General features: G+C 58.0%; 7 protein-coding genes across 35 annotated transcripts in view; 2 read left to right on the forward strand and 5 right to left on the reverse strand.

Annotated features, from left to right (window-relative positions):
* Positions 1-2558: 2558 nt before the first annotated feature.
* ITPR3 (inositol 1,4,5-trisphosphate receptor type 3) lies at positions 2559-38395 on the forward strand. 3 transcript variants are annotated; one of them, XM_013370892.3, is made up of 58 exons: positions 2563-2969; positions 8270-8340; positions 11588-11709; positions 13844-13930; positions 14083-14241; positions 14366-14464; positions 14570-14653; positions 15562-15708; positions 16089-16184; positions 17016-17066; positions 17578-17720; positions 17871-17970; positions 18246-18406; positions 19084-19225; positions 19421-19582; positions 19671-19843; positions 19956-20075; positions 20412-20594; positions 20672-20923; positions 21196-21340; positions 21496-21643; positions 21948-22144; positions 22290-22419; positions 22744-22801; positions 23004-23169; positions 23323-23487; positions 23656-23724; positions 23868-23993; positions 24122-24244; positions 24417-24617; positions 24975-25226; positions 25305-25430; positions 25728-25853; positions 25959-26079; positions 26729-26913; positions 27022-27170; positions 27349-27457; positions 27583-27673; positions 27873-28042; positions 28338-28512; positions 28593-28777; positions 28849-29049; positions 29390-29500; positions 29718-29813; positions 30054-30155; positions 30407-30493; positions 31105-31215; positions 31427-31619; positions 32582-32707; positions 32915-33087; positions 33192-33356; positions 33847-34039; positions 34457-34552; positions 34868-34992; positions 35535-35700; positions 36315-36475; positions 37075-37236; positions 37550-38395. In XM_013370892.3, the coding sequence occupies exons 1-58, from the start codon at positions 2881-2883 to the stop codon at positions 37616-37618; spliced, it is 7995 nt and encodes a 2664-aa protein (XP_013226346.2). In that variant the 5' UTR covers positions 2563-2880; the 3' UTR covers positions 37619-38395. The 3 variants fall into 3 exon arrangements, 2 of the variants coding, with proteins under 2 accessions (XP_013226346.2, XP_021136777.2); XM_021281102.2 differs by lacking the exon at positions 17016-17066; XR_010467656.1 differs by lacking the exons at positions 33192-33356; positions 33847-34039; positions 34457-34552; ... (3 more) ...; positions 37075-37236; positions 37550-38395 and having other exon boundaries at positions 2559-2969; positions 32613-32707; positions 32915-32940.
* An 837-nt stretch (positions 38396-39232) lies between these two features.
* On the reverse strand, positions 39233-43139 carry LOC102086138 (ubiquinol-cytochrome c reductase complex assembly factor 2). Its single transcript, XM_065039110.1, has 4 exons — positions 42937-43139; positions 40499-40573; positions 40132-40201; positions 39233-39415 (listed from the first exon to the last, which is right to left on the reverse strand). The coding sequence occupies exons 1-4, from the start codon at positions 43072-43074 to the stop codon at positions 39321-39323; spliced, it is 378 nt and encodes a 125-aa protein (XP_064895182.1). The 5' UTR covers positions 43075-43139; the 3' UTR covers positions 39233-39320.
* A 230-nt stretch (positions 43140-43369) lies between these two features.
* Positions 43370-56558, reverse strand: IP6K3 (inositol hexakisphosphate kinase 3). 6 transcript variants are annotated; one of them, XM_065039105.1, is made up of 7 exons: positions 55173-56558; positions 54083-54358; positions 50376-50675; positions 47454-47661; positions 46838-47010; positions 46017-46192; positions 43370-44981 (listed from the first exon to the last, which is right to left on the reverse strand). In XM_065039105.1, the coding sequence occupies exons 3-7, from the start codon at positions 50572-50574 to the stop codon at positions 44511-44513; spliced, it is 1227 nt and encodes a 408-aa protein (XP_064895177.1). In that variant the 5' UTR covers positions 50575-50675; positions 54083-54358; positions 55173-56558; the 3' UTR covers positions 43370-44510. The 6 variants fall into 6 exon arrangements, with proteins under 6 accessions (XP_064895177.1, XP_064895176.1, XP_064895178.1 ...); XM_065039104.1 differs by lacking the exon at positions 54083-54358; XM_065039106.1 differs by lacking the exons at positions 54083-54358; positions 55173-56558 and adding an exon at positions 53952-54067.
* Positions 56559-56752: 194 nt separating this feature from the next.
* Positions 56753-68662, reverse strand: LEMD2 (LEM domain nuclear envelope protein 2). 3 transcript variants are annotated; one of them, XM_065039102.1, is made up of 10 exons: positions 68006-68662; positions 67060-67942; positions 65768-65808; positions 65015-65090; positions 64086-64162; positions 63368-63447; positions 61226-61371; positions 60140-60241; positions 59946-60048; positions 56753-59044 (listed from the first exon to the last, which is right to left on the reverse strand). In XM_065039102.1, exons 1-10 carry the CDS (start codon positions 68645-68647, stop codon positions 58894-58896), a joined length of 2301 nt encoding a protein of 766 aa, XP_064895174.1. In that variant the 5' UTR covers positions 68648-68662; the 3' UTR covers positions 56753-58893. The 3 variants fall into 3 exon arrangements, with proteins under 3 accessions (XP_064895174.1, XP_064895172.1, XP_064895173.1); XM_065039100.1 differs by having other exon boundaries at positions 67060-67215; positions 68329-68653; XM_065039101.1 differs by lacking the exon at positions 67060-67942 and having other exon boundaries at positions 68329-68653.
* A 4715-nt stretch (positions 68663-73377) lies between these two features.
* On the reverse strand, positions 73378-88267 carry MLN (motilin). The gene is made up of 7 exons (XM_065038240.1): positions 81237-88267; positions 79596-79722; positions 78273-78599; positions 76298-76423; positions 75409-75531; positions 74063-74323; positions 73378-73464 (listed from the first exon to the last, which is right to left on the reverse strand). Exons 4-7 carry the CDS (start codon positions 76412-76414, stop codon positions 73378-73380), a joined length of 588 nt encoding a protein of 195 aa, XP_064894312.1. The 5' UTR covers positions 76415-76423; positions 78273-78599; positions 79596-79722; positions 81237-88267.
* A 504-nt stretch (positions 88268-88771) lies between these two features.
* OPN1MSW (rhodopsin (opsin 2, rod pigment) (retinitis pigmentosa 4, autosomal dominant)) lies at positions 88772-92340 on the forward strand. The gene is made up of 5 exons (NM_001310049.1): positions 88772-89145; positions 90880-91048; positions 91517-91682; positions 91774-92013; positions 92187-92340. The coding sequence occupies exons 1-5, from the start codon at positions 88785-88787 to the stop codon at positions 92316-92318; spliced, it is 1068 nt and encodes a 355-aa protein (NP_001296978.1). The 5' UTR covers positions 88772-88784; the 3' UTR covers positions 92319-92340.
* Positions 92341-100348: 8008 nt separating this feature from the next.
* LOC110355490 (uncharacterized) overlaps positions 100349-135783 on the reverse strand; it is a 53360-nt gene continuing 17925 nt past the window's right edge. The window contains exons 1-12 of one of the 20 annotated variants that reach the window (XM_065039130.1): positions 115555-116133; positions 114447-114654; positions 114147-114340; positions 113249-113437; positions 112087-113116; positions 111407-111853; positions 110948-111010; positions 108759-110659; positions 107498-108655; positions 106661-106767; positions 105564-105677; positions 100349-104983 (exon numbers count right to left, since the gene is read on the reverse strand). In XM_065039130.1, the coding sequence (XP_064895202.1) occupies positions 110425-110659; positions 110948-111010; positions 111407-111853; positions 112087-112631 (1290 nt within the window). In that variant the 5' untranslated portion in view covers positions 112632-113116; positions 113249-113437; positions 114147-114340; positions 114447-114654; positions 115555-116133 and the 3' untranslated portion in view covers positions 100349-104983; positions 105564-105677; positions 106661-106767; positions 107498-108655; positions 108759-110424. The other 19 variants (XM_065039128.1, XM_065039132.1, XM_065039125.1 and 16 more) reach the window with 19 other exon arrangements.

Consider the following 135783-nt stretch of genomic DNA (forward strand, 5'->3'; position numbering starts at 1 on the left):
TGCCGAGGGCCATGGGAAGGGCCTACAGGTACAGGGGAGCTTGTGCCAAAAGAGCATCCTGTGGACAGGGCTGCGTCCCGGCGAGGGAGGTGGCCCTGCGGCTTGAGGAGTTGCCTACAAAGGAGCCATTTTGGCATGTGAGAGGAATGTGGCTGTGTCCCTGCCAGAGCTGGAGGCCATGCCTTCGGGATGGGGATGAGTGCTGCTCCACTGACTCACCGCTGCCTCTCCGCAGATGCTTCTTCTCTGGGAGGCAGGAACTCCCAGTTTTTATTTATCACATGGCTTGAAATACGGGGTAAGGAAGGAAATACTCTTATTTTTAACTCTTCTATCTCCCTGGGGCCTGGGGAGTGAGTTCTGGCACAATGGGGCAGCCGTCCCGCTGCATGTGCCCACGAGCATCCCGCACCAGGGCTGCTCGCTCCCCAAGGGCTGCGGACGGTTTGCAGCTACCTTGTGGGCAGCTGAGAGCGACTGGGCCACCACAGAAATACACTTCTGTTCCTCTCCTAGAAGCCACCTGTCTGTGCTGCTGCCTGTGCGCTGGTGAACCCTGGGGGGCACTTGCCGGGCTCCCTCTTCTTGCCAACCCCAGGGACAGAGCTGTCGCAGCTGTGCGCTGCCCTCCCAGGGCTGGAAGATGGGGAGGGTCTCACCCATCCCAGCTCCATCCCGGGGGTTTGTGTCCCTCACACAGGGAGAGGGCTGCCTCCGCCGTGGGGTGGGAAGGAGATTTCAGGAGGCTCCAGCTGGCTGCTCCGTGTTCTCCTGGGTCGATAAACCAGGCCAGATGCCTCTTTGTTTAGTATGATATTTTTTTTACCCCACTTCCTAATGATTTTTGCTTCTCGGTGCTCTGCAAACACAAGCCGTCCCTGGGGAGGGGGACAGGGAGCCCAGCTGGGGCCAGGTGGGGAGAGGCGCTGTCTGGCGCGGCGGGACTGGCGTGGGCACCAGCGCGGGCCCTGTGCGGCCCCTCGGTCAGGTGCTGCTTGTGCCTTCGGTCAAAGCAGCTGGTTTGTGCACAAAGTTTCATCTTTGATTCCTTGGGGTCTTCCTTTGAGCTCCTGCTGTGAAACCTTCATTTGCTTTTAACAGCAGCAAGTTTTATTTTTTTCTTGTGATCTTCTCTTTCCCCCCTCTGTTGCCCTGAGATAAAGGCTTCTAAATTTGTCCTGTGCTGAAAATGCAGCTAATCCTGATGGACCTGAATTCGCATCTCCCCCGGAGGAATTGCACTAATTTTTTTCCCTTTGTTCTGCCAGGGGACCTGTCCGTTTCCTAGTGGAAAAAAAAAATCACTATTTAGGGCAAGGTTTATATTCCTGAAACCTGTATGTTTGTTTGCAAGAAAGGAGGACAGGAGGGAAATAAATGAGGAAAGCATCATGCTTCCCCCCGCTGATATTGTTTTTACAGCAGGCAAGTTTTAATTAAAGTGAGGAACTAGGGCACTTGTGCTGTCCAGAAGATGCTCTGAGGATGTGGTCCTTTTCCACCTGCGATACTGGGAGCCCAGAGCTGCTTGTCCAGCTCTGTGGTGTTGGGTGACTGCGGAAAGGCTCCTCCTGGGCTGCAGGGACTGGGGGGGCTCCAGGGGCTGGGGGCTCCTTCCTGCTCACAGCTCCCGTGGTGATGGGTGGGTTGGTTGCAGCTGTGTTGGGCACTGGGTGAATCCTATCAGGTTGGGTGGGGCTGGAGGTTGCCCTGGTTTGGGAGTGCAGGGGGAGAGCTTGTGTGTCGAACAGGAGGAGGGTTTGGTGGTGGGACAGAAGTGTCGAGAGGTGACGCAGGCGGGAGCTGGCCCAGCTGGGGAGCGGCACGCTGGCGGGAGGCAGCTGGGCTTTGGGAAGCCACAGGTGCTCACCTGGGGCAGAAAAATCCAGCAAGACCCACCTTGTCCCCACGCAGGGCTTTCTGTGCTCTGGCAGGTGCAGGATCCCCGTGACTGCCCCAAGCTGGGAGACGTGCTGGCCGCTCTTGGAGTGCAGGAGCGGGGACAGAGAGCTGTGGCCCCTGGTGTCTGAGTGAGGAAGGGGATGAAGCAAATGGCAAGAGCAGGACCTGGGCTGCGGGGTCCTGGAGGAGGCTCGGTGGGACAGGGGCTGGTTTGGGGAGCAGGGGGCCTCGGGTTCCCCCTGACACCGCAGGAAGGTGCAGGGGGAGCAGACACATCCCGGCTGCGTCGGCTACTTGCTTTTGCTGCTGGACGGCAAGTGTGGCTGCGGGGAGCCCCCCAGTGCCTTTCCGGCAAGTTGGAGAGACCCCGAGGGGGCGGCCACGGGGCTCTGTCCGGCCTGGGGCGCAGGGACCCGGCACCCGGGGGCTGCCCGGGACGGGGGGAGCCCCGGGAGCGGTGGCGGCTCCGGGCGAGTCCGTGTCCCCAGCCGGGGCCGTCGGAGGGGACCGGGGTGCGCGGCCCCCCCCAGCGCCCCGAGGCGGGAGGCGGGGAGCGGAGGGTGGGGCCTCTTTTTGGGCACCCCCCTCACCCCGGCAGCTGCGGTTCCCCTCCCAGGCCAGCACTATTTGCATGCTTGTCGGAGCGGGACTTCCTGATCGCTCTCCATTGGCTGCAGGTAGAGAGCTGGGCAGGGACGGAGCCACGGACAGCCGGACAGATCTCATGCAAACCTCTAATTGATTTTCATCCCCCCACCTTCCCTCCTCCTCCTCTTCCTCCTCCTCCCGGCTGCCCGGGCTCCCTCCCCGCTCGGCACATGTGAAGTTGTGCGGGGCCGTCGCTGCCGTCCCGCTCCCGCCGCTGCCCGCCGGGGTGACCCCCCAGCAGGGTTTCCCGCAGCCCCGCTCCCCATGCGGGATTTCGGCACGGGAAGGTGACTTGGGCAGGAACGGCGCTGGGCCGGGGCCAGGGCAACCATGAATGAGATGTCCAGTTTCCTGCACATCGGGGACATCGTCTCCCTGTACGCCGAGGGCTCCGTCAATGGCTTCATCAGCACTTTGGGGTGAGTGAGACACCCCCGTGTCTGCCGGCCGGGGAGCCCGGGGACAGCGGGACGGGGCAGGAAAGCGGTGCTGAGCCCGAGCCCGCTGGGAAAAGGGGCTGGAGGGCTCTGGGTGCTGCAGCGGGGGTGGGTGCCGGAGGGAGGGCAGGCTGGGCTCCGGGCTCTGCTCCAGCTCCAAGCGCTGCTGGGGACGGGATGTGGCCCTGGAGGGACCCTGCAGCCCACCCTCTCTGGCAACCGTGGCCAGAAACTGTTTCCCTCCCATTACGGCCTGGGGGAGATGAGAAGGGTTTAAGCAGCAAGAGGGGTCGGTGGGTTTAGGGAGGGTTTTGTGTGGCCGAGCGGGGTGATTTGGGCAGCTGGATCCCTGCCGGGACACGGGGGTGATTAAATGCTTCCAGCCCTGTCCGGTGAGGCTGGAGGCTGCCGTTCCCCAGGACAGGCAGCGGTGGCTCCCACTGTCCCTCCTGGGGGTCCCATACACCCCGAAATCCCTGCAGGGTCACCATGGCCACCAAGTGCTGCTTAGGGCTGGGGGGACCACGGCATGACCAGGTCCAGGCTGAGCCAACTCTTCAAAGCCTCCTGCACTTGTTTGCATGGGGTGGGAATCTCGCAGCCTGACATGCGGAGGTGAGCGGAGAGCTTGGGGACCTGTCCCTTGTCCCCTCTGTTTCTGTGCAAGCCAGCAGTGCTGCTCACGCAGAGCCAGGCCAGGACCTGCAGCGATCCCCTGCTCCGTACGCTGGCTGCTTGCTCCCGGGAGCGTTTGCCCTGCAGCCTGGGGAGCAGCCGTGTCCTGCTGGGCCAGGTGGGTTTTGTCCTTACCCCAAAGCAGGGACCCAAACCTTGTCCGCAGCCCCGCGCGGGTGGACGTGGGTCTGTGCCAGCGTGCCTGCCCCACGCTGCGTGTAGGAGAGGCTGAGCTCAGGCAGGAATGCTGACTTGGATGGGATTCCTGGGGCAGGAGCTGCCCGGCTCTATAATCTGCGATGAATGCACTTGCTCCCACATGCCTATGTATAACCGGAGATGTACATACCTTCGCCTACACGTGTTCGTGCACCCACCGCTGGGTACATGCAGCCGCTGGGTTAATGCCCAGCGAAGCCTTCCTCCAGTCAGCTGTGGGATGCTGCCCAGAAATGGTACAACTGGGAGCAAAAGGGTGCAGACCCAGGCACAAAATCCCTGCGTGTGCAATTCTATGGTGTTGGGCAGTGGGTCCTGCACGTGCAGGATGCAGCCTCTCTGTGCCCAGGCCCCTGGAAGGGTGGGGGGACATCCCCACTGTCCTCTCTGGAGAGGTCTCCTTGGCGCTGGCCTGCTGTCCCAGTGCCGTAGTGTCCCCAGGCAGCACCAGCACTGGCTGTTAGCCCATGCAGCACGTCCCAATGGCTCAGAAGCTGAATTAAGAGGTGTTGAGACTCTTTAGAGCTCCGATCCCTTTGTAGCTCTGACCCCAAGTCCCCCTTTTTGCCAGGTGCTTTTCTAGACTTACTTATAAGCATCTGAAAAGCTGGGCTTGCTTGGAGAGCCTCTTCTCCCAGGCCCCAGCACATTTTTTGCTGCACAGCCCCACTTTGCTGGGGTTCTGCTTTCTCCAGGTTGTTTCCCGCCCTCTGAAATCGTTCCCTTGTGCCCTGCAACCTGGCAGACCCAACCACACCTTAAATCACTCCTGCGATAAAGGACTGGGTGACTCACTTCTCTAGCCCTCCTGCCGCAGCTCCGGACCTTATTCAGCTCATTTGCAAGGCAAACAGCTCTGCCCGCCCCGCGCTGGGCGCTGTGTGCCCGGCTGAGCACCCTGCCAGAAGCCCTTCGCTCCATCCTTCCTCGCAGAGGGGCTGGTTTTGGTGTGGGATCACGGGGGGTCTACAGTGGGGTGCTGTGGAGTGTCTCCAGGTGCTGGTGACAAGTGTCACGATAAGGGATGCACCCCAATGGGCCGGTGCTGTGACATCCCTGTGCCAGCGCCCCAGCGCGTGGGGGAGCGGGGCTGAGGGTGGCCGTGCTGTGGAAGGTGAAATAGCAGCTCAGATAGGTGCAACTGTGGCTGCAGGTGGATTTGCAGGGCGGAGCCGTTCAGGGAAACGCAGCTGGTTAAAGGGTAACTCCAGCGCCCCTGGGGCAGGACGAACCCATCTCTGCACGCAAGGCCGAGAGCGGCTTCCTCCTCCCGGGCTGGGGCAGCAGGGAAAAGCTGCATTTTTGTGGCTGCCCTGTGTTTGCTCCCTTGATTTGTGTTCCTCCCTGCGGCTCAGTGCCCATACGTGCCCCGAGCCGGAGGGGCTGACCCAGCCCTGGGCCCGACAGCGAGCCCTCCTCCTCACCGCCAGGGATGGACGGGCTCTGTGGCGGGTGTTCCTGCCTGGGTTGGGGTTCCCCTCCTCCCCGAGCACTCCTTGCCTGTGCGCCCCCGGACCACGACGTGCCGGAACTCCCTGGGCACCCAAGGAAGGTTCTCTCCTGTTCCCCAGCCCAGGGTGGCGTTGCTGAGCGGCGGCTCCACGTCAGCCCCAGCTGGCTGCCATCCCCAGGGCGGCTCGGGGTGTCCGAGCACTGCGGATCACACTGCTGGGCCAGCTGCTGTTCCCCTGACCTCCGGCGAAGGCTCTGCCTTGGCCCCGGGCCAGGGAATCACTTTGTGCTCGATGTTTGGAAGCTCGCAGTAAGCCCCGCTGGAACTGCTGCCTGAGCGCGTGTTAAAGCTGAGCAGATGCTCGCCCGCGCTCTGCAGGGCTGCGGCGGCGGCTCGGGATGCGCAGGATCCGGCCCCTCCTGCTGCTGGGGGGTAATTTGGGAAGGCAAAGCGTGAAGTTTTCATCAGTGCATCCAGCCTGCTGGTTTGCTCTGGAGCTTCCTCCAGGTGCTTGGACACCAACAGCCCGTTTTCTCATTAACACCTGAGCAATGAAACCCACCCTCTGTGTGCCCGGTGTCCCCCCCACAGCTCGGCGTGCAGCGAGTGCCCGCAGGTCCCCACTGCTCTAATAGCAGAGGGAGCTTCGACTTGCCCCGTCCCGCCGAGATAATGCGGGTTATTACTGGAAGTACATCCTGGCCCCAGCAGTCGCCCAGGTGACTCATGTCCACCCTGTCAGAATCCTCTTATTTTCAGCAATTTTTAACTGAAGAATGTTAGTCTGGAGTATCAGTTTAATAGAAATAACACTTTGCATTCCTGCAGAGCGTGTAATGCTAGGATTAAAGATGCTGGAACTGCCTTGCCATCATTAAGTGCTGAAGGCTCCAGGCCGGCAGGTCGCTGTCTCGTGTCCGCGGGGCAGAGCGGTGACGCTGGGCGCGGGAAGCGCTGGGCGAGTGCTGGGCAGAGCTGCCGCGGTGGGAGGCTCCTGCGCCCTTTGCTTGGGTGCTGAAAATGGGCCATATAGCTCAGGCGCTTCCTCGGAGCCCCCTTGCCACGACAATGGAGGATTTTCGGTTTTTAAAGGGCACAGATGCATAGAGCCCTTTGCTTTTGTCAGTGCTGGAGTAGCTGGGTGTGTGCGGAGGGTCAGTGCTTCGCACCCTGAGCCTGACCCGGGGCTTGGGAGGGCTCAGCCCTGGGGGTTGTTGCTCCCAGGCGCATCGAATGTGTTTCTTCCTCCCTGTCCCCATACAAATAATAGTAATAGAAACCAAAACCACCTGCATGTGACACTGGGGCTGGGCTGAGGCTTTGCATATCTCCTGTGGGTCGTTGCTAATTGTTTTTAAGCTTCTGCTGCCACCAAAAGCATTAGAGAAATTGCTTTTCTCTCTTTATTTGAAATGTTAGGTTAATCTCCCCCAGCCCCTGGGAGCTTTGCAGGGAGCTGGGCGCGCAGCAGCAGCGTTGGGTGTTCGGAGCACCCCAGGGTCCCGCTCCATCAGCGTGGAGGCCAAATTCCTCTCTGCCGAGCTATGGAAAGGAATTTCCCCCTCCTCCGGAGTCGGGCTGGGCTGGGGAAGGAGGCTGCATCTGCAAACGGGATGCGTGTCTTTTTTGCCAACTCTTTGCAGCACAGTGTGTCCATCTGCAGCGACGCTTTGGCTGTTTGGTTTGTTGGGGGGATCAAGAGTCCTTTGGGGAGCGGAGGGGACAGCATGGGCTCCGCGGGGCCCTTTGCCATGTACGCACACCTCGTTTCTCCAGGCTGCACCTCCCCTGCGGTGCCAGGGACAGAGCTGTCCCCGCGATGATGCTCCCTCCCGGGATGGCGCCCTGGGTGCATTCCTGCATCCACCCGCACGCTCCCCGGCTGCTTGAATTCAGCCTCCGCAGGTGGGGACACGCTTCTCACTTCCTTGCCCGGGGCAGAGTGCAGTTTCTCTGGCTGCTTCGCTTCCCAGGGCTGGGAGAAAGCGGGCGAGCGGGTGCAGCCTGTCTCACGGGAGCTTCCTTGGAAGCCTCTGGGCCGTGCAGACGAGCCCTGGGTGGCCCCGATGCTGTGAGCCCCTCAGGTGATGCTCGTCCCGCTGCATTTGGGGGCTGAGCAGAACCTCATGCCAGGTCATACTTCACTGTTCTCGGTGACTTCAAAAAGTAACATCCCATCCATCCTGAAATCAGTCCTTGGCCCAACCTGGAGGATTTTGCTCAATGCTGGGAAAACAAGGAGGTGGGTGGGGAAGAGACAAACAGCCCTTTGCATCTGATGGGCAGAGCCACCACCTCCAATCAGATAATAATTAATAACTGGGTTTGGGGGGCCCCTGCCAGCTCCATCTGCAGCAGCTACACCCTCCGTGTCCTGGTGGGGTGAGCTCCCAGACGCAGAAGGGGAACCACTGAATCAAAGTTGAACTCATCACGTTTTGCCAGATGAACAGTGAGATCCAGCGCAGCCGGTGTGCCTGCCAGCCGGGGGATTTGGCTCAGCTGGGAGCTGGGCAAGGCAGGACCTGGCGTCAGAGCCTCCCGCACGGGTCACTGAGCAAAGGCCCCAGGAGCGCGGCTGACACGAAGCTCCGTGTTTCTTGGCTGCCAACTTGTATCTGCCACTGTTTGCCCCAAGGGACTGGGATGAAAAATGCACGTGAAAGAAATGGCGAGTGGTGGCTACCGAGGGGCAATGAGTCTGGAGCGAGCCGCAGCAATGGCTGCTCCTCCAGGAGCCGAGTGTTGTTGTGCTAAATATTTATAGTGAACAAATGGATGGGAAACAGGAGACACAGCTTTGTTGTCGCTTTGGGCCAGGTGCTGGTGGCGCCTGCCCTCGCGGTGCTGTGGTTTGTGGCAAAGCTGCTCCGCTTGCTCGGCCCCCGCTGTCGTCCTGTGTCACTGACACCCTTTGCTCCCTGTGTCCCCGCAGGCTGGTGGATGATCGGTGCGTGGTGGAGCCGGCCGCCGGGGACCTGGACAACCCGCCCAAGAAGTTCCGAGGTGAGGCTGGGGCCGGGCAGCTCCATCGCTGCCGTGAGCAGCTGCGGGGACAGTGCTGGTCCCCAGCACCCGGGACAGGGAGTGGGGTCCCAGGTGCCATGTGCAGAGCAGCCCAGAGGGATCTTGGGCCGCCTGCGGACACTTGTTGCTGTGGCTTGGCCAAACCCCCACCCTCCTCTGTTTGCCTCTGGGGTACTTCTGCATTTATTGGAACTACCTCCACGGTAGGACGGTCCTTGGGACCCCTTAGCCCAGGCCTAAGGGGCAGGGGTGGCCAGAACCAGCCTCCGACCATCTCAGCTGCATCCCGAGGGATGCTGCCAGCAGGGTGTCTGCCTGCCCGGAGCCAGGGACAGGAGGGGACAGACAGAGGGACAGTTGCAAGAGGCAAGCTATTTCAAGGCGAGCACTAATTACATCTGCTGTGCTTGGCTGCACCTCAGAGGGAGCTGGAGGATTAAGCCGCCCATTTACAAGACAGGCAGGATTTAGGGAGAGATGGTAAATCCTGATCTGTCCTTGGCCGTCACGTTTTGGGCTGCGTCGTCTCCTCCGGCGCTCAGGGCCACGCTCGTTATTTCCCGCTTGGGAGAGGAGCGGGCAGGAGCCGGCAGGAGCCAGCGGCCGGGCCAGGTCCGGGCGGAAAGGGGGATGAGTCAGTGGAAGCCGGGGCGGCTCCTGAGATGTGTAAATGGTCTGGAAAAGCCAGGACAGGCCACAGGGAATAGCAGATCCTGCCTCCCCGTTCTGCAGGCCCTGGGGCTGCTCGGGGAGGTGGCCTCAAGCTTGGCTTCTCGGGAGCAAATGGCTGCGCCGAGCCCCAGGGTCACGTCTCTGCGCTCCGGCGCCCACTCGGGAAAGGCGGGTTTTGTGCTGGCTGTGCGGTGCTCGGCACGCCGGGCACGCCGGGAAGGGCTGCGTCGCGGGGAGCGGCCGGGGGTCGAGGGCACGGGGCACACGGCTGGGGGCACACAGAGCTGTGCTGTACGCACAGAAAACTTCCCAGGAACAGGGACTGTTGGATTTGGGGGCTGGCTTAGGGCAGCCCTTCTTTCCATCCCAGCTACTCTAATTTCAGGACCCCTTTTATAAAAATCTTTTAAAGCATTGGTTCCCCGCCTTGCTTTGTGCCTCCACCTCTTTCTCGGGGTGGATCCAGCATCCCGCAGCAGGGCACTGCGCACCCTTCCCCATGGGGTCCCAGAGCAGCGACCTGCCTCTCCATGGGTGCCGTTGCCATTCATTTGTACACGGGGCTGATTAATGAGCCATCCAACAGCTTTCCGGGGTCCCTGCACAGCCTGGGGAGCCGTCCCGCTCCAGCCTGGGCCGGGTTTCACCTGGGGCTGGATGGGCAGCCCCGTCCCAGCAGCCGCCCTGTCTGGCCATGGGCGGGTGTCGAATCTCTTTTCCAGGCACAGGTTTGGTCTAGACTCAGCCCTGCTCCATGCAAACCCTATCAGGATATCCAGGCGCTTGTTTTAATGGCCGGAAAAGTAGTGGTCTGCCTTCTTGATAGCTATCGCCGCGAGGGAGGCACAAACAACGGGCTGCTGCTGTTTCCCTGCCGCAGCAGCGGGAGGCTTGAGAGGATTTTCATGTGCTGTTGCCGTCCCCGTATCCTGTGGCCGGACCCTGCCCTCATCCTGCGCTGCGCTGGGCTGCACGCGGGTCGTGCTCAGCTTCCCAGTGGCCAAACCGGACCATTTTTCTTGGGCTCAGGGATCTCGGGGGTCTCTTCTAACCAAAATGATTCTGCAATTCCTGGAGTCAGGTCCAAATGGCTTTTTGCAAATGCCAAACCCATCCATCTTGCAGGAAAATTGTCCATGCTTAGGCCTGGGCTCCAAAACCTCCAGTTTCCAATGCAGGTGTTGCTGGAGACCTTCCGTGTGCAAACAGCTCCATGCCTCAGTTTCCCTGCTTGCAAAACAGGATGTCAGGCAGCCCCTCCGGGCAGGGTGTGCTTGGAGCCAGGGGTTTAATTTGCACCTATCTCTTAATAGCTATGTTGTGGGGTTTTTTAACTCCCCCCTAGTTTCTACTTTCTACCAGGTCCTTTTGCAGGCTAATGAGCAATTTAATGAAAACGATGTAAGGTGCTGCAGGTGGCCCAGGAGCAGGGTAGCCCCGCTCCGAGGCGGTGGGAGCGGGCAGCCAGGCATTGCAGCAGCTCCATTTAGTCCCTGATTAAAATCCCGGCGTCACGGCCTCTTTGGCACGGGATGTGCCGTTAGCAAACAGACCTGCAAAACGAAATGTGAAACTTGGCCTCTGCCCAGCAGCCCGAGCCGGTGAGAACTGTGCTCTGCGCCTGTTTGTTCGTCACTCCCAGGTAAATAAATACGTGCTTGCCAGTGACGCGGGACCGGGGCCAAAGATGGAAGTGATGGTTTTTTCCTTGCTTTTTGTGTCTGAAGTTTCTGGGCTGCTATTTCAGGCACAGCTGAGGCGATCCGGAGCCCTTCCTGCCCTCGCCCCGCGAGCGTCCAGCCCCAGTGAGGTCTGGGGTGCAGGTGCCTCCTTGTCCAGCACATCTGCTCTTGTGCTGCAGGTCCCGGAGCCAGGACCCGGGTGTCTGCGCGTTCCAACCCCATCCCAGCCACAGCAGCCTGGGGAAAACCAGGCAGATTGGGGCGATCTGCAGAACACAGATACGCTGCAAGTGTTTGGGGAGGCTTGCAATGTTTCTTTTAGGGCCTGCAATGGAGCTGTGGACACACAGATTTTCGGAGTGGTTGCTCATGGCTTGCAGCGCTGGTGGTTGAGGTTCCCGGCGGCACAGCCACCACGGAGCCACAACCCGCGGTCCTGCTGCCTCGGGGTGTCCCGCGGGAGGTGACAGGGCCGCGGGGATGCCTGCTCCCGTCCCGGTCTCGCAGCACCGCCTCCGGCGGGATGCTCTGCTCTACAGCTGGCCTTCCTCAGGACTTTTCTCCCCCTGAAGTTTCCCTTCCCGAATTGCGCGGCCGTTTCCGATGGGAGCGCCTCTGATCGCGAGTCCAAGAAGTGGAGTCACTCCTGGACTCATTATTCACCCTGATTTGAAACTAATCCAGCAGCAAATACAAGGGGACGTGACTCTTCCCCAGTCCCAGCTCTGTCTCCCCTGGCCCCCCAGCAGCAGATGGGGTTGCTGTTAGCTGGGAGGACCTTCTCCTGGTGACGGTGGCCCCACTGGGGACACACTGGTGGCTGGTGACCCGATGGCTGCTTCAGCCTCGTCCTTGCCTCCCTCTCCTCCCAGATTGCCTCTTCAAAGTCTGCCCCATGAACCGCTACTCTGCGCAGAAGCAGTACTGGAAGGCCAAGCAAACCAAGCAGGACAAGGAGAAGATCGCGGACGTGGTGCTGCTGCAGAAGCTCCAGGTGAGCGGGCTCGAGGGACCGTCCCCACGCGCTGGTGGGTAATGATGCCCAAACCTCTCGCTGTGCAATTCCCGCTGTGTTTGCTCCTCAGCAAACAGCCTGCACGTGGCTGTCCTGGGTTTTGCTGTGCCCAGGGTGTCCCTCTGCTCAGCTCTGTTGTCTCCGGTCCCACTGCCCTCCCTTCCCCATCATTTCTAGTGGAGTGGCTCCTGTAGCCATCAGCTCTTCGTTAACCGTGGCACACGGTGCCAGGCACATAGGGAGCTGCTGCAGCCAGGACCTGCTCTGAAAGGCTGCGGAGGAGAAAGGCTCCTGTTGACTTCCATGGGGTTTGGAAAAGGCCCATGTTAAACATTGCATAATCGCCTCAGACAGCTGGCGAGGCCCCGAGGATGATTCATAACAACGAGGCTCAGAAAGAGATTCACTAAATCATCTCGTCAGGCTTCCAGCTCCGGCCCCACAGGTTCCCCAGTTTTGCCTTTGGGGAGTGAAGTCTGATTCGGTGTCCGGACAGGGCAGCCCCGCTTGGGTTGGAGATGCCGGGACAGGGTCGGTTTCTCCCGCCGTGTCCATGTACGTGGTCACTGGCACATGGAAACACCATTTTCCTCCTCCAGTTAGACTGTAACTTGTAACATCCACAGCTGTACTGGCCACAACTGGACAGAGAGGCTCATTTCTGAGCCTGATTGATTGCACCTCGGTTAAGGTTTGTCTTAAAGAGATCCTGTCATTTCCTCGCTCCTTTCCGCTGCTCCCGGTGTTGCCCTTTTGGCAGGCGCTCCGTCGCATCCGGAGCCGGGCAGGACGCAGCTCTGCAAGGCGCAGCCGCGGCCCCGGGCAGCTGCGGGCTCTGGGCCGGGCTCTGTCAGTGTCTCCCACAGCCTGAAAATACAGTAAACTAGAAAAGTTATAATAAATGATTAAGAAAAGATAATTTTCTGAGGTAGAAGCAGCCAGGTCTCAAGGAGAGAATCCCTGCCCAGCCGTCCGCGATGCCCACGGTTGCTGTTCTGAGCTTGTGCCCTTGTGCTGTTGTTTTTAAGCGGGTGTTAAGTCTCGGTGTTTTCTCGACTGACTAATGTCAGTGCTGCCAGCGCCGTGCAGACAAGCCGTGGAGGTTTTCCTCTCACCCTGCTCATGTCTCCCCGTCCGCCCGGGCTGCCCAGCCCTGTGTGTCCCTACCGCCCTGTCCCGGTGTGGGGACAGACCCATCCCATCCCATCCCAGGGACAGGCTGGGAACAGCAGCCCCATGGGCTCGTGCACTGGGGGCAGTCGGTTCCACTCCTGGCCCCGTGGGCTGTCGACGAGGGAGGAGCTCAGACCTGGCCTCAGATGTAGGACACGCCGCGGTGCTGGAGCTCTTGCCGGAGCCGTGTTGCTCCGTGGGGTTGTTGTTAAGCTCCCAGCTCTGCATCAGTGTGGGATTTCTTGGCTGCAGGTTTGTTTTCCTGATGGCAGCAGCCACCGCCACAGGGCTCATGTCCCCGGGTGACACCCAGAGCTGCATGGGGATGGGGAGTTAACTGAGGTGGCGGCAACCTTCAAAAAAGCAGAGGGTTTGTCCTGCCATAACTCATGGAGGCGTGTTCAGAGCCCCGGCATCGCCTGCTCGGGCACTCGTGGACCGGCCGCCCCTTCCTCCCAGTGCGAAGCTGTGATTCCAGCGTGTTTCCCAGTTCCTCTGCCTTCCAGTGAAAGGGGTGAAAGCAGGATGGGAAAGGGGGTGAAAGCAGGACAGGGAAGGGCAGATGCTCTCCCAGCTCCATCCCTCGCCGCTGCCCCCGTCCCGGCCGCGGGGGAGCTCTGGGCTGGCGCTGCCCGGGCTGTGCTGGCGCCGGAGCTGCTGGCGCACCCTCGCCATTCCCAGAGAAATCTGCCAAACGAGCAAATTCCTGCCTTGCTCCACACACGTCATCATCACCCCTTCGACTGCCAGAGCCACCGCGTGGAAAATGTCTGTGGTTTTGGAGAGAGGGGCTGCAGGTGGTGCTGAGGCATCTTGGCTGCTGCACCCACCGCAGCAGGTCCGGACGGGACCCAGGGGGATGCTGATCCATCCAGCCTGTCCCACCCTCCCCGTAGCCAAGGGTGCTCCTACACCCAGTTCTTCTCCTTTTGGTGTTCAGCATGCGGCCCAGATGGAGCAGAAGCAGAACGAGACAGAGAACAAGAAGGTGCACGGGGACGTGGTGAAATACGGCAGCGTCATACAGGTATGGGCACTCGGACGATGTGTTTTGCGGGGGAGATGCACAGACCCAGCACATGGGTGTCAGGCAGCTGCTGGGAAGGGGCTCATGGAATCCCTCCTGGGGACCTCAGGAGACTGACCCGCCCCAGCTCACCCCACTATTTGCCTTTCCAGCTCCTCCACATGAAGAGCAACAAGTACCTGACGGTGAACAAGCGGCTGCCAGCCCTGCTCGAGAAGAACGCCATGCGGGTGACGCTGGATGCCACCGGCAACGAGGGATCCTGGCTCTTCATCCAGCCCTTCTGGAAGCTGAGGAGCAACGGAGATAACGTGAGCGTGGGGCAGAAAAGCCCCTAAATGAACAAGTGCAGAAAGCGGCGTGCGTGCCGCCTGCCCGGGCTCGCCCGCCCCGCACCGCCCTCACCCGCTGCTCCCTGCCCGCTGTGCTCCCCAGGTAGTCGTGGGAGACAAAGTCATCCTGAACCCCGTCAACGCCGGGCAACCACTGCACGCCAGCAACTACGAGCTGGCTGACAACGCCGGCTGCAAGGAGGTACGGGGCGGCTGGGCTGCTTTTGGGGCTTGCCTGTGGTTTTTTTCCTTTTTCTTCGTTTTTTTGTTGTCCCGGGGATCACGACGGCGTTCTCTTGCTCCTCAGGTGAACTCAGTCAATTGTAACACCAGCTGGAAAATCAACCTTTTCATGCAGTTCTGTGACCACATGGAGGAAGTGCTGAAAGGGGTGAGGAAGGAGGTTTGGCCACTGCCGGCTGCCCAGGACACGGTGGGCTCTGGGGACCCGTCCCCGTCCCCTGCAGGGACAGGACGTGTGAACAGCCCTTTGGCCTTGTGACAAGGGCAGAGGAAAGATCCTGCCCGGAGCGCCTTAATTGCTAGGAGAATGCATCACTTGGAGAACTTAACTGCAAGTTAAATGTGGGAATTTTAGTATCCCCTGGCAGCAGGTGCCTACGGGGGCATGAAATTACCCTCTGCCTTGTATTAAACTGGCTCTGGAGGACAGTCAGAGGCACACGTAGTGCCAGCAGTGGCTCCTGGCTGCGAGGACGGGTTTCAGCCGTTGAAGTTGCGCGCAGGGCTGGCTGGTGCCTGGGAAAGGAACTCTCCCTGCGGAGCTATTGTTTGGGGCTGAGGTCCTCCAGGAAGCAGCTGGGTGGATATTGATTGTTCTGATCTCGCAGCCCCTCATCCCCAGGCGCCGCACTTATCCGCGGCTTCCCGCAGCCACCGCGTCCTCCTCCTGGGGCCTTAATGCCTTAAACACATTGGTGAGCGGAGCCTCTGCCCGCTCCAGGGATGGAAAACGCTGGGTTTGCACCCGTTTTGCAGCCCGGGGAGGGGGAGCAGAGAGAAGGGACGTGCATTAGTGAAGGGAGTGATGGCACTGGGGAGCACAGGGGGCCCGTGCAGGGTGCCCGGGGTTCAGATGAGCGGTTGTGCTGCCAGGGGCAGGTTTTAGTACAGGTCGGGTGGGTGGGACTGGGAGAGGTGATGGTGCCGCAGTTGGGAGCTGAGCTGCACTCTGGGACACATATAGAGGGAACCTCGTCCCCTCTGCGGGGGGTCACAGCGGGAGCCACGTCCCCGGGTCTCACTGTCCCCGGGTCTCACCACCATGTCCTGCCCCAGGGAGACGTGGTGCGGCTCTTCCACGCCGAGCAGGAGAAGTTCCTCACGTGTGACGAGTACAAAGGCAAGCTGCACGTCTTCCTGCGCACCACGCTGCGCCAGTCGGCCACCTCGGCCACCAGCTCCAACGCGCTGTGGGAGGTGGAGGTGAGCGGGGAGGGGATGGGACGTGCGGGGGTTTTGGGTACCTCTGTGCTCTCATCGGGGGCGGGTGCTGGCAACAGTGGGTATTATTTCCATACATTTCGACATCTGGCAGCCTGACTGTCCTGGTGAAAACCAGCGCAAGGCTCAAGCTCTGTGGGAGCACTGGGAGCTGTGGCTGCTGATGGATGGGCACTGGGTGGGCACTGGTGTCCAGGCTCCACACCCTGAGTGTATTTGCTCATGGCCACCTCTGAGATAGAATGGGGCTCTTATCCGTGGCATGTTTGCCCGGGGTCAGCGGAGCTTTGCAGACAGGACCAGCGTCCTGGTTCCTCGCAGCCCCGCGTGCCGCCGGCTGATCGCTGCTCCGCTTCCCCCAGGTTGTCCACCATGACCCGTGCCGAGGTGGCGCCGGGCACTGGAACGGCCTGTACCGCTTCAAGCACCTTGCCACGGGCAACTACCTGGCCGCAGAGGTAAGGGGCGAGCAGAGGGCTGCGGGGAGAGCCGGCACCGTCCTGCCCTGAGCGCGGCCATGCCCGGGGTGCCGCTGCCCCGCTCCCTTTGCTCGCGGAGCCGTCCTGCCCGGGGCCCCCACAGCTCCTCACTCATGGGAGGCATCAGCACCGGGGCTGTGAGCACTGCCAGCGTTTGCGTGTTTGCAGGGTTAGGCTTCCCCCCAAAATTCCCCCACCTGCTGCATTTAACTCTTCCTGATCAGGTCTTGCCCATCCTCATCCTCTGGTCCACAGCAGCATCCAGGGCTGCATTTGCCTGGGGAGAACATGGGCAAAATCCAGGGCTGAAAACACCATCTGCCAATTTTTTTTGCTCCCATTTAAAGGCAGCTCAAGGCCTCCTGATAGAGGCACAAAGAGGTTTCCACCACTGCAGGATGGGAAAGAGCAAATACTGGGGCTCTGCAATGGGTGCTTTAAACCAAAAGACACTCAGGTGACATCTCCCGCAGAGGAAGGAAGATCACGGAACGGTCCCCATCCCGGGCTGGTGCTGCCTGACGTGCGCTGCTCAGAGACCTCGGCCCGGGGCCTCGGGGTTCACAGCGAGAGCTGCTCTTGCTGCGGTGCAGAGCCCAGCTCTGCCCACCGGGCTCACCCGCCCCCTCCTCGGGGACAGAGCGCTGTGCCCGGGTACGGGTCACGTCCGCCAGCCCCACCTGGGCAGGTTTCCTCTCTGCAGCGTGCTCGAGGAAGGCAGGAATAGAGATAATACTCCACGCTCAGGGATTTGGAGGGACCTCGGGCAGGACTGGTAGCTGTCTTTCATCTCCCTCTTTAACTTTTCAGGAAAACCCAAGTTATAAAGGAGACGTGGCTGAGCCCAAAGCAGCGCCCACGGTGAGCTGTGTGCAGCCTCGCTAGCAGAAACGCTGCTGCCGCTGCCTGAAATCACGCCGTCTCTTAGATTCTGCCTGAAAGCAGGGAAAATGCCCCGAAACAGAGCCCGCCGCGGGGACGGTGCCCACGCCGCGGTGCCGAGGCTGCGGCCAGGGCTGTCCCGCTGTCCCGCAGAGCGTCCCCGCATCCGCACTCTAGTGTAGCATCCCTGTGTCCCGCTTCAACAGGACCCTGCCAAAATCTGTCGGAGGGGTCCCAGTGCATGTTGGATCCCCAGGCCACAGGGAAGCACTGGTAGAAGAGAGATTTGGACGTTTTGCTGTTGGTGATTTTTGGCGAAGGGGTGGCCTCGTAGCTCAGGTGCATCACGCCGCGCTTGTGCTCTCGCAGCCCCTCGTGTGTCTCTGTGCTGCGAGGCTCATCCGAGCAAAAGCTTCTGCTCCGAGCGCGGCCGCTGCGTGTCTCCTCCGGTGCCGCCCGTGCCGGGCTCACCCCCTTTTCCCCGGTGCAGGGGGGCAGCGGCCGCGCCAGCCGCAGGAACACAGGGGAGAAGATCAAGTACCGGCTGGTGGCTGTGCCCCACGGCAACGACATCGCCTCCCTCTTCGAGCTGGACCCCACCACGCTGCAGAAAACCGACTCCTTCGTCCCGCGGTAAGCGAGCCCGCGCTGCCGCGGTGGCATGAGGCTTAGTAGTGTGGAATTTTAGGCAAGCCTGTTCTTGCGAAGGCTTTGCTGTGGGATGTGGCGGGTGCTGGTGTGACGGCGCGGGGGTCGCTCACCGACACACGGTGCTGTTTGCAGGAACTCCTACGTGAGGCTGCGCCACCTCTGCACCAACACCTGGATCCAGAGCACCTATGTGCCCATCGACATCGACGAGGAGAGGCCCATCCGCCTCATGGTGCGGCCCTGCTCCCTCCTCCCCCGTGCCCTAATAGCTCTTGGCGTGCTCCTTCCAGGCTGTACCCAGGGCTGAGATACCCTGACGAGCCCCGGGGTGGCTGCACACCAGCCATGAGCCCATCCCAGTAGCACAGAGCCCACCCCAGTCCTTCTGATGGGACAAAAGGGTCACTGGCTTCACCTGGGGCGGGTGATGCCAGTGGGGCAGGCAGATGGTGGGACGTGGTCAGCGCTGCCCTGTCTGTGTGATGCTCCTTCCCCGTTGCTCCCCAGCTGGGCACGTGCCCCACTAAGGAAGACAAAGAAGCTTTCGCCATCGTCTCCGTGCCCGTGTCTGAGATCCGGGACCTGGACTTTGCGAACGACGCCAGCTCGATGCTGGCCAGCGTGGTGGAGAAGATGAACGAAGGTTTTCTCAGCCAGAATGACCGCAGGTAAGAAGTCATTGTCCCAGGAGCCGAGGCCGTGCCGGCTCCTCCGAGGGCTCCTGGCACCGCTGCGGGACGGGGCCCCTGCCCGGCCGTGGGTGCCAGCGCTGCCCCGCGTTCCTGCCCGCGACCCGAACCCGCGGCTGCGGCTCCCAGGGGTCTGGCGAGGAAACCAGATAATGCCACAGCCCCGCTCCGGCCCCTCCTGCGCCGCTAGAAAAATATCCGAGGGGCTGAGAGATGGCCCCGCGATAGGGGCAGGCGGGTTAGTCACACTGTTATTTTTAGGTGGGTGGGTTCTTGGTGCTTCCTGAGCAAACACAGATACCCTGTGGGACGGAGCGAGCGGCTTCCGCCCTGCCAGCCCGCCCCGTGGGTCCGCAAGGGTGACCGAGGGGGCAGAGGCGTTAAACGCCGAATCCCCGGCATGAATCACCAGCTCAGGCCCTGGCTCTGCCCTGGCTCGTGGCGATGGTTTCCCTCGAAACACAGGGGCTCTGAAGCCTCTCGCTCTAGGGCAGCCGTCAGCTTCCAGCGAGGAGAGGAGGATCACCTGGCAGTGTTTCGAGCCCTGAACATGGGCTTTTTGGTCCTGCAAAATGCACCAGCGTTGGAGCAGGGACCTGCGGCTGGGTGGGCGAGCACCTTCCCCAGCCGGAGGGTCCCACTGTGCCCCTTCACAGGTTTGTCATCCAGCTGCTGGAGGACTTGGTGTTTTTCGTCAGTGACGTCCCCAACAATGGCCAGAATGTGCTGGACATCGTGGTGACAAAGCCCAACCGGGAGCGGCAGAAGCTGATGCGAGAGCAGAACATCCTGAAGCAGGTGAGTGGCCCCGGGGCTCCCCTGGGGTCCCACGGGGCTGTCCTGCAGGTGTCCAGGGCTCTGGACCAGCCCGTGGAGATGGAGCTGCTCCCCAGCTTGTGCCTTGGGGCTGCTCCAAGCCCTCCTGGCCACACAGCCGGTGTCCAGCCATGCATGGTGGGGGATGCAGCACTTACCATCTCTGCGCTTGGGCAGATCTTTGGGATCCTGAAAGCCCCCTTCAAGGACAAGGGTGGGGAAGGGCCCCTGGTGCGGCTGGAGGAGCTGTCAGACCAGAAGAACGCTCCCTACCAGTACATGTTCCGGCTGTGCTACCGCGTGCTGCGGCACTCCCAGGAGGACTATCGCAAGAACCAGGTGTGGGGGGTGACGGGGGAGCCCCAGGGGCATTGCCAGACCCTAGCACCAGCTCCCCCTGGGCTCACCGGCTCTCTGCCCGCTCCAGGAGCACATCGCCAAGCAGTTCGGCATGATGCAGTCCCAGATTGGCTATGACATCCTGGCCGAGGACACCATCACCGCCCTGCTGCACAACAACCGCAAACTGCTGGAGAAGCACATCACCAAGACGGAGGTGGAGACCTTCGTCAGCTTGGTGCGCAAGAACCGCGAGCCACGGTGCGTGTCCCCATCCCGAAGGGCTTTGTGCGGCGTGGTGGGTGGGATGTGCCTCGGGGTGGGGAGAGGCCCTGGGGACCCCCCATCACAGCGAGGTGTCTCTGCTCTGCAGGTTTTTGGACTACCTCTCAGACCTGTGCGTGTCCAACCACATCGCCATCCCCGTCACACAGGAGCTGATCTGCAAGTGTGTGCTGGACCCGAAGAACAGCGACATCCTCATCAAAACCGAGTGAGCAGCCAAGGGGAGAGGTTTTCCACGGTTGGGGTTTGGTGCCTGGCCCTGCCTTAGAATCACAGAATCACTTTGGTTGGAAGAGACCCTCAAGTTCATCGAGTCCAACCACTAACCCACTCCTTGCACTACCCCATGTCCTGACAACCTCATCTCTGTCTGTCCAACCCTCCAGGGATGGTGACTCCAGCACTGCCCTGGGCAGCCTCTTCCAATGCCCGACATTTCCATAAAGACATTTTTCCCAGTATCCAGTCTATCCTGTCACCCATCGCGGTGCAGCCGCTCCTTACCCACGGGAGCGTCTCCAGTTTTACCCCGTTTCCGCCCCAGGCTGCGGCCGGTGAAGGAGATGTCCCAGAGCCACGAGTACCTGAGCATCGAGTACTCGGAGGAGGAGGTCTGGCTCACCTGGACAGACAAGAACAACGACCACCACGAGAAAAGCATCCGGCAGCTGGCCCAGGAGGCCCGGGCTGGCAATGCCCATGATGAGAACGTCCTCAGTTACTACAGGTGATGATCCTGCTGCACCTTCTCACCAGACGAGGACGTCAGGGTCGCACACACTCACTCCCTCTTGTCCCCCACAGGTACCAGCTGAAGCTCTTTGCCCGCATGTGCCTGGATCGCCAGTACTTGGCCATCAAGGAGATCTCCCAGCAGCTGGGTGTGGACCTGATCTTCCTCTGCATGGCAGACGAGATGCTGCCCTTCGATCTCCGGGCGTCCTTCTGCCACCTCATGCTGCACGTGCACGTGGACAGGGACCCGCAGGAGCTGGTGATGCCCGTGAAGTTTGCCCGGCTCTGGACTGAGATCCCCACGGCCATCACCATCAAAGAGTGAGACACGCTGGGGCTGGCGGCGGCTCTGCGGGACAGGGAGGAGGTGGGAGGGCAGGTGCCATCTCGTGTAGGGCTGGCTGGGCTTTAGCCAGGGGCGGGAAGGGGGCGTTTGTGGGGTGACTTTGGCAGGGCTCAGCCTTCGGAAGGAAGTGGGCTCCATCATGGCCGTGGGCATCCCTTCTGGCCGTGCTGCCTCAGCAGTTGCCTGGACGGTGCTCCTGGGGCAAGGAGACGGGCTGCCCGGCAGCTCAGCCGCTCTCCCCTCGCAGCTATGACTCCAATCTCAACGTCTCGCGTGACGACAAGAAGAACAAGTTTGCCAGCACCATGGAGTTCGTGGAGGACTACCTCAACAACGTGGTGAGCGAGGCGGTGCCCTTCGCCAACGAGGAGAAGAACAAGCTCACCTTCGAGGTGCGAGTCCTGCTGCTGCCCCATCCCATTGCAGGACACAGCGCAGTGTGGCTGCAGCAATAAGGGCCCCCACGCTGCTGTCCCTGTTCACATGTCCATTTGTCCTGCTCAGCCCTGAGCACAGCGAGGCCTGGACTTGCCTTGTCTCTCCCCAGGTCGTCAGCCTTGCCCACAACCTCATCTACTTCGGGTTCTACAGCTTCAGTGAGCTGCTGCGGCTGACGCGGACGCTGCTGGGCATCATCGACTGTGTGCAGAACCCCCAGCTGATGATGCAGACAGTCTACAATGACGAGGTGACAGGTGAGGCCCTGCTCCAGATCCACGGTCCCGCAGGAAGGTGTTTTCCACGCGCTGCCCAGTGCTTTCCAGTTTTGGCTGCAAGAAAACAAGCCAGCAGTTTGCTGGCATGGAAGGTTTGGTGGGTCTGCACTGGGAGACACGAGGTGTGGAGCCCTTGGCCATGCCAATGAAATGGCCAGTCCCTCTTACGCGTTCTCTGATTAATATCTGCAGCACTGTCTGGTGTCGGTGGGTCCTTCTGTTGGTCCTCTATCACCTCCCTTTCCATCCGCATGAACTCTGCCCGCTCTGGCTGCCCCTGCAGGGAAGAACGTGCGGCGGTCGATCCAGGGCGTTGGGCAGATGATGTCCACCATGGTGCTGAGCAGGAAGCAGTCCATCTTCAGCTCCCCGAACCTCAGCGCTGGCTCTGCCCCGGAGCAAGTGGACAGAGGGAGGAGCATTGAGAACGAGAACATCGTGGTGATGGAGACCAAGCTGAAGATCCTGGAGATCCTGCAGGTTGGGGGTGGTGGAGAGGGAGAAGAATTGTGGAGCTGCAGATGGGACCCGTGGGATGCGGTGCTGGGGGGAAGGCATGGGGTTCTGATGCAGAGAGAGCTGGCATGAAGAGAGGACTCACTTCTGCTTTCTTTGCTGCTGCCAGTTCATCCTGAACGTGCGACTGGACTACAGGATCTCCTACCTGCTTTCCGTCTTCAAGAAGGAGTTTGTGGAAGTCTACCCCATGCAGGACAGCGCGGCCGACGGGACGGCTCCCGCCTTCGACTCCACAAGTAACCCTCTCTCTTTGCTCTTGGTACAACTTCAGCTCAGCAAACCCCCCAGGCTGGGGACACAGGCACTGGAGGTGACAGCTCCAGCAGCTCTGCATCCCCGCGCCCGCTGGGGTTGTGCAGGAGGGATGGGGGGTCCTGTGCAGGAGGGATGGGGGGTCTGTGCAGGAGGGATGGGGGTTGCTGTGCAGGAGGGATGGGGGGTTCTCTGTCCGCCAAGGATGCTGGAGCAGGGGCTGGGAGCTGGGCTGGTTCCTGGGGGCGGATGTCAGTGCACAGGGCTGACACTGCTCACCCTTTTCACGTCCCTCCCCTCTCCCCCAGCTGCAGCCATGAACCTGGAGCGGATCGGGGAGCACGCCGAGGCCATGTTTGGTGTGGGGTGAGTCCTGCCCCCGGTGCACGGCCAGCCTGGCCGTGGGGCTCTGCCCACCTGTGTGTGCTGCCGAGGCTCAGAGCCGCAGCTGCTGAGGAAGATGAGGCTGTGAAGGCTGATGCGGCTGTCCCCATCGACCCCAGGGGGTGACAGCGCACACCAGCTCCCACGCAGCTGCTAACGCCACGCGCTTTTGTCCTGGCTGCAGGAAGACGAGCAGCATGTTGGAGGTGGATGACGAGGGAGGGAGGATGTTCCTGCGGGTACTGATCCACCTGACGATGCACGACTACCCGCCGCTCATCTCCGGCTCCCTGCAGCTCCTCTTCAAGCACTTCAGCCAGCGGCAGGAGGTCTTGCACACCTTCAAACAGGTAACGCTGCCCTGGGGCACCTCGGAGCCCACCGCTGGCTGCGGGTACAGGACGTGGGACGGGCTGTGGCCCCTTGCCTTGGGAGGAATGTCTGGGAGAGGAGGGGAAGGGGGTTTGTGCCCCAAACTAGAGCCCCTGGGGATGTTGCTGCAGGTTCAGCTCCTGATCTCAGCCCAGGATGTCGAGAACTACAAGGTGATCAAGTCGGAGTTGGACAAGCTCCGCACCATGGTGGAGAAATCAGAGCTCTGGGTGGACAAGAAGGGCAGCAGCAAAGGCGACAGTGCGGTGGAGGGGAACAAGAAGGAGAAGAAGGAGGTGAGAGCCCTGAGCAAGACCCTGGGAGGCAGAGCTGCAGCTTCAGTCCAGCTCCATGGGCTGTGTCCCCTCTCCCTGGGGGGCTCTGGGGGTCCTGTAGGGTGGGGTTGTGCCCCAGGCTCTGCAGAGCTGCGGTGGGACCCTGACACTGTCTCTGTCCCCTTGCAGCTTGCTGCCGATGAAGAGGTCATTGCCCCGGGAGAGAAGAGCAGTGAGAACTACCAGATAGTCAAGGGGGTGAGTGAGACCAAATCCCGTCCCCAGGGCTGCGCAGCTGGGCGTGCAGGGAGCAGCTGGGCTCCTGGAACGCACATCTGCATGGCAAGCAAGCCCCAGCACCGGTGGCTCGGTCCCCTCTGCCAAGGTCCTTCTGTCCCCAGATCCTGGAGCGGCTGAATAAGATGTGCGGGGTCGGGGAGCAAGTGCGCAAGAAGCAGCAGCGCCTGCTGAAGAACATGGACGCCCACAAAGTGATGCTGGATCTGCTGCAGATCCCCTATGAGAAGGTGGGTGGGTGGTCCCTGAGTGCCCGGGGGGCCGCGGGGACCCCGGTGCTGCAGCAGGGCAGGAGGGGCAGCACCGCCCCCCGCACTCCATCCCTCACCAGCTCTGGCCTTTGCTCACCCTTCCTCAGGGGGATGCCAAGATGATGGAGATTCTGAAGTTCACCCACCAGTTCCTGCAGAAGTTTTGTGCTGGCAACCAGGAAAACCAGGCCCTGCTGCACAAACACCTCAACCTGTTCCTGACCCCGGGGGTGAGCAGAGGGGGCTGAAGGGTGCTGGGAGGCAACAGCACAGGGACAGACCTTGGTACCACTCCTGGGGCTGGGAGCAGGGGGAGGAGGAGACCCCGGGGAGGAAGGGTTTGGGCAGGAGGGGCGGCCGTTCCGCGCAGCCCCCCAGCCTCACTCTGCCCTGGTCCCGCAGCTGCTGGAGGCCGAGACGATGCAGCACATCTTCCTCAACAACTACCAGCTCTGCTCGGAGATCAACGAGACAGTGCCGCAGCACTTCATCCACTGCGTGGCCACCCACGGCCGCCACGTCCAGTACCTCGACTTCCTGCACACCATCATCAAGGCCGAGGGCAAGTACGTCAAGAAGTGCCAGGACATGATCATGACCGAGGTGAGCAGCTCTCCCCAGCCCCTGGGGCTGGCTTGCGGGTCTGGCTTGGCACAGCTCCCAGGAGCACACGGTTGGCTTCTTCCTTGAGGAGGAGCCTTCACAGCCATGCTGGCTTCTCCCTGGAGCAGGAAGCATCTCCAGGAGCTTAATGCAAGGTCCAAGAGCCATTTTGGAGTCCTTCAAGCTGTGATTTTTGATGGCGCTGCAAATAGTTTGTTCTCCCCGTAAATGCACAGCCCTGTCACCCGTCAGCAGGTGCTCCCTCTCGTTGCCCTGCTGCGGAGGATGCTGTTTGCTGCCTCGTGAGGTTTCTGACCCTCCTTCTCCAGAGCAGTGACCACTGACACTTCCCTGCAGCTCACCAACGCTGGGGACGACGTGGTGGTTTTCTACAACGACAAGGCTTCGCTGGCCACCCTGCTGGAGATGATGACGGCAGCCCGGGACGGGGTGGAGGAGAACAGCCCGCTGATGTACCACATCTCGCTGGTGGACCTGCTGGCCGCCTGCGCCGAGGGCAAGAACGTCTACACGGAGATCAAGTGCACGTCCCTGCTGCCCCTGGAGGACGTGGTGCGGGTGGTGACACACGAGGACTGCATCACGGAGGTACGGGGGGCCCGGCGAGCTGCTGGCCCTGCTCTGGCTGCCTTCTGAGGGCGCCTGAGCCTTCCTCCCGCCCGGCAGGTGAAGATGGCCTACGTGAACTTCGTCAACCACTGCTACGTGGACACGGAGGTGGAGATGAAGGAGATCTACACCAGCAACCACATCTGGACTCTCTTTGAGAACTTCACTCTGGACATGGCCCAGGTGCATGCGGGGTTTGGGCGGGAGGGATGTGACAGCAACAGCTGCTGCATCAGATGGGAGCAGGCTGGTGTCACCGAGGCTCCCCCAAATACCAGGGAGCGCTGTGGACGTGGGCACCCTGGGGACTGGTGTGGCTGCTGAGGAGCAGTCAGGGCTCCCTGGTGCAGAGCCAGGAGCTGTGTCACCAGCCATGTCCCTCAGCTCAGCGAGGTCCCAGCAGCTCTGCATGCCAGCAGCACCTGGCCAGGACATGCTCACCTCACCTGGTGCCATCAGCGTCCTCCCTTGTCCCCACAGATGTGCAAGAAGCGAGAGAAACGCCTGCCAGACCCCACACTGGAGAAGTACGTGCTGACGGTGGTGCTGGACACCATCAACGCCTTCTTCAGCTCCCCCTTCTCGGAGAACAGCACCTCGCTGCAGGTGAGGAGGCGCTGCATGGCCGGGGAGGACAGCGGCTCATTGAGCCCCAAAACGAGGTCTGGACACAGCTGGCGCTGACACAAACCCACCCGCCCTCTCCTTTAGACCCACCAGACCATCGTGGTGCAGCTTCTCCAGTCCACCACGCGGCTGCTGGAGTGTCCGTGGCTGCAGCAGCAGCACCGCAGCGCGGTGGAAGCCTGCATCCGCACGCTGGCCATGGTCGGTAAGGACCTGCCGCAGGGTCATCTGTGCCCCGAGCCAGGGGATCCCCCACCTTTGGGCGCCGCTGGCCCAGCAGCCAACACGAGCCACCTTCACCCAGCGAGAGGCTCCCCCAGGAATGGGGATGTTGGGCTCTGGGATGTGCTGGTTTTGAGCTGAATCTCCGGGTGTGAGCGGGGTTGTGTGGGAAGAGCCGAAACCTGGGCTTGGCTGGGAGATCCGTGGTGCGTCCCTGCTGGTGCCAGGCCTGGACACAAAGCCGGTTGCGCCGGTGGCGGTTTTCCCCGGGCCCGCCCGTGGCTGCCTGAGTCAGGCCGGGCGCTCAGCGCTGAGTCAGCGTGCGGAAGGGATGGAAGGGACTGCTGGTGCTGATGCACCACCTGGGGATTTCCCTTTGCACCCAGGCAGGGTGCTTAAAACATCTCCATGCTGGGCTTTCCCAGCCAAAACTGGGGGCGGTGGGTCTTTCCATCCTGCGTTGGGCAGTGGGGAGAGATGGATGGATGGATGAGAATACCCCTCACTAGCCTGGAGGAGTCTACTCTTGTGTTTAACCCAGATCTCTGCTGCAAATGCAGGGCTGGGGAGGGCCTAGCTGATGACACGGTCCGGGTCAGCCCTGTCCCCAACCCTGGCTCCTTGTCCCGCAGCCAAGAGCCGCTCCATCGCACTGCCCATGGACCTGGATGCCCATGTCAGCTCCCTGCTCAACAGCAGCTCCACCAGCACTGTGCAGAGGAACACATCCAGCTATAAGACGGCGACACGGACCTTCCCTCGCGTCTCCACCACCCCCAACCAGTGGGACTACAAGAACATCATCGAGAAGCTGCAGGTGTGGGCAGGGGGACAACGGTGGCGGCAGACACGGGTGCTGCAGGGTCCCTGTCCCCTGTGCATGTCTCCTGCGTGTGCGCTGGCTCTGAGCGTGCGTGGGTTTCAGGACATCATCACGGCGCTGGAGGATCGCCTGAAGCCGCTGGTGGAGGCGGAGCTGTCGGTCCTGGTGGATGTTCTCCACCGGCCGGAGCTGCTGTTCATGGAGGGGACCGAGGCGTTTCAGCGCTGCGAGAGCGGAGGGTTCCTGTCCAAGTGAGGATGTTTGCAATTGCTCAGGGGGTGCTGGGAGAGCTGGGAAGGGCTGGTGAGCATCGTCTTTGTGGGCTGTGCATCCCAGCGTGCGCCTGCAACCCGGAGGGGTGGTGGGGACGGTTCCCTCGGGGACCCCCTCGTCCCTCTGGGCTGTGTGACGGTGGCTGTGCGGTGCCAGGCTGGTGCAGCACACCAAGGACCTGATGGAGACAGAGGAGAAGCTGTGCATCAAGGTGCTGAGGACGCTGCAGCAGATGCTGGTGAAGAGGAACAGATATGGCGAGAGGGTGAGCACCACGGTCCCGTGGCACGTCCCCAGCCCTGCAGCCCTGCACCCGCGCTGCAGCGCCCTGGCTGCTCGGCCTCGTCCCGCTCCAGCGCGGAGACTCACGATGTTTATTTGTCTTGGCAGGGCAACCTGCTGCGGAAAATGCTCCTGAACAATTACCTGCAGAACAAGAAGTCGAGTTCCAAAGGAGAAATCGTGGATGCTGCTGGGGGAGGTGAGTGCGCGGCTCCTGCACCTGTCCTGTGTCACACACACCTCGAGTGCCCGGCTCCCACGCCGTGGTGGGATCAGGGCTGGAGCTGCTCTCCATGCCCCCACCTCCACAGGAGAAAAGGATCCAGGGGTGGAGGGACGGGACTGAGGTACTGCAGCAGTGATGTAGCTGTGCTCATTCTCCATGTCCTCTCACGCAGGCCAGGACCAGGACTGGTCCGCCATTGCTGCTGTCCAGTGCCGGCTGGACCGAGAAGGGGCCACCAAGCTGGTGGCTGACCTCATCATGAACACCAAGAACGAGAAGATCTTCCAGGAGAGCATCCTGCTTGCCATCCGGCTGCTGGACGGAGGCAACACCGAGATCCAGGTGCTGGGTGGTGGGTGCCAGCGCCGGGGTGCGGGCAGCAATGGTTTGATGGGTGTGGTGTGATGGTCCCAGTGCTTGGGGGGCATTGCTGGGCAGCCCTGTGTTCTGGGTTGGCCCCTGAGCATCCCGCTTTGCCAAAGCCCCTTTGCTTGTGTGGCTTTGCTGGCTGTGCACAAGAGGAATTGCAGAAATCAGAGACCAGGTCTTGAGTGCCGCAGACTGCCCAAGCAGAGGGGTGGGCAGGGACAGTGGGAGCCCAGGGTGGAGGTTTGAACGCTGTCTTCCCTCCTCCCAGAAATCCTTCTACAACCTCATGACGAGCGACAAGAAGTCTGAGAAGTTCTTCAAGGTTCTGCATGACCGGATGAAGAAGGCGCAGCAGGAGACCAAGTCTACGGTGTCTGTGAACATGAGTGACATCGGGAACAAGCCCCGTGAGGACAAAGATGAGCATGACCCTGGCACCAAAGGTACGGGGCTGTGTCCCCCTGGGAGAGCCAATGTCTTCTAGTTGGATAGCCCGATGCTGACAAGGTTGGGTTCCCTCTAGGACGAGAAGACACCTTCCTGATGCCTGGCACCCCCTCCCGATACCCGCTCGCCTTAGGGTTTCGGAAGGGCCATGACACTGGGGAGCAGGGCCAGAACAACGAGATGGGGGTGACAGTCCTGATCATGGAGCCCATTCTGCGGTTCCTGCAGCTTCTCTGTGAGAACCACAACCGGGACCTGCAGGTTGGTTACAGGGCTGACGGGGCCCGCGGTCAGGGCAGGGCCACTGGGGTAACCGAGACTTTTCTCGACAGAACTTCCTCCGGTGCCAGAACAACAAAACCAACTACAACCTGGTGTGCGAGACGCTGCAGTTCCTCGACATCATGTGCGGCAGCACCACGGGGGGGCTGGGGCTGCTGGGGCTCTACATCAACGAGTACAACGTGGCGCTCATCACCCAGACACTGGAGACCCTCACTGAGTACTGCCAGGGGCCCTGCCACGAGAACCAGGTCTGCGGGCACCGCCGCGGGGTGTCCGGAGCACCGCACCCCTTATCAGGGACACCCGAGCGGGGAATTGGGGTGGGTGGGAAAACAGTGGGGAGTGGGAGCAGAACATGGGATGGGGGCGATGCTGGGGTGCGCAGGAGTGCTGTGGGTTATGTGCTTGGGTAGATGCAAACGGGTTAAATAACACAGCGATGGAAATGGGGCCCTGCCCAGGGGCTCCCAGGGTAAGCAGGCAGGTCAGTGCTGTGCGCAGGGTGCTGGTTTGGACTGGGCTGTGTTGGAGGGTGAAGCTGGGAGGACTGGCAGCGTTGGTGGGGTAACACATTGCATCACCCCACAGAGCTGCATCGTCACCCATGAGTCAAACGGGATCGACATCATCACCGCCCTCATCCTCAACGACATCAGCCCCCTCTGCAAGTACCGCATGGACCTGGTGCTGCAGCTGAAGGTGGGCACAGCCGGGGGCACAGCCGGGGCGACAGACACATGGCTGCGTGTGCCGTGGGGTGCGCTGGGGACTGTGTCAGGTCCTTGTGTGCGGGAGCAGGTGGATTTGGTGGGATGGGGCTGGCGCATCTCTACCGTGTGAGGCTCAGGTGCCTCTGGGTGGGGGTCTCTGCCCGCCCTGGGCACAGCTCCCTTCAGCGAGCACTTCTCCTCGCCAGGACAACGCCTCCAAGCTCCTCCTGGCGCTCATGGAGAGCAGACACGACAGTGAAAACGCTGAGCGGATCCTCATCAGCCTTCGCCCGCAGGAGCTGGTAAGAGCTGGTGGTGAAACCCCCGCAGTGAGCCCCAGCCTCCCCAGCTTGTGCCCATTGCTGCGCCTCTTCTGCCTGCGCATCCTGGAGCAGTTTTTGGTTTGAAATCTGATAAATATCTCCGTACTGCTGGTCACACACCACCCTCTGCACGAGCATCCTTGACGAATGGTTTTCCCGGGCGAGAAAAACGAGGCAAGGGGAAGGGGAGAAGCTCATTGTCCCTCCGCTGCCCTCCAGGTTGACGTGATTAAGAAGGCCTATCTGCAGGAGGAGGAGTGTGAAAACGCCGAGGTTTCCCCCCGGGAAGTCGGCCACAACATTTATATCCTGGCGCTGCAGGTACTGAGCTTGGCCAGGCTGGGCTCCCCGTGCCGCGCTGTGCTCCCACTCACCGGCTTGCACCTATTTCTCTGTATTTATTTGTGCTTCCTCCAGCCAGGCATGGCTGGGAACGTGCTTTTGGCTCCTGTGGGAAGCCAGCCCCCCCGCTCACCTGAGCGCCCCGTGTCCCTCTCCCCTGCGCGCCCCACGTCCCGCTCCCTGTGCGCGGTGGCCGCTCACCGGCTGTGCCATCGCTGTCCCTCTTCCAGCTGTCCCGACACAACAAGTCCCTGCAGCAGCTCCTGAAGCCGGTGAAGCGCATCCAGGAGGAGGAGGAGGAGGGCATCTCGTCCATGGTACGGAGGCAGAGCCCCCCCAGCCCTGAGCAGCGGCTGCAAAGAGCTGCTCCTCCTACCCGGGGTTTTGTTAGTTAAGAGTTGATGGGTTTTGGTGCTCCCCAGGGGAACTAAAGACAGACAGACTGATCAGTGCCCTCGTAGCCAAACCACAAGCCCAAAGGCACATGCACCACGTTCCGGCGAGCTGTGTTTGTGGGGCTCAGCTGTGGGGTGACATCCCGCTCACCGGGGACAGGCTGGTGGTCCTGATGGGGTCATGCTGGTACCCACTTTGTCCCCTTCCTCTTAGCAAAGGAAGGGCCGAGTCCTTCGCTGTCATTTCTTGACGATGTGCCTTAGATTCCGGACGAGATTCAGCAGTAATATGATTTCCCTGGGGTTTCATGGACATTGATTTGTAATTTGTGGATTAGCAGCATTTGGATGTAATTATTGCAGGGAATCTAATGTCTGTCACCTCAGGGAGTGCTCATACCCCTTTAGGAACCTTTAATTCATTTGCTTTTTCCCAAAACCTCATCAGCTCTGGTAGATGTGGGAGGCTGTTGTCAGTGCAGAGCTAGGCTCGACTCAGGCCATATTCACCCTCTCTCCTCTCCCGACCCCAGCTCAGCCTCAACAACAAGCAGCTGACGCAGATGCTGAAGTCGACGGCCCCGGTGCAGGAGGAGGAGGAGGATCCGCTGGCGTATTACGAGAAACACACGTCGCAGATCGAGGCAAGGCCGCCAGCGGTGGGGCTGTGTGACTGAGGCGCCGCCACGCGCAGCTGCCCCAGCGCAGGGGCTGCCTCTGCGGGCGGGATGCGCAGCGCTGGCGAGGGGCTGGTGCTGCTCGGAGCCCCGCGGAGCGGGGCGGCACGGCTGGCTCGAGGAGAGGAGCCCACCCTGGCAGGGGCCGGAGCTCAGGGCACCTCCCCGTCACCTGCAGATCGTGCGCCTGGACCGCAGCATGGAGCAGATCATCTTCCCGGTGCCGGGCATCTGCGAGTTCCTCACCAAGGAGACCAAGTACCGGCTCTTCACCACCACGGAGCAGGACGAGCAGGGCAGCAAAGTCAGTGACTTCTTCGACCAGTCGTCCTTCCTCCACAACGAGATGGAATGGCAGAAGAAGCTGCGCAGTAAGAGCAAACCAGACCTTCCTTGGGGCCCCCTCGGCCAGCACGGGCACTTCCAGCAGCCCCCGCGGTGGCCCTGGGAGGTGGCCCTGGGAGGTGGCCCTGCGAGGTGGCCCTGCTTGGGAAGGGCTGCAAACCCGGGCTGCATTCTGGACACAGCAGCTCTGAGCTCCCTGTGCTCCACAACCCGCTGGGCAGTTTGTAGGGAGTGGAGGTTAATCAAGATGTCTCCTCCATGCCTGTTAGTGCAGTTCCTCAGTAGCCTGAAATGCGTCTTACAGCGCATTCCCTGGGATTACACCTGCACGTGTCTTCCCCTGGAAAGTCCCCTCTTCATTTGTTCACCGTTGCCTTCTCCTAAGACAGGGTCTAGCAGCTACATATGGGAAATAAAGTTGTTTCTCTGCACCCTGCAGAGCTGCTTAGGTGCTTTCAGGGCTGCACCAGGACGGAAATCCTGGCTTAAAATAACAGGAGCTTAATGGAGTCACACTGTAAATACTACAGTGCAGCTAAGGAGCGGTGTGGCAGCTCTGAAAACACTTGCAGATCCAGTCAAAACTGCCCCAGGAACTGGGCAGGAAACATGTTTCCAGCGTGGATGGGAAGTTGCTGGCTGGGGCTCCGGGACCAGGGCTGAAAACACAAAGATTCTGTTGCTGGGGACACGAGGCTGCGGGAGGTGGGCGATGGGCAGGAGATGGAGCCGATCTGATTCCAAGGTGCCAGAGCAGGTCAAAGGGCTGAGAAGCCAAGAAATGTGAGCAGTGACATTTTGAACTCGCCCTCCTGTTGCAGCAGATGAGGAGGGAGTGTTTATTAAGGTTTGGAAGGCAGTGGGAGGCGAGGGTCCCTCTGGGCCGCTGGCCCTGCTGAGCCGGGCTCTGCGGGTGTCTGGGAGGACGAAACCTCCCCGTTTGGCACGAGGTTGCTGAGATCCGTGTGTCTGCCTCCTCTCCCCGCAGGCATGCCGCTGATGTACTGGTTCTCCCGCAGAATGACGCTCTGGGGAAGCATTTCCTTCAACCTGGCTGTCTTCATCAACATCATCATTGCTTTCTTCTACCCCTATGTTGAAGCCACTTCCATGGGTAAGTGCCCCAGCACTTGGTGTTTGAGGCTCCAGTGGGAGTTTGAGCTCAGCTCAGTGGGATTATGAACTCATGACCTCTGGTCTAACTAGACCAGGGCTCTACCCCCTGAGCTATGGAGCCTCCTGCCCAGCACCTTGGTTTTCCCTGGACAGTAACAGCATTTAGTCTCATGCCATTCAATTGCCGCGGGTGTTTTCTTCCCAGGAGTGCTGGACTCCCCCCTGATCTCGCTGCTCTTCTGGATCCTGATCTGCTTCTCCATCATGGCCCTGTTCACTAAGCGCTACGGCGTCAGGCCGCTGCTCGTGGCGCTGATCTTGCGGTCCATCTATTACCTGGGCATCGGACTCACTCTGAACATACTGGGAGCTCTCAATGTAAGTTCTCCAACACTGGAAAAATAGCGCAGCCGCCCACGGAGGTTGTTCTGCATTCGCGGGGTGCGGCAAACCCCACTCCCCCGTCTCTGGTTGTTCCCCAGCTGGCCAACAAGATCGTGTTTGTGGTGAGCTTTGTGGGCAACCGCGGCACCTTCATCCGAGGCTACAAGGCCATGATCATGGATGTGGAGTTTCTTTACCACGTTGGCTACATCCTGACGAGCGTCCTGGGACTCTTTGTGCACGAGCTCTTCTACAGCATCCTGGTACAATAAGTGCAGCTGTTTGGGGCAGGGAGGTGGCCTGTCTGCCCCCTTAGATGCTGGAAGGTTTCTGCGACACCTTCCAGGGGCTGACTGGTAACAGCAGAGAGAACAGTTCGCTGTGCTCTCATCTTTGCGCAGGCCGATCTTTCTGCCTGCGCCAGGATCTGTTACTGTCTCTCTCGCGCTCTTTTGCCGTCTCTCTCTTTCTCATCTCAACTGTGCATGTTACGTGGCTCAGCTGGGGGACAGCGTGAGCTGCTGAGGGCACAGGCGGGTGTGTGTGCCCTGTTCTTGGCTCTCCTGCTGTGCACAAGTCCCTTCATTCTTCTCTGCTTCCCTACAGTAAGCTGGGAAACTTAAATGCTTTATGCAGAAGTTAGTCAAGGTCTGCTGAGTGATCCAGGCTCCCAGGCTGAAAGGGGACGTAGGTAGGCCAGGCGTTACCAAGAGAAGCACCCTGTGGCATTTCTTTGCTCCTGTGTCCCTTCAGCTGTTTGACTTGATCTACCGCGAGGAGACCTTGTTTAACGTCATCAAGAGCGTGACGCGGAACGGGCGCTCCATCCTGCTGACAGCCCTCTTGGCGCTCATCCTCGTCTACCTCTTCTCCATCGTGGGCTTCCTGTTCCTCAAGGACGACTTCATCCTGGAGGTGGACCGGCTGCCGGCCAGCAAAGCCACAGGTTGTGCAGCCCCGGAGCGGGGCCGTGCGTGAGCCCTGCTGCTCCCGCTGCCACAGCACACGTGTGGGTGTGGGTGGGTGTGGGTGTGCGTGTCGTGGGGTTTGTACCCGCAGCACAACCCCCCGTCACGCTGGGTTTGGGGCTGGTGGAGACAACAGCTGCTGTGCTGCCTTAGGGACCTTGTGCTGCAGAGCGGCGTTTGGGGTGATGGAGAGGAAGGTGGGCAGCTACAAATGGAGTTTTAGCATTGTTAGAGCGAAAGATTCAAAGCCTAAAAAAGGCAAGGAGAATGGGAAACAACTCTTTTTAAAGAAGCTTGAAAGCTCAGGAAGAGGCAGTTGCTGAGCATGCAGGGCAGCAGCAAAGAGCTTTGCTCAGGCACACGGGTGCCCTGACGAGGCTGATGGTTTCTTGCAGATGACCCCCTGGGGATGCACAGGAACATGGAGACCTTCATGGAGTCGTGCAGCGGGGACAAGATCAGCTGCTCGGCTGTGCCCACTGCCCTGGAAGGTAAGCGAGCGCATGAGCAAGGTCAGCTCTGCTGGTTAGCCGCCCGGTTTGGCAGCAAGCTCAGGAAATCCCAGCTTTTCAAAGGTGGAAACAAACATCCCACTCTCTGGCACACGTTAGGCAAGAGACCTGCAAATTTTGCATTGACCCTGGCATTAAAATGTTGAAGTAGATTCAGTTTAGTCATAAAGGAAGTGGGAGCTTTGGGAGCGCTCAGCCGAACACTCCACAGCACGAGCCGAGCTGGAGGAGCTGGGACTTCTGCCCTGGCTGTGCGCTGGGGTTTTACTTTTATTTCCCATTCTCGTGCTCCAGAAACAGCCGCCGAGCAGTGGGAACGCGCCTGTGACACGCTGCTCATGTGCATCGTCACCGTCCTGAACCACGGGCTGAGGAACGGCGGGGGCGTGGGCGACATTCTGCGCAAGCCGTCGAAGGACGTGAGTTTGGACCCTTCCTCCTGCCCCGTCCTGCTGCATCTACTGTTTCTTGTGCCCCATCCTGCTGCATCTACTGTTTCTTGTGCCCCATCCTGCTGCATTTACTGTTTCTTGTGCCCCATCCTGCTGCATTTACTGTTTCTTGTGCCCCGTCCTGCTGCATTTACTGTTTCTTGTGCCCCGTCCTGCTGCATTTACTGTTTCTTGTGCCCCGTCCTGCTGCATTTACTGTTTCTTGTGCCCCGTCCTGCTGCATTTACTGTTTCTTGTGCCCCGTCCTGCTGCATTTACTGTTTCTTGTGCCCCGTCCTGCTGCATTTACTGTTTCTTGTGCCCCGTCCTGCTGCATTTACTGTTTCTTGTGTCCCGTCCTGCTGCATTTACTGCTGTGCAGCCACCCTCCTCCCTGGGAACAGTGACACCAGCGCTGTCCCCGCACTGTCCCAGCGCTTCCCTCCCCTCTCCCCATCACACCCTTTGTTCCTCCTCTCTGGCGGGGCTGGAGGTGCCAGGCACACGTTTATCCATTTCTTCCATCACAGGAGTCATTGTTTCCCGCTCGGGTTGTCTATGACCTGCTCTTCTTCTTTATTGTCATTATCATCGTCCTTAACCTCATCTTTGGGGTCATTATTGACACTTTTGCTGATCTGAGGAGCGAGAAGCAGAAGAAGGAGGAGATACTGAAGACGACCTGCTTCATCTGCGGTGAGCGCTGGGGCTCGTGCTGGGGCTGAGGGAAGGGAAGGAGCTTCAGCCGGGTTCTGGGTTTGATTCGGTTCGCAGCAAAATGTAAACGTGTTCAGCGGTGGGTCAGGGCAGCGCGGGGAGGCTGAAACAGGGACGCGACCTGAGAGGGGAAATCGTCTGTGGTGTTCCTCACCTCCTGTTAATGAGGTGGTAATGTCGAATCCCACCTTTGGCGTCCTCACTGTGCACTTACCACTGCTGAGACCACCTGAGCAGTGGAGAAAAAAGCACCGTATTACTAAGGAAGTAAAATACAAGAAAATGTTCTGGAATGCTCATAGTCATCCAAAAAAGGGAACAAAAAAACTAAGTCCAGCTGCTTTTTTCTTAAAAGATCCACTGGGTGCCTTTTATGCTTTTTGATACATAAGCAGAAAGCACAGCTGGTAGTACTTTAAAGGGAATTCTCCTGAATACACAACTGGCTTGTTTTCCCCTGCTTGTGGATGCTGTTTGTGTGCTAAATGCCGAGTAATTATTTAAAAGCACTTTTTGAAAGTCACACCTGGGAGAGGTGCCATGATCTGTACCTCCCTGTCTGTTTGCTCACTTCTTCCCGCTGCCTTTCCCAGGACTGGAAAGGGACAAGTTTGACAACAAGACGGTGTCGTTTGAGGAGCACATTAAATACGAGCACAACATGTGGAACTACTTGTACTTCATCGTGCTGGTGCGGGTGAAGAACAAGACAGACTACACGGGGCCCGAGAGCTACGTGGCGCAGATGATCAAGGTATGTGGTGCAGATGATGCAGGTACGTGGTGCAGATGATGCAGGTACGTGGTGTAGATGATCGAGGTACGTGGCACAGGTGATCCAGGTGCGCGGCGCAGCTGATGCAGGTGCGGGTCCTCCCAGGGCAGCTCTGTCGCTGTCACAACCTGCCTGCCCCAGGGGGGATGTTGGAGAAGAAAGGGCTTGCCAAAGAAAAACACTTCTGAGGAGCTTTTGGAAAATATTTAATAATGATGTTGTTGCCTTAGTTTGTTCTTTGCTGGTTATTTTCACTTTGCAGCCTCAGCCAGCACCATGTTGTCTATTTGCTGTTTTGTACTGTGTTATTTAAGGATTGACCCAAGGGCAGAGGCACGCGGTAGAGAGTGGGGCTTCAAGGTTATTTCAAGGCAAGGAGGGAGGGAAAGGAAATCTAGACAAGAAAAACTTCAACTTGAGCGCAGAAGGCTGCAGGAAGAAGCCAGCAAGGGAAACTGCAAAGCTGCAGCCAAGACCAGCCCCAAGAACTCCTTTAATCCCCGCACATAGGCAGGGTCCCTGTTAAACCCTACCAGGTCTCTTCCCTCCTCCTCACCCCTCCGTGGTTGCCTTTCCAGAACAAGAACCTCGACTGGTTCCCCCGCATGCGCGCCATGTCGCTGGTCAGCAACGAGGGGGAAGGGGAACAGAACGAGATCCGAAATCTTCAAGACAAGCTCAACACCACGATGAAGCTGGTGTCCCACCTCACCTCCCAGCTGAACGAGCTGAAGGAACAGGTACTAAATAAGTGTAAAATTAGGAGCACTTGAGCAACACCTGCCTGTAGAAACTCACTGTCCTCACCAGAATAGACACCGATCACAGGGAACAGGAGGCAGAACCAGCCCTGGCCAGAACAGCTTCAGATCCAAAGCAAAGGGCTCCTGCTGCTCTTTTTGGGAGGTTCAGGGACATTTGGGACCTGTGCTTTTTTTATTTCTCAACTTGCTCATCAGCTATTCTGGCAGATGCTTTAAGCAGCCTCGAGGAGCACGTTAGTGACTCGAGTCCCGCTTTCCTGCCTCACTCGTGTCCCTGTTTGACCTCCAGATGACAGAGCAACGCAAGCGCAGACAACGGATGGGCTTTGTGGACGTCCAGAACACCATGAACCACTGAGGCACCGAACAGCACCGGTTTCGCCCACCGAGGGACGACACCGACGCGTCGGCTCCCGTGGTCCCCGCGTGGCCGTCGCCGCCCCAGCACGGAGCACGGGGAAGGGCCGCGGCCAGCCTTCTCCTTAGATGCTTGTGAGCAATTCCGGACCCGGGGACTGGCCAGGATTCCTCACGACACCTGGACCCACAAGTTACTCTGATGCCCTTGTAGGAAGATAAATTATACAGGACTTTGGTTCCTCATTGCAATAACTCTTTATTTTGCAAATGTGGAGGGTTGTATCTTTATCTCCATGGCTGCCACCTCGGGGTGGTGTAACTAGCTGTAGGGCTGCAATATTTAACTTGCTCCCAGAGTGGCACTAGTACCCCTGGATCTTTGCAAACCAGCCACCGTATTTGCTGTCCCTGCTCCATGCTGATCCCTCTCCATTTAAAGAGTTCTGTTCGTCACTGTGCCGCAGGAAAGAGGAGCTAAACTCCAGGAGATGGATTTAATTTAACTCACCAGATGGGTATCCAGGTCTGTACTAGTGTGAACGAGTCTTCTGCCTTCTGTGCACCGAGGATATTTGGGCAGTAGGAGGCGGCGGCTGCGGGTTTACAGGAGTTCACTGTGAAAGGGGTGTCCTGTGTTTTAGTTTCATCTCTGGTGTAATGTTTTACTTTTGTTTTATTTTGTTATTGTCGTTACTTATGAACTAAAGTGTAAATTGCCTTAACTAAATTAAATACAAAGTCATGTTATAATAAAAACTTAAACATGGTAAAGAAAGTGCCCTTCCTGTGCGCTCTGGTACGCCGTGGAGCTGTTATAAATAGAAACACCAGAACAACCCACAGACCTGAAGCCAACCCAGGGCTGTATTGCCCAAGCTCTCAGCTCCAGCTGTGCGATGTTAAGATGCAGCACGACTCCCCAGTCAGATGAAGAATGCGACCATGAAGAACTACCTTCAACTCCAGCCCTGTTTGCCGAAGGTTTGGATTAGTGCCTGCCCAAAGTTTCCAATTCTTCCGCTACTTGCCAGGAAAACACTGTTCAAAAAGGAGCAGCTGTTGGTGCTGCCGGGAGCCGAGCGCGGTCCTGGCGCGCTCCAGGCCTGTGCCGCTGCCGCAACAGACACCGATGGAAACGTTAAAGCTTTAACAACGAACAAACACAGGCCATAGCACTTGGTTAATCACACTTGCAATTTTTTATAGCGACCAGCAGCACGCTGATTGAAACCTCAAACTCTTACACGCCTGCCCCGTCATCATGGTAAAGAGTCACCCTCGGTCCTCTCACAAGGAAAATAAATGTGACGATTATAGTTCCCCCTCCTCAATTGCCAAGCAGAGCTGTGTCTCCACATCACCTCTGTTACCCTCACCAGCACATTTAGAGCTAACACGGTCACACCTACTTGCCCTGTGCATCTCCTGGTTGTTCCATTTCCTGGAGCACAGAGGATCGGGTCTAACACCCCCACGTTCTTTCCTCTGCCCTATGTTGCTCCAGTGGGGTTGCGGCACAGACTTGTTAAGCTATGGCCAAGATTTTCAAGAAATAAGAGGGGACACTAAATACGCAGGGTGTAAGGTGCAGGTCTGAACAAAATGCTGGTGCTAAGAGGAATAAATGGTTTTATTCATCATGGCAACATACATACAGTGCTTTAGGAGTATATACAGCTGAGGATCCGGGAGCTGGCCTGTCACTTCAAGTCCTCTTCGGGCTTCTTGGCATAGAACCTTTCTCGCAGTTTTCTCCACGTCCCTTTTTTCATGTCTTCCATCTGTTTCAGAACATCTGCAAAAGGAGAGCAGGAGAGAGATGGGGAGCCAGGAGAACAGAAGAGCAAAGGAATGCAAGCTCTCTTACAACAGCTTTGCCTCACATATATTTTCCTTCTTTTGACTTTTCATCTTAATGAATTTCTATTTATTTCGAGGCCCGAGGCAAATTTGTTTTCCCTTCCAATCAGTTGTGCAGGGAGTCCCTTATCACTCACAACTCACATTCTGTTTCCACGCACTGCAGTCAAAGTTTGGAACTGGAGCAGAACAAACCGCACAAGCTCCCACACTGCACTTAATAAACGATCCGGCTGAGGGTGTTTCTGCCTCGTAGCGCCCTGTTTCCCCTCAGTCTCACACAAAAGGAGAAATACTGAAGGGAATACGAACATGGTGAAACAAGCTGCAAATTTTTAGAATGATGTAGCAAACGCGCATTTCTTTCACACAGCTCCTGCCACCTGATCTCACAGAGCCCTTGCAGACCCTTTGCTGCTCCTGCCCAGCGCAAAATACGCTCCATCTTTTGCCCTGAGAGATTACTGAAGATCTCCCCAAACATTCCTGACCCTATTCCTCAACAAACACCCCCACTCCCTTGCACGGCCGGCCCATTCTGTCCTGTAGTCAAAGCTGCTCAGCAGAAGCAACACGGTGAACACCACAAAGACAAAAAGTACTTTGAACTCCTGCTCAGACTCATTCTCTGACCACACACAGAATTAGTACCTGTTGCTAGGATCATCTTGCAATCTTCTACCGTCACTCCAGTGAAGCTCGTGTCTTTCAGGCGTGGATACTTCATAACCGAGCAAGAGAAGGAGAGAGAGACAAAGAGACTTGTAGTGCACTAAAACAGGTCAAAATGTCACCACAGCAGAGCCTGAGCTCATTTTCAGTCAAGCTCTATGAATTCCGTTCATCTACAGCATCAACTGCCACCTGTGCTGTTCGTATGTGTCCCCAAGTGACCAAAGGCACCAGCACTGCTGCGCCACCCGGCCGCACATCTGTCTGTCTGACATTCCCCAGATGCTGCCGGGCCGAGGGCGGCGACAGCGCGGAGAGCGGGACGGCGGCTGACGCCAACGCTCACCTTGTTTTTGTAGTAGTTGGTGTGGATCCTGACTAAGCTCTCGTACATCTGGTCACAGGCCTCAGGGTCAGCAATCTGGAAAAGCACAAAAGTATCACACAGTTGTATTTTAAACCCCCATAGGAGAAAAAAATCACTCCTAGGCTTGCGAGAGGAGAGTCCGGAGCCGCTCCGGCGGCTCCTCAGCGCTGTGCGATGCTGGCGGCCCCAGGACGCTGCTCCACAACGCTGAACGCTTTCTTCGCCCTCCGCTTCCCACCAGCTCGGCCCGCAGGAATAACGAGACACATCATTTCCAGAATGGACCCTGAACCCTGCTCAAAAAGATGTGACAGATCAAGTGTGAACACACTGTTAACGAGAGCACTGCCGGACAGTTTCCTTGTCCTGTTTATTGGCCACTGCTGTGAAATTCCACTTAAAGGCCAGTTTGTCTCACTGTTCTATTCTAAAGTATCAAACAGGATAATGTACTAGGATGGAAGTTACAAAATCCCGACGCAGGCTTAAAATAGTTTATAATTGATTAGAGAAAAGCAGCATGAAAGACACCGGGCAGCTTGTGAAGGGTAAATGGATTTCTATTCTGGTCTAGTAAGTTGGAAAGATCTCGTTAACAGCCAGCGCTGTGCCGGTGCCTCGGACAGGTGCCTGGCCAGCAGTCGGGCTGGCACGGCCTCTCGGATTTCAGTCTGACAAGGGAGCCAGCTCAACCAGAACTCTGCGTTGCTGCTCCATGACATCAAACAAGTGATTAAAACCGGTACAAGAACAGGAATAGCGTGGACAGTAACACCTCGGGACAAAGTGACGCGCTCGTCTGTCCTTGGGACACGGGCGCAGGTTCAGCGCGGGGCGGGCGGCGCCTCCTTTAACAGGTAACGGCTGCTGCAGGAGGGAGGACGGACAGACAGACAGAAGCACCATCACACTGCAGGTGATCTGCAGCTTAGCACACCTTGCAGTCACGTTTCAAACGACCCCGCTAATGTTTCAGTAATGACAGCAGACATAGCTATTAAACGCGTAGCAGAAATGGTATTCCTCCCCTGTAAAATCAGCAAATCTTATTCCGTGTGAATAAAACCGACATTAAACTGATAAAGTATCCTTCATGGTTCTCCTTCCTTTCTCAGACGTCCCTCCCGCTGTCTGCCAGGACATTTCCCCTTGCTATATTAAGCCTTTATACATACAAATTGACATCAGTGCTGTAGGCATCAATTCAGATGTTCAAGACAAGTGGCAGCTTTGGGATCTCGCAGCCAATTGATGCAGCATATTCAGCTGTGCTGAGCATATGAAAATGCAATAAGCACTTTCTGAAATGTCTGCCACAGACAATTCTGGTGACCAATATAGAATTAGGTGCCTATAACGGCCCCTTGAAGTAGAAAACGTATATCTGGAACAATGTTTTTATGCTAAGAAAGGGCACATTTACATTCCGCAGCAACGCCTCCCAGCCTGTGAAGGTCTGCAGCCCACGTCAAGCATCCCCTGCTCTAATGGATTCCAGCAGCAAAGCTGAATCCCCAGCACAATGACAACTGCAGCCAGAGTCCCATTTTATAAGCCGCATGTCCCTGCGGTGCCCACAGCACCGTACGCTGCCATGTGCCCAACACCGCTGTACGCTGCCGTGCGCCCAGCACCGCTGTACGCTGCCATGTGCCCAACACCGCTGTACGCTGCCGTGCGCCCAGCACCGCTGTACGCTCCACGCCGCTGTACGCTGCCGTGCGCCCCGCACTGCTGTACATTGCCATGTGCGCCCCACGCCGCTGTACGCCCTGCGCCCCCCGCACCGCTGTACGCTGCTGTGTGCCCCCCGCACCGCTGTACGCTGCTGTGTGCCCCCCGCACCGCTGTACGCTGCTGTGTGCCCCCCGCACCGCTGTACGCTGCTGTGTGCCCCACACCGCTGTACGCTGCCGTGCGCCCCGCACCGCGGCCACAGAACCAGAGACCAGGCTGCGCTGGACCGGCCTTCGAAGCTCATCCAGCCCACCGAGCCAGAGCATCCACCGATCCCGCGCGGGGCTGCCTGACTCCGTTTGCTATCCCACTCCCACAGCCTTGGGACGGGGTTCTTGGGAACAGAGTGAAAATGCCAGAACACCCGGCAGACACGGCAGCTTCTCCCACACGAGGAACCCGCTCCGCGGGGCCGGTGTTTCCGGAGCAGCCCCGGGAACCGCCCCGGCCCGCTCCCCAGCGCAGCCCCGGCACAACCGCCTCCAGCTGGAACCGGGACAGCCCCGAGGCGGGGGCTGCACGGAAAACACCCCCGTGTCAGCACCAAACCCGCCGCAGCCCCCTCTGGAAGAACGTTAACCCGGCCCGGCCCGCTCCCGCCGCCCCCGGAGCGGCCGAGGCGCCTGCGCGGCCCAGGCCCCGCCCCGCCCTCCCGCGCCGCCGCTCCGCCAGCCGCCCACCTGCGTGTTGTCCCCCTCGCGGAACGCCTGCGCCACCCGCAGCCGCAGCGCCGCGCCCAGGTCCCGCTGCCGCTTGCTCTCCTCCACCGGCCACTCCTCGCACAGCCGCAGGAACCGCCGGTACCTGGAGGCCGCCATGGCTGCCGCCCACGTGACCTACGGCGGCCGCAGGAGCGGGGCGGGGCCGCAGGGGGGCGGGGCCGCGCATGTGCAGCGCGGGCGGGGCGATGGCGGCGCGGCGGTTAAAGACACAGCGGCCCGGGAGCCGCGGGGCTGAACGGACACCGACCGGCAGGAGCTGGTGAACGGGTTTGTTTCGATCCCCACGGCCCGCTGCGGGGCTCTGTAGCGCTTCCTCCTCCTCTGGGTTTCCCGCACCGCGCAGGAATTAATTGTGCTTGTTCCATAGTAATAATCAGACCCATGAAAGCTGTAAACATTACTCTGAGTCTTTTGTTATTGTCTCTTCCAAACACACACACACACACACACACACACAGTCTTTGTATCAAAGAATTTACAGGTGACCTTTCAGATCTAGTCCCTGACTCAATCTCACTTTTTTTTTCTTCGTTTTTCTTTTTTATTAAGCAAAAATACCTTGATGTGAATGTTCTTTGTGGCTGATACCTGACAGCATCACCGCATCCCCGTACTTCCCGCCCCAAGGAGCCTCTGGCTTGGAAAGTTCCAGAAAAGTGCCCTGTGCTAGTCCGGCAGGGCCGTTAAACCTCCGCGAGGTCGGGGTTTGGTCTCAGCTTTACGCCCGCAGCAGCGCGGAGCTCTGCAGCCCCGTTCCTGTTTCCACACCCGCCCCGTCGTGTGATTTTCCGCCTCCCTCGTGTCTTTCCGTCCGGCTCATCACGTAGAGCCCGCTCAGCCCTGCCAGCGCGTTATCTTAGTCCCGCTCAGCCCTGCCAGTGTGTCCTCTTAGTCCCGCTCAGCCCCGCCAGCGCGTTATCTTAGTCCCGCTCAGCCCTGCCAGCGCGTCCTCTTAGTCCCGCTCAGCCCTGCCAGCGCGTCCTCTTAGTCCCGCTCAGCCCTGCCAGCGCGTCCTCTTAGTCCCGCTCAGCCCCGCCAGCGCGTCCTCTTAGTCCCGCTCAGCCCTGCCAGCGCGTCCTCTTAGTCCCGCTCAGCCCTGCCAGCGCGTCCTCTTAGTCCCGCTCAGCCCTGCCAGCGCGTCCTCTTAGTCCCGCTCAGCCCTGCCAGCGCGTCCTCTTAGTCCCGCTCAGCCCCGCCAGCGCGTCCTCTTAGTCCCGCTCAAACGCACAGATCTCGGCTCCAGCGGCGCAGGGCGAGCGGGTCCAGCTTTATCATTAAGGCTGTTTCCAGTAGCGCTTCCTTTGGCTCGCGAATAAATCAAGGGCAGCAGTAAAACAAGAAAGGAAAGTAAATCTTGTGGCTGATCGCAGGTGCTTTCAGCTCTTTGCTCTTCACGCTCGAGTTCAGTAACGGCACACGGCGATCCTGCGCTTCCCAAGCAAGCTGTCAGTGCTGCCGCGGCACCCCGAGCTGAGGCGCCGTCCCTCAGGGCTATCGGTCACTACCAAATCCGGGCCGTCTCGCAGAATTTGTCATTTTCCTTCTGAGATATTCTGCAGGATTTTGATGAGATTCTCCAGGCCGAAAATATAGCCGTGGTCTGGCCCGTCATACGTGGTGTGGTTGCACTTGGAGCCTTTAAATGTGGTGTGGGCAAAGTCAATCATCCGGACGTCGACTCTGGAGGGGTTGGTGCTGTGGGACGTGGCGCAGTTTGGCTTTTGGAAGTGGAGGTGATTATCCAAGGGTGCCGCGTTCTCCTTCGGCTCCTGCCCGTCGTAGATGATGAGGAGGGAGCTGGAGTAGAAGCGGTACGAGCTCTGCCTCCTGATGACGGCCAGCAGCGCTTTGAGCCGCAGCACGATGGGCTCCAGCAGCTCGGTGCGGAGCTGGTTCCCGTTGCACAGGAACTGCTGCAGGGTTTGCCTGAACCCCTCCGCAGAGAGTTTCCTGCCGTAGTACTTGTCCCTGCACAGAAAGTGGCCCTTGTCCGCCTGGTAGACCTGGAGGAAACACAGAAACAACCCACATTCAGTCGTTCTGTTCTACCAAAGATCTACGTTTTGCCCTGATATAAAAGGTGAGCAATGGGACGCAGATCCTGCGCAGTCGAGCAATATCTAGCAGTTCTGACAAGGTACTGCCGGCTTCTCCTGCCTTTTCTGCAGACCTAAACTATTCCGTTTAAAGCACTAGTGTGGATTCCTGCCGTACTGCTGTAAATCACCCCTGCGTGCAACCCAGCAGCTGTAACTCAGGCTGTGTCGCTGGTGATTTACACGGCTCCCCCTCGGCCGTGGCAGCACAGAAAGCCCAGCCCCGCACCCCCCGCAATGCGCAGGCACGGGCAGCGATAATCCCGCTTTCTCCAGCACCGAGAGACAAGGCGCAGACAGGAATTTACAGGAATTTGTACATGGGGCTCTGGTGACACCGACTAAGACATGAGGGAGGGGATTTAGAATTAGCTCGCACACCAGTTGTAATTTAAAGGATAATCTGCTCAACAGAAGGATGTCAGAGACCAGAAAGGGACATGGGGTTTCACACCAAGTGTTTACACTGCTATGTATGTGCTTTATACTCATCATTCTCATAATTATCCTTCAGGTGCAGCAGCAGAACATTTTGAAACCTGCTTGAGAAGTGTGAGTGAAACAAATATGTGGTTTCAGTTTCTAGGAGGAAGTGCAGCGATTTTGAGCAAATGGAACCATAATATTTAGCATAAAATAAACCCCTGGCTGTTGCAGTGACAGCCCAGGAAGGCACGAGCGGGACCCCGGGATGCTTTTCTGTTTCCCTTTTAGCGCAGCAGGCGAGAGCTGAGCACGAGAGGCGGATCTGTCCGTGTGCAGATTCAGCTGCGGTGAGCTGGTTCCAGCACCTGCCCTGAGCACCCTCTCCCGTGTGAGGACAGGACGGTCCTTACAGCCCGTGTTTGGTGGGAGACGAGAATAAAACTGCTTCAGTTTGCACCAACCAGGGGTCCCTTTAGACCTCCAGCTGGTTCCAGGCAGCACCGAGGCCGCTCTCACCTGCATCCCGCAGACGCGCACGCCCAGCGACGCGGACGTGCTCTGCTCGCACTTCTTGATGTGCCGGGCTTTCTTCTCCTCCGAGGCGTCGTCGCCGTGCTGCCGGGTTCCCATCTTCAGGTCCAGGATGCAGGGGTACTTGTATTTCGATACCACGTTTTCAAGCAATAGAAACTCTGAACGCGAGTTAAGGGAAACCCGATACTTTTAAATTCTAATTGAAAGAGGTTTTAAATCACAGCGACTGCTGACGCTCTCCATAATAGCTCACAACCGTAACAAGACGTTCTGAGCCAATTTTACCAACATGTCATTGCTATAGGCCCCTAGCTGCCCATTTCTGTTAATTTACTGTAGTACAGTCCTACAATGAAAGCACCACCAGCTCCATTCTCCAGTGACACGGTGGCCCTGGGCTGTGGATCCGACGCCTCAGCCCCGCGCTGCGCTCGCTCCGGTGGGCGTGGGGGCTCGTGGAACCCCGTGACTCACGTGGCTGGTGGCAATGAAGTGTAATGGCAAAATAAAAGCCAGGCAGCTGCTAATTCCTATATAGTTGTGTTTTTAAATGTATGCCAAGGGGCTCCTTGACTTATGCTGAATACCCTTTATGGGAAGGTGGGTTTTTTTGTTATTTTTTATAGAATAGAATATTTCAGTTGGAAGGGACAGACTTGGATCATCTAGTCCAACTGATAACACAGCAGCTATATTCTGTATATTCCAAGGGACTGGGCAGAGGAGGGGTGCAATAAAACATACATTGATTACGAGCGGTTATTTGCAGCCAAGTGCTGGAGGGGAGAGCGGGAGGAGGATACGGTGCAGCTTGTTCTCGCTGTGCTTGGCGGACAGGCGGCTGAGGTGCTGCCGGTGGCAGCGCAGTCCCCAGGGGTTGGAGCTGTTTCTCTCTGCCTGGTTCCCGTTCCCGTCCTCCAGAAGCGGGTCTGTGCGGTACTGCAGCTCCGGCCGCAGCAGCAGCTTCCCCGGGCGGCTGGACAGAACACACAAAGGAACGCGCCTGGTTTACGAGCTCCAGAGGAGAATATTCCTCCCGCCCCTATGCGGAGCCTCAGACTTGGTAAGGTGAATTTTCAGGGGCTCTCAAAGGAAACATATTCACCGTGTCCAACTCGCGGAGATCCTTTGTTACTCTGTAAGTGTAATTTCCAGACAGCCAGCTCCTGCTGGGTACCAGTATTCTCTTCCATTATAATTTAAAGTGTGCTCGGCTCCCATGAAAAGCGCCATTCACGGTGTCAATGACCAGAAATCTCTATTTATAATCTACCTAACGGGCACAGCACGGGCGAGCTGTCCCCTAATAGGCACCATTCCCACTCTGGAGGGGCTGATGTTGAGGAGGGAGGAAGCGGAGCGGGGACGTTTCCCCTCGGAGGGTCGCTCCTCGGGCTCGCAGGACCCCCAGACCCTCACCTGTCCTGGAAGCTCTTGCTGAGCTGCGAGTGGCTCCAGGTGACGAGCGCGCTGTCGCCGCCGGCCGCCCACGCGCACTTGTGCCATATGGCGAGCGAGGGGTCGATGGCGCCGTCCCGCCGGCCGCAGCCCTCGGGCTGCATGCTGGGGCTGGCGAGCAGCTGGGGGTTGCCCAGGTTGTCCCTCTTGAGGTGCACGGAAACGATGCCTGGGACAAAACAGGGAAAAACAAACCAGAACGGGATGAACGCCGGGTTACCGTACACCAGCTGCCCCGGCCCGCGGTGGCCCAGCCCTCCCAAGCGCTTGGCGGGAGCTGCCTCCTGCTTTAGTGGCTGCTCACACTGGTCCCACTCCGGTTTGAGGTCCAACTAACGCTTGGCTGGAACACGTTCCTTTGTCCTCGACCCTGCAGCCTCTGCTGTGCCACGAATGACCCAGAAAAGACCCCTACGCTGGACCGGGAGCTCCTGGCTTATTTATAACAAGGGATTTAGCCTCATTTGTCAAGGCTGGGAATGCTTTTCATTGGCAGGAAGCAAAGGGAGGGTTGGGGACACGGAATTTTCCAAAGACACCAACTGCCTCCTTTAACTGGAGAGCCCCTGGAGCTAGGGCAGCGGCGTGGGCACCACCTGGATGCCACACGTTGTCATGGTCATGTCCCCAAGCACAGGGACCAACACCCCAACAGCTGCCGGGGGCCCAGGCCCACACGTGTCGGGTGTTTGCGCACAGGGGGAACAAGCCCATGACCGCGGGTTGTGACTTTCCACCCTAAGTGCCTAAAACCCCGTTGTGTATTTCAGCACCGCAGTTTCCCTGACTGCAGCAGAATCCCCGGGCTCACATCCCGTCCAGCCTGTCACACGTTTGGCCCATCGCTGGCACGGGGACGGCCGTGTCTCAGGTGACAGCGCCGGAATGGCCGCGGCTCGTGTACCAGACGCTCTGACCTTTGCGGGAAGGGCTGAGCCCTCAGGGAGGCGGGCACGGGAAAGAGCCAGCGCACCTTTTGCCTAAATCAAAGCCTTTTTGTCTTTAAAAAGTCACTGCAAGGCGAACAGTCCTCAATTCCCAATCTAGCGCTCCGCCTGGGCTACGGCGCCACAGCAGCCCGTAACCTTAAAAACTGTCCCAATTACATATCTGCAAGTCAATGGAGCTGTGCTCATTTGCATAGTGCTAACAATCTGGCCCTAAAAAAGTTATATATAGCATGAAACTAAGAGTTCTTAAGTATCTTCCATTAGAATGAAAATTAATGGGGAGATTTTCAAAGGCAGGAAGGAGCAGTTAAATTGCCAGGGAGTGTGATCCTCTCGCTCCTTCCAGCTGGAAACTCTGCCTTCAAAGGCCTGGGAAGCACTTTTGTTTTCTGCTGTGCTGCCGCGTGGGTTCTGCGTCGGTGCTGCAGGTGACCTGCCCGCGCAAAGTGACACTATCAGCGACGCGACCCGCTCTGCGCACGCAGCCAGAGAACGGCCCTGGGGAGCAAAGGTGCGTCCAGGTGCTGCTCTTTGCTGGCCCTGTGGTGCCACCCAAAGCCCCGTGTCCCTCCTGCCTGGCACCAGCGGGTATTTTGAGGAGCTGTCACCGTGCCAGTGGCATCCCGGTGATCCTCGGGAGCGTTTTGCTATGTAGCTCTACCCCGCGGATTTATTTTTAATTTCACAAGTGCATTTATTTAATGCCGCGTGCAATATGAATCTGAGCAGAACCGGGCTTGAGAGCAAGTCCAGCATCCCCTTGCAAGCTCAGCTCAGGGCAGGCAGAGCTTTGCAGGCGATGGGGGGAAAAGCCCGGCCCAAGGTCACCAACCTGCCTGGGACGCTTACGTGAGCAGGAGACATTTTTTAAGCAGCCGCCTCAGTGTTAGAGTTGAATGGTGACATTTGATCAACACTGCACATAATGTCACCATTACATAATGGTCCCCAGCCGTCCCTCCCTGCAGCCTAAGAATAGAGATGAGGAACACGGGCACGGGTGCTGGAGACCTCAGGATTATTCCCCCTGATGCTCGTCACCCCCATCCCCTCGTGGGAAAATGTTCCACCTCTTTAATCTGCCCGGCAGTCAGCGCTGGGACAGTTGGAATAAGGAATGTGTGTGCCCAATGCTAAATTAGAGAAGAATTGCTATTTAATTACCCCTCATCACAAAACTCGCTGGGACTTGCAATAGAAGAGAAAAAGAAGACAAAAAAAGTATTAATAACCAGGCCACCCCGAAGTGACGAGCTGGGACTGCTTAACGTCTTCATTAGAGAGCCAGAGCGGGGCCCAGGTGCCCAGCACCCGGCCCTGGCTCACGAAATGGCTTAGGGGAAGACTTGTTTTCTTCCTTGAACATCTTTTTAATATCATTCCACACCCTGCGATGGCTCCTGGCTTCCTGGGGAAGGGAGAGATGGGTTGGAAGCGCATGGAAAGCGCAGCTGCCACTTGGAGCTCAGTTCTGTTGCGCCAAAGGACCAGAAGATGTTTAAAGTGTTTACGTGCCAGCTGAGCTCCTCGCCTCTCCCAAAATCCCGGGGCCGGGAGCTCCATGAGCAGCACAAGTCTGGCAGTATAAGCAGAAACAGTGAGGGAATGGTGGGGGGAGGATGGCTTTGAAAGCACTGGGACCCTCTGGACACCAAGCGCTGCTTTTTGCTACCTGAGAACAGCCCCGTTTCAGCCCCGTTTGACACAACGTGTCCCCTGCTTTAGCAAGGCTGACCAGAGGGGACGATCTCCTGGTGCACTTAACCCTCATTAGACACCGCAGAGCCCCCCAGCCCCGCTCCCGTGCTCTGCAAACCCTGCCCGAGCAATGGGGCTCAGCCCAGAGCCAGCGGCAGCCCCCGCGCTGCCACCCGCCCCGTCCCAGCCTGGGGACCCATCCCGGCGACAACCCCGTCCCCAGCCCCATCCCCACCTTTGTACTGCGGCGTGAACTGCCTCATGGCCAGCGGCAGCGACTGGTAGAAGCTCAGCTCCTGCGAGACCAGGGGCTTGCAGACCGTGTGCTCGTCGTACTTCATCACGCTCACATGGCCGCCCACCTGGTGGACGAAGGGCTCCAGCAGGACGGGGGTCCTGCCCGCACGGGGGTCCAGGGGGCTCTGCCCCACCATGGCCAGGGGCGGACAGGGGCTCGTTCCTCCTCAGTGGCAGCGACGGGGGCTCGGGGGGTTCGGAGCAGTCGGCGCCTGCTCCGGGTTGTCACCGACGGTGTCTGCAAAACAGAGTATGGAGGAGCGTGAGAAAGGGGGACGAGACATGGCAAAGCCAGCGGCACCCCGGGCTGGCGGGACGGGATCTTTAGGTGCCATGGGGCTGAAAGGTGGGGTCCAGAAAAAACCCGATTTAGACCTGTTTGGGGCAAAAGAAACAGAAGGGAATGATTGAGCAGAGCTACCAAGTGAAGGTTGTGGCCTCACCGGAGCTGCTGGATCGGGACGTCCCCAGGACCAGCAGCGCTGGGTTATTAATACTCTGCATTAAGGACACCCCTTGCTGTGAAGCAGCCCCAGGTTGCCTTGCGAGACAGCGTTAGCGATGCTCTCAGTCCTTCCCAAGCCAGGACAGTCCTTGCAAAGCAGGTTTATTAATAAAGCCCGTGCGAGCTCACCCCCACTCAGCCCACGGGCTCAGCAGCATCTCCTGCCCCTTCCAGAGAACCCGCAGCCCGGCCGGGGAGCTCCAGCCCCGAAACGCAGCGTATTCCGCAGCCTGCAACAAGAGCCAACGCGGCTGCTCCGTTTCCCCGCTGCAATTAGCCCGGGGGCACACGAGCCCTGGGCGCAGGTGCCCCTTTTGTTGTCTGCCGAGGAGGGGGCTGGAGTGGGATGGAGGCACAGGAGGGGACAGGAGACCCTCCCACCCGAAACACCGAGCGGCTCCCTCACCTCCCTCAAGGTGGTTTTTACCCCCCCGGCCTGTTCTTCTATTATTTCATCCCCTCACACCTGGGGGAGGAATTTCTGCTCTACAATTACCAGCCGGCAGCGGCGCGAGGAACAAAGCCGGGGCGCTCAGATGAGAGCCTTTCAGCCGCGAAGAAAGGAGCTCTCCAGAGCTTGCCGAGGAGTTAATAAAAGCATTTACCGTTTTGTTAAGTCGCAGCAACTTTCAGAGAGGATTTCTGCATTGAAAGCCGTAGCTTTGTTGTGTGGGGTTGGTTTTTTTCTCTCTCCTCCCCACCTTAAAAAAAAAGGAGAGAAGCCAAAAGCGAAAAGCGAGGGGATTTGTCACAGCACCTCTCTGGAGCGCAATGTGACTCCAAGCCGGTATTTACTGCTTCGGAGACAGGCCAAGGCTGACACAACACACTGAAAATCCCGGCGACCTTGGTAGCGCAAAGAGAGTTGGGGAAAAAACCCACAATTTGCTCAGGCCCTTATTGTTTCTCTCAAGCAGCACTCGGAGCAGGACCTGCGGTAGGGAAAGGGGCTCTTTCCATCGAGGTTTTGCTCGGAAGCAGCTTGTCCGTTCGGAGCAGATAAATGTTGCCGCAAACCCTGACCGAGCTGCTCTGAAACACGACACTCCCGAAACAAATCACCTCTGCGCCCGAGCTGCCGCGAGTGCCCGGGGATATTTACGTCACTAAGAATACACGGAATTACAGATAAATCTGTATCCTCAGAACCAGGAACCTTGGATATTTTTCCTCTAGAAAAAAAAAAGGCAACCCAGGCACTGCGGATGAAGCTGAGTCAGAAACTATCGGGGAAGGAAAATGCTTCTCTGCATAGGGAACTCCCCTCTCCTGAAAACAAAACCCAGATGCTTCAAAACATCTGCATCTCCCAGCGTCACCAGAACATCCCTCCCCGCCCACACAGACCCACGGCTGCCCCGACACAGACACAGACCCAGACCCATCACTGCATTTCCCCAGTGCCGGGGCTTTCGGGGACACGGGTGCCGGGTCCCGTTACCTCCTCCTGCCCTGCTTCAGGGCCAAATGTCAAAAGAGTCCGAGCTGAACCGGTTATTTATTCCCGATGCGAAACACAGCCAGAAGAAATCAAGCAGATTAAATTCCCTAATCTTTAATTAGTGCCACTCGGTCCCATCCCGGCAGAACGGCTGCGGCTCCGGGTCTGACACGGGCAAACGGCACCAGCCCGCGGCCCGCGAAGGGCCGGGACCCTCCGAGCAGAAATGCTTTGGAATATTAAAACCAGAATCACTTGAGCAACAAGTGCTCTGTGAGCGCCAGCCCATGATCTCAGTGTTGCACACCCCGGTCTGATCTTAGTGTTACACGCCCCGGTCTGATCTCAGTGTTGCACACCCCGGTCGGCGGGGCGGCCCGCGGGGCTCCCAGCGCACCCCCAGCCCCCGCTGCACACTTGGGCTCCGAGCACTGGAGGGCACTGCTAACTTTTTGGTTTTTTCCTTTGTTAAAATGCAAGAAAATAAATTAGCTGTTAATTGGAAGAGACCTGCACGTCTGTAGCTCGTGGCACCGCAGCGGAGCTGGGTGATCCCATCCCCGAGCAGGGTGCGGGCCGCTCTGCGAGGCCCAGTCGCCCCCGTTGCCCGGTTCCCCTCGGCCCGGAGCTCCGCACGCCTCAGCCGGATGGAAACTGCCCCTGGTCCCGCGTCCCGCGGCGCTGGAGCAGCCGGGGGCTGAGCGGCCGGGCCGGCCAGCGGTGCAGCCCCAACCAACCCCGGATCTGCCCCTCCTGCTCTTCCCCTCACTGCAGCCGAGCCAGAAAGAGTTGCAGGGCAGCATCCTGCCAGGAGAGCAAAGCTCAGCTCAGCCAGAAACCCGGCTCTTCCCAGCCTGCCGCCAATCCTACACCCAGAAACCCTCCGCTCTTTCATCTCCTGTTTCCCTTCATGAGGGAGAATGATGTTTGTGAAGTTGATGACTGGTCCCCACGTCCCTCACGAAGAGGATGCGAAGGTTCGGTTTGCTGCACGGAGGATCGATTTGGCTGCTTTGTGGGGAGCAGCAGGATCGATGGGGAGGGATGTGGGTCACATTATGGGGGGCTGGCACCCGCTCACAGCCCCTTGCCCATCCCCAGGGCTACGCAGGCACTGGGAGACAGTGCCGGTGTCAGCGGGGCTGGCGAGGGCCGAGCGCCCCCGTGGGACACGGGAACGTCCCTTTGGATGGGGGGAGCCAGCTTGGAGCTGCCAGCAGTGCTGGGGATGGGGGACACGGTGCCACTGTCAGCAAGAAAGGGCACGGCCCCTCTCACCCCCCAGCCCCATTTCTGCCTTTCACACCACCAAACAGCACCTCCCCCTCTGCCAACCAGCCCCGCGCTTTACGGCAACGCCACGAGGCGACACAACAGAGAGGCAAAAGCCACCGGGATCGTTTTCTGCAGACCCCGGGCTGCTGCAGAAGTTGTCACCAGCCCCTGGGTGCCGGCTGTCCCCTCGCTCCTGTCCCTTCCCACAAGCCACAGCTCTGCTCAGAGCCTTCCCGACGATATCCCGCCCGCTCCCCCAAATCAAGCACTGGTTCCTCCTGACGATATCCCACCTGCTCCCCCAAATCAAGCACTGGTTCTTCCTGAAGAAATCCTGCTCGCTCCCCAAACTCAAGCGCTGGCCCCTCCTGCCCGGATCCGCGGCGCCCGGGCAGGCGGGTGCTGCAGGAGCCCAGGACCTCACCTGCGGGGGCGCGGGGGCTCGGGCGCTGCCTGTGCCGCGGTTCCTGCTGCCGCTCACTGCGCTCAGAGGCCGAGAACTGAGGGAGCAGGGGAGCCCCGGGCACTTGTGCCATCAGCTGACCCTGCGCCTGGAATGTCCAGCTGGCAGCTGAGCTGGCGGGAGAGGCGCCCTTGGGTGCTGGGGGAGGCAAAGCCGCGTGTGCGAGGGGTGGAGGGAGAAGGGTCGGTGCGAGGCTTCCCAGAAGGCATGGCCGTGCTCTGCTCCCTGTGCAATCGCCTCTCAGGGGAAACAACAGTTATTAGCCCACAGAAAAAAAAAAAAAAAAATAATTAAAACCACAGCTTTTTGCTCCCTGTGCGGGAAAAACACGCCGGGGCGGTGCGGGAGGATGGGGCAGAGGCTGCGATGGCGGCAGGGAGGCGGCAAGAGGAGGGTGACGCTGCTGTGGACAGAGCGAACAGCTCACGGGGAGCGTGGGGACAGCCCGGCCCCGGTTCCGAGCTGTTTTACGGGGGAGCGGCTCGGCTGCACCCGCGGGCCGGCCCCGCGCCCAGCTCTCACCCCTCGCTGGCGCTGCTCGCGGCCCGGGAGCTGTTTTGGAGCCGCGATTCAACACTGAACCCTGCGGGAGGTCCCTGTGAAGTGACACGGGGCAGGTGGTCTCCTCCGTCACAGGGGACATCAGCGGAGGCTCCGGTGTCCTCCTGCCACCCGAAAACATGTCCCAGGGAGCCGCTGTGCTGCCAGGAGCCAGGGAAGGGGACAGGGGGAAGGGGACAGGGGGAAGGGGGACACGGGGCCTCCCGCAGGGCACAGCCCACGCTCTGCCCCTGGCCAAGGAGAGCTCAAGGCCAAGTGAAGTTTCCACAACACACGGGGCTTCTCCTTGTCCTGGAGCCAATCCAGAGACACCGTGGGCTTTGCACCAGACGTCACCAGCCTCGCACAAGTGTCCCTGCAAACAGAACTTGCTACTTTGAGGTGAGCGCTGGTGTCTGGTCCCCTTGTTGGAGCCCGCGGGACTCAGCCCTCGCTCTTCTGTCCCCAGGGTCCGTTCATTACGGCCATGCAAGCGTTTCGCAACACCTACCTGGAGGCTGCTCTGGGAGGCTGAGCGGAGTGGGTGGGAGTGCCGGGGCGGCGCTGGCAGCGATTGCTCCAGCGCCAGGACTCACTGGCCGTGCTGCGCTCCGGTTCACGCTGATCCTTCCAGGAGAACTGGCACAGCGCCCCGGCCCTGCGCCCGTAAATAAGGCGCAGCATCAGCTGTCATCTCAGCGGGAGACAAAACATTTAACGGGAAAGCCTTTAAATGGAAGCAGGAAATGAAAACATGAAGGGCAAATTTTATTTTAGATTCCTTGTTGGTACATGTTTTCCTTTTTGACAGTAAGGGGCTGCGCTGGCTCTGTCAGCCCCATCGGAGAATTTATTTATAGACACTTAATACTTTGCAAGAAAGTGGGAGCGGGATTTAGCAGCTCTGGTTGTACGGGGAGGAACCTGCTATTCCCCCTTCTCTGAACAGACCTGGGCTGCCGGGAAGCTGCCGGGAAGCTGCCGGGAAGCTGCCGGGAAGCTGCCGGGCCGTGGGACGCTCCGTGCGGCTCGTGCAGAACAAGCAGGAGCTCGCAGCGAGCGCGGCGGGAGAACAGCGCTGCTCTGGAGACAGAGAACGAAGGGAGGGACACGGGGGAGCCTGTGACAGAAAACATCATGGCAGCGTGGTTCAAAGCAAACATCCTCTGGCACATGCAATCACACCAAACTGAAGACTGCTTCCTAACCTTGACTGTATTTCAGCTGTAACTTAGCAACCCAACCGGGGAAAAGCGGCTGAAGAGGAACGCGGGTGCGGAGGATGAAGCCTCACGTTCCCTTTGTTCCTGTCACAACGGCCCAGCCCCGAGGAGGCGGCTGGACCCCGATGTCCCGGGCAGGTTGGAGCCACCTCCTGGCCCCTGGAAACCTCCCCCTTTGTCACCCAGACCTACGTGATGAGATTCGTTAAGTGTTTCTCTAACCAAACACAAGTGAGTCAACCGCGGCCATGGAAGTTACACAACGATGACTCAGGAACGTGCCGCTGCAGGAGCAGACTCGGAAGACGCCGAGGCTCCTGGTGGCTCATGTTCTGAGTCACTGACGCCCGGCTGAGGGATGAAGTGGAAACGCGCAGGAAAACGGGCCCTCACACCAACGTGGAGTCGCCCGCAAGACGCGCTTGTGCGGCTCCCGGGCACCTCCGCTGGGTCACCAGACTCAGCACCCCAGGCCCCGCTCCACACAGCCGCGTTATTACGGGCCACAGCAACACCGATCCCCTGCTCGACTGACACCGACAGTCTCACAACCCTCCAAGCTGTCAGTCTCTATGAAACGCAGCTGAACAAGCCAACTGCTTTCCACACACACCTCTGCGTAACGCTGGCTACTCCCCAAACACACATTTCATTTGCAACCGAACACTGGAGGCCGCCGGCTATTGCGCCGGCTCACCGCGTGCCACACGGACCCGCGCCGTCTCATTAGGCTGTCACGCAACCCTCATGCCGTCTTCGGTCTTATTCTTAGAAACCGCGAGCTCCCTGGAGCAGGATCTATTTGATCTGCATGAGCGAAAGCAGCTGGAACAATCTGTGACTCCTCCATAAAAATCAAGCTAACAAATTGTTTGTAATAAATTTATTTTATATATTGTTTTACAGAGCTAAATTGAACATATAATAAACAGCACCAAGCCAGTGAAATTTACTCTACAAAACCAAGTGTAATACAAAAAATGACTGCAATGCCTGCCTCTTCACTCCTGGGTTTGGACGGCTAAAAAAGCTAACCTAAGCCCCACAAATGCTTTAAGAAGGCTTAAGAATGTAGGCACCGGTGTTTGCAAAAACTGCTATGGCAGCAGCGAAGATCTCGTCACAACATTTTAGAAGAATGAAGGTTGTCTTCACTTTACCCCTCACTCCATGAACAGCGGCAGCAGCTGGTCATGGTCCCGCAGACCGTGAGTCCCAGACACCCTGCCTTGGCAACCACAAAAACCAGGGCCAAGAGTCACCTCCACGCGGGATACTTCCCCTCACATGGGAAAAACCTCCCTGTGTTTTATTCCTGGAGAAATCTGCCCTCCCCCTGGTTCGGTTCATGCCCACGAGTGCAGGGCTGGAACCCCGAGCGGAGTTCCCAGCGGGAGCTGAGCAGGGCCTGGCACAAGGAACCCACTTTGCAATGGCATTGGCAGCCTGCGGAGCGGGGACCGGGGCCCTGGCGGCGCGGGGAACGGGGACCGGGGCCCTGGGGGCGCGGGGAACGGGGACCGGGGCCCTGGGGGCGCGGGGAACGGGGACCGGGGCCCTGGCGGCGCGGGGAACGGGGACCGGGGCCCTGGCGGCGCGGGGAACGGGGACCGGGGCCCTGGCGGCGCGGGGAACGGGGACCGGGGCCCTGGGGGCACCGGGAACGGGGACCGGGGCCCTGGCGGCGCGGGGAACGGGGACCGGGGCCCTGGGGGCGCGGGGAACGGGGCTCCGCGCCATCCGAGCCACCCTGGGCCCGCAGAGGACGGACACAAACCCACACCCCGTGCCCGCGATGCTGAGCGGAACAGCAGCCACGGCTTCCACGGGTTCGCGGCAGCGCTGCCTCCCCTCCGCAGGCTCCACCAGCTTGTGCCAGAAATGAGTCTGGTCCCTGCTGTCTGCGTGATGAGCTGGACAGATGTTTTACAATACTGGGAAGAGCAGATTAGCAGTATCTCTGCCGAGCCTAAACTGCCACACACTGCTGCGATTTTCTTTGAAACAAACACTCCTTTGCTGGACATAAAAGAAATGTAAGTAACCAAATGATTACAGACACAAAATGCGAGGCCGGCAGCACGAACAGACTGATCGCTGCTCCTCGTGCCTGTCGAGAGGCTGCAGGAACACTGCCCTGCAATCCCTCTGAACTCGGCGCAGGGCACGTCTGCGCTGACCCGAGCGCACACACCGCAGCTGCCCAGGATAAACACGGGCGTTCAGCCCCGGTTTCCTTTCCAAAGCTGCTCCTCAATAGCCCGTGGAGCCGTTCCCTGGCTGCAGCCACAAGAAAGCGCTTGCTGAAGCTTCCTATATCTTCTATTTTCCACCCAAACTCCCCCCACCCCCCAGAAATCATAAAGCACACAGACTGCAGATTGAAAAAGTGTAACAGGGTCACAACCACCCTCCAAGCCAGCCCAGAGCACCAGGGTACGTCGGGCTGCCCTCCCTCTAGCACCAGCTTCACCTGACTCTTCCTCCTCTTCCCATGTACAAAGGCTGAAGCCGACACAGACATCTTCCTCGTTAGGAAGCACCGAGTGCTTTCATCACTGTCTTTGCACAGATAAAACCAAATTCTAACAAAATGCACCTTAACTGCCACCCTAATGTTTCCATGGGAAATGGTAATCTTCTTTGAACACATTCCCTGGTGGATGCTGCCACCAGTTGGCCTTTGCAGAATTGAGGTCAAATTTTAAACACCCACGCTTTGTCAGAGAGACCCGCAGTCCCTCGACATTAGGTACGCTTTTTTGTTTCCTTTTAAACGGTTGCTGTAGGTTTGCTTGCCTACGGAAGCCGGGTACCTGCTGGAAAGCTCGCTGCGGCGCAATTCCAGCTCAAGCCCGTCTTCTTTCCAACTCACCATTATTGCCCTGAATGTTTGTGTGTGAAGGTTCGCAGAAGGAAGAGCAAACATCCGTGCAGTCCCCAGCCCCAGGAGGTGGGGCCGTCCCCTCGCAAGGTCCGTGTCCACAGCTGCTCCACTTCTGCTGCTCTTCAGTGCTCTGAATCCGAGACGTAAGAAGGCTGAGTCCATCTCCACACCAGCATATCTTCTCCTGCTACTCTGTGCGACTCTGTCTGGATCCGCGACTCGTTGGACGCCAGGAAATCCACAGCTCTCTCCCAGACTCGCTTCATTTTTTTTCTGCAAGAAACAGCAAGAAAATAAATTAGAATCATACCCTCATCGTGCTCACAACAACTCTGGCTGCTTATCGAGGTGCCGCGAGCTGCCTCCTGTTCCCTGTGCAGACGGCAGAGGAGATTAAACCACAATTCTGGTTTAGAGGCGATTTCAGGCCAGAACACGAACAGACCGATCCTGCCTGGGGCGGGAGGACCAGACCCTGTGTCAGCACCAGTCACTGATGAGCGCCCTGAATTCCAAGCTCCATTTGTATTGCGAAGGGACTCAATTAGCAGACTGTCCTCACCCCTCCACGTGCAGGTCTCTCAGACCAGGGAGGACAAACTGAAGTTCACCTCAGTTTTAAATCAGTGTCTGGATGTTCTGGCCACCACACACACACGGATCAACTCAAACCAGCTGAAATTGCCACCAGCAGGGAAAGGAGTCCTGTGGCTGACAAGGAGTGAGGGTGGTTAAGGCTTTGCAGCACGTGCCCCCAGTACCCCGACGGACTCGTGGCAAGGGTTTGCTCTGAAAAGCACAGCACCTGTCTGGAGAATAAGGTACGGCAGCTGAGAAAGACGATGGCGTCCTACACACGTTAGATGGAGAGAAAATCAGATGCTCCATGCCCGAGCAAAACAAAATCCAATTACTGTTTGATAGGACAGTGACAACACACCTGTGTGACTACACAAAATATCAGCCCCGGGCCTGTCACATTAATCCGCAGCAGGTTAAGACACAGCCTGAGTTATGTCAAAATCCCTTCTAAACTGAAAGGGCAGACGGACTCTTCCTGCAGCCCAGCTTCCCATCACTTGTCCGCTCATGGTCCACTGCTCCCTGACTTTTTTTCAGCCGAGCTGATAACATCGCGCCGCCAGCGCTCCCCACGGAGCCGAGCTCAGCTCACCTGCTCTGAGGAGGGATGAGGCTGTCCCGAACGTGGAAAATGCCGACATAGGGGTAACGCTCCAGATTCCGTTCCCATTCCTTATAGTGGTCGTGGACAACAGCTGGAGGGCAGGAGGACAAAACAGTGAGAGACCCCAACACTGCAGAGGGGAGAAAAGGTCTACTTGCATTTACAGAGCTACGGGATTCTACCTATGATCTTCTTCACCATTTCATACATGGCTTGTTCCTCTTCCTCCATCTTCCGCCAGCGATACCTAAGGAAGAGCAGGATCCCCCAAAGAGTTATCAGACCTAGAAGAACAAAAACAAACGGAATTCATTAACTGGCAGTTTTATTTCTGCTGCTGCCTCTCCCCCGGGGCAGTTTTCACTCCCTGCTCCCCAGGCCCGCTCGGAACGGAGTCCACCCGATTCACCTTGCTCACCGGCGCAGCACCTGAGCCCCCCCGCAGCACGCGAGCACGTGGGGGTGTGGGGAGGGGTGGTCGTGAGGCCTCAGCACGGGGTCTTCCTCCCCCTAGAAACCTCAGCGCAGGCACAGGGCCCCAATTCCCCAAGTCCCAGAGCTATCTCTTGCTAGAGGCCTCCCCCACAATAATCGCTTTGGAAGCCTGTCAAGCTCCGCTGCTCCGACGATAGCTCCTTGATAAGGAAATAAAGCCTGGGGCGCCAGCGCCAGCCAAAATTCAGATCTATATTGGAGGCTTAGCATTGACAAATGCCCCTGTTACAACATGAGCTAACTTTAGTATCCCAGTCTCTACAATAAACATAACTATCCCCTTTCACCCCCACCTTGTCTGGCTGGATTATAAACTCTTCCAGTCAACACTCGTTATCACCTTGCTCAGTGAGACCTCTGTCTCAGCTGGGGCATGACAGACTACTCCAATAAAACCTCTACCACCAAAGTGCTACAAGTCATTATTAAAGAGGCTGGAAGACTCTGCAGCTTAGTGCAAGAACAGAAAGAATAAAAGAATCTTTTCGGCAGGTTAACACACTTATTTTGCAGCGCATAGTAACGGGTTCCTCAGGAATACCCAGAGAGCTAATCAGGTTGCTGATTTAATGTAAGTGTTAAGCACTCAGCACAAGAGCAGGTCTACAGGTCTCCCTCTGCCGCCAGAACAAAGGTTAATTAGAAATTAACTCATCAGCATATTTATTTCACCTCTGCTAGTAATTTCATGCGGCTGGGAGAGCCCCTGTGCGCACACGGGCTGGACTGCACAGCTAGCAGGGGACAGGCCGGTCGCTGCAGCGACCACTTACTCCAGAAGAACAGGAAAAGGTTCATGATGGCGGTGACCACGGCCCGGCGGAAGCGGCAGCCCAGCCCCATCTGCGGGTGGGCCGACTCCAGACAGAACACGTCGTCCACGCTGCGCACTGCTCCCGACGGGTCTCGGCCTTTCAGCCTGCGGGAAGAGGCAGAACAGCTTCACTGAGCAGAGCAGACACCCCGACTGCAGTCTTTAGTCAAGCCGGGGAAAACAGACTGCGGCTGCAGTAACCGGTTCTGTACGCCGCGCGCAAAATACACCGGCATTTGCAGCTCCTCTTTCCAGAACATTTTGGGACTGGCTGCTTCGCGAGGAATGGATATGGCTTTAGAAAAGGCTGCAGGGCTGGAACTCCCACCGGTAAAGTGAAGTCTCCCTCTGCAGACTCTTTGACAGCACCTCTCAGCGTGCAGAAGATTAAACTTTAAATTGGATTCCCACCTCCCAGCACAGAGAAATGGAAATGTTTACTGAGTCACTCCTCAGCAATGGCAGGGAGAGCTGAGGGCGGGCGCGAATGGCCGGGAGGCCGTGCTGTCTCCTCGGGACACACCGGCGCAGACGGCTCAGCTGCAAACGTGACAACGCACCAGCATCTGCAGCGAGACACAGGCTCACCTCGGAAAGCACTCAGGGCAGAATCCCTAACACCTGAAAATCATTTCTACACACCTGCCGCACTGCCCGACGTGCCTTTAACTCCTCTCTTTACACCCAGACCCACAGCAACGCCGTTTCCTCATCAGACACTGAGCCAACAGGCAGCAGACAACCCACGTGAGAGCCATCGCACTCGCAGCAATTGGACTAGCGGGGATTTTATTTTTTAAGCTACTAATTCATTCTGGGTTTGCAATGAATAACCCATTAGACAAAGACGTCTTCTCAATTTCCCGGCGCAGCGCTCCCAGACAGCTGCCAGCCTGTATTTGGTTACTGGATTCCACAGTGGCTGGTGACGCGCAGTTGTTGCCCACCCCCTTGTCTTATTTACAACCCAAATTCCATGAAAACATTGAAAATATGCAGCAGAATCACCCAGCGCAGAGCTCATTTTCAGCTCAGCCTCTCAGACTAGCACCTAGAAAATAATCTCACGTAGCATTTGCTAGAAGTGCCACCCGCAGGTTTTTAAGCGCTCGTTGTGCACGCCACGCAGCTTCCGCCAAAGTGGATCCAGCCGGCAGAGCTGCTAATCGTGAAAATAAAAAACGGGAGTGTATTGTATGACAAGGCTCAGGACATAAGCGTTCCTGTACAAAAATACGAATCTGAAAGTGCTGGATCCCGGCCCACCTCCAAACGCAAACCTGTCGCCCAAACTCTGTCCTGTGCCGGGAACGTGCCACGCAGCAGTAACCACACAGCAGCCGCTGCCCGATCCTCACATCGCAGCAGGAGCCGCGGATATTATTTTAGAGAAAAGCCAAGCGGCGGGAACTCACAGGAGCGACGCCCGCCAACGGCAGCGGTGCCGCTGTTACAACTCGTCTCACCAGAGATGCATTTAGCAATGTTAAAATGCAAACAAATGTTGGACTTCAGAGTTAACACAGACTAGAGGCAGCCCACGCTTCCCGGAGGAAGATAATGATGCCTGCGGACTCTGGATAACAGCCTTTCATTAGGTTATGGCCTGAACGATCTATTTTTTACCTGAAAAAAACAGCATTTCTGCGATTTCTCATGTACCGAAGAGACTGCCAGCTGAGAAACCCAGGAGGAAAAAGCCCGACTGAGGACTGAGCAACACCCTCCATAGAACGTTCATGTGAACGTGCACCGTGTGTCCTGCCGGAAAGACAACGGCCACCGGAGAGCAGACAGCGCCCAACAGCCCGTCCTCCTCTCCTGCTCACGGGGACGCGCTGCAAAGGATCCCAACGCGTGGCACGACAGCGTTTTGTGAACACATCCCGCGCGCAGAGGCTGGGAACAGCCTCCCCAGAGCGAGCCCAGTAGCCGGGTTGAGCTGCAGCTGCCCTTGGCACCCAGTGACACAGCCGATTCCAGCTGCTCTTCCCCTGCGTAACGGGGTTTGGGAGCTTCCAGGGCGCAGCACAGAGGACGTCAAATGACGTACCAGCCAACACCCACAAACACAACTTCCACACTGTGAGCTTCCACTTACTGTATTCCTAAATCCTTGTTACTGTTTAGTATCCAGTGCAGGGCAGACTCAAACTTCTGTGGGGAACTACCAGTTACATTCTGTTCAGAAGAAATCACAAGGTTACTTCTCCATTCATTTAAAATACTGAATAACATTATGTCATTACAGCGGCAGGAGCGTTAATTCTATACGCTCTGTCCCTAGGTTAATTCTAATCATAATTCTGCAAACTGGAGGAAGAAAAACGAAATGTGAAGGTCCAGCTCCACTGAAGCCTTCTGCCTGTGGCAGATGATGCATGAAACACTCTGTAAAATAACACTATCCCAGCCTGTTAAGACTAACCACTAAATACACAACATAATCTTACTGACAGTTTACCATGAAAGAAATGGAATGCTACATCAAAGCAGTCTGTTTTCTGACACTTTGGGGTATAGAAAAATCCTTCTTCTGCCCAGCCCTCAGTGAGGGAAATTTCTGGTTTCAGAAGACTGATGACTGTGGCGAAACAGCAGACCATTAAGTTAGATTTACAGGGGCTGAACCACAGAGGTAGGAGAAGATTATTTTCCAAAGAACTGCTGAGAACAGGACTGGCCAAAGGGGAAGGCAGAGAGATGGGAAAGGATCAAAACAGGATGAGGAAGTAAAACAGATGGCGAATTGCTTTAGTATCTATTATTTATTGCTTTATAAGAGACTAAGCACTGTGTTATAACAATAGCTTACTCACCACCACGTGATCCTTCGCTTCACTAACCCAAATGCATTTGCTTTTTAGATTCTCAGGGTTTCCACATTCAAAATTACCTGGTGAAAAAGTCAAAGAGAAATAATGTTTGGGAAAAATGCTATCCTTTAAAATCAGCTATAGCTCCGGGCAAAACGATTACAAGGTAAGATTTATACCGCAGGCAGCTAAGATTATGACTATTAATAAAATGCTCAGCCAGAGTGTATAGGCTGGATAAGGGCCATCGACCATCACGGTTCAGTGTGTGATCGACTCAGCACAGAGAGAGAGGACACGCTCCCGTCAGCGCCCGTTGCGGAGCACAGAACCGGGGCCCTGCGCAAGCACCCCGCAGAGCGGCTGCTCCTGCGGGCGCCACGGCCTGCGCTGCTGCCGTCAGCCTCCAGCACTGGAAACGCTCCTAAGGAGCCGCGGTCCCAGCTCTGCCCAGCGCTCCCATCACACACGGGTCCGCGTTTGTGCGGCACCGCCGCGCTGGCTCCGCCGCGAGCGCTGGCTGCCCCTGCACCGCGTCGCCAGCTGCCACGTTTCAGCAGAGGGCTGGCAATTCCTTAAGTCGCTTTGTTTGTAAGAACACCGCAGCTTACACTTACTGGCTCTGGGAGTGTCTTGAAGACAATCTGAAGATGCTGAATATTTCTACCTCAAATTCCCAATGTATCAAGTGCAAATGAGGACCACTCCAGAGGAGCACAGTGAGAGGAGTGCATTAGCTAAGCACTACTCAGAATAAAAATACACACATCTTTTTCTGTTTTTCTATTATGTGATTTTTTCCAAAGCTCCTCAAGTGGAACTGCCTGTTCCACACGCCCCTCTCTTCCAGCTGCGGCTGAAAACGCCCAGGCAGCTGGGAGAGCGGTTTGCTGAATGCTCCCGAACGCTTTAAAACGACAACTGGAACTCACCAGCTTGTACGGACAAGTAGTTATAGAGCTCGTGCAGCACGTTCATCAGCACGTCCTTCTGTTTGGCTTGACAGAACTGAAAATCAGAAACAGGTAACACACATGAACAGCAGCAACGGGACGGTGGTCACAGCAGCTAAAAATACCGAACCAAAACACCGGCGAGGGGTTTGGCTCAGCCACGCAGCGCCAGCTCGCACCGAACACACCTGCAGCCAAAATCGACAGTTCCCGCGTCCCAGCGGAGCCGGGACATCCCCAGAACGTGCCACCGGCGCCCCCGCGCCCCCCACGGAGCACAGGCGGGTTCTCTGCCTCCAGAGCACCACGGGAGACTAACCCTAACTCTGAATCCACATGAAGCTTCCTCTCTCCTAATAATACATTAGAATAAAAGAAAGGGGGCTGTACAAACACTTTCTGATGGAGCACAGGTAATTAGCCGGATTAAATCTTGCATTGTAAAGCTGAACACAGCTTTATTGCAAACCAATGTCACTTCTGTTACAACTATTAAAGAAATTGACTCACATAATTGGGAATTTAAATTTTTATCTTTCAGAGTCTCAGATACACTCCTAATTTAATCTGGCCCATTAATTCCAACTCATCAAACCACTTTTTTCTGTGAAACAATAGAACTAATAATTTTGCAGTGATACTGATATTGGTGAAGTTACCTCGAATAATTAATTACTCTTCTGTGAGAATCCCCTATCCACAATACCTGAAGATAAATAAATATATGCTTACATCATCTGTTCTTTTGTCACAATCCACAGGCAAGAGATTAACTGTGAGAGAGAAAGGGGAGGCGAATTAGCTGGCTGCAAAACAAGAGCTTTGATCAAGAAAGTAATTATCTTTTTAAAAGAAGGCTCTACGTTAAAGCCTGGCTGCTATTCTTAATCTCACTCTACCCAGCACCTTGCTATGTAAATAGCACTTGAAAGCGCTGCTTTGGTAGGCAGTGCTGAAAGCAAAACAAAGCAAACGGCTACAAATTATGAATCCTGTTCAGCTGGAAAGTAAAAACAGGGTCTGAATGTTTTAACAGCTCCTTTCAAGTAGAGGTTTCGTGTTCCTCTATGACCCGCTGATCTTTCACAATCCAGTAATGCCACTCGCTGCACGCCATGGTCACCTGAAACATCACGGTGATAACAGGGATTTAAATCAAGGCTCCCCAAGGCAAAGGCAGAGGATTTATTTCAGTTGGAGCCATCAGCTCTGCAGATTACGGCCTCTGGTCGGCAGCGCCGTCCCGCCCTGACACCCGCCAGGCGCCGGCCGCGGGTGCACCAGCCGCGCTCCGCAGCCTTCAGCACCCCAGCGTCTGAAGTACCCGCAGCTGTGCTGCAAGGTTCCTTGCTTCAAAACACTACTGATTTCTAAACATCTAACAGAAATTCACGGGCACCGGGCAGTTTTATCGGGACTACGGAAAGCAGGGAACAGCGCAAAGCGCTGAAACGCCCATCGGCACAGCGTGTGCGTTGCAGGGCTCGCACCTGCCCAACCACAGCCCAACCTCGGCCTCCCGGAGTGACGGTATTTCCACCTGCTCGAGCTGGGGAACTCTCCGGGACACACGGGGTGGTGGGGAGGCCCCTCTCCACTGCTCAGGGAAGCTCTGCCACGGCTGGAGTGCCGGTTCAACCACCGCGCTCCTCGTGTGGCCAGGAGAGGCCACAATGGCTGCGCTTGGCAGAGGCGCTAAACACTAAAAACACACAACGGCAATTACACGGACATTATGCTGCACAATGAACAATTGTAAAATGCATCCTTGGCCTAGCAGAGACGTCACTCTCCATAAAACCCACAGCTTTGAAGAACCGAAGGCCAAACTCGTTTGAAAAAAGCAGACACTTCACTCACTTTCCATGACTAACAAGGTTTCCCATGGGCAAGGGGAGACTGAAATGAGGACAGAAGCAGAGATGCCAGCTTACAGCAATGAGAATGATAAATGATGGTGATGGAAGCAATAAAGAAAAAGTGAAGAGTAAAGTTTAAAAAAAGGATTAAACCAGTGCACGTACAGTTCTCCTCTCTCCTGTCAAGCCAGCCCGACCCAATCATCTTCACCATGAGGATGCCCAGAAAAATCATGAACAGCACAAAGCTGGCGAGGCAAAGGAACTGGGAGAGGTAGTACTCGAGGCCTCTGCTCTTTCCGTCCGCCTGCTGCTTCGGGGCTGACCGCAACAAGTGAGGGCGGGAGGTCACTGCTCCCTGTCCTGCTCCCTGTCCTGCTCCCGACACCTCCCACCACCTGGCGGGGGCCGGGCCGGCGTGGCTCGCAGCCCTCGCCTGGCTCGCAGCCCTCCAGGGGAGCCGCCGCATCAGCCCCCCGCCCCAGCCCCCCGAGTCCGGCTCCCTGTCCGCCTCCTTCCCAATGCTGGGACCCAAGTCCTCCTGCCCTCTCCCAAAGCGGTAACTCGACCCCCCAGATCCCGCCGAGGTTCCCCAGTGGGTCACCTCGCTGTCCCGCCTCCACGGCGGGTTAGAGAGCCCCTTCCTTTCTCCTGCCGTGTCCCACTGAGCTCGGGAGCTCTGCCCCCCAAGTCCTCCTCCTGCCGTGCCCCAATGGCTCCTGGACTTCAGACCCACACTCTCATCACTGAAAAGGGTTTTGGAGCTGAGCCCCCCACTCCTGCCCGTGGAGGAACCCCAGAGGGGTGTGGAGCTCAGCCCCCCAATCCCGTCCAGGGACGGCCCTGAGCCGGCCCTGACGCTGAGCCCCTCGCTCCTCTCTGCGGGCAGGCTCCACGCGGATGTGGAGTTCGACCCCCCAAACCTGTCCAGGGACGGCCTCAGCCCGGTGCTGAGCCCCCCGCCTCTCTCTGCCGACACGTCCCACTGCAGCCTGGAGCCTGAGCCCCGCAACCCGTCCAGGGACGGCTCTGACCCCACGCTGAGCTCCTCCTTTTCCTCAATGTACCACTGGGGCGTGGAGCTGGGCTCCCGAAACCCGTCCAGGGACACCCCCAGGCCCCCCCTGCTCCTCTCTGCAGATGTGCCCCACGGGGACGGGGAGCCCAGCCCCCCGAGCCCGCCCAGGGCCGTCCCCAGCCCGGCCCCCCGACTCCTCTCTGCGGACACCCCCCACTGCGCCGAGGGGCTCAGCCCGCCCCGGCTGTCCCGGGACAGCGCGCTCTCCGCGCTGGAGCCGAACCCCCGGCCCGGGGGGGACCCCCGCGAGTCCCCCCCGGAGAGCCGGCCGCTCTCCCCAGCCGTGCCCCAGCGGGACGCGGGCGGCTGCCCCCCTTCCTCCTCCTCATCCTCCTCCTCCTCCTCCTCCTCCTCACTGTCGCGGGCGGCCCCGGCCGGGGGGATGAAGCTGGAGCGCTGCCGCGAGGGCGAGGCCTGCTGCGGCCTGGCGGAGCCGCGGCCCGGGCTGGGCGGCGCGGCCTGGCCCCTGCGCCTGGGCTCGGCCGCCTCGGCCTGCAGACACGCCAGCTTCTTGGCGTAGACCTTGCGGGTGGTGGCGGTGATGGGCCCCGGCCGGTAGCCCAGCGCGATCAGCTCCTTCCGGAGCTCCGCGTCCGTCAGCTCCGCCATGGCCGCGCCGTGGACACCAGGCCCCACCGGAAGCGCTCGGCGCCGCCTGGGAGCGGCGCGCCGCATCCCCTTTCGCGCGGCCATCTTGGGAAGGGCAGATGAGGGCCGGCGCCATGTTGTTGAGGGAGGCGGGGCGGGCGCCATGTTGGGAAGGTCGAGGGACGTTGCGCCGGCCATCTTGTGCGGGCGGGGCTGCCGGTTCAGGCCGGGAATGGCGCCCGGGGGGCACGGGGGCAGAGGAGCGGGGAAAGCCGAGTGCAAAGCTCCCCTGGCGTTTGGGGCCGGCCAGCGTTACCGATCCATCGCTCCCTGCTCGGGGTCGGGCAGGGGGGTTGAGCCCCTCTCGCCTCATCCCCACCAAGCCGCACCGACGTTTGGCACCTTTGGGGACATTTGCCAGCAGAAGTGTCTTTCCCGGCCACCTGCCGCCCCTACACACGTTTTCCTCGCAGTCGCTGCCAAGTTACGGTGGTTTAACTGGCACTGTCGGTGGCGAAGTTTGAGGGGCGAAGCTTTGGCTTTGAGGGCCCGAAGGAGGTTCCGCCCGGACCCCGCAGCCTCCACGGGCAGAACCAGGCGCTCGCGTGAAGATTTGTTTTGGCAAGGCAGTGATGTACAGTAATTGCTCTTTCCTGCTGCCGCCTATAAAGAAAAGTAATGAAGGCAGCTGAAATACCATGGCGTAATATCAGAATTTAATTAAAGATAATGAAAATGTAGTGATGGATGCATGCGGGATGTCTGCGTGTCGCCACTCGTGTGATCAAACGTGTGATATCGGAGCGGTGGGAACGTGGGGGTCCCTCCGGGGTGATGGGAACGTGGGGGTCCCACCAGAGCGGTGGGAACGTGGGGGTCCCTCCGGAGTGATGGGACGTGGGGATCCCACCAGAGCAGTGGGAACATGGGGGTCCCTCTGGGGTGATGGAAACGTGGGGTCCCTCCGGAGTGATGGAAACGTGGGGTCCTGCTGGAGTGATGGGAACGTGGGGATCCCACCAGAGCAGTGGGAACGTGGGGGTCCCATCAGAGCAGTGGGAATGTGGGGGTCCCTCTGGGGTGATGGAAACGTGGGGTCCCACTGGAGTGATGGAAACGTGGGGTCCTGCTGGAGTGATGGAAACGTGGGGTCCTGCTGGAGTGATGGGAACGTGGGGGTCCTGCCAGAGCGGGACCGCAGCAAACATCTTCATCACCTAAAACCTCCTCAGGAACGGCCCTCCTGCCACGCTGCGCTGCGTCTTGTTCAGGGCACCAGGCAAAGCTCGTCTGGCTCTTCCCGATCTATGCGAGAAAGCAGCAACGAGATGCTGGGATCTGTTAATCTGGTTTGCACCAACAAATACAGACTTAGCAGAGGCCAGGCAGCCCATGAAAAGAGCAAACTCCGTTCCGATGGAAGTGTGAACGTGCTAAGCTGAGCCTCCCCTGCTCACTAACTGGAAAGCACAACCGACTGCTAATAATTTGGGGCCCTGTCTAATGTAAATACAGAACTAGAATATGCTCTTAGTACGCGGTTTCTGTCAGCTCACGGCTTTCCGTTTGCAGCAGCTCTGCCTAGACATGCAGACGTGCGCTGGCATCCGAGCCTGGGCTGAGACAGGCTCGTGAATTAAGTGAACTCCTTTTGCTTTGGAACAGAAGAGCAACAACAACAACCCCCCCGACCTTCCAGCTCCTTTGGTGTCTGGGTGCCAGGGATGTTACACCAGGATGGACTTTGGCCCAGCGGCCTCATTGTGCAGAACATGGGAGCGCTGTTCAGGAGCTGGAGGGCTGGGGAAAAGCTGTGATTCTGTCACAGAAAGGAGGCTGCGGCACCAACGCGCAGCAGGACAGACTGTTCTTTGTGCACAGAATCCACAGCCCTGTCCCTTCCCCCCCAGGCAGACAGCCGGAGCAGCCCTGCTGTCCCTGGAAGGGCCTGGGCACCACCAGAAGGCAGCAGAAGACAGCCCGCAGTCTTACAGCCCCACGGACAGCACCTCTCTGTGCCCATCACCCTGCCCGCCAGGAGGCTGGTGGTGGAATTCCTGCTTTTCGCAGCCCCTTCGTCGTCCCCGCGGCTCCGGGCAGCAGCAAAGGCTGCCGGGCGAGCACAGCCCTGCTGATGCTGCAGATGGGCTGCGATGCTCAGGGATGCTCGGCTGCGGAAAGCCAATTTCCCAGCCCACGGTGCAGCTCTCGAGTGTCTTGGCTGTAAATATCCCGAGCTGGATGTGGGCAGGTGGGACGGCGAGGAGGAGACAGCCCCCACCTTCCCCACGAGCCCAGAAGCCGCCTGGGCCCCGCTGGCAGTGACTCATGTGCGATGGAAGAGCAGGCGTGCCGCGCCGTCTGCTGCTCCTCTTGAAGCATCCAGGCAGGCCTGGTGTGAGCAGAGGGGTGGAAACAGCTCTGCAGCATCCTCGCGAGGTTCCTGCGAGGGGAGCGTGCTGCACCCCAAAGAGCCGGGACAGCGGGTGGACCTTCCGCCCGACCGAGGGGCTGCTGCAAACACCCGCCAGCCCGGCCCTCGGCTTATCCCGTGGCATGTGGGCGACAGTCCTGCGTATGTCACCAGGGGAAGCGACAGATCTTGCTCGGAGCCGGCTGTGCCAATTTAACACCCTGTCACTCACAGCCGCGGAACAGGTGTGACCCAAGGACACTGGTTCTCATCCTCCCGACCGAGTGGCGTGTCCTCAGCCTGCCGAGCTTCTCCTTAGGTTAGAAAGTCAGTGCTGCTTCCGTCCTTTTCTCTTCTTCTCCTCTTTTCCCTGCCTCTTTTCGCCAACTGTTCAGCTGCTCTAGCTGCCACAAAACTCTTGTTCAGTTTCTGGAGCAGCAAAATCTTCCTCCCTGCTCACAGGCACCGACTGGGTGCTGCTGGCTGCCAAAGCGCCTTCCAGGCGCTGTGGGTGCAGCTCTGCCCTCCAGCTTGGAGACCGCTTTGCTTTTTAACAAGAGATAGAGCCCTGACAGCAGGAGCAGTGGCTGGGAGGATGGTTGCGGTCCATCCATCCCCTTCCAGCAGAAAAACATCTGCTTCTTTCCCACCACTCCAGGCTGGACGGGATTTCCTTCCAAAAGCTGGAGGCCCCTTGCACTTTGGTGCCTGTTTGGACAGGGCAGCAGTTGCTCCAGGACAAAGGGGGGTTCGTGTGGTTACTGTCACAACCAGCTCTACATCGCTGAGCTCGCGAGGGCCGGGCTAAAAGCAGAGCTTTGCTGCTGCAGCTTGTTGGGTCCAAATGTAAGAGCAGTGGGAGATATTCCAGCACAGTCACCTTGGTGTGTGTCCTCGTGGAAGTCTCCAGAGCATCGGCCCCACCATCACGGTGGTGGGAAACGGGCCAGGAGGCGAATCCAAGAGGCTCATGTTCACCTTCCTTCTTGTTGCCGAGGGGCAACGTTCCTGCTGGATGGCACCGGGAGCTCGGGTGACAGGGCAAGAGGGGACGATACAGCGACCGCTCAGACCTGCCCCGGAGCGTGTGGAGGGTGGTCGGAGCAGTTTGCCCTTGAAGGGGAAACTCTCCTTGTTTTCCCATGGAAGGGCAAAATTAAGCCTTATTTTGCCATGGAAGGGCAAAGGTTTGGGTGTCTCAGAGGCAGGGCATCGCCAGTGCCCTGCTGAAGCAGACGGTCTCCGATGGCGCTGGGCGCTGGTGTGAACGCGGAGTGGCTCCTCCGCTGCTTTCCGTGCCGGGTCTGCGCAGGTATCGCTCCCCTCAGACCGACTTGCGCTGGCTGAGCTCCTGTAGCCCAGCAATACACACAATTCCTTCCACTTTCAGCCTAATGGAATGTATTATTTTCTCTCTTCCAACCACTCAGACTCGTTTATAGCGATTTCAGAGCTCCAACCTGCCGCAGCAGTAATCCCTGCACATTTTGAGTTGCACTGAGCTGCTCGGTGCACAGCCTTGGAGCGCACCATTGAATCAAACGCTAAAAAAGCTGGAATCCACTGGGTGTTGCATTATACATGGGGAGGTTTCTCTCCTCCTCGGGGATGGCTCGCAGCAGAGAGCACACCGAGGAGTGTTGTTCCAGCACAAACACATTTAAATGAGCCACAGTCAGAGCAGAATTTGTGTTAGGTTGGGAGGCTAAAATTGGATTGAAATTGGACATATTCACACACATACCATGGATCTCATCCGTCCTTACTTTACATATGTTGGATTTCCTGCTGCCAGTATAGAGGAGCAGCTCTAAAATAAGCCCAAGGTATGTGGAGGGAGAGCAATATGTTCAAGTGGAATTACGATTTCACCTCTGGGTTTGCGGGAGAGGCAGCAATAGGGCCGGAGCTGTGTCTCGATCCACATCCCGGCTGTGGGTGGGGTGTCCATCACACCGTTATTGATGCTGATACCGCCCGGGTGGGCCGGGGGGTCAGCAGCACCGGCGGGAACTGCAGACGGGGTCCTGCTTTGTCCTGGGGTGTGGGACGGGGTGTCCTCCCCTCCACAGCAGGGCCTGGGGGACACCTGGGTCCCCCCAACACTCCTCACCCTGCGCTCGTGTCACCAGTTTGCCTGGGAAACCCTGTAAATATTTGCCTCGGTTTCCTGCAGTGCCAAAAAGGAGGGCTAAAACTCGTCAGGCCCACAAAGATTAATTACTTGGGCTTTGCGAGATGCTTCGCCCTGCTCAGAAGGACAGCGATGTTCCCTGGAGCTGGAAACCCGCCCTCTCCTCTTTCCCGCACTCGCCGCTTGCCATCTGCTGAGAGGCGTGCGGAAAAGACGACACAAATCCTCCATTACACTGCGCATTTTATTATCTCACCTCAGATTTTGTGGCTAATCTCTTTTACAGATTTCGTTCACATAAGTGGAGTATTCTAGCTTTAGCAAGCTTTCTCTTCTGATTCTGCAGCGATCAGTCAGCTAAAAAGAAAAGAGAGGAAAGAACAAGTGTCCTTAAATTTGTCATTCAGTCTTTCCTAGGCTTTATATATTGTTCCTCCTCCACAGCTCCCCAACTCAAAAGCTTGAAGGCAAAGTGAATTCAGCACAGCCAGAGCAGAACAACAACGCCCACGGGGACAGAGGGGACCCTCTTGTTTGGGGCCATTCAGCCCAGACAAGACAAAGGTCCATAGATAACATGGGTGAGACCCATCCAGCACCCCGAGCCTGCGGGCAGCGGCTGGATCATGTAGATATTTCCTTTTGCAGTTCCCATACACCAAGAGCAAAGCCCAGGGCTGGGTTTGTCAGCGCTCAGTACCTCAAACTGCAGCCAGTTCTGGCTGTAATTAAGCATTAGTGTTAAGCGCCCGTGCAGGGAGCACGGTGGTCAGGTCTGCTCGGGTCGGATGCAGGTGCAGCTGGCCTTACAAGCTCTGTTGGAAATGGCGCCCTGAAGGACACGGAGTTTTGGGAGAGGAGCAGGGAGCTGCTGGGCAGTGCTGCGATGCTGCCAACAGCCCGTAGCGGCTCCGGGGCGCAGACAAGCACCCCAGAGAGGGAACAACCCGCCCACAAACACGAGAGCTGCCGGGGTATCTGAGCACTCTGCAAAGTGAGCAGACATGACACTAAAGCCCTTTGAGGAATATAAATATCTCGGCGATGACGAGCTGGTGAGAGGAGGGAAAGGCAGAACTCCCGCGGCAGAGATGAGCCTCCTGGCAGTACCGTCTGGGGTGTCCTGTGACAGCTCCGCCAGCAGTTTCTCCAGGACATCTCGGTGGTTTTCCAGCTGCCGTGGGGTGAGCCACATCCCCAGGACCGGGACCGCGAGCTGGGGAGGGAGAGAGAAGTGAGCAGGAAAAGCCGCGGGGAGCAGAGGGAGGCGGGTTGGGGTGCTGTGCCCCCACTCCGCGCAGGTCGGCGGCGCCTGGGGCTGGTGTGAAGGGAAGAGGATGATCCTTGTGTGGGGAGAAGCAACATTTTGAAGTCACTGCAATCTTGTGCTGTTGAGAGCGCCAAAGTTTTCGCGCATTGGATCATCTCTGGGCTGACTCAGACACACAGATAAAAGTACCTCCTGGCAACAGAGACTGTGAAGAAGAAAATCATTTCTGAACCGTATAATCCCCCACTATCTCCCACCTCGACCCTGGGAGCTATCGGCTTCACGGGCGCTGGCGAAGCCCCTGCCTCGGGAAAGGCTGTGATGAGGAGCCGTCCTGCCTGTGGCCGCGGCCCAGCTGCGCTCAGATCCACCCCGAGGAAATCAAAGTGGTTCCAGTCACGGCTGGAGGCCCAGGAGGGCTGGTGGTTGTGGCGGGGGGGCGTTAGACACTGCAATGTGCCGGTTATTTAATGCTTTGAACTGCGAATCCGTGCTGTTTAAATCCTGTTATCGATTGGTGGTGCACCACACCTGCCAGAGTGCTTGCACATTAACGTGTGTCTTGGCCAAATTCCAGCCTAGCTAGGCTGGCTGCCTGTCCCGCTCAGTCTCCCCGCTTTGGGGTGGACCTGCACCCCCTTTTGCTGGCTGGGACCAGCCGTGCTCGCCACAGGAGCGGCTGCGCGGGCAGGGCAAAGAGCTCCCTCTGTTCAGCTGGGAAAGCGAACCTGTCAGACGTGGCTGGCCAGGTAAGCGTGCCCTCGAGGGCTTGGACTGGCACTCAGATCCCTCTAACTGGCAATTTTCTGCTCGGTATCCAGACTTTGTGGGGGTGTGGTGCATGGGCCCAGGTTTATAGGAAAGGTCTTGCTGGTGCAGAGGACTGTGAGATCGGAGGTGACAGCGGGCAGCTAATCTGGAGCTGGCGGAAAAGCAACAATTTAAACGCAGAGCTGAAGCGGAGCTGCAAGTTCCTGCCTTGCAGGTGGTTCCTGTCCCCCGGGGTCCTCGAGTCGTGTGGCTCAGCGTACCTGGATGCTCTTGACATCGCTGACGTCCGCAGCGGCTCGCTCGGAGAAGCCTTCCTCTTCCCGCCGCTGCAGCGCCGGCAGGGACTTCTTCTGCCCCGCTTTGTTCCTCTCCTTCTCCTGCAGCTTCGGAGCACAGAGCAAAGGGGGCAGTGATGCTGGGATGCGGCACCGCGCGAGTACCAAACCCCCAGCCCCGACAGCAGATACAGAGCTACAAGGGCTGCCATGTGTCAACGATCGATCTGGGGACCGTGCGTGGGTCCCCATCATCTTCCTCCAGGAGGCTGAAGGATGACTGTGCTCCCCACAGAAAGCAATCACTATCCGAAAGCGGACAGCTGTTGGAAACAAGATTTTTCTCCCCGTATCAATGGTTGTGTTGTGTGGGGGAGGCTCGCCCGGCTGCATCTGAGAAGACGCAGGCTCAGAGCTGCATGCCTGACACCTTTCAACACTATTCGTTTCACATCAAAAGAAAAAAATGTTCTCTGCACATCCCAGAGGTGACAACCGTCTAGAGGATGGTTAATTATTTGTTACAACAAAAAGACCCATCAGAGTGGTGATGGGAGGCTGCAGCTCCTCAATAAAAATTACAGCTGCTAGCATGGAGGAAAGAAAAACGAGACCCAGTGTCTGCAGACGACAATCCCCACAGGTCTCTGAGTCCCCTTATAAGGGAGCTCAGGCTCTTCCTTCCTAATCTCACTTCTTAAAAATTTGCCTCTGCCACCCCCATAGCCCTCGACTTTGGGATGAGTGAGGGACTGTCAGTATCGCGATGTCCCCGGTGGGAGCCGGAGCGAGGGCAGGACAGCGGGACGGCGCCCGAGCCGGGGGGCGGAGGAGAAGCCCCTTTCCTGCTCCCTCCAGGGCTCCCTGGCGTTACCTGCATTTTCCTGAAGTCGCTCTGGGTGAAAAAGGGCACAAAGCCGTCGGTCTGCTCAGCCAGCATGGACACCACGTACACCACGAGCAACCCGGCCACCGCCTTCCTTGAAACCATCGCGAGAGTCTGAACGACACAGGGAAGAAGACACGGGGGTGATGGTGGAGGGAGCCCTTTGACAAGAAATCCCTTTGGCGCTTGATCAGCCGCAATCTCATTATCCACCAGCTAACCAGAGGGATATTTACTCTTCCAGTTGCTCCTGAGCTGAGAACAGAAGTGTCTTGACTGACAACTCTCCTCTTGAACCTTTGTCTGTAAGCAGATCTGTTCTGGAGTGGGGTCTGCAGAGGCTGCGGGCCCAGCGCTGCCGTTCTGAGCCCCGCTGTGCCCCGTGGGTCCAGCCCTCCAGCTGTGCGGGTCCAGCCCTCCAGCTGTGCGGGTCCAGCCCTCCAGCTGTGCGGGTCCAGAGCCCCGCACACCCCCAGCAGAACGCTCCCCCGGTCCCGCTGGGCCACAGAGCGGTGCCCTAGGAGCAAAACCTAAACACAGCTGTTCTGTTAAATTTCGGGTTCACATTCCTCACCCCTGAAAACCTGCCTTGGCGGACTGAAGCTTTTAATGAGGCTCACTGGGTCTGAGAGAGCGGGAAGGGCATTCGCCAGCCTGGCTCCGCAAAGCCCTGATATAAAGGGCTTTAAAAACTACCTTCTGAAGTGATTGAACAGTGACTCCACGTCAGCAGAGGACTTACGTAAACATTAAATGTTCTCTTTAAATATTAAAATATTCTCTCTGGACAAATTTAATGAAGTCTGGTCCCACAGCTTAACAACTCTACCTGATTGGAGCCTGATCCTTAATTAGTTTCAGAAACCTCTTAGTTTGGACGTTATTGAAAAGACATTGTTAGGTCAAGTTTGACCCCTAAATTAGATCTCCCATAAATATCAGCCGGTATTGAACGGAGGGCTGGTGGAGTTAATAAATATTCCCTTTCCGCAGCCCTTGTCATTCCGGTCCCTCTGCTGCCCCTTCTCCCCCTGCCCACCCTGTCTGCTGCAATCCCGGCCGGGATCGCTCCGGCACGTTGATGTGCACGTGTGCTGAGAACACCGTGTTATTCATCCCAGCAGCATCAAACTTGTGTGCCTTTTCATTTATTCTTTCTATCGCCACAATAAAGCACTGCTGTATACAAAGGAGGAAACCCAGCCACCTCCTTCATCTCTTATTGACTCTCCCTTTGTGAATTGATTCTCTCCCTCTTCCCCCAGAGAAACACTCCCACACATTACTCCAGTCAAGAAATGTCAATTCTGAATGTCCCTTCCTCATTTTGTAAGCAGGACATGTCTTTCAGACCTGAGATCTCCAGCTCGGTGCCTCTCCGGGCAGACAGTACTTTGTCATTAGTGAATTTGCTTCCCGGCTACAAAGAGAGAGCGGAAAGCAGGAGGATCCCGAGCTCAGCATCAGCACAAGGTGCTGGGCGCAGCACCGCCCAGCGCTGCAGCACCGCCCAGCGCCGCCCACGCCTGCGAAATGGGGCGAAATGGCAATTTGGGGGCAGCAGGGGTGAACATTCACCTGGCACCAGTGTGAGCACAGTGACAGGAGAGCGAGCCCATCTACCCAGCTGTCCTCCAAAGCAAAATCAGCCCGTTAGTGCCCACAGGAACCGCCCGCGACCCATTTTTGGTCCATTGGGAGCAGATCCTGTGGGCAGCCGGGGGTCCCTGTGCCCGTGTCAGTGTCTGCGTGGGACAAGTGGGGAGGCAGCAGCTGCAATCAGTGCTCAATGACCGGGTCTGAGCGGAAAGCCCCTTTCCCCTGGTTTAAGCACCGATTTTGTCTCCTGTCTCTGGTCAGAGCTCTCTCTGCTGAAGCCAACAGGTGCTGGTGCTACCAGCACCCACCGGCGCGCCCGGCGCCCCCGCCCAGCCCGCGAACGGCAGCGAGACCCCACGCATACCTGGTGAGCGCAGCCCTGGACGCGGCAGCTCAGGCCCTTTCTTGCTCCCGTCCAGCCCGGGTGCTCCTGCTGGATCTCGCGCCTTTATATCCGCGCCGGGTCACGGCCGCACGCCTGCGCGGGTGCACGCACCGCGGCATCGCCGGCCCACGGCTGCCTGGCGCGCGTGGAAACGGGCCTGCGGACGGGGAACATCTTATCTGCAGCGGGTCTTTAGGAGGTTCTCATCTCCAGGAAGATCCCCTCTCCCCCGGGCAGCTCTTCTCCGCGGTCCCACCGCTGGGCAGGCTCCCTAAAGCACATCTCTCGCTGCCTCCGTTTCCCCGTCTGTAAGATAGAGAAATTCCTCTCTCTTGACTTGTCTTTGTAGACAAAGCTTTTATGAGGTGAGAGTACCAGCAGTAAGGTGGTGCCTGTGGCTTAATTCTCTTTCTACAGTAACGTGGACAATTCACAATACCAACTATGTTGCCACAAAATAAGCATAATGCAGGATGACGTTTGACCCACCAGCATTGCAAAAAGCACAGATTTAAGCTAATAAATCCCCTGGCAGGATCTAGAGCGAAATACTAAAATAATAAAGAAGACTATACATGCTAAATCTATCACCAAAAAGCTTTATAAACGCAGCAGACAAGTGGGGTGATATCAAAGCACTGCAGGGGATTTCTCTCTCCATTCTGGGTCTCCATGTGGCCCCTTTTACCATCCTGAGCATCTTGTGGTCCTGGACACACACAAACCTCTGCATGGACACAAACACGGTGCAGAGAGCAAGTGACTTGTGCAGAGTCTCACCTTGGGCCTCAAGAGACCCTCAGACGCAGGGGCCGGAGGGTTTGGGATCAGAAACACCCCAGTGCCCCTCACAGCCGGGTGTCAACGCTCCAGGAAACCCGAGCGCAACCCGGCGAGACGAAAGAGGAAAAAATGAGCTGGGGAGGCAATGAAACGCTCCTGCATCAAGTGTTTGACGGGTGGCAGACGGGGTGCGCGCGGCGTGCCTGCCCGGCTGGTTACGAACCCAGCACTGGTGGCATTTGCTGCAGACGAGGGGACAAGAGCCCTCGCCCAGCCCGGAAAATGCCTTTTCTGCCCCAGCTGCGGCGCAGCCGTCGATACGCTGGGTACACTGGGTACACAGGCACCGCGCCGCGCCACCTTCGGGCTTATTTCCCCCTCCCTTTACTAAAGAATTTGCGCAAAGCCCATTTGACACTGGTTCTCATTTTAATTGACTTTTCCAGTATTTTTTCTGTGGTTATGATGGATGCAGCTGACGAGTCAGCAGATGGCGTTGGGAAGTGACAAATTAATTACCATGAAAGGTCACTTTTTCAAAGCACTAAACTTTCCCGTGCCTTGTCCTCTTCTACCTCAAAAATGTGGCTGGCTGACAGGTTTCCCATCCATCTGCGATGAAACTTTCTGCATTGGAAAGGACAACCTTTAAAATAAAAAGGGAAGATGAAAATTAATCATCTCTGTATTAGCTGCATGCTGCCTGCCAGGTTCACCTCTTAATTACGCAAGAGTATTCAAAACGGAGAGGAAACCAGAGTTGGAAATAAGGGACCTGACCCCACAACTTCTCCAGCGGCGGCACCGGAGCAGGCGGAGCAACAGGCGGCTCTTGGCTGCGGGTTTGCCCATAAAGCGGCTTTCAGCACGTCCCATTGCCAGTGCAAAGCGAGAGTAAATGAAAATAAAACTCAGCTGGTAATCTCATCCCCAGCATTACAACGCAAACCCCCAGTCCTGCTGCAATCCCTGCAGCCATTTGCAACCTGCAGCGCCCCGAAACTCTCCTTGTTTTATGAAGCAAAATCGCAGTAGAGGTTAGGAGCTCAACAAAAATATGATGTACAGAATGGAGCTGCTTGCAGTTCTGCCGGTACCTAAAGTTAAACGCTTGCCATAATTGGGAGCAATTTGAAGAGGAACCTGGCAGCAGCAACGTCCATTAAGCCGCGTATCAGTTGCAGTGTCAAGGAACTGGGAACACGAGCTCCCCGTGCCAGCGACGCTGAGCATTTGTCTCCCTGTGCTGTCCTTTTCCCTCCCAGCCGCTCTGTGCTCGGGCTGTTTTGGCAAGTGGGTTGCATAAAAAAACTGGAGATGGATGCCGACGCGAGTCTGAAGCTGAAATTCAGCCGCAGGGTAACGCAGAGGGACGGCAGGGAGGACGCGGCTCCGCGCACGTCCCGTCTGCTCCCACAGCAGCCACGGGTGCGGAAGAACCACGTCCCCAGCCCCAGGTCCCATTGCTCACGGGAACATCCATCTCACCCCGCTCATGGCAAATTACTCTTGCTCAGGTCAAACCACGGCACTCGCTCTGCTCATTTCTGAGCCGCACGGCAGGGCTGGCGTGGGTACGCGGCCCATTCTCCCTCCCAGTTGGGGGGCAGGAGCAGACACCCCGTTCTCACCGCCCCACAGCGTCCCCCGGCCGCCCGGCCGCGCTGCGGGTGGAGCGGGCGCTGCCGCCTGCCCAGCGCTCCTCATGACTACAGCACCAGCGGCAAATTCTAATGCCGCTTTCAAAATATTAACGCTAGATAAATATTTGAAGAATCGCAGGCTTAAAACACATGTTAATTTGCAGCATAAATATTTTAAGGGTGCAGATTTCCCCCGCGCTTGCCTGGCACCCACTTGAATTTCTCCCCGCCGCTGGGTGCTGTAATTCACAGTAATTCGCAGTAATTCACGGCTGCGCAGCCAGGCCGGGTGAGAATCGACAGCGAGGATTTAACTCCTGCTGACTCCCAAAAACAGTTCGCCCTCCTGGTTCCAGCAGCAAATCATGAACCCTCACATTAACGGGGAATTTGTCTGGCGGCGTTTCCACAGGGACCCAGCGCCGCGGCCGTGGGTGGCAGCGGCTCGGGGCGGCCGTGGGCGCGGGACAGGGGGACGCGCTGCAGGGCAGGGCTGTCCCACCGACCTCGGGTTTACCTGCAAACGCCATTGTCTGCAGCTCTTCAGCACCAGAGTCTCCAGGAGCGCCCGGGGAAGCAGCGTCTTCGCAGACCCGTCTTCGGCATCTCGCCGGGCTCCTCTGCATCCCCAGCGCACCTGCAAGACCTCCCCACGGGCAATTAAATCCTGACGAGTGATTGCTGCACCACAAAACGCCAGAACCTCGCTGGAAACAGGGCCTGGACACCCCTAAACTGGGGACACCTGGAAATTCTGCGTGCTGCCTCAGTTTCTCCATGGAAAGACAAAAGAAAGAGGAAAGCACGTGTGTCTGGCTATGGACTGGACAGAGTCAGCTGTGCTACCGGCGGTGGAGGAGACAGGCACGGCTAAGGCGTCCCATCGAAAACAATCATCTGCCATCAACATTAACAACCAAAACCAAACCAACCCACCCACAAACCAACCAGAACCCCACCTTTTTTAATAAAGCAGATTTCTGCACTTATAAGAACTTTCTAGTCTCTCAAACAAGGAAAAAATAAATAAGATAATAATGCTGCTTTGCTTTGCTTTTCTTCATTTTTGGTCACTCCTTTGCCGTTCTCTCCCAGATCTGGAACAAGCGAAGGGAGAAAGGAGAGGAGGTGAGAAAACAAGATTGGATGCATCTCATTTTGGTTTTCAAATCCAAAGCAGCGGGTTTCCGCTTGCAGGCTCGGGAACACTTCTAGGCACGGCAGAGCTGCGGTCTCAGCAGCAGCGCGGGCCGGGGGCGGCCGGGCCCTCGGGCGCCGCGGTGGGCTGACGGTCAGAGCCGCGCCGCCGAGCCCCGGCCTGCGCAGGGAAAGCACCCAGCGCCCCGCAAAGGGGCTCCTGCCCCACTCACGGGGAAGATTTATTGGGTTTGATGGAAGAGCAATTTAGCCTTTACACACACCAGTCACCCACTGACCTTCCGTTTTCTTATTACCTCTTTTTACCCCCCTACTGTTCCCATATCAAACAACAATATATCAGGTTAAGCACAGCAAGACGAAAGGCTAAAGCACCGAGAAGTGCATTGAATGGCTGCGTTGCAGGGCTGCTCGCCCTGTCAGGGTGGTGGGAGGATGATGTACGATATTCCTGCTTGCACGGGGACGCAGATGCCGTTTGCGGGGTGCAGATGCCGTTTGCGGGGTGCAGATGCGGTTTGTGGGGTGCAGATGCGGTTTGTGGGGTGCAGATGCCGTTTGCGGGGTGCAGATGCCGTTTGCGGGGAGCGGTTGGTTTGCTGAGCCAGGCTGAGAGCAGCCAGGACCCGACCTCCTGCCTTCGCAGTCGTGTCCGTGGGGACTATCTACCCATGGCAGAACTGGAGCCTGAAACGGCACCTCTGTGCTCAGTGCTGCCAGCCCCCCGAGATTCCCTTACAGAGCGAACTGGATTATGCTGGATGCCCAGGATTTATCAGCGCTTTCAATGGAGAGTCGCCCGTCTCATTCCAGAAACCCTCAGAAGTTAATAGTAGTTTATCTGCACCAGGGGAGAAGCGTTTGCCGCTGCTTTGTCTCCTTTCAGGCTTGCAAGGCACCAGTTCATTCCGCAAGGCAACAAGAACCAGGGTGAGATGCCTTCAGGGAACCAGAGACAGCGCACGTGGCCCGTCTGCGCGGCCACCGGGAGCGTCGCTCACGGGAGAACCCACACGGCCTGCCCGGCTGGGCCAACCAACGGGAAACCTCGGGCAGAAAGATCTGCAGACACATCTGGGCCTGTCCCGGCAAATCCGATCCCAGCACAGGGCTCAAATTTGATAAAACATCAGTTTAATCCATGGATATTTTGCTCAGGTGATGAGCAGCAACCTCAGGGAAAGCCTCTCAACCACAAAGGCTTTAGAGAGCTAAGCAGTGATGATCGGGAGCTCAGGAAAATAAAGGTTAATGAAAAGAGTGGGGGGAAAAAAAACCAATCAATGTTTTTTGACCATCCTACCATTGCTTCGCTCACCTGCGTGGGGCTGCTGCATCTGCCGCCTCTGCTGCAGGACCATGCGCTCAGAGGGCTTGTGCAGAGCCTTAGGGAGCACAACGAGGCAGCAAAGGGGAAGGGAGCGGGAACTGCAAGAGAAAAGCTTTGTTGTGCCAATGTGGGGCTCGATGTGCAAGGGGAATCGGTGCAAACCTGGTGTCAGTGGCTGCAGGTTGAGCCCCGAGCCAGTGCCGTTATATAAAAGGACGGGGAGAAGCCCGGGGCTGGACGGAAGAAACGAATCCAATTACAGGATGAAGGGCAGAGGGAGAGAAAAGACACGTTTGGTCTGGAGCAAATCCCTGGAAGGCTTTAGAGCAGGGGCAGCAAGAAGAGGACGAGAATGAGTTGCAGTGCGGACACCCAACCGCCAGCAAGAGGGACGGGGGCCTCAAAATGGGCAGAAAGGAGGGGATGGGGCTCCCAGCTGGCTGGAGTGCGGCCGGGATGTAACAAGAGACCCAAACCACATCCTGATGTGGCTCCTGTGGGAGCTGGAACAGCAGGTTGGCTGCTCGCCGTCCCCATCGGAGCCAGGAACACCAGCCAGGCCCTGCCGGGGGCAGACAACAAGTGAGCAAACCCCAAATTTCCTCTGTACTGTTGCCCAAAAGATTATAACCCAGTTTACTGTGTCACGGCAGTCTGCGGGCTCCCACGGCAAACCAAGGGCTCTGCACCAGAAATGGAAAAAAATTGACCCAGTTATGACAAAATGAAACAGCACGTATAAAGCATCGCTGCAGAGCGCTACGAACATCCACAATTAAGGCTTCCAGGAATTACAGGGTTCAACTTCAAATGAGGTTTACAAATTAAAAATAAAAGAGCTGGATTATTTCTATTTGCCTAAACCCACTTCTCTGGCTGCTCAGCCGTTCTCAAAGCTGGGCCACAGCTGCTGCTGGACGCTGCAGAATAAAAGTGCTGGTGCTACCCTCTCGCATCCCTTGGGAATTGAACAAAAGCCTCTCTGAGCCTGCAGTGAAGCACCTGCCATGAGCTGGGCAAAGCAGAGCTTGGACAGAGGAGCTGCACCCAGATCCTGCATCCCAGTGAACCCCTCCTGATGGGTTCAAACAGCCCAGAAACCAGAGCAACACCCGGCCAGGGCTGACTGCGGTTTGTGAGAGAGGATCTCGGGAGCAGACAGCGGCCCTGGCCAGGGCTGGTTTGCTCCATCACACAGCTGGGAGACGCAGGGAAACGTGGTGGTGCTGCAGGGACACCCTGGCTGTGCCGGGGCCATGGGGACACGCCGGCTGTGCTGGGGACACGGAACACGCTGGCTGCGCTGGGGCCATGGGGACTTGCCGGCTGTGCCGGGGACACGGAACACACTGGCTGTGCCAGTGCCGCGGGGACATGCCGGCTGTGCCGGTGCCGTGCCGGCTGTTCACCCCGCGCTGCTGCGTGGCCGCTCAGACTGTCTTGCAAACCTGCCTACTCTGCTACAGCCCCGGTTTATCACTTCGTTAGAAGTGTTGACAGCACCACACGGAGCGGTGCAGGTTCACAGCTGAGCCGGGATTGCTCAGCTCCTTGGCAAGTATATGACAGGTCCTGACGACTTTCTGTCTCCCCGAGGAAATCCTACAGTGCTCACAGGGATGGTACCTGGATCGGCAGCAGGAGGAAAAGCCTGGAGGTGACAGGGCCCTGCCTGCTCGTGAACACCGCGCACATGGGCTGAGGTTGGCGGTGGTGAAGCTCTACTCTTCTGCTGCCGGGGAGAGCTGGGAGAAGGAGCCATGACAGGGAACCCGCTCGCAGAACAGGAGCTGCGGTTCCTCCTGCCCAACGCCCGCGGCACAGCCCCTCGTGGGCTGCAGGCAAGGCAGGACAGGGGCTGCTGTGCGCCCTTCTCTGTGGGGAAAGCAGTGAGGGCATGGCACCAACAGCCTCTCTCCGCACCAGCAGGTCCTGGTCCTGGATGGGTGCAACCCTGCAAACCAGGGCACAGCGCGGCCAAGTTAATCCCCGCTGAGGGAGGAACGGCCCACCGAACCAAATTGTAAATACATCTGTGTCCTCCTTCTCCTGGCCACACATTTAAATCTATTTGATCCACTCTAATGGATTGATCTACAAGTTTGTGCACACACATCCTGCTTTGGACAGGGTGGCTGGCAGCGCCTCGCCCATCACAACCTGTCAGCTCCGCTCAGCCTCACCTCCGCCGGGAACGAATCCAATTACAGGATAACGGGTTTTCTTCCCCTCCATATGGTCTCTATAACGCTCCAGCTTTATCTTGCTTTAACCCCTTTCCTGGCGAGGGAGCTCACCAGCCCGGCGTAAGCGGCTCAGCGCAGCGGCCGCGCGGCTGCCATCCGATACGGGAAAAGGGGGGTTCCCGGGGCAGCTCCGCAAGGTCCGCACCTTCCCCCCTCTCCTCCTGCCCAGCAGGGAGGAACGAGCCCCTCCAGACGGGACACTGAGGGCACAGGACAGAACCAGCCCAAAGCACAAAAGCGCAGTTTGCGTTCAGCGCTGGTGCTCGTGACTGAGGTTTAAGGTCCGGTGCATTAGTCCATCACCAGACTTGAAGCACAGCTGTTTGCTGCACGGCTGATTTCTGTCGCACAGCTCTTGGGGAAGCTGCGCCGGTGCCTTTGCCCCAGCAGCAAAGAGCCTTGCACAGGAACGGGCACCGCAAAGGGTCCCAGCTGCCACTGCTCCAGGAAACCCACGTCCCCGGCACCGCTGGCTCTGCCTGTCACTGCAGCCGGTGAACCAGCCGGTGAACCAACCCTATTGGCTCAGTGCAAGTCAGTTATTTGATTATAATTATCCCTCCTTGCTTTACACAGGACATGAAAGCCCAGAGCAGCTCAGGGCTCCGTCACGCAATGTGCTGACAAACAGTGAATAAGAGACAATCTCATCTCAAAGAGCTTAGCAAAGCAGAAAAAAAAACCTGCGAGAGGAAAGAAAACCCTTCTTTTTCTTAAGGACGAACACAAAGAAAACAAGCCTCTCCTCTCTCATTAAACAAGGCCTGAATTTTGCCATCGCCGCCTTTGTCGTAGAGTAAGCACGGAAAACAATTGCGAGCTCTCTGGGAGCCAGCCCGTAAGGTTCCCCTGCTAAGAGACACCAAATTAAAGCCATCACTTTCCATTTCTGCGACAGAGACAGAACCGAGGTTGCATTCAGGACACGTCCTGGAGGAACCAGCTCTCCTCCCTGGTGTCATTTTCCTAACGCCGGGTTTACGCGAGGCCTTGGCCATCGCTCCGGCTGCCCCTGACCCGCCGGCAGCTCTAAATCCACTCACCGCGGGTATCGACACCAACCTCGGCCTCGAATCGCAGGGGAAGCAGGGCCCAGGAAGGGACAGACCCCGTTAGCACCACGGGGCGACCTGGGCTCACCCGCTCCGTGTCCAGCTCCCAAGAGGGGAAAAGCCCAGGTCCAGGTCTAGGGGAAGGCAGGTGAAGGTCCTGGTCTCTGGATGGTCTCCGGGTACCACAATTGAGGGCCCATGTGCACCACAGCTCAGCTGGAAGAGCGAGCGGAGAGAGGCCACGATTCAGGAAAAGCCTCCGTGCACAAAATGCTGCTGATCTGCTCCCCCAGCACCCAAACCAGACGCATTTCGCCCCCTCTGCCCACAGCTCCGCTTCATTTGTACAGCTCCAGGACAGACCGGACACCGCAAAGACGTGGCAGAAAGTCTCCCAGGGACGGGAGGTGCAAATTACTTTCTGGGAGATGAAAATTGACTTTCCCATGAGACAGCCGTGTTCATCCACAAAACCCGGGAAAGGCCCGGAGCTCTCAGCTGCCGCCCCCGACAGCACGCTCTCAGTCTTTAGAGCTGGACCATCATAGCAAAATCTTTTAGCTGAAAAGGGTTGATTTCTGCCACGGACGCTGAGAGGGACACCGGCACCGAGATGCACGTCTGTACCTGTCTGTTTGTGTATTAGCTTTTCTGGCCTCTCCTTTAATGTTCAACAAATTCTGCAAAAACTGTCTAACTTGCGTGCATCCAGAAGCCTGACTGCAGGCAGGAGAGGCAGGAAACGCCTCAGGGAAAGCTTTGCGAGCAGGCCATGGGTCCTCAACAAGAAACTCCTGAGCTTCTCAAGTAAGAGCTTGTGTTCAGACGAGAAAAGACCTGGACCAGGAATTCAATGAGCGGCAGTTCCACAGGACGTGCAGTGAGACACGTCTGAGAGCCACGGCCCTCGGGTGGGGATTCCTCGTCCCAGGACACCCAAGGTTTATGTGACCCACTTACTCTCAGCACGTCCCAGTTCAGAGAGCTCAGCGGGGCAGCGACCAGGACACCGCTCATCCCCCCCACGCCCTCGGCCTCCCGCCCCTGCCCTCCAGCTCCCACGCCTCAGTCATTCATTCCTCTGTTCATTCATCCATCCGCAAGACAGCATTGACTTTTTCCATCCACCTTGTCTTGGCGAAGGTGGGAAAGAGGCTCACAGCTTACCGCATTAACAGATCAGGGCCATTAACGCCACCACGTCAGAGATTAATGGAAGAGCTTCGCTAAGGCGCCTTAGGCAGGTCTCCTGGAGAAGGAGCACCCATGACCCAGGAGGAAAAGATGAGGAAAGAGCCTGGGATGGAGCACCGAGGCTCCAAGCTGGCACTGGCCCTGCTGAGAAGGGTTTCAGAGTCTTGTGTGTGCTGGGATGGGGATCCCACATCCCAAACTGACTGGTGAGAGACAAGGAGAAGCTTCTTCCCATCCCGCCTGCTCTCCCGGTGGGGCTGGTCATGGCAGCAGAGCTGGGTTTTGCTCGGTGATGGAGACACCAGGCAGCACCCACCAAGCCAGGCAGCACCCACCAAGCCAGGTAGCCAAGCACGGAGCAGCCAGAGCCAAGCCCATGGCTCAGACTCACAGAGGGGGGTCCAGTCTCCCCCAGTGCCCTCCCCAGGTCAGTGGGGCAGAGCTGGGCTGTCCCCAGCCCCTCCCTGGGAGCCCTCCAGCCGCCCAGGGACACCCAGGGACAGGCTGTGACCCACCGCGGACCCAACACAGGCCATTTCCCCATCCATCACCCAAAGCAGCCGCTTGCCACCCCACCCGCTCCTCCTGCCTTTGCCCCTCTCCCAAAGGGGCCCCCACCCCCTGTCCCTTCCTCCCCCAACCCCTTAAACAATATTAAACGCTTAATGGCAATTAATACGCTTTAATGCAGGTTTTGGGGCCAACTGGCTGCTTAGAGGGTGCTTAGACCATCAGCCCCTCTCAATCCCGTTGCCCTTGTCACTGGAAGTTAGCCGAGCCCCTAATCCAGACCCCCCCCGCGCTCCCGAGACGAGGCCCCAGGGTATAAAACCTTCCCAGCACTGCCGCCCTGGGCACGGAGCAGGGCCAGCAACCACCTCCCGTCCCCCGCGATCCACTGCTCTTCTTATTCTGTCGCTTTTTGAGGGGGGAGGACCCTTCAGCTGGGTATTTTTCTACATTGGGGGGTGGGACATTTTTAATTTTTTTAAATTGGGGTTGAAGGAAAATTCCTTAAAAAAAATCAGAGCATTTGCTTTAAACAAACACCCTTAAAGCAAAGCCACTGCCGTACCATTGGCAGGATGAATGGGACAGAAGGTATCAATTTTTACGTGCCTATGTCCAACAAGACAGGGGTGGTGCGAAGCCCCTTCGAGTATCCCCAGTACTACCTGGCCGAGCCCTGGAAATACCGCGTCGTGTGCTGCTACATCTTCTTCCTCATCTCCACCGGTTTGCCCATCAACCTCCTCACCCTCCTGGTCACCTTCAAACACAAGAAGCTCCGGCAGCCGCTCAACTACATCCTGGTCAACTTGGCGGTGGCCGACCTCTTCATGGCCTGTTTTGGCTTCACCGTCACCTTCTACACTGCCTGGAACGGTTACTTCGTCTTCGGGCCTGTCGGCTGTGCCGTTGAGGGCTTCTTCGCCACGCTGGGAGGTAATGCCGTGGGGTGGGAGGTTGGCAGGGGTGATCTTCAGGGCTTTAGGAGCCCCATTCCGTCCCTTCATCACACTGCGATGGCGGTGATGCATGCAGCACCTTCTCCAGAAAGCCACCTTGCGTGCCACCGCGGTGTCACAGCGCGTTGCGCGGGGCAGAGCTCGCCAGGCAAAGCGCTGCTTCCCTCTGATGGGGATGGAAAGAGAGATTAACGCAGGTTTGATCTCGATGCTGAGAAGCACCATCTCACAACAAGCAGGGCAGCGGCAAGGGGACACGAAGGGGCCTGGGAAGGGATCCTTGTTTGCAGGACCAAACCTGGGGGGATCTGCCCGCACGGCCCAGTGTGTGCTTGGGGCTGTCACACTGACGGGGCATGGCTGCTGGAGATGAACACTCGTCCTTGAAGCCACGTCAAGCATCTTCGCCAAAATGCTTCCCTTTTTGGGACAAGGTGGAGTGTTGGGGAAGGTTCAGGGGGAACAGACATCCCTTGGGAAAGACCCCGCATGGGGGCATGGGGAGGGGAGACAAGGAGAGGGGCCCCACTCATCTGGAGCCAAAAGCAAGAGGCGGCAGCTGGGAAGCCCAGGGGAGCAGCAGCGCGGACGGGAGGCGGGTGCAGGTTTGCGCAGACCTGGGGACAGCAGGCGCTGCAGCAGCTCTTGTCCCAGTTGCACCGATCTGGGTGCCCTCGGGAGCCGCTTAGCTCATTTCTCAGGGACACGAAACGCGCCAACGCTCCGCCCTGCAGAACGCCCCGTGCTAAACAGGAAAATGCATTTTGCAGCCGGTGCCCACGCAGGCAGGCGGGCCCACGCGGCACCTCGTGACGAATCTGACGCCCGCTCAGCCTCGCCGCAGCGATCCATAACCATGGCAAGGACTCGGGTTGTTTTCCCCCTAAATGGGGCAATTTCCCACAATGATGCTGATCTGAAAAATCAAATAAAAAAGGATGGATGTCCTGCCAGACAAAAGCAAAGCTAAATGTCCTGATCTAAGCCAAGGACTGGGGAACTGGTATCGGTGCCAGAAGATCATAGAGCCTGCACCATTTCTGATCCAGCGAGCTGTGGGCTTGCCGGCAGCGCTACCGGCCCCTCCGAGGTTCGTGTCTGGTGAAGAACAAGGCGGCTGCTGCTCGCAGGGAGGAAAGTTTGATGGGAAGCAGCAGTGCGAGCAGCAGGTCTCCGCGAATCCCAGCGCAGGGTGTAGTTATCAGCAGATTATCCCAGCTGGGGGCATTAGCAGGCTTACAGCACCGACTAAACGCTCCCAATCCCCTGAAGTTTAATTATCCCTTATAAATACATGTGCAGGCATGCCCACCCACACAGCCTCCCACACACACCTCCCCCTGATCCGGCACCGGCGGGAGGCTCACGAAATACACATTTAAAGGCATCAACAGGTTTGGGCACATCTAGCATCTTTGCCGGAAATCGTGCTTCCTCACATCCAGGTGGAATTCACCCCCTCGATTTCTAAATTATTAAGGATCCGTCATGATCCCCTCCTCCGCCGCCAGCGTCCCGCGGCAGCAGACGCTCCCTCGGCTCCCAGAGCTGCTCTTTACAGCCGGGAGATTCTCAGTTATTCACTGGGATGCCAGTTATCCTTTGCTGATCCCAGCCCCTCGGTCCCCTCCGCTCTTTGCTGCGACCACGAAGGGAAGATCAAGCCTGGAGCAGCTCCTCCCTACACTCTCTTGTCCTCTCCCTCCTGCAGGTCAAGTCGCTCTGTGGTCCCTGGTCGTCTTGGCCATCGAGCGCTACATTGTCGTCTGCAAACCCATGGGAAACTTCCGCTTCTCCGCATCCCACGCCATGATGGGCATTGCTTTCACCTGGATAATGGCCTTTTCCTGCGCCGCTCCCCCACTCTTCGGCTGGTCCAGGTGGGTGCAAGGGTGCTCAGCACAACCCCAGCTGCTCAGCAAACACCCCAGGGACAGGAGACACGTTTGGGGCTCAGACCTGACACTGGGCTGCAGGTCAGAGGCAACGGGGCAGTCAGAACAGAGACGGGACCTCAGCCATCAGTCCCACCTTGGTGTCCCCTTGGTGTCCCCTGACCCACGGCAGCCACGGGCTCAGCACCTCCTGCTGCAACGGCCCTTCATGCTCCTTTTATGTTCTGCAGAGAAAGGGGCTCAGGGGCATGGCTCATCCCCACGGCAGAGCCATGGGGACCTGCACACTGCAGAGCCCGCGCAGCCGGGTCCGCGGGGCACAGAGGGCTCACCCAAAACACACCCGCCACTCCCTCAGCATCCCCAGCCCCGGGAACTCGGGCCCTGGGCTGAGCCCCCCGCGGTGGCCCCAGGGAGGGCCCTGGTGCAGACCCCGACCTTTCTCCCCGGCAGATACATGCCCGAGGGGATGCAGTGCTCCTGCGGCCCCGACTACTACACCCACAACCCCGACTACCACAACGAGTCCTACGTCCTCTACATGTTCATCATCCACTTCATCATCCCAGTCGTGGTAATTTTCTTCTCCTACGGGCGCCTCATCTGCAAAGTCCGAGAGGTAATGCTGGGAGGGGACGGAGGGGACGGGGTGGGTGGCTCGGGCAGGGGGGTTGGTGACCCGGGGTGCCCTCACTGCCCCCCGCCCGCAGGCAGCCGCCCAGCAGCAGGAGTCGGCCACGACCCAGAAGGCCGAGAAGGAGGTGACGCGGATGGTGATCCTGATGGTGCTGGGGTTCATGCTGGCCTGGACGCCCTACGCCGTGGTGGCGTTCTGGATCTTCACCAACAAGGGCGCAGACTTCACCGCCACGCTCATGGCCGTGCCTGCCTTCTTCTCCAAGAGCTCCTCCCTCTACAACCCCATCATCTATGTCCTCATGAACAAGCAGGTGAGATGCCCCATGCCATGCACGGTCACCCTTTACCTGGGCTTACCCAGGGTCACCGCAGGCACCTTCCTCCTCCCCGCAAGTGACGGCAGCCAGCTGGGGGGCTGCCAGCACCGCAGCGCGTCCCCGCTGGCCCCCGGTGCCACCGTTCTCTGTTTTCCTCCCTCCTTCAGTTCCGCAACTGCATGATCACCACAATCTGCTGCGGCAAGAACCCCTTTGGGGATGAAGATGTCTCCTCCACCGTATCCCAGAGCAAAACCGAGGTCTCCTCTGTCTCTTCCAGCCAAGTATCACCTGCATAGACCATGGACAGTTTGAACTGGGGTGACCCAGCGCGCTCGGGGACCGAGACAGACACCCAGACACCCCCAGTCTCACTTCACACGGCCCCTCCTTGTGCACCAACACCCCCCCCGCACCTGCACCTCGCTGGGCACCCACTGCAGCAGTGTCCCCATCCCCCCAGCCCCGGGCACACTCATGGGCTGGTGCAAACACGGCCCCCCCACCCCAACACAGCCCCTCGCAGGGCGCCCGGGTCCCTTCCCCAGCTCCCAGAGATTTTGGGGACTGTCCCTGGGCCAGCGAACCCCCTGCTCTGTTCCCAGCGTGTTCAACAGCAGCGGCCGGGAGAAACCCCCGCCTCTAAGACTCTCCTCCCCAGAACACGTTCCCTGCCGCCATCCCCTCATTTGCCACAGCTCAGCACAGCGGCTGCCCCGGTTCCACCAACGCACCACTGCAGAAGCCCCGGCAGCGCCAGCCCGGGCTGGAGCGGCCCCAGCGCCCAGCGGGGTCACCAGGGCTGCACCCCCACCACGGCACAGCCCTGGGGACCGACACCCGCACAGTCCTTGTAAACCACATCACAAACGGAGCCGCGCGCGGGCTGCGCTTCCAGCCCAGCTCCCTGCATCCCCAAGACAACACTGTCGATGTTTTTTTTGTCTTGGAACCTGTAAATATTTGCTCACGTACTCTGAAGTCTCTCTCTTTCTCAGCTCTTTCTTTCTCCTCCCCTTTCTCCTCCGCTGCTGCCGGACAGACCTTCGCATCAACCCTGGGGGGTGGGACCGGTACCCCAGCACTTTCCTGTACATATTTTATAAATAAATAATGTCGTGTCAGCGCAAGGACTTCTACAGGCAAGAAGTAGGGATTAAAGAATAATAAATAAAAAGAAATAAACAGAAGCAGCACAGAGAAAATCACAGATGCTCAGTCCCTGTCCTTCCTCTCGGGCTGTGTTGGCAGGATGCTGGGGTCCGGCTGAGGACACGCAGCTGCTGCTGTTGGAGACCCCAGCCCGGAGCCATCGGCAAACCCACGGGAAAGGGGACCCGGGGGGACAGCACCGTGAGCTGGAGCTGCAAAGGGGTTTAGAGGCAAAACCAGACACAGAGGGGCACGGGGCAGCCAGAGCCAGCGCCTGTGCCGCGGCCATCGCTGCCCAGCCTGCGCCAGACAATATCCTTCCAGCCTTTAAGCATTCCCCACGTAGCCTTAACTAAAGCTCCAGCAGAGAGCTTTCTGCAGAGTTCAGGTTCCCCTCCCCACGGGGCCCCTGGAGTCAGCGCCATTCAGGAATTGGCAGAGTCAGGGAAAACTGTTCCCTGTGTCAGGGAATTTGTTACCGGGCGCTAGAGAGCGATCCTGAGTGACCCTGAGTGACCCTGAGCGATCCCGAGCGACCCCGAGCGATCCCAAGCGTGTTCGCTGCCAGGGCCCCCGCCCCCCGCGGCACACACCTGCCCCTCCTCAGCTGCTCTCCCTCCTCTTTCTGGTCCAAACCCCCGGGAAGCCGAGGCCCACACCTGGCATGGGGATATGGAATAAAAACCAGACAAATGTCAACCTGATTTGAGATTCCTTAACCCATTTTCACACAGTTAAGCTTTAATCCATCTTCATTACAGCTCCTTCTCACTGAAGTTCCTCATATTGCAAGGAGGAGACATCCAATGACAATTATTTGTTCTTTACAATTTGATTAATTTCGTGGGCATAGGAGGCCAGCTTGGCGTGGCTATGAAATACCATTCGATCACCTACCCGTGGGCAGGAGCTGCGCGTCAGGAGCCCTTGGACGACCTGCACCCGTCCCGCTCCCGCATCCCTCGTTCCCAGCAGGGAGCCGCACCCAGAGCTGGCGCTGTCACCCTCTCCAGCATCTTTGGCCTCAGGTTGCTCAGTGGCCCCGGCACCCCCCGAGCTCAGGCGCAGTCGAGGAAAGCAGCCGGGAAACACAGACAGCTGGAAACCCGGGCCCAAAGGGCGTTTCAGCGTCTGCCTCTCATCCCGCTGCAGCTGGGATGGCTCCTCCGCACCCGAGTGCTGCCATCGGCTGCTTAGGAAAACTGCAGTAATGGGCTCAATTCATTTTAGATCAGTTATCGTCTGCACAAGCAGCAGTTGGGGGAAAAGCAGCTTGTAGTTAATAACATGGCTAATTTGGAGCCATCCACAAGGAGCAGGATGAGCTCGGCGAGGGGCCGTTCCCTGGTCCTTGTCCCGCGGTGGCTGCTGGAGTCCCCGGCGGCACAGACACAGACCCTGCCCCGAAACACCGGCCCAGGGACAGCCCAGGGGCCACGGCCTGGAGAGGCCACGGTTTCCCAGTGCCGGGGGCACGGTGCACGGCCCCAGCAGCCGCTTCGCCATGGGCTGGGCCCAGAGACCCCCAGAGACCCCCAGGAGGGGGCAGGAACCCACATTCGTGCCGCTCCCCAGCACCGGCTCTCCGAATCCATCACTGCTGCCTGCGTCACGTTAGCAGCAATAAAAGGATTCAAAGAGCAATTCCTTACTTTTATGAACAAATGGCCCTGGATGGATGATTCAGGCAGCATTCAATCCCCAGCAAGAAAGTGTCAGCAAAAACCCAGCCTCTTTCATGTAGGTGGATAACTGCAAATAAAAGTAGGGAATTATTAGCACTTAATGCTTGCTGGGTATTTACTCCCTAGTGCTCTTCTCCGGGAGATGCCAAGTACTTCAGATAAAACACCAGGCGGGGGGGCCTGGCAAAGGGGAGACACACGGATGGTGGTGATGGCTGCGGACAGCGAGAGCACCCGCCCCCCCAGCCCACCCCCCAAAGCTCCTTTGCTCCTCCCCACAGCCCCCTCTCCCATCTCCTCCCCATAGCCCCCCCCCAACCCCTCCCACCCACCTATCCCCTCTTCTCCCCATGTCCCCATTCCCAGCTCCTGCCACCAATGCGCAAGCCGTGGCTCCCCCAGCCCCAGCCCGGGGGCTCCGGGGGCTCCCGCTGTGCCCGGCCATGGAGAGACACACCAGCCTCCTCCAGACTCTCCATTTCTCCTTCATCAACACTGCCTGTATTTTTCTTGTTCATCAGACTGACAAATGGGCAGAAAACAGACTTCTGGCTATTTCCTGCGCGAGCTGCCCACTCCTCCTCTCCCCTTGGCAATGACTGAGAGCTGGAGAAGCAGGAATAGCATATAAATTTCCTCCCTCCTTTAATAAATACCTCTATTACCTAGCGCTCTCCCCGGCTGGCTGCTGCAGGCTCTTTCTCACTCCCTCGGATTGCTGCCCGCCAGGCAGAGGCGATAAACCACAATTCTCATTTCAGAGGGGATGAAGAGCAGGATGGAGCCAGGCAGGCTGCGGAGGCTGGGGCAGCGCAGGACGGGGAAAAGCCCCCTCTGGGGTCTGTCTGCAGCTTTGCACCGTCACTCGGGCAGCCACGTTACTCGGTTTATGAGGGAAGGTGGGCTCAGGGCTCTGCAGCTGTGCTCCCCCCTCGCACCACCGCGTCCCCTCTGCCGGGCACGGAGCGGATGGGAGAGACGCCATCGACTGACCTGCAACGCAATCAGCAGCGTTCAGGCAATGTAAAGCACAGAAAGCAGCTGTAAAAGCACAGAAGCTGCAGGAGGAAGCGAGCTGCAGCCCGCGGGGTGCGGGGCAATCTGTGGGAGGTTCAGAAAGATGGGAAGGTCCTTGCAGCGCAGCCCCCGGGTGTCACCTGGCATCGTCCGCATCCCGCAGCGCCACGAGCAGCTTGTGCACCGAGAGGCCCTGCCCGAGGCCACTCAAACACATTGCGCTCCATATGATGCTGCAAAGGGACGTCAGAGCGCCAGGATCTGTCCCCTGCCCCAAACCGCTTTTGCACGCATGCCTGAGCAGGGCTGCCGCTGCTGCACGTATCCAAAAACACCCTGTGCAAGGCAACGGGTAAAAACCCCCAGCCTTTCACATGCCCGGGACCCCCAAGAGCCCCTGGGGGGACCAGGCGCGTCCCCTGTGCTTCGTGCACATGCAGCTGCTGCGGTGTCCCCGTCCCCTCTGCCCCCGCAGCATCGCTGTCCCTGCCCACGGGGCCTCTCGCCCACAGCTGGATCAATGGCCGGGCTTTGCAAAACCTGGAAAACACCCCCCGTAACAAGGAGCACCGGGGTGGCAGCTGCCCAACTTCTCACGCAGCCGGCACCCGGTGCGTCTCATCCATTTCCCGGAGTCTACTTAACTTCTAAATTTAACAAGCTCCTAAACAAGTAATAGCGGCAAGTGGCAGCACCTGGCTCCCAACCTGCAAGCGGCATTTCAGGGGCCAGGCCACCATCAGCACGAGCAGCGGGAAATTTCTCAAACGTCTCTTTGATTTATGGCTCTAGTTAATTCTCCAGGAGGCCTGTGAGTTGTCCTGAGTGCATGAAACCTCAGAGGGATAAATAATTTAACAGGTGGTTAAATATTCTTTAAGGTCTGGAGAACATCAGCAGGAGCAGAGATTTCGGGGGATAACACAGAACTACAAATTGGGCACGGAAAGGGAGGACGGCCCGGGCTGCGCCGCTGTCGGATTGGTGCTGAGGAAGCGCTAAGATGCGGCAGCAGCGCCGGTGCCACAGGAGGGGCAGGACCGGGACATCCCGCTGCTGCCGCGTCTCCATCCAGCAGGGTGAGACACAGGATTAACCAGAGCTTCGGGGGAATATCCCACCCAGCTGTGCCCTGCCAGATGTGCAGCGTGTGCCAAAAGAATGGCTGAATGCGGAGCAGGGAGGGCAGCGGGAGCCACGGGCAGGGCAGCCGGCTCACCCGGCTCAGGAACAGCACCGGGACGAGAGCAGGAGCCACAGCACCGCCCACGAGACTCCCAGCCCCGTTCCGGTCTCAGATCGGGCTGGTTTGGGGCTCCCAGGAGCAGCGCCAGCCCCACGGGCAGCCCATGGAGCGTGGCAGAGGTAGATGGCAGCAAATCCCATTCCTTGTGGCAGCCGGGATGCGACAGCCCCGTCCCCGCTCAGGCACCATCCAGCCCTGCGGGATTTACAGCCCGTCCAGCCCCCGGCGTTACCTGCGGTCTGAGGTTCCCACCACAGCTCCTTTTCCCTGGGTTTCGCTCCTTAGGCACAATTCAGAGCTCAGAATGGATCTTCATTCCTCCCTGGCTAGAACACGTCAAGCCAATCAGCCGGGCAGGTGTCTGTAAACACCCCTGTGCCCGGTGCTGGGCTGCCTGCCCCCAGTCCCCGCAGTGTCCCCGCAGTGTCCCCACAGTGTCCCCACAGCGTCCCCGCCCCCCGGCCAAGCTGCCGCCCGGGTTCGAGTTTGTGGGGGGCCAGTGCGTGTCCTTTTGGGGAACACCCGGCTCCGCTGCAGACGGCCCATCCTGCTCTCCCCATGCAGGGAGGTGACCCCCCCACTCCCTCACTGTCTCCAATCCCCCTTCCCAGCCCCTTGCCGGATTTTTCAGGTGCCTGCTGCCTCTCAGCACACAACTGAGCAAACCCAGCAAAGCTTTAGGGAATGGATCCCCCAAATTGCCCCCCGGGAGGAGCCCAGGGGGTCCCACAGCCACGGGGAGATGAGCGGGTCCATCTCTGCCCCACGGCCGGGGAGGGGAGGCCCCACCCAGTCCCTGCCCCAGAGGGTTTATCACAGCTGCCCCTGATAAATGGATAATGAATAATTCACTGTTGGCTTTTGCTTTATGAAGTATTCATTGCATTCAAGCTTCCCAAGGTAATTAACTATCCTGTGAGCCCCGTGTAACACAACCCAGCCACAATCCATCTTCAACACTTCATTAGCAGGCCTCCACGGCACTTCGATGAATTAAAGGGGAACAAATGCACAAACACAACTTTCCCCTTTCTGGGACCCCAGGAGACGTGGCCATGGCACCCCCGGAGGGGGACACGTCCCTCATGGGGACACGCGGGCGGGTGGCAGGATGGCCCTGCGCAGGACGGGCACCGCAGCGCTGGGGACAAGCTGCATTTCCCCGAGACGAGGGATTTTCTGCGGCTGCCTGAAGACAAGGGTATTCCTTGAACCACCGGGCAGCCCCAGTGCTGACTCACTACGGCCTGAGCTCTCAGAGCACCCCCAAAACTCAAGCCATACCCAAGTTTCGTCCCACTTCGAGCAGCTCCAGCGCAGCACAAGTCACTCGTGCAGCTGCCACCGGCAGCGTCAGCGCAGACGTGAGCCCACCGCAAGGTGACACAGCCGGCGATAAACGCCGCCGGGAGCGGGACTCATCACTTTGATAGATGCATAAAAATCTCCCCCAGCCTCCATTGCTGAGTCAGCCTTTCCGACTTCAATAATTTACAGCCATAAACAGCGAGATAAGAGCAGGCGCACGTGGGCCGCAGCTAACCCGGGCAGATGAGCGATGGCTCTGCCGACAGCCCCGCTGGCAGGGACGGCACCGAGCGCGGCACCGAATTAAAGTGGCTGTGGGAGCCAAGCTCAGCTTGCACCAAACTGCTCAACTGCAGCGCTCACAGTGGGAAGCGCTCGGGCTCAGCAGAAGGGACAAGCGCCAAACCCATCGCTGGGGTCTCCTGTGCAGGCTCCACCGAAGCCCAGAGGAGCATCCCACCAGTCCCAAGCTCCCCGGGCAGCTTCAGCAGCTCCTCTCCCCGCAAATCCCCCCACGGCCTGTCCAGCCCTATCAAGGGCAGAGCCCCGGCTGCGGCTGCTCAGCCCCAGCCCGCGGGGCTCCCCCAGCTCCCCATGCTCTCCATGGGTCTCCAGGAGGCGCGTGGAGCTGCCAGGCTCGTCACCTCCTGAGCTGCTGCTGAGGACAGGTGTTCCGGGATCCCGTCCTTGCCCTTTCACGTCATTATTTTCCAGAAGTCTTGAGGGCTGTGGGGATAAATCAATACAAATAACATGTTCATAAACTCAGAATCGTGTTCCTAACGGCATTATGACTTCAATCGGAATCTCAGACTGAAGGAGCCTGGGCCAGGTGTTCCCCTCCCTTTTTCTCCCACTTATTCATCTTTGCTGTCTGTTCGTCCTCGTCCCCCAAATCCCACAAAGGAGGAAAAGAGAGAGAGAAGCTCAAAGCTGGGCTGGCTCCGCTCTTTTCAGCAGCTGAAGGGAGATGGGGACATGCCAGTGCCACCCCATTGGGGACACGCGTGGGACCGGGGCGGATCGGGGCCGCGACGCTCTTTTCCCCACCCGGAGCATCCTCCTCCTCCTCCGGCTGCGCTGGGCTCTCGCCTCCCCGCCCGCAGTGCAGATGGCCCAGCATATGGGCAGCCTCCCCTCCCACTTGCACCTTGTAAGCAGATTCTGTCAGGTTTAAAGAGGAAAAGCTTAATTAAGCAGTTGTCTGTTTACAATTATGTCCTTAATTATCTCCACGTTTCACTTCTTTGTTGTTTCATGCTTGCAAGAGGTTTGGTAACAATCAGAGGCGACTGCTCCTGAAGCAGGAGCGTTTCTTTCTTGCTTTGGCTCCCTCTCTGCCTCCTCCTCACTGCAGGGCTGTTGTTCTGGACTAAGCCGAGTCTTGGCTGGGCAAGACCCCGCGAGCCCCGAGCCCTCCGTGCTGGCATTCACTCCTCAGTCCCGCTCGGTACCCAAACCAGCACCGAGTTTCCAGATGTGCTGCATACGCAAAGTACAAATGTCATTATTCCACATTTGTGCTACAGCAACACAAATGCCAGCGCGGGGTTGGCCAGGAAGCCCCGTCCCACCCCAGCACCCGAGTGTAAACAGACCCTGCGGGAGCATCATGGGGGAGGAGGCTTAATTGCACCCACACTCAGGGACTTGCATCCAAGGGACAGCCCTGACTAATTAGTTCCTGCGATTACTCCGTTCCACTCCATTTCCCAGCTTGGGAGCCTCTCCATCCCGCGGGGAGCCGGGACTGTCCCCAGGGACCCCGCGCTGTCCCCTGCTGCCTGCTCGCCCCGGGCACGGCTCAGTCACCTGCAGAGACCGCGGACAAGAGGCAGCACAAGCAACTGCCTTAATTTGTGGCGGTGCTTTTATTTTGTGCAAGGAGCTCTAAACAGCCATAAACATCCAGAGGTAGATAGTGGAGCTGGGGGTATTTTTATTGTTTGTAAGTCCTCGAAATTTTGCCATCTTTATGAAGCTTTAATAAAAATAACCCAAACTCTCGCTTGTCTAACCAAGTGTATTTCAAAAAACACATGCCCGCTTTTAATATGCAGGTATATTTATATGACCATCAGTTAATTTTTATTTACCTCGTAGTGAAACTCATCTTCATCCTTAATTCCCAAGCCCATATTTGCTTTGAAATCAAAATTGGACCTAACAATCAGCCGTATATTTAATGTGCCATTAAATTCTCAGTTCTGCTTTCACAGCTTTCAACCCAGTCAGCCTACAATACAGCAGCGATCCCCCTTCTCCCGCAGCACCAGCAGCCCAGGCAGCACAACGAATCCTCAACAGGCTGAAAGGTGTCAAGTGCTGGGAAGGAGCCCAGAGAAAGCGGCAGCCAGGATGGGGCTGGGGGGCTAAGGGGACAGAGGGATGCACGGAGCTGCAGGACGCACGGAGCTGCAGGACGCACGGAGCTGCAGGATGCATGGAGCTGCAGGACGCACGGAGCTGCAGGATGCACGGTGCTGCAGGACGCGTGGAGCTGCAGGATCCACGGAGCTGCAGGACGCATGGAGCTGCGGGATGCACGGAGCTGCAGGAGAGGAGAGCTGCAACATGTGCCCAGATGCACAGAGAGGACTGGAGGTGTCAGGGGGAGAGGCTGGGGCTGCGCAGGGACAAGCTCTGCAGAGGGTTAAGCAGCGGAGAGGGGACAGATGGGGACATCGCGGTCTTTGGGAAGGGGCAGAACGAGCGAGCAGCGTGCTGAGCAAAGCTCGAGCTCAGCACATCCCTCCCTGTGTCCCTGTCCCCGTGTGGCAGCGGGAACCGCAGCGATGGAGCTGATGAGTGGGACGGGGGACCCGGCTGAGCGGCACCTTGATGTTGGCAAAGAGAAGCTGAGGAGACAAGTGGATCACAGCCGGTAATTAAACACCCCGGGAGGGGGCCTGTGATGCTGGAGGAGCCTTTCATCCCAGCAAAGCGCAGCTTCCCGGGGCGCGGGGAAAGCAGCAGCTGGAGCCTCTCACTGATGTCCCCCCCGGCTGCTGTTAAGGGGTACGGGGGGGCTCTGTGCAAGAGTCCAGAGCATCGACGTCAAGGTGGCCACAGCAAAGCGCCTGCCAAAGTGCCGCCACGCAGGGGCAGCTCGGGGTGCAGGGGACGCTCACGGCTGGAGCACAGGGTGGAGAAACGCAGCTGCACCCCAAACCCACGGCCCCGGGGGTGCCGAGGAGCCGAACTGGGGGAAGTGGGGCTGGCGTGCCCGGCCACCTCACCCGCCGCCCACCTGCCCGGGGTCACCGCGCTCCCCGGCCAGGCGCACACCAGGAGCTGAACCAGGCAGTGCTGACAGCAAAAGCAAACGCAATATTTTAAAGTCCTTCCCAGTGTAACAATCTTGGGTACTATTAATAACACTTGTGAGGAGTTGTTCTTGAACAGATATGATTTTTATCTTGACGGCATCTCTTCAAATCATTTTTATCCCCACAAAGTTTGCAAGCAGCGTATTTTCTGTGCACCATTTATCTTGCCAAATATCCACCATCCCTGTTTATTACTCACTCCCTCTTTAGCCGTTACCAATGGGACTGGTCCCCACCCTCCACTTCAGCACTGGTTCCCAGCTCATGATGCTTCTCTAGAAGTGAGCGAGGAAAGGGACCCATCACCCTGGGGACAGAGGGACCCGCCGCCCTGGGGACAGAGGGACCCACCGGCCCAGGGGACAGAGGGACCCGCCGCCCTGGGGACAGAGGGACCCGCCGCCCCGGAGCGCAGCAGGGCGAGCAGGGGCTGTGCCCAGCGCCCGGAGCAGCAGCAGCAGCCGCTCCTGCAGATGAACTGGGATGGGCTGCTCTGCAGGAAGCTTTTCCTTCCCGTGGTGCGGGCAGGAGCAGCCCCGGCTGTCAGCAGCGCTACGGGCCTGGCAGCGGGTAATTAAACCTTTTATTCGGTGCCTGGAGGCACGGAGGCATCAAGGGCTCTTATCAAAGCAGCAACCCAGCGGGCTGGCTTTGTGCGGAGGGGAGGGAAGAGATGCCAAGGCTGCTTGTGCGCTTTAAAGGAAGTTTTGGCTTCAGTTCTCCTAACTCTTTAAATCCACCTTGTGAACAACTAATCCACGTTTACACCTTGCTCCGCAGCGTTCAGCTGGGTAAAGGCCAACCCAGCTCCTGGACCCGGTCCTGACCTGCCTGGGCCGGGTTCAAAGGCCACATGGCTCTGGATGATAAAGGGAATTACTCCCACTCGCACCAAACATGCACCCTGCACGGGACGGGGGTGCGGGGGCTCCTCCGCTCAGCTCTGCTGTGGCACCTGGAGACACTGGGACACTATGCGCACCATGCAAAGGACACCAGCAGCCACCCAGGTGGGCAGGAGGATCTGCATCTGGGGATGGGGGGACAAACAGCCCCCCAGAAGTGGTGGCAGAAGTCCTGGCCACAGCCCTGTGACACACATGCACGGCCCCCCCATGCACTGTGCCCCACCGGGCACTGCACCCCCCACACTGCATCCCGGAGCCGCGTCCCCAGGCAGGTCTGGGGGACCCTCCCCACGGGGGGACAGTGGCGGGTCTGGCTCGGCAGCTCTTGGCTTTGGGGGGCAGGACAGGCACAGAGGGGACACGGACAGAGCTCCAAGGTGGAGTGAATTTTCCAGCTCTCGGATACACGGAAGAATCACAATGTCATTTATCATCTTTAAGGATACGCAGAGTTGGCGAGAGAATGAATTCTTCTTCATAACCCAGTTCCCAGGATATTTTTACTGTGCATCATAAATTATAATACCTTTTTATTTTTGCTTTATGGCCTGTCCCTCGCCAATTCTGGTGATCTACATTCTCATCTCCCCCCCCTCAGTGCTTTAGGAATAATCCCTGCCTGTCCCTCCTCCCCCCACCAGCTCCCCCATCTCTCCCCTTCCACGGTCTCTTTTCCCTCCTCCACCCACGCTCTGCGCCCAGACGGGGCTGCGAGCTGTGAGCACGCCCTGCCCAGCACCTCCTCTCACGGCACGGCTCGTGTTTGAGGGCGGGTGGCTCTGAGCTCGCTGACCTGGGTCCTGTTTCGACGCAGCCTCTCTCTGCCACGCGTGGCTTTCGAGCCCTGGTTGTTCTTCAGCAGCAGCAGCAGCTCAGGGCAGCGCAGCGGTGTGGGCAGGGCGGGATTCCGCTCCCTTTGCCCCCGAAATTCAAAAGGCAGCACCGGGAACGCATGTGAATCAGTGTCAAACCGAGCAGCCCCTGCCTGAGCTGGCACAAGCGACCCCAGACCCTGGGAGCGACCCGCAGAGGAGCTGCAGCGCCCAGAACGGCCCGCGGTGCCACCGGTCGCTGCTCCGCCACGGTGACACTGGAACCCCCTCCCGGCAGCGCTGTGCCCGCGGTGCAGCCAGCACTCACCGCCAGCCTGGCCAGCAGCTCCTGTCCCACCGCCGGGACCGGCCCAGCCGAAAGGTGCTCAGGGGCTTCCCAGCTTCTGGCTTTGCAAAAGCATCTCCCACCAAAGACAGGGCTGTCTGCAGACCACGCAGGGTGCGCAACAGAGGGTACGGCGAAACAAAGACTCTTCCAGCGGCCTCAGCATCCCACCAGCAATTACAGCCGCACAACACACCCATGGTGGAAAATCAGCCAGAAAGTAGAAGGCAGAGGGAGGAGAGGTGAGCGTTTATCCCTGAGAAATATGGAGATTTGCTGCGATGAGGCTGGCTAAGAACATTACGCTCAGCATGCTAAGCCGGGGCGTTTCAGCAGGTTTATTTGGGGCTCCGGCGTTAGCTCCTGATCAGGAGACAGGCATTAAGTGTGCCGGGGATTTACAGGCAACAAGAGAAGAAAACAGCGGCTCCTTGGGAATATCCTGCAAGGCTGACAGCTCAGACAGGGCTGAAGGATGTTCTCCTTGCATTACAAGATGTTTAGGGGCAGCGAGTGCCTTTCTGAGGCCAATACGCGATTTCTAGGACTAACACAAAAACCCCAGTCACAGTCATTCATGTTTTCCGTCCTTTTCCATTGGAATTTGTAGCCTGACATAAGTGAGAAGTCTCCCTTGCGCAGACCCACGTGGCCGCACGCTCCATGCCCTTAAAACCAGCACATGGAATGGGCTGGGAAGAATGGGACCTGCGGAACGTGCTGGCAGCGAGTCAGCAGCGGGATCGGAGCCACACTTGGCTCCCGTCCTTCCCCATCGCATCCGGGGCTTCGTGGAGAAAAATTAAGAGCATGGGAGCAGGTTAACAGCCAGGAAAATTATTGCAAACAATGCGACCAGGGGCTTGTTCCTTCCCTTGTCACTGGAGCCTGAGCGATTACTTGTAGGTAGTTAAAAGGCAGGAGCTGTGTGTTATTGCAGGGGATGCTCGGGAGTAACGGAGGCTAATTAACGAGCAGCTCTCGCTGGCTGCCAGGGACTGTTCCCAGGGGCTGGGCTGCAAGTGGCGCCTGAGCCAGCGTGGCGAGGCGGCAGAGCACGGGGATGCAGGACGAAGGGACCTGGTGCTTGCCAGCGATGCTCCTGGCTTGGGGGGCTCAGGGTCGGCTGCAGAACGACTCAGGGGACTTGTCACTTCAGCACTGGGAAAGGGAGGATGTAAGAGGCTCGTTGGCATCTGCCGGTGGGTTCTGGGAGAGCAGAGGGGTGGTCTCAGCCTGGCCCAGCCCTGCAGCAGCAGCGAGTGCCGGGCTCAGGGGCTGCCTGACCACGGCCGGTGCAGGGGTTCCCAGCCTGGGATGGGGCTGTGGAGGTGGAGACCAGGAGGAATCGCTCTGTGCGTGCCCTGGGACGTTTCTAAGCAGCCAGAGACAGGATAAGGCGTGTGGTGCTGAGGACGTGGGGGCAGACAGGCCGTGGGGCCGCCGCGAGCAGCCGCCCCGCAAGACGAGCACAGGGGAGTGGGGCGGCTGGGAACGGGCAGCAGTGACAAATGGGTTTAATTCCTGGGCAGACACCGACAGGAGAGGGTGATTAATAGGAGAAGCACTTCGTTGTGGCCTCAGGAGCTCTGGGAGCTGTTTTGGCAGAGGATGGAGCAGCAGGGACTGGAGAATGGAGCAGCAGGGACTGGAGCGTTGGGTCCCAGTGGGTCTGTCCCTCATCCCTGTCCCCCCACCCAGAGCTGCCGGTGCTCTCCAGTCTCCCCAGTGCATTACTCACTCCAGCCTTGGTCCGACTCCAGCTGGCTGCTCCGGCTGCGCGGGGACACGGCGCCGGGCTCGGGACGGGCGCCAGGAGCAGCCCCTCGCGCGTCAGGCACAGCAGCTGCGAGCGCTGATTAAAAAGGAGAAACCCAACAATTAGCAGGTTGTGCCAGGCGGTTCTGCTGCCGCAGCCAGGCAGGGGGACTGCATCCCCTGCTCCCCGGGATCCCACAGCGGGACAGGGATGTGCCAGAAAACACGTGTGCGACCGCCACCGGGCTGTGCCCACTGCGTGCAGGCGCCCCGTGTCCCCGCGGAGCCCCCGCACTGCCCCCCCGCCGTGCCCGGCCTCCTCGTTAATATCTACCCGCTGAATTATTTATTGCAAACAGATGTTAGAGTTTAAAGAGTGTTAAGAGGATATCCTTGGCTAATCAATTTATTTTTAACTGGTTTATGTATTTATTACAAACAGAATTTGGACTTCAGCTGCCATTTTAAATTATCCCTTATTCATCGCGGTGCTGCTGGGACGCTCGTGCTGGGTACTCGGGGACCACGAGCGAGCCACAAATCTGCTGCTTGCTGGCCAGGGAGCAGACTTGATTATCCGTTCTCGCTTCCAAACACCACATAACATTCAGACACGGATCTGACCCACACTACACACCGCCCCACAACCAGCTCTGCCGCAGCCTCAGCCCACGCTGGGACAGAGCTGGGGACACCAGCCGCACGGCGGCTCAGCTGCAAACACGGTCCCCATCCCGCCGCACGTCACCACCGTCACCAAACAGCTCAGAACAGCAGCAGCCGCTCCACCGCGCGCCCCACGGGCAGACCCACGGTGTCCCCACGCAGCTCATCACCCCCCGGGATGCATCGGAGCCTTAAAGAACGTGTCAGCTCTGAGGACTCAAACAGCTTTCAGCCTGTCACCACTTCCAAGAGACACTGGGGAAAAAACAAGGGGAGATGCTGTAGGAGAGGAAGATAAATGGTGCCGGGAAGGAGGAGGGGGAAGGAGAGGGATTGGAGACAAAAAAGAGAGGGTGAAGCTGCGTGTTGAGCAGAGCAATTAAAGCCACCCTGAGCTCACCCAATTAAACCGACCGGAGAGGAGGAATCTCAAAGGGTAATTTCCTGGCAAATGGCTCGTTGGTGTCTCAGTCTCCAGCGCTGGAACCGCTTCTGTGTCAGTCACCTCACGGAGCCGAGCCCTGGGGAGAGGAGAGACATGTTGGTAATCTAGCGGGCAAAAGGCATCTCTTCCCAGAGACTTCTTCGAAAGAGCCATAAATTGGAGTAAACCTGACCCACGGCTGCTGCAGCAGCCCCGTCCCGCAGTGCCGGCCCTGCAGACACCCCCGCGTTCCCCTTCCACAAGGATCTAAACAGCTAAGAAACCCAGCCGGCGTTTGTCACCCCGGGCAGGAGCCAGAAAGGTGCCCGAGGCCCAAACCCCACGGAGCCCTCAGACACCTTCATTCCCCGCACGCGCCCCCGCTGCTCTTTGTGCTGCTGGTAAAGCTGGAGGCAAACAAGGGCCCGCAGATTTACCGCTGTGCTGTGCTGGGGCCGTGCCAGGCGCTTACAGCCCAGAGTTACGGGAATCAGCTGTAATCCCAGACTAGACACAGCTGAGCAGCTGCCGTGGCACATAGTCCTGGCTCAGAAAGCGCCCAGGGAGCCAGAGCAGACGCGGAACCCCAGAGCGGCCAGAGACGAAACCACGGACCGAGGCAGGAGAGCAGGCTCAGAGAAGCAGCTTCAGCTCCACCAAAACCAAACCCCCGTAAAGCACGGCTCCCGGCCACCCCGGGGCTGGGGCAGCGGGGTCGGCCCCGCCGCGCACACCGGCCACCAGCCCCGGCTCCGGGCTCCCAGTCAGAGCATTGGCTCCGAGGTGTGAACCCTGTGTCGGTCCTCATTATAACCGCAGCACTACACCTTGTCACCGCGTGTGCACGAACGCCGTGATGTTTGCGCATGACTGCGCCAGTCGCTGCTGGCGGCATCCAGGAGCCGATGGTCCTTTGCTGCTCTGCCTGTTTGCTGGTTTGTTTGCAGTTAAGCCTGGCTTTTCTTCATTTATTCTCCTTTTGCTCGGGTTGCCTCCTCCATGGCTGGTAGCGCCTTTACCGACACCCGGCCAAAATTGCACAACGCACCAAAAGCGCCGCTGCTGCTGGGGCTGAGCTCCCGCACGGAGGGGACACACGGGACAGGCTGCGGCACCCGCTGCCACAGACACCACGGTCCCCGGGGCCACCCGAGGACGTGCACCCGCAACCTGGGGCACAACGAGAGAAAAAGAGTATCTCCCCTTCTCTTACGTTCCCTAAATGCCACCACCGTCCCCCCACGGGCTGTCCCTCCAAACTGCCCCCACTCCGGCCATCGGGTGCAAAACTGAATCTTGCAGGAGATTAATGACCTTAGAAAAATGTAATTACACAACAGGGCTCTGCTCTTAATAACTGCGTATTTTACTTGTCAATGTGCCTTAATTGAAAATGAGTAGGCGATACAAGTTGCAGTGGAGTTGGCTGGCAAGCCTTTAACGCTATATTAATTGTAGTAATTAGCAGTCACTTTATGTTGGAGTCATCTATAAATAGGGGGTCCATTAGTTTAGCAGAGAGTGTGATTTAAAATGCAAATAAAATCCCAACTATATCTATAAATCACTTCTTTCCCCCTGCCCCCCAAATTTACCGGCAGGAAGGGGCTGTGCTGCTGTTCCGAGGGGTTGGGGGGTTTGTCCTGGGGAAGGGAAGCGCTTGGGCTGCTCCCAGGGCAGGAGCGGCCCCAGGACACCCGGCACAGGGTCTGTCCCAGCACTGACTCTGGGGTGCAGATCAGCCCCAGGACACCCGGCACAGGGTCTGTCCCAGCAGTGACTCTGGGGTGCAGATCAGCCCCAGGACACCCGGCACAGGGTCTGTCCCAGCAGTGACTCTGGGGTGCAGATCAGCCCCAGGACACCCGGCACAGGGTCTGTCCCAGCAGTGACTCTGGGGTGCAGATCAGCCCCAGCAGTGACTCTGGGGGTGCCGATCACTGCTGCGGGAGCAGCGGGCTCTGCCTCTCATCGATGTGCTTATCCTAAGAGGGACAGGAGGAAAAAAAGATGAAATAACATAAAAATAAATACAGAAGCAACTTTGGCACGGAAGGCAAAACAGGATTGATCTTTTGCTTGACTTACTCCGAAAATTGCTTCTCCACTGCCCGTTTATGCACATTAATTGAACGTCTGGCCCGGCTGCGCGTCTGTTTAAGTCCTCAATCAATCCCCTTTCGGATGACTGCTAGATCAATAGGGTGGTAATTTAATAAAGGACATTTTCAGTTGGCTTTTAAAAGCCATTGATGGGATTTAATTCTTCCCTATTTTTTAAGAAGAAAAGGGGCAGTGGGGGAGGAGAACCGGGGTCAGGCCCCGCGTGCTGCCCGCCCAGCAGCATCCTCAGCACGCGAGGCTGGCGGGGAATCCCGGCCCATCTCCCACAGCACCTCCCTGCTGAAGCAGCTGCCAAGTTCAAGGCAACTGATGACGCCTCAGGTTGTCGTTTGTCCGAGGGAGGAGGCACGTCCAGACTGCACATTCCATCACCAGGCTGAAAAATCAGAGGCAGAAGAGCTCTACCGAAAGCTCTTTCGTGTCCATCAAGTGTGTACACCAAGGCTCCACTGGGCAGCAACCAACGTCTTCCTGCCTGCTCCAGCCCCTGCTGCTGCGCTGCTGCTTTCAGCCCAGGCTGGTCCCAGTGCCAGAGTTTCTGGCTGGGCTGTGAGGCGTGTGAGCCTCCTGCTCCATGTGCTGCCGTCCTGCTCCATATGACACTGTCCTGCCGTCCTGCTCCATGTGCTGCTGTCCTGCTCCATATGACACTGTCCTGCTCTGTGTGCTGCCGTCCTGCTTCATATGATGCCGTCCTGCGGTCCCCACGCTGCACAGTCCAGCGATGAGAGCAATTCCCCCTCTACAATGTCCCCTCGCACCAGCATGGCCAGATTTCTTCCCCAGCCTCCATCTCCAGCCTATGTTTAATTTCCTCTAATGACTTTCTTCACAGCCATCCTCTCTAAACCCTTAATCTTCCTCCAGGCTGCCGTTCCCTCCCTTTGCTGCTTCTCCATTTCCTTGCTGTGATGCTTTGCCCACAGCAATCTGCGTTCCAGTGCTTTAACCAGAGCTGTGCTGGGAGAAAGGACAACGTCCCCCGTTCTGCTCGGGTCACACGTCCCAGGAAAACTTGCCGTATTTACCGTCTCGCAAGCCCTCGCGGGCGCACATGGAGCCGGTGCCGCGGCCCCGAGGCCGCTCTGGCCAAACGCCCCCCTGCTCCACAGCCGCCCAGCGGGACGGGAACCGGAGGAGCCCAAACCTATGAATAAAAGGCATGAATTAAACATGACTCTTGCATTTTCAAGGGTCAAAGGAGTATTCGGTCACTTAGCAATACCATCTACTCCCACAGAGGAAGAAAAGGGAGAATAACAATAAGTGTTTGTCATTACTTGCTGTTACCAAGTGACATTTTGGAGGACAAAATCTCACCCTGGCTGCGGGTATGGGAGCGAAACTCAGTGCCATGCACAGCTCCTCTCGAACGCACAAACCTCCTCTGAAAAGGCACGTGGCGACTGTCTGTCCAGCTGAACCGTCTTTATCTCAAACCAGGAATTCCACTTTTTTCCCCAGTTCTCTCCCCCCGTGGGTGAGCGAAGGGCTGCGTGGTGCTCAGCCGCCCGGGTTAAACACCCACACAGCCCACCAGGGAGCACAGCACAAATCCAGCGGCGATGGATCGGAGGTGTCAACAGCTTTTCTGCTCCACTGCAGCTGCTACAAATCACCGCCGGATTTTTCATTTCCAGGCTGGTAACAGATGAGAAGGGGCCCAACCAAGCTCCCGCCGCCCCAGACGCTCCCTGTCTTGCTGGAACAAAATCGCTTCCCGCTGCCCGTCCGGCCCGTCAGTGCAGAATGAAGCTGTAACAGCCGGATGCACACCCGGCCGCACGTTTGTGTTCCAGGTCTCTCGAGCACGAGAAACCCCGCTCGTGATGCTGAGACTTCGCACGGTGAAACTCGCCGCTCCCCTGTAGCAGGAATTTCATGTAACATCATATTTCCTTTGGGTTAATTTACTTACAGGTGTTAGACTGACTTCCTGGTCTCCATAACTGGCCCCGCCGTTCATAGCGGCTCACACGCCTCCGCTCCTCCCAGGCCTTCGCAGCTCCCACCGCGGAGCCGCTGTCTCCATCCCCTTCTGCCAAAAGCACCCCAGCCCCCAGCTCCGGGGCCGGTGAGACCCCAGGGTTCGCGGTCCCGGAGCCTGAGCCTGGAGCTGCCCTTCAGAACAGGAGACCCCACGAGGGGCTCACCCAAAACCTGGTGCCTCCAGCCTGGCGCTCGGGGGCTGCTCCGGGAACTGGGATCTCATCTGCCTTTGGGAAAGAATGAACACGCTGTATTTAAATTAAATAAACCAAAACAAAACAAAACAAACCCAACCAAACAAAAAACCTGATGTGCTTTTAAATGGGAAAATAAATGAATTGCACAGAAGACAGAACAAAAAATTATTAAAATCTATGTAGTCTTCCATATTTTCCACCCAAAATGAGAAGACTCAGCTGGTGTAAATCTCCTTTAAATGCCGTTCATGTTAACGATCCTACGCTGATTTACACCACTGGAGAATCGGCTTCCTCTGTGCACATCTGTCCTCTGAGAATCAATAAACAAAACTTGAAAATAATATTCATCCACCATTTAGTCTGCTTAATTATTTAAACTTCAGATTCTGGAAATAATAAAGGAGTAATAAAGAGGAGATTTACCATCCGCCACAATTGCTGGCAGCATCCCATGTTATTTCCTCCTTTAACTTTTTAATCTCTCTCTCTTTTTTTGGCTCACCAAATTGAATCAATTTATTAAGTGTTGCCAGCCTGCTTTGCCGTGATCTCTGGTGGTGATGAAGGGACAAGTGCCGCCGTGTCCCCGCGTCCCGCGCATTAAAACATTTCGCTGTCCAGGGAGCGGTTTGCAGCGAATGGGAAAGGCTGACGAGGAGCCAGACGTGACTTCGGAGGGTAAAGGACACTTGCGATGAGCCCTCCCGGTGACACAGCTCCAGAGCCACAGGGCATTCCCGGCTCGCGGGTACGAGCCCTAATTCCCAGGGGTCCAGGGAGCGAGGTGGACCCAGGCCCAGCCCGGGGGCGCCCAGCACCTCCCATACGGGGTCACCGCGAGTCTCCAGAGCCACGGAAATCAACTGAAAACTGAAAAGATGTGGAGTTGTTCACCACGGAGATTGAGAGAGCCAGCAATTAATAAATAAAAATAAGTATTGCTAATACCAGGCTTTTACACAGCACTTTAAATTGCAAATTACTCTCGAAGCTTGTATTATTAATTAAATCATTTGCATCCACTATGGCTTTAATATATAATTATTTATCCTGATAACTAATTTGTGGAGGAATGCAAGGCTGCACTAGGCTTGCCATAGCACCTTTTCTGCTCAGTGCTCAGCCTGGTCTGCAGTGACAGCCCCGGTCCCTCCGGAAGGCGGGTGTCCCCGGTGCGAAAGGCGCGTGTCCCCGGTCCCTCCAGAAGGCGGGTGTCCCGGTGTGAAAGGTGGGTGTCCCCGGTCCCTCCGGAAGGCGGGTGTCCCCGGTCCCTCCGGATGGCGGGTGTCCCTGGTGCGAAAGGCGGGTGTCCCCGGTGTGAAAGGTGGGTGTCCCCGGTCCCTCCGGACGGCGGGTGTCCCTGGTGCGAAAGGCGGGTGTCCCCGGTGCGTGGGAGAAGGGGGCCCAAGGCAGAGGGAATCCCGCTCACCAGCCACATCCCACACTGGACCAGCCCCCCCACGGGACACACGGCCCCCCGCCTCCCAAATGAAACCCCCGGCAGCTCCGGCCCCTCCGCACGGGTTCCTTTATCAGTGGGGAGAGAGGAGCCCCGTTGCTCTAATGAAATGTTTTGGCTGGGTTCACAGCAAATGTATTCACCTAATAGACCTATTATTCCTCCTGTAGAGCAGACCGACTTCCCCATTGTGTTTTATCCTTTACCACATTAGAAGTTGTCTTTTATTCTGGCTTCAAAGCAGAGGCTGCCAGGCAATCGAAGGTACGGGGAGGTTTCGGTGGATGTAAAGCGCGGCGGGTAGCGGTGCCGGGCTCGCGGGACACGTTCCCACCAGCCTGTGCTCGTTTTCCTACACTCTGCCCCTTGAATCCAGCTCAGCAGCCTCCCCGCTCATATACGGGTCCCTGGGGCGGCTCCACGTGACAGCCACAGTTAATACGTTCCAGCCTGTCTGTCCCTTTGGTGTGTGATTACAATTCCTTGCGGTGCGAGGAGAGGGAGATGCAGTCGGCTCTGCGTCCCAGCTCGGGGCCTGGTGAGCAGTGGCACTTGGCTGTTTCTCCCCCATTAGGCCGATCTGTTCCAGCGGTGCCCAGCAGGAGCGGCGGCTCACGGGATCTGCGGCTCCTGCCCAGGACGCTGATGCAGAGGGTCCGTGTCCCCGCTGCCACCTGCAACACGGGGTGGTTGACCCAGTCCCGGGGAGCACGGCGCGGGCGCTGAGCGCTGCAGGACACCGTGCCTCCAGAAACCACAGAAAACGGGCAGAAAACGAGACGGAAAAAGGGAAGAGCACTCCGCACCTGCTCCCGCGCCTGCGGCAACACCGGCTTCGGTCACCGGATACCGGCCAGAAGTCTCTGTGGGCACAACCCGCACGGTGCAGCACCAGGTACCGGCACACATGAAACCACAGCTCCGATCGGTTGTTCTCCCTCGGCTCCCAACACATAAGAACCCTCCGCTGCCCTTTAACGGGTTTTTAACTCTGCCTGGGAAAACAAAACTCACCAAAAAAGCAACCCACAGCTAACAGATTAACGCTGTCAACAGGGAAAACGCCACCTAACAGAATCACAGAGCGAAAAGTTACAAACTCGCAATAGGTGACAAGTAATTATAGAACAGGAAAATGTATAGGGAACTCATTTGGGCGAGCAGCGACTGATTAACAGTCGCAACATTTCTTTTCTTTATTTATGGCCTGGCATCGTGGAAAATTGATATGAAACACTCCATCTACTCCACAGCTAGTGACATGCTCTGCAAATGAAGAGTCTGGGAGGAAACCAGCCTGAAGGATCCCCACGGTTCCTCAGCCTCCCCCGCCGCTGCCGCGTCCCTCACGGCGGTGACGCGGCCCCACGGCGCCAGCTCAGCATCCCGCCCGTGGGTTGGTGGCCATCGCCTCCTGGACAGAGACCCTGCAGCGCCCCGCAGGCGCTGCTGATGGCAGTGAGTAGGTCCAGGTTACATATATATATATATATATATATATATTTGTATATCAGTGCTCAGCGCCTGCGCTGCCTGAGCCGCCCCTGAACACTCCTCCCCGGTGGGGTGGCAGTTAACTGGGGTGGGATGAGCCCACGACCCTCGCACCCAAAGCCTGGCCGCTGGCAGAGGTGCTGCAATAGGAGACAAGCCCTGTCCCCTCTGCTTCCACCTCACTGAGGAGCATTAAACACCAACACCAACCTCCGAGCGTCCGGCCCTCAGCCACGACGGGAGCAGCTCTGCCACAGACCCAGCGACACGGCCCCAGCGATGCGGGCTTGGCGGTGGAAAATGGCTTTTCATAGAAAACAGCAGCAGCAGTTCATCGCTCAGAACAGAACATCTCCTTGTTCGCCTCACAAGCACCATCTCTTTTCAAGATCCTGCGTTTGGTGCTGGAACACAAATGGTTTTAGCACAAAGAGGAGCTGAAAGGAGAAAAGCTTCAAATTTGTTAAAAACAGAATACTCCAGTTCATCCGAAACAGTTTAAAAACTTACAATTCCCGCATGTTCTCTGCACGACCCGTTCCCCTCTGGTCCTGGTTCTCAGGTCTGGGCTCCTGCTCCACTTGCTCAGGGGTCTCCTCCAAACCGCTCGTCCCCCACGTGCCACCTCTGCCAGGGCTGCGCAGGCGCTGCCGGCACCGGGGAGGACTCGGGGGGCTCCAGCAGCCTGAGCCACGCGGGGAGGGTCAGCGGGTACCACCTGCGAGCAAGAGAGTGACACAATTAGCACCTGGGTTCAGCAGGACAAGCGAAAGTCTCCTCTAACCTTCCCGAGTCAGGTAAAGCTCAGGGCAGCCCTTTAAGAGGGATGCTCAGTTAGGAAACACGGTTGATTTAAATGCAAATTACTGAAAAAACACAACTTTCTTTATTAAAATGCAAATTGCACATCAAGCCGGCTGCCTCCTGCACCTCTCCGGCTGCTAAATCGAAGCCCAGGACTGCCGGGTGCTGACAGCACGTGGAGCCTCGTGCCACTGCCCCAGCAAGGGGACAGGGTGACACCGAGGGGACAGGGAGCCACAGTGACACCGGGGGGATGGGGTGACACCGAGGGGACAGGGAGCCACAGTGACACCGGGGGGATGGGGTGACACCGAGGGGACAGGGAGCCACAGTGACACCGGGGGGATGGGGTGACACCGAGGGGATGGGGTGACACCGAGGGGCCGGGCTGGAGCACCAGTGGGTGCAGCCCCGGTGAACGTGGCACAAGGAGCCGCTTGGGCACACGGGGCAGTTTCCGTTCCCCAGGAAAGGATTTAATTGCCTTCTGGAAGATCTGCGTCTGACCACCCAGCTGTCCTGGTGTTTCTTCCTCCACGGGGCATGATTTGGACTTTTTCTTTCACTTCCTATTACCGTTCCCCTCATCCTCTCCTCCAGCCCTTTCCCGCCCTTCACCCCGCATCTCCCGCCCTGTCCTTCCCCGCTCTGGCTTTCAAACATCCTTGTTCTGATGTTTAGCAAGGGAAATGTCACCACGAGACACTGCGAGGCTTGGAGATGGCCCTGAAATCAAACCCCTCCATGTAAACAGCCCAGAGCGCTGACAGGGTGCAGCAAACAAAGTGCAGATCAGGACGGGACACGAGTGAACCTCTGATTAGTGACGGGCGGACGGGGCTGCCCCAGCGTCCCAGCCCCTGCTGCAGCACCGCGGGGCCTGGGCCAGGTCCATCGGGGTCACCTCCTCCATGTCACGTTTGTGGAACGCGATGGGGAGAGCTGGTGGGTGCCGGTGTCCCCGCCGTGGACAGGAACCCGTGCCAGCTGCTATGGGACACTACAGCAAACCTGGAGAAGAACAACTTTCTTACTTTCAGCTATTTATGGAAATACCCGTTTTGCTTAGATTATTTAAAAATATAACAAAAACCAGGAGTAAAAGGACTCACAAAGCCCCACTCCCCCATGCAGCTCTGGAGATGTTCTGCCAAGCAAAGCCCCTGACAGGTCAAACTCTCCATCATCCTCCCCCCTCTTCCTTCCACACTAGCACCATTTAATCAGCATTTGGTGTTCGGCATCCAGCACACCAGGCTCAGCGTCAGGCACACGCCAGGTCCGTGAAGCATTGCTGCATCCATCACTGTCCCACCTTCCTCCCGGGCGCGGCTCCTGCACCTCCCGAAGCACTTGGTGCAAAGGCACCGCACGGGCGCCGAGCCAGCGCAGAACTCACCGCTCCCGAAGAATGAGCTGGACCCGCTGTTCCCCAAACGGGGCCCCGTCTGCTGCTGGTAGAGCTGATGTATTTATTTTCATTACATTTAATCCGGGGATATTCTCCTCCTGCCCCCCCGCCAGGCTGGTTGCTGAAGCAGCGGGGCTTGGGACAGGAGCCACCTTCCAGATGATTTCTTACTCGGAGACGCCAGGTCTGTGTTCCTGTCCCATTTAATTAACACAGAGGGAGAAATGGGTTGCACTGGAAGTCGCTGTGCTCTGCCTCGCCACATGGCACAGAAAACTGCCCCGAGCCTCCTGCTCCCGATCCCGAGGTGGAACAGCAGCACCAGCCGGAGCCGCCGTCCCCAGACAGAGCGGAGCAGAGCAGAGCAGGGTTCACCAAACCCCCCGGAGATCCGCCCTGGGGCTCCAGCTCCCCAGCCTGGGACATGAACAGCCCAGCTCTCCCTGCCCGTCACCCGGACCCGAATCACCAGTGAAACGTGTCTCCGTCCCCACCGCTGCCTGCGCCTGCTTCTGAAACAACAGCTAAACAACCTCCCTCTCCTCGGCCGCATAAATCACCCGGACGGGCTGAAGTGACACAGGCAAGCGGCCGAGGTTTGAAACAGTTTTCCTGGCCAGGGATAAAAATAAATTAAATAGGAGGCAGAGAAACGCTGTGACCGGCTTGGCTCGCAGCGCTGGCGCAGGGAAGAGCCGTTTGGGGCCTTGGTGGAGGGGGGATTCAGCAGACCAGGTGCTGCTCTCTGCCCCGTGACGGGTCCCTGGCACAGCCCCTACGCAGCATCTGCAGCACCCCCGGGGTGCGATGGCCCGCACAAACCGGCACGGGAAGCAGGGAAAGCATTAGGGCCAGACAGAATAACACACTTGTGTGATCAGTGCTAAATTATGTAGTGCAACTTACAGGGGAAATATCTTTAAAGACTAGATTTCCCATTGTGAAGAATTGTTCGCTGTTTAGAAGCACACTAATTATTCCTTTAAACAAGGATGAGCTATAAGTAATTTAAGGGCTTTATCACTCACACTTAGCAATAATGAAATTGAGTGAGTGGCAATAAATAAATCCCAGAACAAAAGGAAGGTGGCAGATTTCCCTCCGGGAGCAAGCGGGGAAGCAGGACGGCACTTCCCGCGGTCGCAGCGGCGGCGGGTGAGGAGGACACGGGTGGCCCAGGGAACGTGTCCCCAGTTTGGGCTGCAGAGGAGACGTCGAGTCCCGTCCTGCCCACGGCCGAGGGGCTGGTGCTGAGCGCCCCGGCAGAGCCCGCGGCTCCGGACACCGAGGGGCGCCCTTGGCCGGCCCTGCCGATCCGCACACCCGCGATCGCATCCATCCCAACCGCGTGCTCGGGGTGACGCTGAGATCGCACCCGCTGAGCTGCTCTCGGTCAGGGCCAGGAGGCCCCCGCTGCTCGGCCACACGTCGGGTCGCGCCACGGACGGTAAAGAACAAAAGCCTAATCCCGGATTTCGCACCCTGCTGTCCACACGCGTTGACTTTCAGAGCCTTTCAATCCGGTTTTCCCCTGCTGGAACCCGGGCTGGGGCTACGCGACCAACGAGAACGCAATGAACTGCATCTCTCCCCCAGCAGTTAATTCTCACTCCCTGCATTCTTAATATTCAATTACTATTTATGTAACGTGCAGCAAAGGATTATCCTATTAAACCTAAATTAAGTGCTTCGTTCATTAATTAATACATCTTATTTCAAGTGCTGCCAATGTTTATCCCTGGCAATATAATATTTAAAACCCAAACGCACAAATGAAGGAAAGGGAGCTTGTTTGCTTGTTGCTCTTCCATTTGCTCAGAGATGCTCATGCGTTACCGAGCCCGTGCACCGTTCACCAGCAGCTCGGCACCAGGGACTTGCCCACAACAGCAGCAGAGCAGAAAACCAGGTATTTGGAGGCGGTGTCTGGTGTCCCTGGGGAAGGAGGCACTGGAGGGTCGGCCCCTTCCATCCCTCTATTTCCTCCCTTTCAGTTTTAACACAACAGGGAAAGTTCTTTCCCCAGCCCTATGTTGCCTTCCCAACCGTGCTCCACCAGGCACAGACACGCGTGACTCCAGCGCTGGTGTCCCTGGGGACCCCGGCTGTCCCTGTCCCATGGAGCCACCAGCGCGGTCGGGTCACGGCGTGGGGTGGATCTCAGCAGGACATGGTTTGCAGTGGGTGCTCAGCGAGTGCTCAGCAGCTCCGTGGCGCTGCCGGGAGAACCTGGTGCTCGTTCCAGCCCTGAGCTCCCCGGAGCCGCAGCCCAGCGTTCCAGCCCTGAGCTCCCCGGAGCCGCAGCCCAGCGTTCCAGCCCTGAGCTCCCCGGAGCCGCAGTCCAGCGCCGCTCGACCTCCGTGGAATTACCCCCGAGACAAACTGGCCCAGAGACCCACAGCACTGGCAGCAAGTGCCGGGAAACAGCGCGAGATCTAAATTAAGTCGAGAGCCTCTTTTCGAAACAAATTCCTTCTCCAAGAACCAAACCCAGACTTCATTATAACAACTCAATTATACAGGAGGCTGAGCTCCAGCGCGCTTGCGGAGACAAGAAGTTCGCCGCGAGTATTTCACACTCCGCTCAAATTATACCTTCCCCTCAGCACAAATGGGAGGTTTGGTGAACAACACACATTTCCCCAACGCTGCTTGGAAAACAAATTACAGCAACGCCTGTTCAGAGGCAGAACCGGAGCTTCTGCACCAATGGCGTCTGTCCCGGGCTGGATTTGGGCACCGGCTCATCACCCCGCCGGGAGCATCCGCCTCCCTCCCCAAATTCCCACCTCCACACAACCCCGCCCAGCAAGCGGCACCCCCAGCAGCGCCGGGGACCCCCGCCCCAAAGCTCAGCTGATGAAACACGAACGCGGGGCCTCTGTCCCTTCTCAGAAGCACCGGGGAACGGTTTTGTCTCGTTCCCACTCTCTCGGTTTCCACCAGCGCAGCAGCTTCCCCGGCTCACAGGGAGGTCACGAGATTCCATGTTCGTTATAGAAATCCATCAAACCGCCTCGGGAGAAGAACACAAACCACCACAACCCGCAGGAAATCTTCCCGCCTGTTATTTTCTGGGATGAAGGAGCAAAAAAACTGAACCAGAAAGAAGAAGAATTTACAGGTAATTTCCTTGTCAAAAGTTCCAGTCTATAAATACAATCAAGATAAGACTGACACTGCAAATAGCTCCTTTTCTCTCCTGAATGAATTATTCAATTCACCACTGATCCTCTCTAACTGCTTTATATTGCCTTCTGCTTTCCCTATTTATTTTACTTTATTTAGTTCTGTGGAGAAGCGCTGCCGATAATTGGAATGAACGCGGGCAAAGGCAGATTGGGCACATCCCCCCAGCTCCTCTCCCGGTGCCAGAACCGTCCCCAGCTGGAGCGGGCGGCACTGACCCGGGTGTCCTCTGCGCCACGGCAGCAGCAGCGGGGCCGGTGTCCCCATCACCGCTGCCTTGGATGGGGCTGGACTCTTGGGAGAGGCTTCTCCAGGCTGCAGAGAGCCCTCAGGCCAGGGGAGCTCCGTGTGCCCGCATTCCCCTCCCCAAATTACGGAGAAAACCCCCTCTGACACCCGGGGAATGGTGACAACCCTGCTGAGCTGCAAACCAGCCCCGAGAGAGCTGCGGACTGGAGGTTTGGAGCTCAGAGACAGCCAAGCACAGGGAGATCCTCCTCGATCACGTCCCTTAACTGCCCGTCCCTGGAGAGCTGGCAGCCTGGGTTACGGAGCCTGGGTTACAGAGCCCGGGTTATGGAGCCCGGGTTACGGAGCCCGGGTTACGGAGCAGGGGATTCATGGCTCCACACCCACCAAGGAGCTTTTCATACAGTCAGGAACCCCAGTACCACACCAACAGAGTCACTGCAGTCAGCGCTGGAGAGCCAGGGAATCACAGAACCACCGCTACTGAAGAAAGGAAAACCATAAACAGAAAGAACCACACAACTGTGCAACCACAGCAAAAGCCAATAACAATCCTCCCAGCAAACAGCACCGCTCCACCGCGGCCAGGACGGTGATCCGGTCACACCGACAGCGTCGGTCGGTCCGCGAGCAGCAGCTTCTCGGGGAGGTTTGAACCCGGGAGGGGGTGAGAACGTCATAAACCCAAGTGTGACGGGGGCAGAGGAGCAGAAAAGGGGAAAACTGAAACAGAAGCCAGACAAATAAAATCTCCTTCTAATCATGAAACAAATCATGTGGGGTTTTATTTTTTTCCCCAAGGGCAGGTTTCAGCCAGGGCAACATTTCTTTAGGTTATTGATTGGCAATTAGAGATGTGTTTCAGCTGCTTCTCTGGTGCGTCCCTGCGACTCCCTCCACAGACCTATTTCCACCTGCGGTGGGGCCGGGAAAGCGCGACCCACAGCTCTGCCCGGCCCGGGGGGACGGGGAACGCGGCTTTCGGAAACGGCCAAATACCTGGGAAGGGGGAGAAATAACCTCGATTCGACCCAGCGGGAAGCACCCCCTTGTTGTGGGAGGAGAGGATGCTCCCGGGCTGGACCTGGGGGGCAGGCTGCAGAACAGCGTGATGGAGACTCGGTTAGAGCCATCACACCCAAGCGCCTCCCCGCCAGGAACACACAGAGGAAAATCACCAGCGTCCCGCGGAGGAGAGGCCAGAGCCCTTCTGTAGCAGCAGCTCTCAAACCTTTTATTTGGTTCCTTGTAAAAAGGGGAGCTTAAAAGGAAAAGAAATAACAAACAAACGGATTTCTCTTCATATAATTCGCGAGGGCTCCTGGTGCATTGTAAACGCACGCCTTTATCCAACAGGCAATTTGATGAATTTCATAGACTGCTTTTGTATTGCTGTTTGCGAGCAGCAGCCTCTACGGAAATTGTGGCTGGCTTAATGCTCTCTTTAGCACGCGGCATAATTGCCCCCCGCAATTTGTTGCTTGGAAAGGTTACCAAAAAATAAAGGAAGGAAGTGAAGAGTGACTTTGTTGGCCGGGGAGCAAGGGAGAGAAGATAGCGAAAGCTGATGGAATTTGAAATGCAATTTATTCCAGGTCAAGGCACGCAGTCGCGGGGAGGCGCAGGCCAGTCCCGCCGCCCAGGGCTCCCCGGCGCAGCCGGAGCCGCGGCCCACGCGGACGGAGCTTCTCGCTCCGCACGGACGGGTCCAACAACCCCAGCTCGGCAGCAGCGTGTCCCTGTGCCCCGGGGCTGGGACCCTGCACGTCCCGCACACCCGACACAGGGGGGTGAACGGCAAATCCAGAGGAGAGGAAGAGGAAACCCCCCGGAAAGGCTGGCATGGGGGGTGCGGGGAGGACGCGGGGGGCGCGGGCAGGATGCGGGCAGGATGCGGGGGGCGTGGGCACGCAGACAGCAGGCACTGTTTATTAATTTTCTGCTTGGCTGCGTTCGGTGCCATAGCTCCGAGATCATGGAGCCGCTCCACACTCTATTAAATAATTCAATCTGCGAAGAATCCAAGTGTGTAAGCGAACACTCTTATGCGTCTTAAAATTTAATTGCAGAGCTAAACAAGATTAAGTGCAAGGAAGACATAAAAGATACGAAAATAGATGCCGTGGCTTTTGCTTCTCTCGCTGCCCGAGCCCCGTGCAGGAGCCTTTCCCCATTTTTCACACTCCGCCTCTGAAGAGCCTGAGCCTCTTTTCATCCGCTCCCCCTCCTCTTGTTCTATTTACAGCTGTGTTTGCAAGCAGCAGGCTCGCAAATCACTTAATATCCATTAGAGCAGCTCCGTTCACCCTGCGAGGCTCCGGCTCTGGCAGCCGTTCCGTGATAAATCCTCGTGTTGGAGGGTTTAGGGAACGAGGCGCCAGCGCTCGCTCCGGCAGCCCCTGCGCAGCGGAGCCCCCCTGCCCGCGCTGGCGGCTGCTCCCGCTAACGCTCTCCTCGCCCCTTTGTCCCCCGCCGTGCCCACACACCCGGCACCCACGAACGGGCAGCCGGGAGGGTAAATTCCGGCTCCCTGTGAGCCGTGTGTAGCTCCAGACCCCCCCGCCCAGGCCCAGGGACAACAGCTCTAAAGCATCCCCGTGCCCTGAGCCCCTGCCCAGCCACCTGCACCAGCGCGGCCGGCCTGGCAACCTCAGACATGGGGCAAGCGTCTCGGCTTTCCCTGGGAAGAGGCAGCGAGCCCGTCTCGCGGGACGGGGCAGCAAAGAACCCAGCGCTCAAAGTTCGAAACTCCAGACTCCATCCCACGCAGAAACACACGTTAGTCACGTCTGAGGTGACTAAGAACAGGCTGCGAGGCTGCAAGCGCAGATGTGAGCATTAGAGATGGCTCAGAACACCTGCAAGTGCAGGAACACCTGCTCCTGCCCCAACAGTGACTGCCAGCCCGGGGCTCCCCCGGCAGCCGCTCCAGCCGCGCTCCCACCTGCTTCCCAAGCCCTCGGCCACCGGCACCAAGCGGCTCTCGGCCCCCGGCCCACAGTGACCCACAAGGGGGATTTTGGGGTGCAGACACAACCTTGTAGGGAACATGGGGCTGAGCATCTCCTCCCTGTGGCTCCAGCCCTGCTCCTGTTTGCTCACAGCTGCATGGCGGGGATGAGGGAGCTGAGCATCACCGCGGAGGGCAGAGGGGGAAGAAGGAAATACAGGATAATTACAGGGGAATCAGGTCAGAGCCCTCCTGGGGAACGGGGCCACTTTGGGAGACACGGCACCAGGCAACGACACAGACCTGCCCAGCCCTGCGTCTGGGGGCAATTAGTATTTCATGAACTTCACCACTCTTAATAAAGTTGTCATGAATGAAGAGCTCTGCACAGGGGAAAGGGAACATCTGAAACACTTTCCATGTCGGAGGGGACAGCGCAGGGCTGTCACCTGTCACGCTGGGCTCCAACACCTCACGTCACAGCAGGACGTGCTCCCAAAGCAGCCCAGCTCACACCCCACCATCACCGCACCGGGCTGCTCCGCGCCCCGGCCAGCTCGGCACCGGCAGCTGCGCCCCAGCGCCGCGGGAACGCGGCTTCGAGCGGCGGTTTGTAACGTCGGCAGCGTCACCCCCGCTTACAGCCGCGTGCGGCGGGAACTATCGCCTGTCAGTTGTTTCCCACTGCACGCATGGGAGCCGTACAAAATGTCACCGCAAAAAATAAGCGTCACGCAAAGGTGGTGCGTGCTCATTTCTCTGCTGGCAGGTCAATCACAGGTCTGACTGTGTGGGAAAAGCGAGCTCACACCCCCCGCAAGCCTGCCCGCACCCAAACAAGGCTCCACTGAACTTCATCTTTGCTGTTCACACGGGCTTGCAGATGTATTAATAGAATTCCTCTGCAATGGGCAAGAAGCGACACCTAAGGCTACTTCATCTTCATGTGTGCTGCTGCCGGGCTTTCTGCTGCTGCTGGCTGCGGTGACACAGGCTGCCGGGGATGCAAACCGCCACAACCCGCTCCAGCTCCCACTGCTTGTGATCCCATCAGAAGGTCCCCGAGATGGGGGGGGTGTTTGCTGGGCGGGGGCACGAGCAGCAGAGGCAGCAGAAAACGAGCTGCAAGCGAGCGCTCGAGCTGCTGCACGCGCCCGTGGCCGAGCCGGCGCGGTGACGCCGGGCACCCAGCACGTGGTCAGACGTGAATGTCCCCTCCCAAAAACGTCCAGAGGTGGCACATCCAAGGCCACACACATGTCCCTGTGTGCACCCCGCCGGTGACAGATCACGGTTATAACATTTATAGTGATTGACGGACGGCATAGCAACAAGTGAATTAAACAGGCGCTTGCTCTGACATGAGTGGCGGTAAATGTCATAAAAGATCAACCATTATATTCCTAACGCGGCTTTCCCACCGCTGAGCGGAACCGATGGAGGTGATTTAGTGGAAACGAAGGCTGCGGCGAACACACGGCGGTTTGCAGCGGGGCCGCGTCCTGCTCAGAGCGCCGGCACCCAGCGCCAGCACCGGCACCCAGTGCCTCGTATCTGCCAGGTACAGGTCCCAGGTCACCCCCTGGGGGCAGAGGACCCTCCCACCCCCCGAATCAGAGGCACCGCGCCCCAACCCCTCTCAGCTCCACTGCAGGCAAGGTACCGCGTCTCCTCCTTTCCCTGCAACACGAACACCAGGCTGGGAGTGACGAGACCAGCAGAGCAGCTGTGAGATGTGAGACCCGCCTGTGGCCTTTCCTGAACCGTCACCCAGGACATCCCAACGCCACCAGCCCCCAGGACCCGCCTGCCTGGGGACATCAGCAGCCAGCTGAAAAACGGATGGCATTTCGCGTGGCACCCCGACCCCGCGGCTCTGCCCGCCCCCGCACAGCACACTCCTCCAAAACACCCCCCCCAAAAATATCCGTATTCCAAGGACACCTGCCCCCAAAATAACGTTATTTTCCAGTAGTGCCACTTTAAATCTCAAGCAATTGAAAAACCAATTTGCACTCAGAAACATTCAATTTGTTTGCAGGTGTTTTCCCCTAAGCCGCGCAGGGTAATTGGGGCTGGCAGAGCACGCAGGGGAGCCCCAGGCAGATGCCACAAAGCTCGGCGGGGCCGGGACGGCGTGTGAGACACGACAGGGAGTCGTGGGGCCGGGCAGCGCTGCCGCAGCGGGAGATTCATTTGTCTCGTCAAACGAACGGGGCGAGACACGAGCCAGGCTGAACCACCCGGGCTCAGTGTGCAAACCGGCCCTGGCGCGGAGGGGACACGGCGAGGACAGCGAGGGACACCGAGGACAGAGACACGTGCTGAGGACACTCAGCTCTTTGCCCATCTCAGAGATGGGAGGTGAGAAGGTCAGAAAAGGGGGAAGAAGCCAAGGGGTCCGGCTGCGGGAGAGCGGCCGTGAGCGACAGGAGGAGCGGGCTGACGGCAGAGCACGCAGGTTAATGAGTAATCAATGCATATTTCAATTAACTGTTCAGCAGTCACTAGAAAGTCCCACGTGCCTAACGCCATGAGTTCGAGTTACAGGGATGAGAACTCAAGAACCTCAGCTCTTCAGAAAACGAGCTCAGACCAGATATTTCCAAAACCTACTGCAAGACGACTCAGTGAAACAACTGAATTCTTGTTCCCAGAGTTCACTGATTTCTGTTCTTCTCCCACCTCAGTAACACAAACCAGCCCCAGTTCTGCCCATTCTCTGTGCAAAGCCGGGCAGCTCCGTCCCGCACGGCTCCAACAAGAACCCGAAATCCAGCTCCGTCTGCTCTCCCCTGTTATTTACCCTCAGACCAACGACACCCTGCAGCACCTCCCGCCGCGCTGCCGTGCTCCCGGTGCCGGCAGCCGCCTGCGTTCACCATGGGATGGAGCTCGGCCAGCAGCGCTGCTGCCACACAGACTGCTGCCAATAGCTATTTGCTGCCGGCACGAGGTGGCACGTCTGGGTCTGGACTGGGATCACTAGTGAACCCGGGAGACGCTCTGCTGAGCGACACGGGTCACGGAGCACCCGGGGCAGCCGCGACCGCGGGACGGGGACGCTGACACGCAGCCTGCCATGAGATCTGCTCTTCCCAGCGAGAAGGAAGAGCGACTGACCCCAAACCCAACTCATCCATCAACTTAATCGTCGTCCTGACACCCCGTACCCCAGGCCCTCACCTTCTGGCAACTGCTTTAAGGTGTGCAGCTATTGATCCTGCACCTGCCCCTGTGATTGGAGCCTAAAACCTAATGCCTGAGACGTCCAGCCAAGCCCAAACCTCTCAAATCATCTTGACACGTTTAGGAGGTGCCGGGCGCTTCATCCTCCCCGGTCCGATATGTAATTATGTACGTGTCACCATGATGTAGGTGTTTGGCAGAGCAATAAAACCCCAGGGGCCATGACAGCGGCCGCTGCCGTTCCACGCCGCCCGCGAGAGCGTTGGCTGCCAATTTCTTTCTGTACTTAGACCGGGGGAAACGGAGCTCAATAAAGCAGCGTGTGGATCACAGCAGAAAGTTTGTCTTGAAAAACAGGTGGAGAAGACGTCAGAGCTGCTGTCAGCCCCGGCCTGTGCGGGTTTTAGCGTCATTCACCTTCTCCCCGTCCTGCTGCAGGGCTGCCGCCCGGCGAGGGCTCTGCAGGCGAGAGCTGGCCGGGCAGCCCGCACCGCAGGATCCCACCCGCACCGCTCGTCTCTGCGGAACGGGGATTTCGTTCTGCTGGCACAACAGCAGCCCGACCCCGTCAGACCCGGTTTGGACACTGCCGTCCCTTCCCTCCGTACGCGGATGGGGACAGGTCTGTGACCGGCTGGGCAGTGCATCGCTGGGATCCGGCATGGCTCCAGCACACCCGCGCAGCCCGGGCAGCAGCCTGGAGGGGCTGCAGGGCCGTGGCGAGCCCCCCGACAGGTTCCCCGGTCCCTCCGACCCCAGGCTCTGCCAGCTGGGCCGGGTGCCCGCGGGGCCGCTCTCCTGGCTGGTGTCCCCAAAGGGCACAGACAGTTCCCAGCAGCTCTGTTCCTCCCGTCAGGGCTCAGAAGCATGATTTTTCTTACCTAATATATCTTCTGCTTGATGAGCTGTCGATGGCAGGAGGATTTAATCTTCCGTGCCCTCACTCTCTCCCAAATCCACTAAGGTGAAGGCACTTTATTACAGAACCACTCAGCTGTCCGTTCCTATCGATCACGCCTTGGCACGGGTGACCTTGGATCGATAGGCTGCCGATTATTCAGTGCGTGTTTGCCCACATCGGATGCCCGCCGGGCGGCCTGCCCAGAGCCCAGACTGCTGTCCGGAGCTCGTGGGCATCAGGACCCAGCGCTGGGCTCCGACACCAGCTCGAGACGCTGGGGCTCGCAATCTGGCCAACATCGGTCTCTTCCATATGTGGATTCAGGCACTGGGTTTGATGGTTTCCAGTTTAAACACCCATGCCCCACACGCAGGGTCTGTCCCTGGCAGCATCACCCTGTTGCAGTGCAGACCCCCCAGCTCTGCCCACAGAATGCCCAGATTCACCTCTGCCCCCTGAGATCCCTGTCAGGAAAAGGGCAGCAAGACCCACAAACTCTGTTTGCAATGCTGCTCCCCAGCCCCAGGCTGTGGGTGATCCCCTCACTTTGCTCCCCAGCCAAAACCCCTCAGTAACCCACTGACTCACCTGCCTCCAGGAGACGTCCCCTCCAACCAGCCACTGCCTCACTTTTTAATCAAATCCCTTCCTTCCCTTCCCCTTCTGGAGCCAGAGCCATTTTTCTATTACGCACTGATTGATCAAGCCCTCGCGAGCAGGCTGTCAGCATCTTCCTGCTACTTCATTCCCAATCCCCGCACAGCAGGTTGCTGGGCTGAGCCCACTTGCTCCAGCAACAGCAAACAGATACATAAATGCACACAATTAAGGAGAGAAGGCAGGGGGAAAATTGATCCTACTTTTGATTTTATGCCCCCAGCTGAAAAGCCCGTATCAAAGAGGGGGAGCAGCCGGCGTTAACCCCGGAACACGAGCGGAGCGGAGGACACAGAGGTGAGCCCATCGTGTTGCTCAGCGCGGGAGAAAGACTCTCCATCCTTGCGCCGTGCAAAAAAAAAAGCCGGAGAACAGGAGCGTCTCCAGGGCTCCGGCACAGCCTGTGCTAATGAGTTGTTTTCCACTGTAAGAAACAAGCAGAACAAGCCCAGATTCTGCTAAACAAGGGCTGTGGCTACAACAGGCCAAAGATCAGCCGCCCCCGAGGAGAACGCCGACACAACGGCAAAAACGTGAAATAAAACTCTCCTTCCCCTTCCCCCCTATGACCTGGCAAAATAAACAACTGGGATGCAGGCACGTGTGGCTGGAAAAGGTGCGAGGTCCCTGCCCGGCGCTGCCACGGCCGGGCGGGCGTGGACAAGCGTCCCGGAGCAGCGACGCGGGCTGCCCCCCGGCCCGCGCTGGGTCTGGCTGCAGGGACCCGGGGCTGGGTCTGCTCACCCCAACACGCCGGGCGGGCAGCAGGCCGGGACAGGAGCCGGGTGAGCTCCAGCAGCTCGGGTGTGCAGGGAAAACCTCAGACAATTAACAGCAAAAGCAGCTCCCCAGCTCCTCCTGCCCGTCTCTCGGCAGCAGCGAGCGGAGCAAAGGGGAGAGGAGAACACACACGTTTCTTTTCAGTCAATCTCCGCTCAGCCGCTGTGGCACCGGCACTCAGCAGGACCCACATCCCAGCCCACCCAGAAGCGGCTTTGGGGGCAGTTGTGCTCATGGGACAGACCCAGGACACCAACCCACCCGCCCGATGCAAAACCCCTTCAGGCTCAGCCAGACGGGGACACGTCTGTCCTCACTGCTCTGCAGTCCAGCCCCGTCCCCTCTCCCGGCACAAGCCGGGGTGCCGGATCAGGTCCCAGCCCCCAGCTGCCGTAGGGCTCAGCACCGCGTCCCCCCGGCACAGAGCTGCTTATCTGCGCAGGCAGGGAGAGCAGGGCTGCCCTGCCTATCGGCCATCGCCGGATTACCAGCAGCTTATCAGTTTATTAGGGGACAAAAGACACTAAGGAGAAGGGTTCTGAGACAGTGCAAGCGGCTGATAAGGAGCAGCGCGGCTGCTCAGACATGCCACGGCTGGCACAGCACGGGCCGCGGGACCTGGCACAGAAATCAGAGCACTGAGCGCTTCGGGCAGCCGATGGCGCTCATCAAAGGCACACAGGCTGCCTCGGTGTCCGGGGGGATCGGCTCCCCCAGCACCACCACCCGTGGGCACCCTGGCTGCGACGGGGCTCTCCAAAGCGGGGCTGGACCCCGGCACAGACCCTGCTGCCTCCCGCAAGGACACCCGGGTCCCCGGGGGGTGGCAGTGGGACACACAGGCATCTGTGATGCTCATGCACAAAAAACCCCCGTGGATCAAGCACCAAGGCCATGGATGTGAATGCATCAGTGGAAAACACCCAAGAGGCTTTAATTTTCCTTCCAAAGTTTCAGACAACTCCATTGCTGCCTCTCCTCGCCCTTTTTTTTCCTTTTATTCTATTCCTTTTAATTAACAACGTAATGGAACTCAATCCATTTGCAATCTATTCTAGCAAGAAACAGCCCTCCCCGGACTCCAAATGGCCTGACTAATGGGGTTAGAGGCTGGGAAAAGTGCAAGACAAAATTTTTAGCTTCCTCATATTAATTATCTTCTCTGAGCAATGTGACCACGAGGCTGCGGAGCAGACTGAGCCGCGGGGGGGACGGGCGAGGGGATGTGATTTTCCCCTGCGGCACAGAATGGATTGGACCCAGGGCAGCCTGGCTTCACGGCCTCAGGATCCCGCAGCACACGGCCCGGTACAGCCAGCGCTGTGGGGAAATGGGGAGGGAGCAGGTGCAGAGATGGGGCGAACTGGGGTTTTGCCACTGTGAGGTTAAGAGAGGAACCTCGATAAATAGGCTGAGAGATAGCGCTGTTTAGAGACAGACAGACACAGCAGGTAAATAATGATAACGATCTTGTGACGAGCTCACATCTGCACAGCGCCTTTCATGTGACTGAATGCCAAAACGCTTCACAAAAATAAAAGCACCCCAACACAACCCCCAGCCCTTTACTCTGTTATTGCCCGAACTGAGGGTGCAGTGGGAAATAACTCACTGATGCCCCGCGGCACCCCGACACCCCCACGCTGCCCGGCAACACCCGCACAACAGCCTCTCCGGCACCACACACTCGTCTTCCCAGCTGCCTTCGGGTTCCAGGAACCATCATCCAGGAGCTCTTGGGCTGTTTCCTGGGGAAGGGGACCTGGTGACGGACGCTCTCACCCTGGCCCTGGCTCCACCCCGGCCCGGAGCAGCATCCCTGCTGCGGGCCCCCCAGGTCTGGCCACCCCGCGGGTTCACCCCGCGATCCGGAGCGTTGTGTGCGCTGCTGCCTGCCGGCTGGAGCAGGCGCGCTCCCTCCAGCTGTGTTCTCAGAGCACTTGTCTCCACAGACCTTTGGGGTACAAGGTGAGTGTTCAGGACTATTTCTTCCAGCCCAGCTCTGCTCTCATTTCCAACTCTATTTGTTCTATTGAGTGGTTATCAAGTTAAAAATGCAAGGACTATAGATTTCTTTCCAGCTTAAATATCTCAAAACAAGCGTGCTAATGAGCAATCTGACCACCATAAAAATGAATCCTGACAGCACTTCAAGGACCCAACTTTACTGCCTTTAAAACTACTAACAGCAGCAGAATACAACTGATTGTCCCAGAGCCATCAATCCAACCTCGGCCAAGGGGAATTTCTAAACGAATGCTTATAGGAGAAGAAAACAAGCAGAGGGGAAGAATGAAAAGCCAGGAATCAAATAATCTCCTGCCAAACAGACTCAAATCCTTCTATGACTACTTCATGCTTAAGAAAGAGGCCAAACCATAAGATTTTCAGGTGCTCCTAAGTCTCTTCCACCGCTGCAATTCAGCGTGGCATAGAGCAACACTGCAGATGCTTTCAAAGGCCTTTTCAATGGGCACTGCCATCCTGCCAGCATCCACAGCATCTTCAACAGCGCCCAGGACAGGGTCCCTTGGCCTGGAAAGTCCTAAGGGAAAAATTAACATCACAGAGCTACTAGGATACGGATTTCAGCTTCGAGGTATTTAACCAAATCCTGCCCTTCTCCGGAGCCTGATGACTGATGCTCCGGTTTGTGCTGCCCGTCTGTCAGGATATAATCTATACCGGAGGAAAAATATGCACTAAAAAAAATCCTGCACCATTTAAACACAGTATGGAGATTTACAGGTATTTCATGTGCCACTGTGTTCCTCTAGTGACTGCCCGGTTTATGGTGCTGCTGTGTTTTTGCAAACAACCACCTATTCTCTCTCTGCCATCATTTTCCAGCCAAAAAAAGGGAGAAGTGCCAAAGACAGAGTTATTTAACGTGTCGTTCTAACATCCTCCGAACAGGCGGACGGGAGGGACGGAGCCAGCCCCAGGCTGAGTCCAGCACAGTCGGGACCCTGTCCCAGCCCTGGCACAGCCCTAGGCTGAGCCCAGCACAGTCAGGACCCTGTCCCAGCCCTGGCACAGCCCCAGGCTGAGTCCAGCACAGTCGGGACCCTGTCCCAGCCCTGGCACAGCCCCAGGCTGAGCCCAGCGCAGTCAGGACCCTGTCCCAGCCCTGGCACAGCCCCAGGCTGAGCCCAGCGCAGACGGGACCCTGTCCCAGCCCCGGCACAGCCCCAGGCTGAGCCCAGCGCAGATGGGACCCTGTCCCAGCCCTGGCACAGCCCCAGGCTGAGCCCAGCGCAGACGGGACCCTGTCCCAGCCCCAGCACCAGCCCCAGGCTGAGCCCAGCGCCGGGACGGGGCCCCTGCCCCCGGGAGTCTCCCTGGCAGGACAGGGCATTTCCAGCCCCCTGGGGAGCCAGAGCGAGCCTGGAGAACACACCGGGCTCAGCCGAGGCCCTGGACACCCAGGGGAGCCCTGGAGCGCCCGCGGCCCCCGGCACGGCCAGTGAGCGTGAGAGCAGCCGCAGGGGATGCAGGGGGAGGTGACGCATCGAGGTCTCTTTCCACCCAGCGCCGAGGGGACTCTTGCCCTGCTGACAGTGGGAACATGCCACAGCAGCGCGAGCACATGCCACAGCAGAGCAGGAACATGCCACATTAAGCAGGGTTTTCTCCTGGGTGAGGCTGAACGAGGCCGGAGCTGCGGGAGGAGGAGGAAGGCAGCTCCGGCCCAGATTCAAGGCGCGAGCAACAGATTTCCGTGCTGGCATTGGGCGACAGCAGACAGATGGAAGCAGAGCTGGTTTGAGACACAGTTCAGGGTCACGTCCTGGGTTTGTCACCAATCTGCTGTCCCTTGGCTTCCTTCTTATCCTTTGTTTACCCATCTCTTCCATTTAGATTGTAGCATTTTTCACATCCCATCTCATCCATTTAGATTGCAGCATTTTTCACATCTACTGAGAGCGCATCCCCCGCAGTGAGCCAGCTCGACTCTGAGAACGCCTAATTGCTGTGAGGACCGCTGGAATAGTTAGTACAAATAAAAAGGCAAATAAGAGGGAGGGGGAAGGACAACAGGCTTCCCGCTGGTTTCCCACCCATCCTCAGGAGCCCTGTGTCCCCGGCAGCCCACGCGGGGGTCGCGGTCCGCGCGGCTCTGCAGGACCGCAGTGGTTTCTGTCGCGCACAACCAGCCAGGAGCAAAGAGAAAGTCCCAGAGGAGCAGCAGGACACAGCACCCCAGCCTGACCAGAGGCACGCCGGGACACAGCAACCACGCTCCTGCCTCCAGATGATTTAGGAGTGAGCCACAAATAGCTAAAGCCATTGCAGGGGATGAAAGCAACTGCACTGCTGACTAATTGGTGTTCAGAAGCAGCCCAGCTTTGAGGACAGCTCTGCAGGAGCCACTGTGGGCATACTTGCCCTGGCTATTCCCAATCAGCTCCCACTGGGATCTGAGTGCCAAGGGCTCTGAGCAGCCACTGGCTCCATCTCCTGCCTGGAGCGCAGGTTCGGCTGCTCTGCAGAGGCAGGAGGGAGCTGCTTTTACACAGTCACCCTCTTGTCCCCAAAGGCTGAGAATCCAATCCCAAAGAGCTTCCCCAGCAAGAAGCCTCACGCAAAGCTGCAGGCTGATCCACGCACGGAAAAAGCTCCAGGCTGGTGACCCTTTTGCGCCTAAAGCTGCGTCGCATTGAACAAACCGCAGCACAGAGGGGGAAGAGAGAAACAAGCCGGTGGACCCAGAGGGATCACTACAACTCCGCACTTTCTCTTGGCTTGTCTGAGCACGGGTTTCTAACACCTCCCCCCAACCCAGGGCAGCCCCCCTCTCCCCCGCGCCGCAGCTCCCGCAGTCTGCGAGTCGTGCACCGTGGGCAGCGGCAATCGATTCCTGATGAATCAGGCGGTTCGGCGGCGACACAGTTTGCCACTTTTCGCAAGTACTGCTTGGAGATCACGCAAACGCATCCACCAAGCAAAACACTTCAGAGAGCCTTCGCAAGCAATTAGCGTCCCCGGGCTCCCGCCGGGAGTGGGGACATTAAAGGGAACAAGCTCTGCGCGAGCACAGAAACTCGGATTGCTTTGTTGACACCAGGACACCGGTGTTTTTCTCCTTGTTTGCCAGCCTGTTTGCACCCGGTTCCCAAGGAGGCCAGAGGAGCCGGTTCACTCCATTTGCACAGGGCTTCTCAGGGGGCTCTTTCCACCCTCTGGTTTTGCCAAAAGCACCTGTCTTTGATTCCCAGCCTTTCCCATCACGTCGGGTCAGGCCTGGCCATCCTCACAGCTGCCATCCAGCTGTTTCCAGCCCTGCAGACAGGGCTCCCAGTGCGGGCTGGAGCCTCAGGAGACAGCAGCTCCCCCGGAGCCCCGGGACGTGCACCCCCGGGGACGTGCACCCCCAGCTCCCGCGCTGCATGAGGGACCGAGCGAGTCTGCCCAGGACAGGTGAGGGAAGGGATGAACCTCTGTTCCCTCGCAGCCCGTTCACGGGTGCTCCACAGCCCAGACCGGCCTTTCTTCACCTCCACGGGCTGTTTCACACCCTCCTCCGCTCCCGGAGAGGTGACCTGCAGAGAGCTGGCGCAGGACACCCTGCCGCCCCACGGGGACAGCGCTGATCGTGCCACTACAAACACTAGGCGGGATAATTAGGGCATGTTTACATCCTAGAGCTTGCGCTGCCTTGAATGAACTCGTTTAAGTCAGCAGTGGGTCAAGCCACCGGTATCTTGTCTGCACTGGAGCTGCGGAAGGCCCAGGGGGAGCTGCGGGAGGAACGGCCCTTTTATCCTAATTAAAGCAGGACTCAGCAAAGCTCAGCTACCACCTTTCTGACACCTTCCACCAAACCGCTTAATCACGGGCAAATGAGTTTCTGTAATTACAGCAGGAAGCGATCTACCTTGGGGCACAGAGGTTTAGTAGCAGAGCTGGAGAGAAGCCCGAGCGGGCGCAGAGCTCACACCTGGGGGTCTCCCAGCACCCGGCTGAGCCCTGAGTCCCCACATCCCTCCCGACCCATCCAGAGCCACGAAACACCATGGGTTCGTTTTACCAGCAAAACCCTTTTCTGTCACAGCCTCAGCCAGACAGACCACGGGGACACCTCTGTGCCCGGTCACAGATACCCGGCAAGGTGGTGAACAGGGCACACGCAGCAGCTCTCCCTTCTCTGCATTCATCGCCTGCTTCTGCAAAAAGCTGGAAAAGTATTCCTCAGCTCCACCAGTGTCTTGTCTTAGCGACTGTGTTTAAGTCAATATTCATTTGCTGTGTGTGGCAACCTGAGTCAGGTACCCAGGAAAACGCTCCTGCCCCGCAGGGCTGGGAAAGGTGGGTTTGGACTCGGCAGCATCTCCGGCGAGTTGCTGGGGGTCTGGAGCACGTGCGGCGCTGGTCAGCGACCCGGGAACCACATGCGGTCAGGACATCGATGCCGCGTTTGTGTCTGCGCGCGATGCGGCCGGCTTGGACTGGGCAAGGGGCGTGCGGCCAGCAGCCCTCGCCAGGCTTTACACACGCAAACAGGCACAACGGCTTCATTCGAAAGCTCAGCATGAACCTTCCATCTCGAGAGCATCTCCAAGAAAACAGAGCACAGAACTCATTAATGGCGGGCCATCACAGAGCCTGTTTCCTAGCCCCCAGCTCAACGTCCCTCAAAATGAAGAGAAATATAATTTCCCTCAAGCTCTGGGTTCAGAATTGAGTGTTGGATCCTGCAAAGCATCAGGACGCAGAGCAGACCGAAGGGGTTGCCCCGGCTGCGGCTGCTCCCTGCAGCCCCCCCACACAAACCGCCCCGAACCCCAAACCCCTCTGTGCCCACAGCCTCTTCCCTCGGAACTTTCCAAGTTAGGAGCGAGGGACAACGTGCCCTGGACCCGTTCCTGCCCGGGCCAGCTGCTGTTCGTCAGAGCATCTCCTCCCTTCCAATTTAAAGGAGAGGGAAGAGGAAAAAACCAAACGAGAAGGTTCTGTTACACCCAAAGGCAGCAGGTTTATGCACTTTTGGAACCGCTCCCTGTGAAGAGCAGGCCAGATCAATACACAGACGGAACGCACAAGCAAACCCAGGCAGCAGCCCCTCCTCTTATTCCGCACAGGCTCGCATGCAAAGAGAAAATAAAACTTAAAGAAATCAGACTCAGGAAAGGAGAGTGGGAACAATGAATTCTTGACTTCCCATATTTTAGTTTCCCCACCAGCAACTTCCAGATCAAAGCCGCCCTGTCTACCAGCAGCAGCCAGGGCGTCCTGCTCAGGCTGGGGCTGCAGCTGAGCTCTGCCCACCCCCCGGTGCCCAACACCAGGTCCGCACACCGCACATCCGCAAGGGCTTCGGGAGCGCCGGGCACGGAGGCGCCTGCTCCCCGTACAGCACCAACACACACCCCGAAAGCATCGTCAGAAACAGAAAGAAATGAACCCCACTTGTGTGATCCAAGACTCCACCCTGAGCGCTGGTGACCAGCGACCCAACCCCGCTCCGCAGTGGGGGGACAACCCACACTCCGTCCGGAGCCGGGACCAGGGCAGGACGTGCACATTAATTAAAGGTTAATGAAGAGAACCAGAGTGCAGACATCAGTGCCCTCTACTGGGACCAGTCAGAAGGGTTTCTGGGGGCGCAGGGCAGGGGGACACCCGCAGCAATGCCCCACTCCCTCCTCTCACCCCATCCCACCCCGAACCCCAGACCCGCGTTCCAGCCTCCTGCCACCAGGCTGGAAGCAACAGA

The sequence above is a fragment of the Columba livia genome, chromosome 22 (genome assembly GCF_036013475.1).
Source record: "Columba livia isolate bColLiv1 breed racing homer chromosome 22, bColLiv1.pat.W.v2, whole genome shotgun sequence".
Taxonomy (NCBI): Eukaryota; Metazoa; Chordata; class Aves; order Columbiformes; family Columbidae; genus Columba; species Columba livia.

Excerpts from the sequence above, each read along its gene's own strand:
- LEMD2 (XM_065039102.1), bottom strand. The coding sequence starts at position 68,647 with ATGCGGCGCGCCGCTCCCAGGCGGCGCCGAGCGCTTCCGGTGGGGCCT. Across the intron at positions 67,943-68,005 it reads GGAGCAGGGGGGGCCTGGGG|GAGCTCAGCGTGGGGTCAGA; the intron begins GTGTCCCTGGAC and ends GAGGAAAAGGAG. Across the intron at positions 60,049-60,139 it reads AATGGTGAAGAAGATCATAG|CTGTTGTCCACGACCACTAT; the intron begins GTAGAATCCCGT and ends CCTGCCCTCCAG.
- MLN (XM_065038240.1), bottom strand. The coding sequence starts at position 76,414 with ATGGTTTCAAGGAAGGCGGTGGCCGGGTTGCTCGTGGTGTACGTGGTG. Across the intron at positions 75,532-76,297 it reads GCGACTTCAGGAAAATGCAG|CTGCAGGAGAAGGAGAGGAA; the intron begins GTAACGCCAGGG and ends TGTGCTCCGAAG. Across the intron at positions 73,465-74,062 it reads CCCCGGCAGCTCTCGTGTTT|CTGACTGATCGCTGCAGAAT; the intron begins GTGGGCGGGTTG and ends TTTTCTTTTTAG.
- LOC102086138 (XM_065039110.1), bottom strand. The coding sequence starts at position 43,074 with ATGGCGGCCTCCAGGTACCGGCGGTTCCTGCGGCTGTGCGAGGAGTGG. Across the intron at positions 40,574-42,936 it reads GCGAGGGGGACAACACGCAG|ATTGCTGACCCTGAGGCCTG; the intron begins GTGGGCGGCTGG and ends GTGCTTTTCCAG. Across the intron at positions 40,202-40,498 it reads CCAACTACTACAAAAACAAG|TATCCACGCCTGAAAGACAC; the intron begins GTGAGCGTTGGC and ends TCGGTTATGAAG.
- OPN1MSW (NM_001310049.1), top strand. The coding sequence starts at position 88,785 with ATGAATGGGACAGAAGGTATCAATTTTTACGTGCCTATGTCCAACAAG. Across the intron at positions 89,146-90,879 it reads CTTCTTCGCCACGCTGGGAG|GTCAAGTCGCTCTGTGGTCC; the intron begins GTAATGCCGTGG and ends TCCCTCCTGCAG. Across the intron at positions 91,683-91,773 it reads TCATCTGCAAAGTCCGAGAG|GCAGCCGCCCAGCAGCAGGA; the intron begins GTAATGCTGGGA and ends CCCCGCCCGCAG.
- IP6K3 (XM_065039104.1), bottom strand. The coding sequence starts at position 50,574 with ATGGTGGGGCAGAGCCCCCTGGACCCCCGTGCGGGCAGGACCCCCGTC. Across the intron at positions 46,193-46,837 it reads CAGCGAGAACAAGCTGCACC|AGTTTCTATTGCTTGAAAAC; the intron begins GTATCCTCCTCC and ends ACTCGCGTTCAG. Across the intron at positions 44,982-46,016 it reads TGCGCGTCTGCGGGATGCAG|GTCTACCAGGCGGACAAGGG; the intron begins GTGAGAGCGGCC and ends TGTTTCCTCCAG.
- ITPR3 (XM_013370892.3), top strand. The coding sequence starts at position 2,881 with ATGAATGAGATGTCCAGTTTCCTGCACATCGGGGACATCGTCTCCCTG. Across the intron at positions 11,710-13,843 it reads TGCTGCTGCAGAAGCTCCAG|CATGCGGCCCAGATGGAGCA; the intron begins GTGAGCGGGCTC and ends TTTGGTGTTCAG. Across the intron at positions 15,709-16,088 it reads ACGCGCTGTGGGAGGTGGAG|GTTGTCCACCATGACCCGTG; the intron begins GTGAGCGGGGAG and ends CGCTTCCCCCAG.